The 121,896-nt window shown below is 28.3% G+C and overlaps 1 protein-coding gene across 2 annotated transcripts; it reads left to right on the top strand.

Moving 5' to 3' along the window:
* The first annotated feature begins 25,672 nt into the window (after positions 1-25,672).
* LOC142329597 (proton-coupled amino acid transporter-like protein acs) lies at positions 25,673-121,183 on the top strand. Of its 2 annotated transcripts, XM_075374309.1 has the most exons (12): positions 25,673-25,968; positions 50,467-50,559; positions 87,566-87,652; positions 98,660-98,757; positions 105,982-106,095; positions 106,353-106,503; positions 109,169-109,290; positions 110,711-110,795; positions 112,281-112,553; positions 113,244-113,422; positions 115,128-115,297; positions 119,215-121,183. In XM_075374309.1, exons 2-12 carry the CDS (start codon positions 50,509-50,511, stop codon positions 119,460-119,462), a joined length of 1,578 nt encoding a protein of 525 aa, XP_075230424.1. In that variant the 5' UTR covers positions 25,673-25,968; positions 50,467-50,508; the 3' UTR covers positions 119,463-121,183. The 2 variants fall into 2 exon arrangements, with proteins under 2 accessions (XP_075230424.1, XP_075230425.1); XM_075374310.1 differs by lacking the exon at positions 50,467-50,559.
* Positions 121,184-121,896: the final 713 nt, after the last annotated feature.

Below are 121,896 nucleotides of genomic sequence, written 5' to 3' on the forward strand. Positions count from 1 at the left end.
TTTTCCTAATGATCATATGTACCTGTATGTGTGTTCGGAGTGCACTCTAAATCACCTTATATCTTCAGAACTACGGGACCGAGTTTGAAGAAACTTGGTCAGATTACTTCTATTTATGAGGCACTGATGCCATTAAATTTTCAACTTAAAAGGTCAACGGGGGTGACGCTGAAGAGGAAGTTCACCCTTCGTATATTGAAATTTTGCCTAATTAAGGTCTTATTTTTCTTAGGCATATTTGTTAACAATTAAAAAATAATAATAGTTACAGAAAATCTTTTTGGAAAATCGCACCTCCACCACAAAAAAAAAAATGCTTAAATTAGTAATGCGGTAGCGGGTATACTCCATCCTGATCCCGAAGGGAAAGATCCCGCCATGTGATGATTCCGGTCGCCACACCATCTCTCCGTACCTAGCTCTGGTGGGCTTTACTGGAGGTCATATTCTGAACCCACAGACTGAATAAAATCTCTCAGTTAACAGCTTGGCCTCCGTCAGGATGTCACTGATGTAAATGCCACGAATGACATTTCCATCGGTGTAAGAATGTACTATAAATAAACACAAAACAAAACCAAAAACAAACAACTCGAACAGAACCGAGTAGAAATAAAATATTTAAATTTTGAGCTATAGCTCTACCAACGAAATAAAACGAACAACATTACGAAATAACCGAACAAAAACAAAATCACACAAGAGAACGCCCAAGCGGTTCCTGCCCATCCGGGTAACTCGAATCCTCAATCCTACACGCCCACCGCAACTCGCTGAAGAACTAATTATTTCATGAAGTTCTCCACAATTGACCATTCGGCCCGGTTTATCCCGGCCCATCAGCCGTCTCATTCTACCTAATCTGCCACAATTGAAATCCATTATTCTCAATCTCTCTAATTCTAGCTGAAGTTAGCAGACCCAATTTCTTTGCGAAATAGCGTTGTTGACGCTCAAGCGCAAGAACACCAATAGGCTTTACTCCAGCAATCACCAGTACAGCCTCACGAGAAATTGTACGGTAACCACCTGTCACCGTTAACAACAAAAGGCGCTGGACCTTCAACAAAATGTCCCTATAGGTTTTAAGTTTTAGCCTATGGTGCGGCATACAACATAATTGTCACACAAACCCATATAGAGGATATTCATACTCTTAAAATTCAGATCCCAATTCGGATTAACCACACGTCGAATACCAAAGAAAACACTACCCACCTTCTATAAATGCTCCTTAAAACGAAAATTTTCGTCCAGGAGCACTCCGAGGTATATTGCGTCAATAGTACTCCCTGTCACCACAACGAGCACTAGTGTAAAACTGACGTGCCAAATTAGATTGTGTGTGTGCGTGCGTTAGTCGCTTGACGAGAAAGTTCTACAACTGTGTTGTTAATTTTTTCTTCTTCTAATGGATTTAATTCTATTACTTTCCCGGCGAATGTAGTTAGAGAGTATGGTGATCGTCAAAAATGAGGTACTGGGTTTTTTGCAAATCTTTAAGTTTTAGGGTCTGACTAATTAATCTAAACTAAAAATATATAGTTATGTATGCATGTACGTATGTACTTTGCCAGATTTTTTAATATTTTACCTGAACTTTATCAATAATAACAATAATAATAATAATAATAATAATAATAATAATAATAAAAATAATAAATAGTAATATTTTTAACAGGTATTATTATTTAACAGGTATTATTAATGTATTAATACTATTAATACATTGTTATATTAATGTACATGTACATTAGTTATACGATCAAATATACCGCTATAAACATTTTAATTTTTGTTTATCATTATTTATTTAATATTCTCAATACATTTCGATTAAATAATACACAGGAATACCTTGAATTTACATGATTTAATATAAGCGGTATTAAGGTTACGTGGTTAGTAGTTTTTAATGATATCCTTGAATATTCGTAGCCTGGTTGTGAAAGATGGTGGTTTTCTGGACTTCTAACTTTTGGGAAAAGTATTTTCTTTTAACCTAAAAAAAAGTTGTTATGATAATTATTATTATCTTTTCTACTAAGTGCATTATAGTTTCTATGTTTAATACTGTTTATCTTTCATAGCTTTATCCTTTTATATCTTGTTGACGCGTTTCGGAACCACTTCATTGTCAAAACATTTTGTACATTATAGCACAATATACATTGTACAGTACAATAAGTTTTGACAATGCAGTAGTTCCGAAACGTGCCAACAAGAGTTAAAAGAATGAAGCTAAGAAAGTAAGCCGTACTAATCATAGAAACCAGAAAAAAGCTTTACATTTAGAATATAAAAGACCACACCAACCGTTTTATGTGAGGTCATGAAGCGAAAAAGTGCGTCGGAAATGACTTGTAGAAGTCTCATGGGGATTTTATTTTGTCCAAGTGTGAGTGCTTCGATAATTTACAATGATATTCTTGTAAAACAGGATTCATCAGTAATTAGAATATTGCTTAGGAAATCGGGATGATGTTCCCATTTTCTAATTAACCAACGTCAGAATTTTATTCGTTTATCAAAATCAGGTGGTAGGTAATAACTCTTGTAGACGTATTGTATGATTTGGGTATAACTGTTGCTGCCGTAAAGTTTGCCATACAATTGATTACAAAACATGAAAGCGATGTGGCAACTATCTGGTGCTTGAAGTAGGAAATAATTATACTGCACTCAATATTGCTTCTTCAGGTTGGCGTCTTTCGAAAAACTGTCACGATCAACATCGAATCGTTGTGATTTAAGTCTTTTTTTCTTTTTTTTTTTGTTAAAGAGGTGGGGAATCCCATTTACGGACGTCTAAGCAGTGTCGGGCTCGCTGACAAGTGCCGCAAGATGTTATTAATATGCGTATGTAAACCTGCGCACTACCGACTAAACCGCCACCCCTGGCTACCACCCTTCCTGGAACCGCTAACGAAGCATTCCTTCTGGAAGGAGGGTTACAAGCCCACTCACACACTAATACGTCATAGTGCAATCGCATCATAATAGGAAAATCAACAGAAACACATCAATTACAGCAAAACAATAGCAAACCCAGATACATCACCATATATCAAGATGCAGAAAATTGATTATGAAACTAGATGCTACAAATTACATGCAAAGAAAAAAGTCACACAGTATATACAAATAAAAAAGAAGAAAAACTAAAGAAAACAAGTCTCACAACAATATAAACATAAAAAATTTATCATAATCATTAACCAAGTAATTTAAAAAAATACTTATATAGAATAAAGTTGTATTTTTATTTACCACTATACTCCATAATACTGTAATAAATAATACCTCTATAATAAATAAGTTTTTTCAAATTTTTATCTCAAATGCCTTTATTGAATGTAGGAGACATAAGATGGGGAAATCAGGAATAAAACAATAAGGAAATAAAGAATGGAATTTCCCATTCAGTACCTGTCACAACAGAAACAAAACTGGAAACCTATTAATTTCCTACAATTATGATTGATACGTCTAAAACCGTAAAACCCCTAAAATCTTCTGCAATAAGAAATGTTGTATGCATAAGAGTGGGTATTTAAGCAAATATATACACCACACATGCACGCGCACAAAGTTTATTATAATCCTTCCTTAGATTTTTATTAAATGTGAAAATATTCAAAGAACTAACGGTATTGATGGCAAAATTACAAATATCTTCCTTCTTCCTACTTTCAAAAATATTCTTAAAGATTCTTAAGATCGGGTGGGGTAAAAGTCAGTTTCCCAAATTAATAAAATATATATGCATATAAAGATAAACAGTAAACCTCAGAGCAAAGTGAAAGGATGCCCCATGTTGTACCAAACGCAGGGACAGCCAGTGTCAAATACAGGAATATGAACAGCTCGGGAATAACAACATCTGAAGATATGAATTGCCTAATTCACTTCTGTAGAAGAAAAGAAAATTTTTTATTTATTTGTGAACGTACACTAAACATTAACTCCTTACATGCTAATTTTCTTCTTCATAATTAGGCGAAGAGTTTCGTTAGATCAATAAACTTTGTCATGACGGTTTAGTAAGTCATCCGATTTGACGTATGTTTCATCAAATCATGTCACTGAACTAGAGAGATTTGGATCTGCTTCATAATACAAAATAATTTCTTCATAAAATTCCACTCTCCTGTCAAAATCATCTTTACGATATGTATATGTAGTTTTTTTTTGGTCAAGTATTGATTGGAGTAACTTTGATTGTAGTAAAACTAAAATTAAAATTCCTTTAGAATCATTCGTAACCTTTTTTTTAATATCTTCAGCCTAGCGGAAGCGTTTTTGTTTGAAAATCGTATGAGTTTTACTAATGTTACGGCAAAACTTGTTTTTTTTTCTGAAGTGCAGTTGATTTTACGTCTATCTGATAGTAAAATATTTCTAACACTAGTTTTTTAAAAATATTTATGTTCATTTTATGCAAATGTTAAAGGATCGGTACTGAATAATTAGAAAATCTCATATAGACTTTTTCATAGATGGCAGCAGAATCCTTAATATTTTTCTATCGACAATTAAGCATAAAAACTTGTTTTCGTGTTTTGTATATAATACCGTAATTCTCATTACAGGTATAAAAACCAACCGAATAACAATTTAATATTGTTTTATATCACCTAATTAATACCGAATATAAAACCAAAATTTCTTATCTGTTACAGAATTTAAATCTTCACACAGAGTTAAATGACTTTCAATCTGCCATGTATTTTTTAAAATTAAATTTAATTGTTAGAATTTGCTAAATGAAAGTAAAAACCTTACAACGTGTCAAGGTTAGTTATGTAATAAATATGATTTAGAAAATATGGTAAGCTATCATGAAAATTATTACGACAAACAGTATACGTTAAAACAGAAAATGCGAACAGAATGCTAAATAATATAGTTGTGGCTTCATATACACTTCACGTTTAATTCACAGTTTGATATATCAATATTGTTTTGGTTGGCAAGGTAAATCACTCTTATTAAGGAACTTTATATTATTATTATTAATTTAATAATTAATTCAACCTATATTTACTATCATAAAATTTATCTCAATTATTAATGCCTATCGAAAAATCTTTATATGACAGCCTTGTATTGTCAATAGCTTATTTATACAAGTTAAATAAAATACAATACAAGGTAGAGAGAGAATGATTATTAATTATTTCATTACCACATTTATTTATATAATAAGCTTTCAGCTCGGTAGAAAATTATTAAAATTTACTTCTAGTAAATAACTTATAAAAAAATTCTAATAGGAGAACTTCTATCACATAAATAATAAAACTGGAAACGTTATCGCCAATGCATTCTCAGAAGAAACTGGTTTTATTTCAAATTTATTACTTTTATTTACTTATGCAGTATAAATACAACAAGAGGATCGTATTACTGTTGGCAAAAAAGATCCCCTTGTGTTTTCTTATTTTTCTAGATTTAATGTTCCTTATGATTATCTGCTGTATAATTTTGTAGTATGGTATTAAGGTAGGAATTTTGTATATGTATTTTGTATGGGTTGGTGGGAAGGCAAGGCTCCCGTCATACTCGGAACGAGGATATTACCGAGTGCTACAGTAAGGTTATATATTTCTTAGCAAGTACAGTGTAGAATTGTTTTGTAATACTGGTACATGGTGTCTTGGTAATATTCTGTACGATATTTACGTGATTATTATGTATTGTGTAATATAGTAGTAGCGTAGTATTAATGTATATTAAATTGTATTATGTATGGGTTTGGTGGAGGCATCGCCTCGAAATGACGAGAAAGGCAAGGGGATAAAAGACGCCGTATTTTATAGGATATGTGTATAAGGGAGAAAAAAAAATAGCGACGTTCAGGGCCAGGAAAGCAGCCTCTATGTCTAGCACGCTTTGACTTGTTCACATGCAAGAGTGGGTGGGTCAGAGTTCCCCGATGATGACATGGGGAACTCCTTCGCGCCCTCTGAACACACCCTCAAGGTGTGTTCAGAGGGCGCGAAGGATACGCGTAAGGCATGTTTGGAGTGTGTAGCTTAGAGCCGGGGAGGGCAGCCCTCCAGTGGAGGGGCGCGTCGGCTGTCCGGAAGAGGAGGTCGGCGTGACCCTATGAGGCTCGGTGGACCCCTGTTGGGAAAACCCAACACGGGCGGGGGGGGGGGGTAAGGGTAAGATAGGGAAGGCAGAGACTTCTGCCACGGCACCCTGAGGCGACCGAGTAATGTCTAAACGGCGGGAGCCGGTTGCTTTAAAAAAATACTAAAAATTTAGGTTATTTTGAACAGTAGGTATTAATTAGTTAAGAATAATATAATCTATAGTCATTAAATATGGTGCTTGTGTATTAATAGAAGTTTTTTTTATTAAATTTTTAATAATAGCATGAAAAAGTAAAGAGAAATTTAGGATTTTTTTTTTTTGCTTATGAAAAATATAATTTAATGTAAATTATTAATTAGAAGATTATTAATTCCTTTATTATTTATTATATTAGGTTATCTGGTACGCTATTGAAAATACTTATTTTTTTTGTTTAACTTTTAAAACTAACGTAAGGTATTAATTCAGAGGATGAATGAGGATGATATATATGAATGTAAATGAAGTGTAGTCTTGTACAATCTCACCTCAACCATTCTTGAGTAGTTACTATATTAAAAATATTTTTAAAATGAATTAGAAAAAATTATACGAGTATATCATTGAAAATATTTTTTTTTTCTAATCCATTTTAAAATATTTTTAATATAATAACAGCATTCAATTTTTTCTTAAATTGCATATTTAGTTAAAATTATTCTTTAAATTTATTATTTATTCTATATATATATATATATATATATATATATATATATATATATATACTAGCGTTTCCCTGTCGCAGCTTCGCCCGCGCTATATAATTATTTGCGTTTCCCGTCGCGGTCAATTTTTTTCATTTTATGTTTTTTAGACAAGTAATCGGAGGCAAGTGCAGCCAATACAATAACAGTACAATAACAGTGGCAGTGGTATTGGTTGATCCGCTACGCCGTACACCGTCGCACCCCTTAAAAATCGAAATTCTAAAAACCTCGAAATTGTTTTTTAAATATATATATATATTTGCAATCCAAACATATAGACCATCCTCGTCGCGGCTTCACCTACGCTATATGGTTATTTGCATTTCCCGTCACGGTCCTGAGATATTTAACCGATCATAGTTCGCTCTTCCTGTCTACCGGAGGGTTCTGACGCTTGGACCCCGATGTGTTCATTAAAATCATGCTTGTGAATATAATGATGAAAAATAGAGATATATGCCTTTTCAATTTATAAAAAATATCGGTGTATTGTAATTTCTGCAGAGCAACAGTTTTGTCAGTTTGTTAGATCACCCAAAATTTGAGTAATCTAAAAACGTAGATTTCAAAACAGTCAGCCTTCATCTTAAAACATTAATTATAACTGGTTACCTAAATTCGTACGGGTAAAGATGTATTTTTCCCGATTCTTAGTGTTACCCGACAAACACTACTAGCAGGTGACCGTACTTTATTTCTCATTTAAAAAAAAATCTTAATTACTTTTATTTTATGTCTTTTGGTAAAGTAACCGGAGGCAGGTGCAGCCAATGCCGACGCACATAGAATACTGTTACTGTATGTGCGACAGAATTTGGCAACACCGCCACTGTTGGCTGTGTTCGTTGTGCTACCGCGCCGTACGTCATCACACCTCTTAAAAGATTGAAATTTAAAAAAACCCGAATATGGTTTTTAGATAATTATTTGAAGAGTATTTACGAATCCAAATCTAGTGAATATCTCTTTTAGTATAGTCGGAAATAGGAAAAATTTGCAATCACTGTTCAAATTCTTTTTACTTTTCTTTACCCCTTTTAAAACCGAATTTAAAAAATTTTAAAATTGGTTTTTCGATATTTACATGAAAATTACACATACAATAATCAAGTTGATATCTTCATTTGTTAGCGAGAAATTAAAAAAAAGAAATTTTTATTTGTTAGTCAATTTCAACCCTTTTTAATCGCAATTTCAAAGGATTCTTTCTTAGTATGCTCATACACCGTAAGAAGAACATTATACAATTTTTCATCAATCTATTTTCAGTAGTTTTAATTGGACGTTGATGAATCAGTCAGTCAGGACAAGTTGCTTTATAGGTACAGATATAACAGGTATATAGAAATTTTTGAAGAATTTAACTTGAACCAATTTTGAGATAATCAAAATACAGGTCAATACAAATGTGTATGTGTGTACGAAAATTCGATACCACAAGACAAATATTATATTAATAATCCTTGTAAATTTTTACTCTAATGAAATAATAAATTATTTGAAAAAAATAAGAAATATGAAACACTTCTATCTACCAAATTAATAACGTTAGCTAATATTCAAACGATTAAAGAAAAATGGTCAAAGAGATTTTTCATCAAAAAATTTCAGTTTAAATTATATAGAAAACTTACAAGGGAGTCGCTAGACAAACTTACTTCTCCGTAAGGTATTACTTCAGAGGATGAATGAGGATGATATGTATAAATGTAGTCTTTTTTTTTTCTTTGGTTTTATATACATCCCTCCCGAGCCGGACCAGCAATTAAGCATAATTCAGCTCAGAGAGGTGACGTCGTCAATTCAACCTAACGAAGACCCACCCGGGTCTTGATCGTAAAAATTACCTGCCTCTAACCGGTTCCCTGAGGGGACCCCAGCCGGGTCTCGGTCTTAACAGCTCGAGAACGATGGAGTCCTCGTGTCTCATCATCGTCGGCAAGCCTGGACGAACGACGACTCCACAAGAGGTAGTAGACCACCCCCTCACTACCACGACATCACTGCTTTTGTGTTGTAGTATCGTTGTTATTTTGACATAGCCCTGAATTTTTGACTCTAGATAGCATGTTCGGTACAACCGTGTCTACGTCGAGCGGTTCGAAGTGTAGTCTTGTACAGTCTCAGGTCGACCATTCCTGATATGTGTGGTTAATTGAAACCTAACCACCAAAGAACACCGCTATCCACGATCTAGTATTCAAATTCGTATAAAAGTCAATGCTTTCACTAGAATTTGAACCTTTGAACTTTCGACTTCGAAATCAGCTTAGGCAAACTTATTACACAAAGTAAAAAGGAATCCTCTAAACACATCCAACTTGTGTGTGTGTGTGTGTGTAAAAATTAGATGAATTTTTCTAATGTAACAAACAATACCTTAAATATTATTCATGATGTTACGGTAATTTCTAAATTTTAAGACTAATTCTAATTATTAATAAAAAGTAAACAACGTTTTTGCAAAATATATAGTCTTAAGAATTACGATTATTATTATTTTTATTGTTTAAAACAGACATTTCTATTAAATTTCCTTAAATTTTTACAAATTTTCCAAACAAAGTTGTATGTATAAGTGAAGGGAAAATGGCCATTACGATCAGTCTAATATATCATTAGTTATAATATATCAGTCTAATATATCATTAGTTAAATAACCTGGTATAACCTTTTATAGCTATTTAATCAATATTTCATAATACTTTAATCTACTTGACTGGATAATGGAATTAAAACGATTTACTTGAATTAAAATAGTATCTGTATTTTCCCTGACCTCATTTGTTTTACCAAATAAAAAGTCCAATAAAAAAATCAACTTAGAAAAAATGTTTTTATTTTTTTTTAATTTTAAGGACAAAGTAATTCAAAATATAAAAAATACATCAGGTCAATTCGATAAACAGGCCTAAGATATATCAGTAACATTGGTATAAATTTTAAAACTAAGCTGATATAGGTATTACTATAATTTATCCACTGTTGACCTAAATTTAGTAAACGATAAGGAAAAATGAATTCACTGATACGGAGATAGAATAAAAAATAAATTTAAAACGGGAGCTGTTTAACATATACTAATCTCATCAATAACATATATAATCATCTCTCTTACCTTCCATAACCGACTAATTACGTCGTGGAAAATTTTCTATCCAAATTTAAATTTACATAATAACAACATATTACGCCAATAATAACTATGAAAAAAATAAAGCAATTTAAAAAATAATAACGTATAAAAAACTACCAAATATTGAAAATCAGACACGTAGCCTGAACCAATATATTTTACAAGCACTTATATTTCTAAAATTTTGTTCAAAAACGATGAACAGAAATTTTTGTCCAAAAATATAAATAAAAAAAATAAAATAAAATGTAACTGTTATATGCCTGAACATTAAATTAATGTTACTTATAATTAATTCCCATCATGTGACAAAACAATATTATGTAAAATGCAATATTTCATAGAAAACGAAACAATAATTCGTTATTTTTCAATATCTGTATCCGCTTTAATTATGCGTGCAAAACACCTTAAAAAACTAGCGGTAGTACTCAGTGTTCCTTCCTTTGATAGTAATGATGTTCATTATATAGACGGTTTCTCTAATAAAAAAGTGACGGGTCACGAGTACACCAAAATGTCATAAATGTTTCGGTAGGCTTGCTATGTAACAGTTTAATCGGCTGAGTATAAAAGAAAACGAGTAATTTGTTTACGTGATAATTTTTCCTACTAAACTTGGCACTATATACTTTCTGTTCTTAAAAATTGTTGCAATATTTGCGGGGTGCCTGTTGTCTCAGGTTATCAATAACCACTTATAGTATATTTGAATAATTGAACTTTCTTAAATAAATTTGAACTCTAAAAGTGTAATTTTTTGATACAAAATCGGGGGTTCTGCAGGGTTCAGTATTGGGCCCGGTTTTACATTCAGTTTATTCTGCTGATCTTTCTAGCACGGAAAATATTACTCTTGCGTTCTTGACTGATGGCACGGTCGATTATGGCGGTTGACATTAGCCCAACAGCAGCGTCAGAGAAACTGCAATCGGAGTTGGATCTCAGTGAATGGCTAGCTAAATGGAAGATATATACTGATACTGCAAAGTCGATTCATGTGATGTTTACGATGAGGAAGGGAGTCTGCCAACGAGTATGCCTAGATGGAGTTTATATCCTTTATTCGGACAACATATGATACCTAGGACTTCGTTTGGACTGCCGCCTAACGTGAAAAAATCACGTGAGAGAAAAAAAAACGGAATTAGATATCATGCTTAGGCAGTTGAACTGGTTACTAAGAAGGAGGTCAGTGTTGTCGTTAAATAATAAACTGTTGTTGCATAAGGTGTTTGTAATGCCAATATAAGCCTACGAGATACAAGTTTGGGATACGGCAGGCAGTAGCTTTATCGACATTATTCAAAGGTTCCAGAAAAAATTGCTGAGGAACATATAGCAGGCGCCATGATTTGCGAAGAACAAGGAGATCTACGATTACCCAGGAATGTCGTCTATTCGTAAATAAATTCACCGGGTAAGTTCAAAGAATGTACTTAAGCTTAACGTACACGAAAACCAACTGATTTTTAACCTTTTGGATAATAGTGAAGATGTTAGACGACTAAAGAGGCTCACTGAATTGGATCTAGAAGCTATTGTGCGTTGAACATCATCCTTATCTTACTGAAATTTCGCTGATATTATTTATAGATTATTTTAGTTTGGTTAGAAGACCAGTTTGGTTTCAGGAAAAGTATAGGGACAAGGGAAGCAATTTTAGGCCTCAGATTAATAGTAGAAGGAAGATTAAAGAAAAACAAACCAACATACATGGCGTTTATAGACCTAGAAAAGGCATTCGATAACGTAGACTGGAATAAAATGTTCAGCATTTTAAAAAAATTAGGGTTCAAATAGAGAGACAGAAGAACAATTGCTAACATGTACAGGAACCATACAGTAACAGTAACAATTGAAGAACATAAGAAAGAAGCCGTAATAAGAAAGGGAGTCCGACAAGGATGTTCCCTATCTCCGTTACTTTTTAATCTTTACATGGAACTAGCAGTTAATGATGTTAAAGAACAATTTAGATTCGGAGTAACAGTACAAGGTGAAAAGATAAAGATTCTACGATTTGCTGATGATATAGTAATTCTAGCCGAGAGTAAAAAGGATTTAGAAGAAAAAATGAACGGCATAGATGAAGTCCTACGCAAGAACTATCGCATGAAAATAAACAAGAAGAAAACAAAAGTAATGAAATGTAGTAGAAATAACAAAGATGGACCACTGAATCTGAAAATAGGAGGAGAAAAGATTATGGAGGTAGAAGAATTTTGTTATTTGGGAAGTAGAATTACTAAAGATGGACGAAGCAGGAGCGATATAAAATGCCGAATAGCACAAGCTAAACGAGCCTTCAGTAAGAAATATAATTTGTTTACATCAAAAATTAATTTAAATGTCAGGAAAAGATTTTTGAAAGTGTATGTTTGGAGAGTCGCTTTATATGGAAGTGAAACTTGGACGATCGGAGTATCTGAGAAGAAAAGATTAGAAGCTTTTGAAATGTGATGCTATAGGAGAATGTTAAAAATCGGATGGGTGGATAAAGTGACAAATGAAGAGGTATTGCGGCAAATAGATGAAGAAAGAAGCATTTGGAAAAATATAGTTAAAAGAAGAGACAGACTTATAGGCCACATCTAAGGCATCCTGAAATAGTCGCTTTAATATTGGAAGGACAGGTAGAAGGGAAAAATTGTGTAGGCAGGCCACGTTTGGAATATGTAAAACAAATTGTTAGGGATGTAGGATGTAGAGGGTATACTGATATGAAACAACTAGTACTAGATAGGGAATCTTGGAGAGCTGCATCAAACCAGTCAAATGACTGAAGACAAAAAAAAATTTAGTTTGGTATTATTAATTCTTTTGTTTCGTGGTTTTGGCTTTGTTTTTATATGTGACCAGTATTAATCTGTTACAATTTTTTCTCTCACGTATGGCTTGTGACAATTTTTTTTAATACTAAACTGCTTGCCTGTTTTGTTAACCATTTAACTATTGTTCTTTATAATTAACTGTCGAATTGTTTGTACTTTGTTATGCTTAGTTATATTTATAATCGTTGTACTTTTTATTGTATTGTACTTTGTTTAAATCTTTATATTGTCTTGCAAGATGTCTCTGGATGCCTCCTCTTCACGTCATTTTACTGCGTACAGTTTAATTATAGTTTCATAAATTTTAAATCATAAGTAAACAAGAAAGAGTCCAGTTGAAACTTAGACAACATTGTGTTTTTTAAATTTAAAAATTATTGATTTTTATAAAACGATCTTAATTTAACAACTATTCCTGGAGAAGAAAAAACTTGTTATTTGGATGGAATTCATAATATAAACTGTAGAACAGTTCCTACAAGTCTATGTAACAATAGAACATGCATCGGTCAGTATACATAATTAGTGAATTATCGGACTGAGTACACTTCTCCTGTGCGGTACATCACATCCGTGATCTATGAGTCTATTACGAAATAACAATGGAAAATGGAAGTCAACTGATCATAAAACAATAAATGATAGAGTAAACCTAAATTTACAGTAAATACTCAAAATTAGCTCTTTCCTTAAACACCATAAGAAAGTAGATTATAGCTATCAACAATTGCTAGCTCTTATATGACGTACACCTATAATAACTTTACCAATTTTTACAGCGGAATAATAGTGTTTCTATAACCTGGTACACATAAATAAATAAATAAGTCCCGGTCAGACATGGTATTTTTTACACGCTATAAAATTAGTTACTGTTAATGGGCGTCAACTTGTTGCTGAATAATTAAATAAATAACTATAATCTGTAGGGAGATGAGGCTTAAAAACTAGTAAATTAATGCTTACGTCATTGATTAATAAGCATTCCCCTATTTCTTGAAACTACTTAATATAATTATACAAATAATTTACTTACTAATAATTTTTCCTTAATGTATAAATAATGTATCAAAGGATATACAATTGTTTTGTAATGACTAACGCAGAATAAATATTATTAATTAATGTAATGTAAAAATGACAACATAATAATTAAAATCACATTACTAAATAATTCAATTTATTTGTGTTGTAGAATTAATCAAAATACACAGATACGCTATGTATTAGTCAATGTAAAGAATATTATAAGTAGTTTTAGATTAATAAATGTAAGGGGAGTGGGTAAAACGGATCCGGAGACATCGTTTTTCGGCAGGTAGCAAGAGAGATGGGATCAGTTGACGAAAGGTAGGTGGACCTAAAGACTGATCCCACACCTCCAGAAGTGCCTGTGCCGAAAATACGATAAACAAGTTCACCCAGTTCCTTACCGGCCGGGTGTTTTAAGGCATATCGGCGCGGACGCTGAGACTCTCCGCGAAATGTGATTATTGTGGAGAAAGAGATACAAAGAACACATGGAGTTCGAACGGTTCCGCAGCGTAGGAAAAGCGTGCACGAGAGAATTCGGCGTTCTTATCCCAGAGAATATCTATGGGACTACGCTGAAGACCTAACGATCGTGGCACCCGATGTCCACGATGGTGTTTAAGATCATCTGAATAAACTTGGCGGAAGAAGTCTAGGGGTGAATAACGCCTTCTGAGTCTCCCTTTTGGCAGGTCCCTGGTCCCAAAGTCGAGGATAAATTATAATTTTTTAAATCCGCAGGATCCTTATGGGTTACAGGTGTGGGTGGGGCTTGAAATAAAGGTGCGGATGGAGTCAAGATACGTGGGGTGCTGTGTATAATACCGTAAAATGGGCCTGGCCGGCATCCCATGTTGTGCACGGGGGGAGGGTATTAGTGGGTAGGCCCTCAAGGGAACTCACCGGGTTGGTCTAGTGGTGAACTCATCTTCCCAAATCAACTGATTTGGAAGTGGAGAATTCCAGCGTTAAAGTCCTAGTAAAGTCAGTTATTTTTATACGGATTTGAATACTAGATTGTGGATACCGGTGTTCTTTGGTGGTTGCGTTTCAATTAACCACACATCTCAGGAATGGTCGAACTGTGACTATACAAGACTACACTCATACATATCATTCTCATTCATCCTCTGAAGTATTACCTGAAAGGTAATTACCGGAGGCTAAATAGGAAAAAGAAAAGGCCCTCAAGGGAGAGTCCCACACTACCATGAGCTCGAGACCCGCATGGTACCTATAAAAGGTTTCCCCTCCACGAGCAAAAAAAAAGTATATTCGTGCTAATTTATGTAAAATACTAATTACTTTAGCATTATTACAAAATATTTATTATAATATTTAAATTTTTGACAAAATTAAAAAATGGGGATGAGTAGTTTTTGCCATTCTCAATTTTTTAATTTTGTAGAGTGGTCATAGAAAATTGAGTCGTTAGTATGAATAAAATACTTAGAAATTTCGAAGTTTTAAGTCAATCTGATTTAGGGTTGGGGAAATTTAACATAATTTCTAAATAATTTTGGTTTTTACCTCAAAACCCGTGAACAAAATACTTGGAATTTGGTAATATATATTCCTGCTTTGGCCTGATTTTCGACTCCAAGGGTCACAACAATAACAAGGGACCAGCCACCACGATACCAATATATATGTGTGTGTATATATATATATATATATATATATATATATATATATATATATATATACACACACACACATGTTTTTAGTAAAATGCAATTTGTTAATTTTGTTTTGCACCAAATCGGGCCGACTTAGTTAACTAATTAATTACTACAACAAATAAACTTTTAAACCACACAAAAAACAAGGTGTCTAAATGATACTTAAAATATAACATTTTTTAATATATATTTTCAAGGTTAAAAAAATATGTATGCTTACGACCGCACGGCTGAAGGAAAATTTGTATGGGATCGCATCGTTTCGAATTAATGTATATTACAAGTAGCATATAATGGTTACATTCAATATCCACTTTGACCCCTTTCTTTCTTTTCCTGTTTAGCCTCCGGTAACAACCATTTAGATAATTCTTCAGAGGATGATATGTATGAGTGTAAATGAAGTGTAGTCTTGTACATTCTCAGTTCGACCATTCCTGAGATGTGCGGTTAATTGAAACCCACCAAGCACCAAAGAACACCGGTATCCACGATCTAGTATTCAAATCCGTGTAAAAATAACTGGCTTTACTAGGACTTGAACGCTGTAACTCTCGACTTTCCAAAACAGCTGATTTGGGAAGACGCGTTAACCACTAGACCAACCCGGTAACCCGGTTAACCTTTGACCCCTAGAACCAATTTGACGCACAATTAGAACATGTGTTTTCCACGATTATTCCCTGTTTGTAGTTAAATTTTCACGCTGAAAGAGTGAATTTACTGCAAAAAACGTAGTAAAACACGGGTTTGAGATGCTCCCAAAATTGCAACAAAGAAGTTAGCTATGGAACCTCCACGTCTCTTTTCACGAGTTTATTCGAATACATTAAAGAACGGCTACTTTCAATGATGAGTGTGTGTTCACATGTTGAAAGTTGATTTACTGAAAAATTCATAGTAAAACATACGTTTTAACTGCAAACAGCTTGATTAATTTTAAATTTATGATGACGATGTAAGTCATCATTACTTTCAGCGATATGTGTGTATATAATTGATCATTATTTAATATTTGCAATGATCGTTATTTACGATTCAAACTTCAAAATCATTGTTGGTTTTTGTAATCTAACAGCTATTCAGTTAACGCTGTAAATTTATAATGATGTTCTGCATCAGTCATCATTATCTTCAGCGAAGGCGGATATTTTGAATTTAAAATTTTTTATAGTTGTGATAGCTAATTATTGATAGCTGATGTTATTTTATTTATATTTTACATAATAAACGGGATTTCTCAAACACATCTTTCGTTAAATAAAAAAAAAAGCGTATCTCGAAAACGGTGCGTCCTAGGGCATTTTTTAACGCGATTTTGAAAGGCTTAATTGAAAAGGGTGCTTTGAGATCACCCGGAACGATAGGTCCTAGTTCCATGCGTCTAGCGACCACCGTTCTCGAGATACTAGCGCGAACGAAATTCGCCCCCACAGAATAGCAGGACCAAAATATTTCATATAAAGTAATTTTTTAAAAATAAGCAGCAATCTTTACTGACAATATTTTGAAGATTAATGATTTTTTAATGCATATAAATTAGGTATAGAAAATCTTGACATATGTTAACCAAACTTAATAAAAAAAATATTATATGTTAACTTACACTGAATTTAAACAATTATGTTTTTTTATTATTTGAGCGATAGAGAGGTAGAATTGTTGTGAATCACCGGCAGTTTTTTCTCCCACCTGCCATCCTATATATTATACTATACACTCATATAAGCGTATATATATTCTCGCTCTGTGCCTTTTTCACACATATATATGCTTAGCATCTTGCGTTACGTTACAGATTTTGATTACGAGTCAGCGATTTTTTTTCACATGTTTTCAAAGAAGTTTTCACTTCAAATACCTGCTATATATAGTACTAATGCACACGATATGGAAACTTTTTAAAAAAATAAAATTTCATGAAACCCGACTTAAGATTTTTAAAAATGGTTGAAGTTTCTTTATAATTTGTGATACTTAATCTGTTTTTCAAATTGTGGTTCTTATTAAAAAATTTTGTATGTGGCTAAAGTCGAGTAAGGGTGTCAAATTTGACCCAAATATTTTTATTAAAAATATTAATTAAAAATTGTTTTTAGGAATTATACTCTAAATAAACTTTAATTTTGATGATAAAAACTTAATTTGATCAAAGAGTCAAATCATACCTAATTTTTTTTACTGAACATTTTAATTTTTTCGTAATTGTATTCCAAATTTTGCATTATCAAGTTTAATATTTAGAAACCCTACGGCATACGGCATAATTGAAATTAAAATTTTCCAAGGGCAAAAACCGAGAAAGTTTTCTTTTTTTTAACCTCCGGGACTACTGTTAGGTACTGATTCAGAAGATGAGATGAAAATGGTAATTTTGTAGACTGTGAAAATTCCATGCCTAACTGGGATTCGAACCCGGAACCTCCTGATGAAATGTTGAGAAGCTACTACTTGCGCCACGGAGGCTGGCAAGCCAAAAAGTTATACAATCCTTTGCTAACTTTTTTTATTAGTTATAGTACTGACATTTTTACCGCAGAGTTAAATTTTATTTCCAGTTGATAAAAATATGTTTTATACAGGTTTTTCTATTTATACCATATTCATGTCTGATGTAAGGAGAGGAGCAATAAAAAACATATTAAACCCTGTATTATTATGTAAGATGAATATAATTTTAAATTCAAATAAAATAGTTTTTGTTTTACTACACTATTTTTCTTTGGGATAAATCTTAGTGCACGTGTGAAATTAGCATGAAATGTTTCCTTTTTCTTATATTTTTACTGCCGGTAAGTACGCAGTTGGGTATATTTGCAAAAATTAACTTTAATCTAATATGTTTAATTACTTTTTTATTTTATTTTATTTATTTATTAGTACTATGAAATAAACACTTACGGTTTTATATTTAACAAAAAAAAAAACACTTCTGAGGAAATTAATTCCTATTTATATCAAGACGAAAAAACTGTTGCGGTCAACCTCATATTATCATTACGTATATGTAGAGATAAATCTTTTTGTAGGTCAACTTTTATTGCATATTTTATTTGTGATTAAAAAATATTAGAATTTTAGTTAAAAAATTAATTTTTTTTTCTAAGAATATTCAAATTTTATTAATACCATTAATGTTAATTTTACACAACCACTTTCCTGGATAACTCTTACTTTTACTTGCCCTGGTTTTCATCGATTTATTACAGTCTTAAGATACGAAAATATCGCACAAAATTCCAAGCGCTTTGACGTAATATAAACCGAACGTAAGAAATGAGAATAAGGAAAATCAAAATTAAATTGATTGAAATTTTTTTTTTGACTTGTTGAAATTAATTCAACACAAAAGATTATAAAGACGCTTGTTCGTGGGAAAATGGAAATTTGTAGCGTATGAAAAATGCCTGACCGGGATTTGAATTCGGGATTCAACCCTGATGCCACCATTCCACCACGATAATCGGCATAAATTGTATTAAGATTTTGTTTCAGTGATAAAGCACTATATTTAGAAGTTCTACGAGCGTTATGGCTCACAGATAATGAAATTCATTACCAAATTGGATGACTCATAAATTCACTCATGAGTAATGGACACCTGTATTTATGATACCGGAAGTTAAATTCCAGGATATTCATCATTATTTTTGCGATACCGCTAGACCTGAATTAAAGTTTTTACCTTGAAATGAATTCTTTGGTTCAGAGTTTATTTTAATTTCAAAACTTTTATAGAGGTAATGAAACAAAATCTTATGAAACGTCAGTTAAGACAGTATGGAAGAACGACTGGTCAGTTTTCAACAATTAAATATATTGCATTTCCGTGGAAATCGTCAATGCAAAAAAGTTACAGTGAATAAATCGTATTTTATCGTTTGCATTTGGAGCATTTTTCGGATTAATGCACAGATTACTCAGATCAGCTGTGACTTAAATAAATTCTAAATAGAATTTCATAGATTTCTTCTTGATAGTGTCACATTTAGGCTTTTCACACATTATCAATTATATGATTTATCGTTTAAGTAGAAGTTACAAATATCTTGTAGAATTCTGTATCTGTTTGGATGAAATACATGAGTGAACTGTTTAATTTTTTAAATCTGTTAGAACTGTTTTCTGAACTGTAGTTTCTTTTACATTACTATCTTTCTTTAATTCAAATCGGAGTTATTTACATTTACATTTTAACCCGGATTTTTTCTCGTTATTTAATTAAAATATTTTATTGAGCGATTGATTTCTTGTATCCATCTCGGTTAATCGTTTTAGTTTCAATCGGATCCCTGTATTGTTTCTTATTACAGTACGCTTCTAGTTTTCTCTTTCATGCCGGAATTTTTTTTTCTGTGACTTGGAAGAATCTCATTTACGGACGAAGTGTTTGGCTCGCTAACAGGTTCCACAAGATGTTGTTAAAGTGCATATGTATACCTGCGCCCTACCAACTAAACCTCCACCTCACCAACTCCTTTCCCGGGGCCGGGGCCGCAATTAAGCATAACACAGCCCCGGGAGGTACCTTCGAGCTCGGGAGATCTAGAGTCCACGTGTATCATCACCGTCGCTCATCCACGCAAGCGCGGACGAACGACGGTTCCACATGAGGCTGTCCGTCACCTCCTCGCTCTCCAGCCTTTGTTTTCACCTCTGTCCTCGGAGGTCTTGCTTTCCAGCTTGTCTTCCTTGACTACCTTGCCTCGTTGTCTACCTTGCCATCGGGACTACGGTCTTTTGGCTCAGAAACTCCAGAGTCCACGTATAGGCTCCAGAGTCCTGTGCCGGTAGTTGTATAAGAATTTATACACTTTTATAGAAAAGTATTTTTTTCGTTGTATACTTAAAATTAGACATCTGGTTTACTTAAAATGAATTGACGTGACATTATTTTTTTTTAATTTGGATAATAATATTTATTTTGATTGTTTGCCCTTAAACATTTACCAATATTTTATTTATTTATTGGTTGATAAAATTATGCAGAAGCTTTGAATAGCTTGTACGTGGTATATGGAGATAGAATTTTGTAACGTATAAAAAATGCCATGCTTGACCGGGATTTGAACCCGAGACCTCCAGATAAAGGCCGAGACGCTACCACTCAGCCGCGGAGATCAGCAAATATAATATTATATATAATGATAATAATATCAAATTATATTTTATATTAGTAAATTTCATTTTAAAATTAAAACAGGAAAATAAGATTTTAATGTTTGATGATATGAGAATGGTACGGATAAGTGATTAATAGGAAAATAACTTTTGAAACCGGTTTCTCATATATTTTTAGTTCCAGCAGAATCGGCAATTATTAAACTGGAAAAATGTCAAGGTCATTTACGAGCAGGACATTTATTGTTAAGAGGAAATTTTTATCGAAAACAACGTTTGATTCATAAAAAACTTTTCTTTCAAGTTATTGCAGTTTTACGTGTAAATTTACAAAGAATTAGTTACATCACATTATAAAAGCGTTATTTTCGGTGAATTCAGGCACTGATGCGTGGATTTCCGGTAATTAGTCCGATTTAATATTAAGCTGACTAGTCCCGTATAATATTGGTATTTCTATTTATTATTTTATTTCCTCAGTGTCAGCTGTTCTATAATCTTAAAAATTCATTAATATTAGCTTCGGATTCATTGTAAATTCTTAGTGTATTTTAAAAAAGTAACTGTATACGACGTTTCATGTGTTTTGGCGAGCGCGAAGTCTTTGATGGAAAGAGTGAGAAGGGGAGAGAGAGAGAGAGTGTGTGAATGAGGGAGAGAGAGTATGGAAGTGTGTCTTTATTCATGAATTTCTTTTAAACATTTTTCATCTAAGTAATTTTCAAATCACTGTAAATCGTACTGTGACTTGTGACATTGACAAGTTATTTTTTTGTAATTATTTTATAGTAGATTAGCAATTCATCCTGAATAAAATAATAATAATAATAATATATTATATTATTATTATTACTATTAGTAATTCTTCATGAACGTTTTATAACATAATTATTAAAGATAATCTAATATAAGTAAGTATTATATACATTTCATCAATAAATTAATTAAATTAAATAATTTAATAGATTACGTGATTTATATATGTACGTAAATTATTGGCCAAAACTTATCACATATAATGTTTTAAAAATGAATTAAAAGTTATAGTTTATAATGTCTTAACAAATCCCTTTTTATTATTTTAAAACAACTGTTTTCTTTTACGAAAAAAGTATATATAATTAAAATATATTAATATTTAATATAAAATAATTTATAGTGAAGTAAAGAAATTGAACAAATTAAATGGCAGTACCTATTATGACATGATAAAATATAATATTATAATTGAAAAAAAAGGTATTTTATCGTATTAGTGTAAGTAATGTATGCGTTATCTTCAAAAGATAAAAATAAATATTTTTTTTAAGTTAATTAACAAACTTATAAGCAATCAAACTAAAATTTTTATTTGTAGTATCAATAAACATTTGACAGTCCATTTCAGTTATTTGTTTTCTAACTTCACATAATATATTAATTGATAGCAGATATCTTTGCAGCATAATTGCAAAAAGGTACTTCGTAATTAAAAAATTACTATACCTTTACCAGTAAATTCGAATACATAAAATTTTCAACAGCATGGTCGGAATATACAGTGAAAAAAGAATATTGGAATTTTAAAGCCAATTTTGAAATATTTTCAAATTTTTAAAGATTTTAAAGATATTTTGAAATATAATGTACTTTAACTTTGACTTACAATAATGAATCATAAATAGAAAGAGTAACTCTTACAAGTTTTCAGTGGGAGCACTTTTGTCACACGACCCATATCCAGCTGATAGAAGAGTTTGTCTCATACAAACGGTTAAAAAATAGAAAGAAAATTAACAGGTTTAATTAAATATTAAGTGATTTTTATTTATTTCATTTCATTGTTATGACCTCGAACTGCTCTATTCATATAATTTAACAAGAAAAATGAGATGAATGAAATGACGTAAAGATTCTTACCCAAAAATGAATCCAAGACAGCTAATCTAGAAGCTAAAATTTTAACTACTAGATAAATCAGCCTTTTGAAAACAAGGCATAAAAAAATATGAACATGATTCTTCAGTCATAATTTGGTTTTCTTAAAATTTTTGTATTCAGTTTCTATGGGATAGTTAGGAAAATCTATTTGAGCTAATCTAATTGAATGATACTAATTTTATTATAAATTATATTAAATAACTTCCAATTGATTATAGAATATCTTATTCAACTGGAATATCTACATTTTTTCCGATTTTAAGATATTATAAACACGCGCGCGCGCGCACACACACACGCAGAGAGAAAAAGATACATAGGAGATACATATATATCTCCTATTAATATATATACACATTATTAATATATATACACATATATTAATATATGTGTATATATTAACATATACCTATTAATATATATATGTGTATATATATTAAATAAATAAAAATAGGGTCATTATATTCATTTAGTATGAATAGTATTTAACAAATTTTATTATTAAAAAAACATTTTAATTAATAAAATCAAAAAAATTTGATAGTCAATAAAGTAAACCTTGATTATCAAGAATATGTTGTGAATTTATATGAATTAGGAGAAAATCCAAGATAAATAGATATGGGAGTGGAAAAAGAATACAAAGTCTTTAAGATCAAAAAGGAATGGAATGAGGAAATTAAAATGATGAGAAAAGGAAAAGCTGAGGGATGCGATGAAATACCTATTGAACTGTTCAAAGCACTAGGAGACAGAATTGTTATTACTCTTCAGTGGAATACTTAAAGAAGGAAAGTGGCCAGAGAATATTTGGGATAAAATAATGGTACCAATAGAAAAGAAAAGAAATACAAAGAAGCATGAAGAACATAGAGTGATTAGCCTAATATCACATGCAGCTAAGGTACTGTTAAGGGTTCTAAGTAAGAGGATACACAATGAATTGGATGGCAGTATTGAGGAAGAACAGTATGGGTTAAAAAGAAGTGATGGACAAGAGATACTATAGAGCTGCTAAGAATATTGGGTGAGAGATACATGGAAAGGAGGCGGAGAGGGTATGTTGCATTTATCAACAAAAAACGTGTTTGACACAGTTAGATGGGATAAATTACTACTAATTTTGGAAAAGAAAGAAGTTGACAAAAGACTGGAAAGAGAGGCGCCTAATAAAAGAACTATTCTATAACCAGAGAATAAAAGTGAGGGTAGGAGATGAAATGACAGAAAGAATAGACATTGGAAGGGAAATGAGGCAGGAATGCTGCATGTCAGTAACACTATATAGTATTTAGCTGAAAGAAATAATTAAATTCTGTCTGAATGGAAAAGAGGAATAAATTTTTGGGGAAGAAGGATAGAATGTTTTTGTTTTGCTGATGACACGGTGGTATTAGCGTAGAGTCCAAAAAAAATAAATGATATGCTTGATGACTTAAATGAAGCTTGCAAAAGTCAGGGTATGAGAATAAACAAAAAGAAGAAAAACTTGAATGTATGGAAAAGAGGAGAGGATTGAGATTAAAATCGGAAATGAAGTTTTAGAGTAGGTGAAGAGATTTCAGTATTTAGGGAGTTTTATAACTGATTACTTGAGTTGCACAGTAAAAATTAAAGTAAGAATATCAAGAAGGAAGAAGACATTTAATAAGAAGCGAAGAATCCTGCGTGGAAAGTTAAACTTTGAAATGTTTTATTTGGAGTGTGATGCTCTACGAACCTGAAATGTGGACGTTGAGAAAGACAGACAGAAAATAAATTGAGGCTTTTGAGATGTATGTGTCTTGCAGAATGATAAATTTCAGATGGCAAAACTATGTAACAAATGAAGGAGAATCGGTTAAGGAGAATCGGTGAGAACAGGAAAATGCTGAATGCGATTAAATATAGAAAAATGAACCGGCTAGGACATTATATGAGAACGTGTTTATTAGTGGTTGTGATAGAAGGCTTGGTGAATGGACGGAAAGGAAGAAATTTCAAATGTTGGATGGGATTATGGAAAAGGGATAATATGATGAAACGAAGAGGTTGGCAAAGGATAGAATAAGGTGGAGAGCAGTAGCCGTGACTTGCCCTAATAGCAGAACACTATGAATGAATGAATGAATAAAGTACAGAATACTTATTGAAAGGAAGTCATTTCACTGGCCATTGTTCTCAACAGTTTTATTTTAATAATAAAAATAAAAAAAATTCACTGATCTATTACTAAAAGAGAACTTTAGTCTGAGAATAATTGAGAATTAGAATAAAGTAAATAAAATGCAACAGAAAAGGGATTAATGAGAAATGAAGAATTAATATAGTGGAGCATAAAATACCAAAAGCGGGAAAATTTTGTTTTAGTGAAGTAAATTTTATATAAAAGTTGAACAAAATAATACAGGCATGAGAAATAGAATGGAGCATCCTAGGTTTTCATGTAGAAAAAATATTTTTATGGTGTGCAACACTTTATTGTAGTAAATCGTGGAACAGTAGAAAAACAGAAAGAAAAATAACAGATATCTTTAAAATATGTGATTTTGCAGAAGAATTAAAATATGTGTGGTGTTAAAAATTATTTGGTGATAAAATTCGGATGGATTGAGAAATTCTTAAGACTAATAGAAGAAGGGAGAAATATTTGGTAGACTTTTATAAGAGACGAACTAGGTTGATAGATAATGTATTGAAACTTATGTTAGGTTTAATTAGTCTTATGATACAACTGCTTGCAGATGATAAAAAGTACAGCAGAAGATAAAAATTGGTATATATAAAATAGATAATTGTGGTTATAGTAAATATTTTTTGATTAAAAGATTAAAGCCGAATAGAATTGGATGGAGAATACGTAGCATTAAACCGGTCAGCTGACTGATGCCTCAAAAAATAATGATTAATTAAAAAAAGAGGGTACATAATAAAAAACTATTATAAGTGTTTTAAAAAAATATAACAATAAATAATTTAGGATATTTTTACCGTATAAACCAGTAGATTTGCTTAGAAAGTTATTAACTACGGATTTTTTGTTGTTTTATTGTTAGCGTTATTATTATTATGTCTGAGAGTGTGCGTATTCATATAAAAGGAGATACGATACAACGATCTGCCTTCATTGTGGTAATAGTAGCGAAACCGGGTGCGTTAGAAGTTCGCGAGTGCAATTATTTATTATTGTAGACTACACAGACGGTATATAGGTGGTGGTCGTGTTAGTTGGTGGGGATAAATACGAAGGTAATCTGCAAACACTGAGTGACTACAACTACTGCGGATTGGAATCGTTTAACGATCATTCTTCTGGTTGCAGTAGTACGTTGCTTATAGTACAACGTGATACTTCGTCCAGGTGAACAGTAACTACTGTTTTAAACGAGACAACCTACATCTCATGCAATTATCAGGTACATATTTTAACATTAGTATATTCATATTATTTTATATTACGGTTATTTGAAACATTTTAATTATATATATTTTATTAAATTTAATATGTTTTAAAAACACGTGTCTCTATTTATGTTTACCATTTTATTATGTATTGTTTTTAATTATTATTTAAACGTTATACATTGAATCGAATTAGTGTTTATTATTTCTATTTTATGTTCTATATAAATTAATGATTTATACAATTATAAGGAAAAAATAATAATTTTTTTTTAATTATTAATTTTGATGAAACTGATTGAACAAAATAAAAAAAACAGGTTATTACTTTGAAAAACTTCTTACTTTGTTGATCGTTTTATAGACGTCAGAATCGTTTTTGATTTATGAAAATTGTTCAATTTATTATTTGTCATTAATTTAAACAAATTTCCGTTAAAACTTTTATTTCTTTTTTTTTGTTATGAAAGAGCGACTCAACAGCTACGGTCATTAACCCGTTGGAAATTGGTAGCGTGTGAAAAGATGCCATGCCTGATCGGTACTCAAATCTGGGACCTCTTTATTGTTTAATACCAGAAATTATTACATTATTTTATTAAATAAAGTTTTTGAAATTATTTTTTGTTTTAAATAATTAATCTTAAGAAAGTTAGATGTAATTTTTTGGTACTTACGTATTAACCCATCGATCATAAACAAAATGACTCTGTAACTTTGAAAATACTTCAAAGCTTCGGGATCATAAACATATTTTACATATTAAAATATAGGTATTACTGGTTATAATTATAGATATAAATTAACCAAACTTATTCTTCGCTTGCTAGCCTCATCTAATTAATAGCAATATTTTGATTATTTAAATAATAAGTAATTGCCGGCCTCCGTGGCGCGAGTGGTAGCGTCTCGGCCTTTCATCCGGAGGTCCCGGGTTCGAATCCCGGTCAGGCGTGATATTTTCGCATACGTTACTCATCTCATCCTCTGAAGCAATACCTAACGGTGGACCCAGAGGTTAGACAAAAAATGCATTAATTACTGAATTTATTATTTATAAACATTACTGTGTTAATTAGTCAATGTTAACGAGCGTAGGTTAAATTTGGTTAAATATTTATAAAATAAATAAATATAAATGGTTATATCGTTTGATATTAACAATAACCCATTTGCAATTTATTGGTCGACGTGCTGATAATTTTTTATTGGGTCGTATATTTTTTAATCTATAGGATCCAAAATACAAGTCCATTTTCATATTATATCCTGTTATTAGATTGATCTAAATTATTTTTATATATAGTATAAAAAAATTACTCTAATGAATCATCAATATTGTAAAAATAAAACTTTAATTACAAAAAAAAGTATAAATATAATTTATTTTCATTGAAGATAAATTAATCTAAATTCAATTTTTTAGTATAAAATTATTAGGTTTATATGTTAAGAAATTCTATTAAAATTTTTTTTCTGGTTTATAAATAGGATCCGATTATCAATTTTTGATCCTTCATCCTTTATCATAGGCGAAAAAATTATTTAAATCGGATATAATAAAAAAAATTCAATTTGATAGTTTACATATTCTTGTGACCGAGATAAATGTAAAACAAAGACCTTAAAAATAATTTTAACATATTTTAATGTATACGATGGTTTCAGAGTATTTATTAATAATTAAGTTTAAATCGCAGAATATTTAAAAACTTTTAAATATTTCTATTAGATGCCTTATTAATTCTCAGAATCAAATCGATTAATTATAGAGTTCCTTTAAAACTTAAATTTCTAAGAATTATTTAAGCATTCAATATTACGCTTTTATTTATTTATTTTTTTTGTTTGTTTCATACAGAATATTCTTTGTTACTGAAGTAATTTTTGAAAGTGGAAAATATTTTTTGTCTAATGCGATATTGAATATCTCTTTATATTTGTTAATTTTTTTAATTTAATTCGTTTTCTTACTACGTTGATACTAAAAAAATTTTGAACGTGGAGAATGATAGGTGTAGTTTGCTGTATAAAATAAGTAAATTCACATTTTGTAACAAATATGTTACGTTTTGTTATATTCCGTTACCAGTCTAACCCTTTTTAACGAAAATTATTTTACTCCAGTTTTCTCACCTTTTGGATTATCTACGAACGTTTTTTTTTTAACATAGTCAGGTTTCTTAAGATATCGTAGATTTCCTTTATAGGCGTGTTCATAATTTAAATTTACATACCACTAAAATATGTTTTACATAAATTAATATAAAATAATAAAATTTAAACAAATAAAAAAAGTTTTAAATAAGGAAAAGACAATAAATTTTTTTTTTTTTTAATTTAGAATTTTTTGTCAGCAAAATTACATTTGTAATTATTTTTAATTTTAAACCGACAATAAAAGTCAAAATTTAAAAAATTGATGAAGTATAAATTATTTTTTAAATTTTTATTATAATTTTTTTTTATTTGTTATACTATAATTATTTTTTGGTAATTTATCCACGAAAAAGTTACAGGGAAAAATTAACATAAAATAATAATAAATAACGGATGGTGTCTGTTGGAATTTTGGAAAAAAAGAAGTTTAAAAAGTTTTTAACGTAAATAATAGCAATAAACAAAATATTTACAACAATAATGAACAATTTCTTTAAGAATGTAACGAAGATAGCGGAATAATTTCAATTTCTTTTAAATGTGCGGTATTTCCTTGATCTAGTCTTCTTATTAAACTGTATGTATCTTTTAAAAAAATAAATTTCATACCATTATTATTGTTATTGAAGTATTAATCGAAAGTATTAAAGTACTAATCGAAAGAAACTGGTAAAATAAAAAAATAAAACATTTAAAAATATTAATTAATAAATTGAGTCAAAACTTATATAACAGTTTCATAAACTAAATTAGAATTAATAATAATTATTAAATAGCGTCAACAAAATTTAAATGAAATATATACTTATTGGTTATGTTCTGGATACGAAATTGAATCCAAAATTGTATTACTATATTAATTTAATTTCTGAAATAATAATAGTATTATTTCTATACTATGAATAATGGAGGTTTATATGCCATCTGAATAATTGTTTTTTTTTTTGTTGTTAAATTTGTCTTTTGATAGTTTTCAATTAAACATTCTTCGTTTTTCTCGGTCTTAATATTTTCTTTCATTTCTTTATAGCTCTATCACTTCTTAATACCTGTAATTATCGTACTCCTCCTTTTTCCTTTTCTCCTTCCCCTTCTTCCTTTAAATTTTTCCTTCTACAAGTACTATCCTTAATGAAAACATTTCATAATCACATTCTTTCAGCTATCTTTATTTGTTTCTCTAAAATGATTCTTCATTTAAATTACGTTGACTAATAAAATTTTTCACTTTTTAAAAAAAAATAAATGTTTAAAGTATTATATATATATATATATATATATATATATATATATATATATATATATATATATTACCTTTTTTCTTCTTTTATAAAACAATTTCTTTGAGTTTGAATTTTTGATGCAATGAAATATTTATCAAATCCGAACAGAAAATCGAAATTTTTTTGTTATTAGGTAAATAATTACGGAATCCACTTCCAATTTTATATTATATAGCAAAATATTAATATAAATATATTATCAAAATGTTTTTTGATCATTTTTATTTAAAAATAAAAAAATAAAAAAAAATATATATATAAATTTTTGAAAAGTACATTTTTTTTATAAATTCGATAATTGACTACTTCAATGTAAAGTAGTATAATTTACATTAAATTAAATCTTTTACGTTATCTGCTAAGATGAGATACACATTTTTATTACCGTCTAATAATAATTAACTTTAATGATTTTAAATCTAAAGCTATTTTGGTAGATCGTATTTTTTTTCTGTGTAGGCCATCGTCATTCGCTTCATTGACACCGGTAAATAAAGCTAATGAATTTGTCACCTGTTATCCAATTCGAAAATATAATGATACAAGGTTGACTATGGTTATATTTTTAAACTGGGTACGAAACGAAATATTGTTTTCGTTTTATTTATCGGAGCGAGTGACTACAAATAACCGAGTAACATTTCACCCACGAAATTGTGACTAGAAAAGAAACTCAATTTAAATAGTAAAAATTGAGGGTTACATGGCATACATCATAAATTTTTTTTTTTTTATTTGTCCCACAGTAAATTTTTGTACCTGTGAAACAGGATGATTTGATTTCAAAATGATTCAGTGTTTTTCGTGTAACGTTTTACAATTCGTATTTATTAGTAGAATAATTCATTTTATTAGTATTTGTGTGATTTTTTAACTAAAGATTCAAATTGGGATTACTTATATAGTGTTGTGTTTGTGATTTGTATTTTTTTTGTGATAATAGCTCATTAAGTTGTGCGCTAATCAAAATTAGTGGAAAATAGATTAAACAAACATTAACCTACTTAAATATAATGCCTATAGATTCTATTATTAAAAATTACAACAAATTTTATGTTCTTCCGTTTATTATTTATCTGCCTCGTTTAATGGAATAATTTCAATTTTTTAAAAATGCGCGGTATTTTCCTTGATCTAGCCTCTTATTAAACTACATGTATCTTATACAAGAATAAATTATACATCATTATTAAAGTAACTATCCGAATGATACTGCTAAAATAAAAATCCATTTAAAAATACTAATTAATAAAATGAGTCAAAACTTATATAACAGCTTCATAACTCAATTATAATTAATAATAATTAATAAATAATGTCGACAAAATCTAAATAAAATAGATACTTCTCGGTTATGTACTGGATACGAAATTGAATCCAAAACGTTCCGCTGTTACTGTATTATTTTAATTTTTGAAATGGTAAAAATATATTTCTGTACTATGAATAATGGAGGTTTATATGCCAAGATTAATATTTTATCAACAATATTTTCCCCATTTAGTTTAATGTAACACTGATAGAAATACATTGAGGAAATGAAATAAATAATTCACTTTTTAATTCGCGAATAAAAAATAAAATTTCAATTTGACTTGCGTATATTAATTTTAATATAATATTAAAGCTTTATTTTTAATTTCCCAGCTGTATAATTATACTGACTAGGTAAAAGTTTACTATTTGAAATACAAAATATACTAATCGGTTCAAATTTTATATCGTATCGTTTTTACGTAGATTTCATAAGAAAGCTACATATTGTAATGAGTACCATGATTCGACTTCCGGAAAATTTCGATAGATCTTCGCGTTTCACAAACCCCCCCCCCCCCAGACACCAAAACCACCGTCAGCTAAAAAGTTTATATATATATATATATATATATATATATATATATATATATATATATATATATGTCACTTTCTTGTGGACACGATAACTGCTGTAATTTTACGCCAATCATTTTTTAAATGTTCCTTAAAAGTAACTCGTCTCAAAGTTATAATCCGTTTAGCGGTCAATTGAAAAAACGTTGTTCGGTGAAAATTTTAATTAAAATGAACCAGAATCCTTTTTGTACACAGTATATAAAAATGAACAGATTCGGCCCTATTTTACGCAAATATTTTATAAGTTTCTGCTTTCTATGCTAAAAGATATACGATTTTTGTATCTTCCGTGCTTTATTTGATTACTGTCATAGCTTATTATCTTTCAGTAATAGCTGGCATTGAATTTCCTTCAAATCATTTCTCAAAATTCGAGTACTTATTAGAATACTATAAGAAATAAGATAATTAAGTTAATACAAAACCCATTTACTGGAAAAATTCCAAAACTGGAATTTAACATTTGTAGAAGGAGAAAATACAATTTTTGTAATGAAAACTGGTAGGGTGTTTTTCTGAATAGCTACTGGTATTACGATTATTAAATACTCAATTTTTTTTCAAATTGGTATCCAACCAGCGTTACAGCAAGGTTGAAAGAAAGAATAAGACAACATTTTTAAAATTCGTTTATTGGTTTTTATTTAGTCAATTTATATTTTTTAATCCATATTTCATTATTAATTTTTTTAATTTCCTTTAGATCTCTTCTGAATTTTTAGAATTATAATAATTTTTACTACCACTTTTAAGAAGAAGTTTTCTACTGATTTAATTTCAATTTATTTAAAATAAAGTCATGTTTTGGTATTAATAATCATACTTATTATTTTATTAATTTTCTTTGATTTTTATAAAAAAATAACTTTATTAGTTTAATAATTAGCCTTAATTCATAATTACCTTTATATAAACATTTTTATCCATTACTTTATAAAAGTATTTAAAAATTTAAATATTTTATTTTGATTTCCGTACATACAATTAATAATACATTTTATAGTCCAGAACAATGAAAGAGATTGCTCTACCATTTACCTGGACGAATCAAGGAAAATCGGGGCATAACCTCGATCAGAGCAGCCTCGTATCGAAATTTATATTTAAATAAATAAAAAAGAAATAAACTTGGGTAAGTCTATATTTATCTTTTAACATAAAAAAGGCACAAAATAATAATAATAAAGCAAACTGTGAAGACACTAAATTAATTAAGCACAAAAGAAGTTGAAAGACTAATGGAATTGTTTAAGCAGATATTATTTGTACATATTAAACAAAGAAGAAATATTTCGGAATTTTTTTAATGGTTACTGTAAAAGAAAATTCTTTTCATCTTGTATAAAACAAATTGGTCGGAAGATCTTTAAAGTAAATTGGTTATTTATTTATTTTTTAATCAATGGAAAAATGATAAGGCCCTTTCTTGTATACCGAAGTATTGTGCTGTTACATGAGACCAAATTATCTAATTTGATAAGGATGGATGTTATTAATATTACCAGATAAATAGTGAGTAAAAATGTATTTAAAATAATCAAATAAAATATAAATATGATTACAATGGAATGTATAAAATAAAATTTACAATAAAAAAAAAATAATAAGTTTTACAAAAAAGGTATTATTATTAATTAATTATTATAAAAAAATTTCAGGTTTAACGTAAATTTCCTTTAGAGGTAACACTACAAAAAACGAGAACAACTTAAATAACGTACTTACGTACGTAATTCCCGTATTAAGAAAAATATTACTTTGTAATATTATATGGTATATACCATTGACAAAAGTTTAAATTATTTGACAACGTATTAACAGATATTCTAATTTTTTGCGTGTTTTATAACTATTTTCGAAGCTTACGTTGTTTTAAAAATACAGAAAAAGTGCTTTTTCTCATGACAAGTGGTCTAATTTTTACTGTAAATATTTTTAGTGTACCTATGGATATTTTAATTTATTTTTATTCGAAATATATATACTGAAATTATATTTTTAACCACTTAATATAAATCTTTATTAAATTCATATAATTTTAAAATCAATCTTTATATTGCATTTTAACCAACCATTCAGATAAATTTGATACATATTTCATTAAAACTGATCCGGCCATTCTGAGATTAACAGGATCGCAAATAAGCAAAGTATTTCGCATGAAAATAATGAACGTTTGCCTTTTTTTGGTGTAGTTGAGTAGAAATACTTGTGACATTGTTGTTAACTATTTACGTGGGAGTGTTACTTTGCTTAAAGGTAGTACGCCCCCAAATGCTCATGACAATAAACAGACTCGAGTGTTTTGATTGTATGATAAAAGCGAATTGCAAGGATTAAAATAAATTTGTGTATGGTTCTCATCGGTTATAAATATGTTCTTTTTTAAATTAAAAATAAATAGTAATTGCTGAACATGTTATTCTCATTAACAAGCGTGTAAAACTTAAAAATACTTTATTTTTACTCCGTATTCACCAAGGGTAGATTAACTGAACAAAAATGGTTAATGGATAATGTAAGATGTGTATTTTTATATTTTGGCACGATTTAAACAGTTTTTCTGTTCATCAAGACAATAGACCGAAAGATGTCTATCAGATCATATTTTTATTTGTATTACTTCATAATGTAAGCACTTGCAAAGAAAGATAATTTTAGTTTTTTTGGAAAAAGTTTATTTGAGTTGACGTCGTAAGGTTTAGATGTTAAAAAAACCTACTAGTTCTGCGAACAACAGATTAATTTATTTTGTACTGAATTTATCAAGTTGATCTCTATAGCAAATTTTAATTAGAAATATGATAATTAAAATAAACAAAAAGGAATTGTCAAATTTAATTGATTGTCGAACCCGCCGGGTTAGTCTAGTGGTTAAACTCTTCATCACAAAATCAATTGATTTTTGAAGTCGAGAGTTCTGAGTCCTTATAAAGGCAGTTATTTTTATTGTATGGATTTTTAATACTAGACTATGGATACCGGTGGTGGTTGGGTTTCAAATAACCGCATTGTGAATGCAATGGCAAGCCACCCGTAAAACCTGCCAGAAGATTTGGAATAGCCAGTGGTTGAAGACGACTGAATGGCTAAATTTATTATATTTTTTTAATTGATTGTAAAAGATTTAGCTATTACAAAAAATAATTTTACTATATAAATAATATTGTAAGCAGTGTTTCCAAAAACAGAGAATATCTCTAAACGATGAAGATCAAAAGAGTAGTTCCAGCATATCCACATTTTATTAATTTATTTATTTTTTAAATAAGGTCTGAAGGGTGAGAAAATATAAAAAGTAAGTTTATAAAATACCAGAAGAAAGAGTTTGTATTATTTATAGTGTTACGTATGAACAAGTTATGGTTCTATATACCGTAGAAGGTTCTCGAAGACAAACTTTACTCATAAATATGGAGTAAAATGTAAAAAATGAAGTATCTAAGATGTAACCCTTTGAAAAGAAACTAGAAATGTTGGGTGATATCAGGAAAGAATGGTGAGCAAGAGTAGTGGAGGGAGATTTGTGGATTGGCAATTGAAGCACCACTCCATTTAATTTCTTTAATCCCTCGCCTAAAGAAAACACGGCAATTTACATTTTGAAACAGAGAATTTTTTTTGTTAAAAAATTGGTTAAATTTCATAAAAATCGCTTCATAATAAAACTCATTTTGGCGGTAACTGTGTCATTGTTTCACAGTTGAAATACTAAACGATCGAGTTAAAACTTGATCTTTTGGCAAACATGAAGCGAAGAAAGACTTAGCTTCGCTCGGCAAAATATCATTTATCTCTTTGATAACTATTGTAAACTCTTTCTTCTAAATAATTTATGTTAGATTTTTAAACAAGAAATTTCAAGTTCAAACATTTGAAATATTTCACTTTTTTATTATCGATATTATTTAATATCGTTTGTTATAGTTCTATGATATACAGAGTGTTTCTAAAATGGTGGACTGCCTATACTTTTTCGGATTCTACTTGTAAAACTAAACAAAAATATCCTTAGGATAAATGGCAATTTCTTCCTCGTTCTCTACTTGTCCACCATTTTCTTATTTTTGTATAATAATTTATATCTCAATTTCGGATAGACTAATCACATTAAGCGAGAAAATGTCGCGTAAATAGTATTTTTTTAAATTCAAATTATTCAAGTGAATGAATTTTTTATACTTTTAAAAAATATTAAAACCGATTTAAATAAATACAGTTGATATTAAAAAATATTATTATTTTATTGTCATTAATATATTGATTTGATGATGTCTGAAACAAATTATATTAACATCTTATTTGGCACAGACTTCAGAAGTTAAAATAAGAATTGAATAGTATTATTTCTTAAATATTTATTGCATTTTTAGTGTTTAATTAATTTTTTTTTAAACTTAAATTTAGGTAGAAAATTTATTCTTTATCAATATTTTTTTTTGAAATTATGGCCGTAAATAATGAAATTCGATACATAAAATTTAATATTTGATATTTTAACAGGTTTTCCTGTTAGAAATGTGTTATTTTTAGTAAATTAACAGATACAAATTAATAAATTTCTGTAACTTCCTTGTCGAAATTAATTTCTTAGTATTTAATAACTTTATTTTTGTAAAAAAATATTTTTATTCTGTTATACAGAATGTTAGAATTTCTGTATAATTACTGCGCAGTGCAGGTGAGGAAGCGATTGATAGATTATACAAACTGGTGTGTAATATTTATGAAAAAGGGGAATTTCCATCAGACTTCAAAAAAGTGTTATAGTCATGATACCAAAGAAAGCAGGGGCAGATAAATGTGAAGAATACAGAACAATTAGTTTAAATAGTCATGCATAAAAAATCTTAACTAGAATTCTATACAGAAGGATTGAGAGGAGAGTGGAAGAAGTGTTAGGAGAAGACCAATTTGGTTTCAGGAAAAGTATAGGGACAAGGGAAACAATTTTAGGCCTCAGATTAATAGTAGAAGGAAGATTAAAGAAAAACAAACCAACATACTTGGCGTTTATAGACCTAGAAAAGGCATTCGATAACGTAGACTGGAATAAAATGTTCAGCATTTTAAAAAAAATTAGGGTTCAAATACAGAGATAGAAGAACAATTGTACAGGAACCAAACAGCAACAGTAATAATTGAAGAACATAAGAAAGAAGCCGTAATAAGAAAGGGAGTTCGACAAGGATGTTCCCTATCTCCGTTACTTTTTAATCTTTACATGGAACTACCAGTTAATGATATTAAAGAACAATTTAGTTTCGGAGTAACAGTACAAGGTGAAAAGATAAAGATGCTACGATTTGCTGATGATATAGTAATTCTAGCCGAGAGTAAAAAGGATTTAGAAGAAACAATGAACGGCATAGATGAAGTCCTACGCAAGAACTATCGCATGAAAATAAACAAGAAGAAAACAAAAGTAATAAAATGTAGTAGAAATAACAAAGATGGACCACTGAATGTGAAAATAGGAGGAGAAAAGATTATGGAGGTAGAAGAATTTTGTTATTTGGGAAGTAGAATTACTAAAGATGGAAGAAGCAGGAGCGATATAAAATGCCGAATAGCACAAGCGAAACGAGCCTTCAGTAAGAAATACAATTTGTTTACATCAAAAATTAATTTAAATGTCAGGAAAAGATTTTTGAAAGTAAATGTTTGGAGTGTCGCTTTATATGGAAGTGAAACTTGGACAATCGGAGTATCTGAGAAGAAAAGATTAGAAGCTTTTGATATGTGGTGCTATAGGAGAACGTTAAAAATCAGATGGGTGGATAGTGACAAATGAAGAGGTATTGCGGCAAATAGATGAAGAGAGAAGCATTTGGAAAAATATAGTTAAAAGAAGAGACAGACTTATAGGCCACATACTAAAGCATCCTGGAATAGTCGCTTTAATATTGGAAGGACAGGTAGAAGGAAAAATTGTGTAGGCAGGCCACGTTTGGAATATGTATAACAAATTGTTAGGGATGTAGGATGTAGAGGGTATACTGATATGAAACGACTAGTACTAGATAGGGAATCTTGGAGAGCTGCATCAAACCAGTCAAATGACTGAAGACAAAAAAAATACAGAATGTTAATGTCCAAAATTGTCCTCCATCTATCTTTGATTGAAAACTCTACATTTTTAGAAATATCTTGGGATATGATTAATTTTAAAAATATTGTTTATTGATTAGAAGTAAATATTAAAGCTATTAATTACTAAAATACTTTACTATATAGATTTGGGAATTTAATTAAATTTTCTGATAATACTTTATCTAAGGTTAAGGTTGCACACTTGGTAAATAAATATAATTTTTTTATTGATAATCGTTCCAACTTAAATATTTAATCAAAAAGTATTTTATTTATATGAAGATAAATATTATTCATATCTTATTCTAATTTATAAGTAAACAGCAAATTTTTGTGTCTTTTCTCTTAACTTGAGTAGAAAGTACATTAATTTTTTGGAAAAAATATATTAAATGAGTGAATATAAATGAGTGAAAATATATTAAAACAATGGGACTGCTGAATAATATTAAACTATTTTTCTTTGAAACATTTATTGTGTATTGTATGCATGCTTGAAAAATATTATTAATGTCTCGTTAAGGTATGTAAGTTAAATATTTAAATTTTAATGAAAATATATTATTTCACAATTTTGAAACAGTACGAAATGTTATGAAAAAAAATCTCTAAGAAACATTAATATCGCATAGAAAATTACAAAAAAAAAGTATTTGTTTTTCATTTTTAAAAAAATTTACGTAATTATAATAAATGTATTGTTAAATTACAATGATTAAATTAATAAGGTCTGAAGTTCATTCATACTTAAAAATCAATTGTATTTTTTTTTAAATTTAATCTTTACTTTAAATTTCAAGTGAACTTAATATGATATAATTGTTTTACAAGATGTAAAAAATGTGAAATTTACAATTAGCAGAAAAAAATATTTGAATTATGTTCCTTGATACTATAACATTAATTAGTATTAATTATATACTAATATAACACTAAGGCTAAAAAATTTAAAATAAAATATGGATTTTATTTATTAATATGAATAAGTAGTGGTCTTTAAGAAAAAAATTCATTTAATGTTGAATATTATCGCGTGTTAACGGCTCGATCAGGATACTGAGAAACTATAATTAAAGATGTTTATATAAATACAATTTGTTAGTTTAAGAATATATAAAATAAGACAAATGAGTAATAATAATAATAATACAATAGTACTACCACAATAATAATAATAATCAATAAATTATCTACAAAATAGAATTTCAAGGAAAGATAGAATTTTTTTAAGGTAGTTAAATCATAAAAATCATAATACAGTCCAATTGACTAAAGACATTGACTGCTAATATTAACACCTAATATTGTATTAATAACCACATAAGATTAAACCATTCTAAGGTTCATACAATTCCATACACTGCAAATATCTTTCCTGTTTACAATAGAACTATCCTAACAATTTAGGAATGAATTTAGTACTTTATCACTTTCACTTATTGTCTACCAATAACTCACCGAATAACTTCCTGCATTCCATCACTGTCCACACTGGAATGCTTGTGACGTCATTTCAATCGCGTCGAACACAATCTGCAGCACTACGCTCATACTCGCTTCATACTGACTTTTCCCTGGTCCGGGCAGTGTTATATACCCTGACCTGCAAAACCGCCAGATTCGTTAGCTGTTGAAGCATGAGAATTATCGTCCGTGCCTTTACACTTTTCCACAGATTCCTACTGGTCCGGTATCCCTTCTCATCGAACAAAAGCTGTTAGAGATGTCCCATTAACAGTTTATAAAGAACGATTTTTAAAATGACCTGTTAGTCTGAGAAAAGGATCTCTTCTAGTAACCTTCTGGATTCCTTCATAAATGGAATGAGTAATGGATTCCTTCCATTTATGAAGGAATCCATTACTCATGTCCGTCATGAGTTGATTTGTCAGATGTTTTGTATCTCATATAATCTCCATGTTATATATGGAAATTAAAATGAAAGTTTATTGTAAACTTTCTAATAAAGCAAAAATATTATCAAATAAAAAATGTGTTTTTAAAAAAATATATTTCGTTAGCTCATTTATTGGCGCCCCCCTTTAGAATTACAATTCTAAGAAGATTATTTATATAAAACTTTTTTTTTTAAATTTAAAATACGTATGTATAGGCCTACAACAAAAAGATGACTGTTTATAAAAAATACACAGAGAAGAAGAAATCTATATATATATATAAAAAGAAAAATAGACAAATGGCAGAAAAAAATTCCTAAAGATCATTAGTTAAGACTGTCTGTAAAGAAAGGATACGTACATTTTTAACTCGTAAGTTTTCCAATCTTTTTTAATGTTCACATGAAAAGAGTTTAATTGTTAAAACAATGTCTAGCGTAATTCATTAAGCTATAATGATTTATTGCTTAAGTATACGTACACTTTTTAGTAATAAATACTTTTATTTAGATGCTACATTAAAAAAAAGTAATAAATTTCCAACTAGATAAAAAGATGTAATTAAATTGGATGGGACATAAAAATATAACAATTTTTCTGTTTAATATTAATTTAAATGGATTAAATCAATTTGACTTACATTAATAATTTCTTAAAGGTAACTTCAGAAATTAAGTTACCTTTACATTATACATTACCTTTACTACTATTACAAATAAGTTATATATATTTTTTTATCGTACATCTTATATAATTAGCGAAGAAATTGGATCGTCTTTCATAATATTTTTTTTTAAAGTTCTTTATTGATATATGATTTTTTTAAAAGATAAATTCAACATGGATAAATGCAATTCGAATAATCGTTTTTTTCATTTTTCTTTTTATTAGTAAAATCTATTAAATTCTTCGTTTTTACGGTTATGGTAGAATAAATATATTTTAAAAAAAAAATCAAAAGATAAATTTTATGATTGTTTTATCGAAAGGATAAAAACGTTTTGTCGACTTTTCAAAGAAAAGTACGGTATTATTTTCGGACGAAAATCTCCAAAATTACTATATCAATTTCATTGAAATTTAGTTATGCTATAGTAATGTATCTGAAGTTGTGCATGTGAAAATTTGAAGAAGGTTGGTTGAGTCGATATTGAGTTACGTTAAATTTAAGATCGTTAAAAGTGGAGGTTATGTTGACTGCTAGGGATGATTTTTCATATGCGCTTATGTAGTGAGTTACAGTGGTGAGTAAATTCTTGCGCAAAACTGGGAAAGACTTTTTTTTAATTAATTTTTAAAAAAATAATTACATTTTTGATTAAATATCAATGTTTATATATTGCATATTAATTGCTGATGTTTGTTACTTTACATAGGATGACAGGTTTTTAATCTATAAAACCATTAGTCGACAATAAAATTACTATTATTATTATAACACAGAATGTGTATATATGCTGTCTATAAAAAACCATTTATTCATTCTATACACTACCGGTATTTAAATGTTAAATAGACTGAAATTTTAATTACGTTAAAATATTATCATTATTATTCATGTTACATGCATTCTATTTTCCTTAAATTATTCATTTAATTAAATTCTATTTCAGTTGTCTTTAGAAATGATGAAAGATTTGATGTAACAGTAATATTAATTAATCTACATAAATATATATATTATTCGCTTATTACTATATATATATATATATATATATATAGTCGCGTGTTCGTGGCTCGATCAGGATATTGAGAGATTGACAATTGAAAATGTTTATATAATATTACAATTTATTTGTTAAAGAACATAAGTAATACAAGACAAATCAATAATAATGACGATAGGAGTAGTAATAATAAGCGACAATAATAAACAGCTTACAATAATAATAATTAGAATAATAACAATAATAAATAAACAAATAATGATCGTAGTAATCACAACCACAACAACAGAATAATAATAGTAAACAATGGTTACATACAAAATAGAATTTAAAGTAATCGTCAGGATTTATTCTCAGGTAGATAAATTATGAAAACCAGAATTCAGTCGACAAAAGACATTAGCATGACCGCGGGTCTTAATACTTTTAACCACACTAGTCTTCTGTTAACAACAATATTACAATTGTTAGACAAGTATAAAGTTCTTTCGCGACAAATACCTTAGCTTTTCATAAATAAAACAAACCTAACAGTTTATGAATGAAGTTTAGTACATTATCTCTTTTACTTATAGTCTAACAGTAACTCACCGAACCATTTCTTGTTTTCGTTTACTGTCCACTCTGGAATTACTTGTGACGTCACCTTAATCCCGTCCAACGTAAACAAGAAATTCACTCCTTCACTGACCTCTTTGCAAAATACTCTTGCTGACTGACATCTCGCAGAACTCACATCTCTCGCACCTGACATCATAACGTCTCGCTTAGACTCGCACAATTAATTTCAACTGGTCTTTCCCGGAGTATTTATATTTCTATCTTCTTTACTTGCCGGACCAGACCCCAGTTGAACGTGAGAACAATCGACCGAGCCTTTTCGTTCCCATGTATTCCTAACGTGGATCCGGTAACTCTTCTCACGGAAAACAAATCTGTTTAGGTGTGTATCAGTGAGCAGCATTACTAAAGACGATTGTTAAAGGGATCTGTTTCCTTTTATTAAAAAGGTTTCTTTTAGCCCCTTTCTGGATTCCTCCCATTATTATATTTTCTACTACTTTTTTCTTAATTGGTAGAAATTCGTTACTCAGATCCGCTATACCGGTCTTGTTACAATATATAGATATATATTTACTTCATTATATATATATATATATATATATATATTATGAAGTAAAATATGTTTTATTTGTATGGTAGTGTTGTATGCAAAGTTGAAAAAAATTCATCCTTTACCGATTTGTATTCCTTTTTTTTATTTTATTTTATTCGAATATTAACCAAGAATATTTATGAAACTTACAAAATTATTAATTAAATCTTAATTACTGGTATTTATGAATAGATTAAAACTAATAGAAGAGATCTAGTAGTTCATAGTGAATTAGGTAGGAAGTATCAGTAATAAACTAGTAAGTATGTAGTAGGAAAAATAATACGATTTCCTTAGTAACGGCTTGAATTAACGTCACTTCCTTCCACCCAAAAAAAAAAAATATATATATAGGCTGCCTCAAATTAATTAGATTTAGCATTAAATGAAATGAAAGTATTTATCGGCCTTCTTCCCTGTTAATCTATATATTTTTAATAAAAGAAACATCTTGTGAGATTTGTTTTACTTTACTATTGAACGATGTTTAAGATGCGGTGTTGACGCTGAGCTCCTGCCTCCTACCTAGAACCCTACTTAACGCTGAAGGTCAGCCGACTATTTAGTTGTTTGTTAGACTTGTTACCTTTGACAACACTGATAGCAAGTTACTGTGACAGTATTATTGTGCCTTGATCAACTGTGTAGTAGATACGTATCACTTTGACAGTTCTATTTATTATCTTGTGGACATTTTTCTGCCGTAAAAATACTTTAGTTATAAGTTAAAGTTATGTAGTCTAGATAAAATATAAAACATTACAGTTGTCACTATTTATCAAAAATAAAAGTCACTTACTATCTTATTCTATTAAATTAGATAAACAAAACAGTATTTGCCACATGTCCCTTTACTTTAACTAATTTTCTTTAAAGCTAATTATAAAATTACTTATTTTTAATGCCCGTAACTTTGATTTTTCTTCCGAACCTCTATCCTTATAATCAAGTCCATTAAAATAATACGTATTTTTTTAACAATAATTCTCCAAATGAGTTTTTGTCAAGACTGTATTTAAGAAAGCACTACATACTGTCGCGTGTTTGCGGTTCGATAAGGATATTGAGAGACTAACAAACGTACTAAATTCTTACAAATACAATTTATTACCTTAAATATATATATATATAAACGAAATAAATAATATTAATAATGATTATACGTATTATAACACAAAATAGTAATTCAGATAAAAAGGCAAGATCTATTTAATGGCAGTTAAATTAATAAATACCAAAATGCAGTCCAATTTAATAAAACAATTTATAATGACCGCTAGAAACTAATATTTTATTAAAAGCAAGATAACCACAGAAAATTCTAATGTTCATACCATTCACTTTCCACAAGTATTATTACTTTCACTGTTTATAAAAGAACTACCCGACACTACACTTTATGAATGAATATAATCTGTCACTTTACTGTTTACCAATAACTCACCGAACAACTTCTTGTGTTCACCCACTGGGATATTCGGGATGTAATCTTTACTCGCCGTTATCACGAATGCGCCAAACACGGCCTTGCAGAACTTCCGCTAGTCCCTGGTAGTATTTATATCCCCTGGTCTATAGAACCAGTACCGGACTCGTCTTTTTAATTGTTGATGTGTAATAATTTTCATTGACCGCGCCTTCATGTTTTTCTATTAGTTCTTATTTAGGACCGGCAACCCTTCTGGTCGAAGAATAGCTTTTGGAGGTGCCATTGTCTGTATTAAAAAATATAAATTGTTAAACGAACCCGTTATTCTAAGAATAGAATCCCTTTAAGTTTCTTCTAGATTTTTTTTCATTATTATTTTCTGTTTCTTTTTTTGATGGAAGAAATCCATTACCCTGGTCCATTATACTGGTCCTGTTACAATATCTTAAAATAGCTCACAATTCCTATCAATTGATTCTTTCACATATTATTTTTAAAAAAAATTTAAACATCTTAGAAGTGATTTTCTGTATATCTTAATAGTTGATCAATATGTAAATCATTTGAAGTATAAGAGAAGCCAGTTTAAGTTGCTTTTCCTGAGAGTAATAATTTTCATATATGGTTAGTTACTCCCTGGAGTGAACAGGGTTAAGGTATTGTTTGCATTATATTTAATTGAGGTTTGTCATGTTGATATACAATAAGTTGATTTGATTTATTAATATTAAATAAGGCTATTAGAAAATATTTTACTTTTTACTTCCTCAATGTTCATAACATTATAGAAATAATTTGTCTGTGAATTTCTTCGAATATTCCTCAAACTTTCTACGATATGGTAATAAAGAGAATTAACCATTTAGTAGCCGAAAAGTTTAAGGTTAATGAAATTTTTTTATAAAATAACGTTCGGAGAGTAAATAAATATTTGTTGAAGAAATATAACATTAAAAAATTCGGTTTATACTTGACTTGTTCATAAATCGGTAGGTTATAAAAGTTATATGTTTTTTTAATCAATTAGATTATACTAAATTTGTGAATGTCCTGTTGTTGACGTAACTGATTTTAAATGACGCTAATATTAGAAGACTATAACATCGGAGTAGACTTTTTAATAGACGAATAAAATTAGCATTAGCATAACAATTGTAAATTAATCTTTACACACAACATTTTCCTTGTTATTTTATGGAAAACTTTTCCATTTTTTTTTTAATCCGTAAATAGAATATTATTTATAATAAGCTTAGTTATATATTTAAATTCTGTTTTTTTATTCGATTGTAAATCGAATATTTATATTTTCTAAAATGAATTTATAGATTTATGTCGGTTGATGAACTATTCCTGTCGAGGAAAATTGATATGTTTTTTCTTTATTACGGTATTAATGGCTTTCTATTCATTGACATTGAAAGCTAGTTATGATATATCTTTTCAAAAATTTTTATTTATAAATCTGTCACTAATATTACTGTGAAATTTATCAATCGTCCAATGAAGTTTAATCAAAAAAGTCATACGAACCCGCCCTTCGAACACACTAATGTAAAAGATCTATAAATAAAAATGAATTACTTTTACTACTAACCATTTCCTGATTTTAAATGTAATTCTTATAATATAATCAAACTGACGAAAGTACATATTTTTACCAATACAACTTTCTTTTTATATTTAATTCTTTAATAAGACTTCAGTAATTACTTATACTATTACTATAGTAATTTACCTCAGTTACTACTGGTTTTGTAAGTGTATGTCCATCCTAAATTAATAGAAAAATCAATAGAGTAAAAAATACTATCAGTTATTTCTCAGCTGTTCTTCTATCCAGGAACGGGATTAGATCGTCAAAAATACGTCTCCCCTCTGATGTTTCTTCCCTCAATATTTCTAAAGAAATGAAAGTTTCTTCCTATAATAATAACAACAACAACAAAGTGTTGGGAATATCCTTTAACACATGCCCTCCCAATATTATTGTTGGTTGTTTATGTTTGTATTATTACATGAACGAAGAATAACTTATAAATTTCACAAAATTGCGGTGCATTGCCCTATATTTCGTTGTACAATAATACGTAATACGGGTAACAATAATAGTGCATTAAAAGGTTAGTTATTTCTAGTTGTATCGCTTTTAAACATTCAAATGATTACAGTTAAATATTTAACAATATAATTACCTTTATTTTGATAATTACCTTTAGTAGCCTTATTATATTAATTTAGTGACTAATATTAGTTAGAAAGTTATTTACAGTTAGTCTAACGCTTTAAAATTCTAATTTTTTCTTTTTAGACAATTTCTTAATTTTATTTCACCGTAATTTTCGGTTAAATTATATTAATATGGCTAAAATATAATTGCGCACAATTGAAAATGATTTTATTCGGCCGATTTTATCACACTTTATTAGAATAACATCATACTAAAGTAAATTCCGATCTCCGTGGCGGAATGATATCGTTTCGGCTTTTAACCGGGGGTACCGAGTTCGAATCAAGGTCAAGAATTTCTGTAGTGAATTAATTCATCAAGCAAAAAACATTTAGTTTATTTGATGGCTGTCGTTTATGTTATGTTTACATTACTGTAGTAGTGTTTTAAACTACGGTTATTGTTGATCTATTTGACTACCCTTACTAAACTAATCCTTACACTTCCCAGCTTATCCGTTTTGTAGGCGGGACTTACTGCCCAGCCCATTTTACCGTTATCCAATCATTTTCTTGCAATGCTGTCACTTCTAATTTTTGCTTTGTTCCGAAGCTCAGAATTATAATTATTATTCTCTTTTAAACTGAATCCTCAAATAGATTTTTTGTTTTCTTAATTTGCATTTTAAATAATTGTTATTTACCACATTTCGATAATAAATATGGTTAAAGGCTTATGATTCTGCGATCATTATTTCGTAAAATAATTACATTTGAATATCATTAAATTCTGGTGCTGAACGTAAACCTTTACATACTCCAATGAATTACACATAGAAGTAGGTCGCTAATTTTATTTAATTTCTCTCACTATTGATAATATAACACATAAAGTATTAATTAATTTATTAGTAATTAAAATTACTTTAGGTAATGGATTTGAATACTAGATCGTAGATACCGGTGTTCTGTGGTGGTTGGGTTTCAATTAACCACACGTGTTAAGAATGGTTGGCCTGAGTTAGTTCAAGATTACACATTTAACGGTATTACCCTGATAAGTTGCTTATGACTTTAATTGTTGATGCGATATAAATATAAGTATTAAAAAAAATTCTTTAATAGCTCAAAAAATAATAATAGTCATTTTAAAATTAACTATTACGACGGAAGAGTAAAACTTATATTTGCATAATATTGCAATAATATTTATTTATTTTTTAATTGCAGTCGTTATTATATATTATCTTTTTTAGAACGGTAAACAATATAATCTGCGGTCAATTTTTTATTTCTTTTTATTAATTTTTCATTTCAATGTCGTTTTTTTAAAGCACAGTAGAATTTATAGGTCATTACTTTTCAAGTTAATTACTTAAACATAATTTTTAAAATAATTGATGGTTTAATTACAATGCTTCTAGACAATTAGTCAACATAATTTATAAGTTTTATTATACACCAATGAATAAGCTCATAATAAATAAACAAGAGACCGTCTTTCATATTTTATACATATGGGTTCCAATCTCGATCAGATAGGCATTTTTTGACAGGATCAAAGTTAATTTTTTATTTTAAAACAGAAAGGAATAAATAGCTGTAATTGAGTGTAGACCTCTAGTTACCGGCAGAAGAATATTTATATGTATATATTGAAAACACCAAATATTAGTTTAAAAAAAATTCCTGATTCGGAAACTATATCAACAAATATTTTTATAATATTAAAAATTCATTGGAATTTTCTGAAATTGAATTCACCGCGTATCATTAGTAAATATTCCGATCCATACTAAAAACAGCGACCAATAAAAAATATTTAGCTAAAATCATTATAATATGATGAAAGTGTTTATGATAATATGATCCTTAAAAATGGTGATTTGTTTTTTAATGAGATATTTTAATTATAATATGTAAGTAATTTCTGTAAAAGTAAAAACAAATACAAGAATAATTAAAAACATAAAATTCTAGAACCGAATTATCATTGTTTAATAATTGTGGGACTCCTTCAGAAGTTAAAATGGATTTCAAAGCTATAAAAATTACCAGATATTTAGCGACTATGAATATAATATTAAGTATGAGCTAAGTTCATGAGTATTTAAAATAAATATTTACTAAATATGAATCATGAATTATATTTAGTAAATTAAAAGATATAATATTTCAGTACGTATTTGTTGATAAATATGCCAGAAGGGAAAAAAATAGTCATTTATTTCTAAAAAAAAAAATATATATAATATTATTATTTTCCGCTTTTACAGCTGTTTAAATAACTATTTTTCGTAACAAAGCATAATATTCGTAATTTGGTTTAGAGACTGAAAAAGATTCCTTCCTACGCTTACTTGCAGTATTGAATAAACAACTGACCGATTTCTTTTTTAAGAAACTTCTTTCTTGTTTAAAATAAAATTTAAAGACTTTCTTTTAAAAATCAAATAATCTTCTGTTAATAAGTCTTTAAATAATACTAATTAAAATAAAATCTGCAATTTAGTAGATTTGTAAAAAGTATTTCACTTACCTAAATGAAAGTTGTACGAGGTGATGCAGATACTCAAACAGGTTTTGTTAAAATCTATAAATGTTCAATATGTGCTCCTCTGGTGACACGGCACACATCAACACGAAAGTCCAGCTCTTGCCAAAAACGTTCTAACATGTCATTTTCGATAGAGTTGATTGCATTGATTATGCGATCCTTTAGCTCAGCGATATCGTGCGGCATTGGTGGTATTGGTGGGCAACACCTTGTCTTTCACGTAACTCCAGAGAAAGAAATCACATGGCGTGAGGTCTGGTGATCTTGGTGGCCACAGCATAATGTGTTGGTCTTCTTCAGACGCACGTCCTATCCAGCGCCGAGGTAATGTTGTGTTCAGGTACTGTCGAACCTCGTTATGAAAACGGGCAGAACAACCATTTTGCTGGAAAATGAAGTCGTTGAGTAGCTGTGGCATAAACCATAATTGTAACATATCCAGGTATATCATGCCGGTTGCTGTCGTTTCCATAAAAAAGAACGGCCTCACGAGAGATCGCACAAAAAACGTTTACTTTCGGAGAATCCCGAATGTGTTCCACATAAGCGTGTGGGTTTTCAGCTCCCCAAACTCGCACGTTACGACGGTTTACATTGCCGCTAATATCGAAAGTAGCTTCATCGCTGAAAATTATCTTGTTTAGAAAACCTTCATCTAACAACATCTTTTCCTGTAACTGTAAACAAAAATCGATCCTACGTGTTTTATCTCCATCAGAAAGACGCTGGATTAATTGAAGATGGTACGGTTTGCATAATAAACGTTTACGGAGAACTCTCCACACTGTTGTTTTCGGAATTCCTAATTCTGTGCCTGCAGCCGCAGTCGATTTGGACGGGCTGCGAATGAAACTTGCACGCACACGTTCGACATTGACTTCTGAAGTTGATGGACCACCAGTTGATTACCGCTTGCACAGGCAACCAGTTTCACTGAATTGTTTATACCGTGCAAGAATTGAATTGTCACTTGGTAGCTCCTTATGAAATTTCAACCGAAACGCACGTTGCACAGAAATTACTGACTTTGACAAATGAAATTGTAACACACAAAACGACTTCTCGCTTCCCGTAGCAGCCATTTTCTCTACTGTCGACGCCTAGCGAGAAAATGGTTTACTAACTGCCTAGTATATGTGAAAAAAACTATTTGAAGTATTCTTTCGTACAGTACTTGTTTTATTCTTAGGAGTGAAATAGTTTTTTGTTTATGAATTTTCGAAACTCCGAAGAACATTATGAAACGCCCGGTATGTGGACGCGACCGACTGCACGTGCCTCCTCCTAGTGGTGTTTGTCGAGTAACGCTAAGAACCGGACGAAATACATTTTTACCCGTACTTTATTACCAGTTATAAGTAATACTTTTAAGATGGAGGCCGACTGTTTTGAAACCCACATTCTTAAATCACTCAAAGTTTCGAGTCCTGTACAGACCAAACTGTTGCTCTGAAGAAATTACAATACACTGGTAATTTTTATTTATTAATAATATTATTCTCACGAGCATGAGTTTAATGCACACAACGACAAGGTACAAGGGGCAGATCCTCTGGCTAGACGAGAAGGGCGAGCGTAGAGGGAGCCATGACTGGATAAATAACTCCTGACCACGATGGGAAACGCAAGTGACCATATAGCGCAGGTGAAACCGCGACGGGGGCGTTAATATATATAACGAGGTTTATATATATATATATATATATATATATATATATAAACCTCGTTATGTATAAACCTATACATATAGGTTTAATATTTTAATCATTAAAATAGAAAACGTTATTTATTGTTTAATGCAAAAATTGCAATTTTTGGGGGGAACTAATAATTGCTTTTGATTGATAATTTTGTAAAAAAAATTTTAATATTTAAAAAAAATTATATATGTAATAATATTTCTTATTAGTACAATATAAATTCAGATAACTACGTATTTCTCATACTTTTTATGAGTTAAAAATAAACTTACAATTTTATATTTGGTCTCTATAAAAGCTAAGAATTTGTCATTTGTAATAGTGGAAACTTACGTGAAACAAACATATTTGTGTTACACGTTTATTTATTAAAATATCATTTAGGTTTTTTCTTGTAATCGGTATAATTTATTATTCTGCAGTTTTTAAAATCTATAAATGATGTTTTATTAATCTTTTTGTAGTTGTTTAGTACTTAGTGTAGCTTTTTGCTGTGTATATGTGTAGGTGAAGATAAAATAACTTCCACATGCATAGAAGCTGATCAAAATGTGGATCAGGGATGAAGTACATTTATTTGAGATTGTCGCCGATGATAAGGTCATAATGTAATATACATATAAGTTTGATTTATTGGTTTGTTGATTCAATATATTTAATGGTTTCAAGTTTTTGTTTGACTTTACTAATAGTTTTTATTTTACTAATATTAGTTTTTTTCAAAAAATCTTATTTTTAAAGGCAAACCCACATTGACAAAGAATTTTTTTTAATATGGATCACTCTTATATCAATTTTGCTATTTACGTAATTTTTAGTTTGCAATTTTCCTGGAATTAACTAATTTAACTTCGGTTAAATGAAATAAGAGGAAGTTTGTTGCATGTCATAATTATTATTATTAAGGCTAATACGAGTAATAATCTTGTGTTGTAGAAATTATTAATTTTGTTTTTTGTTTTATTATACATCACGTCTAAAAATTATTAAGCCTATAAAATAGCATGTAAATTATACTAATATACTATTTTTTCCTCTTAAGTTTTGTAATTTTTATTTTTATTATTAACAGTGAAAGTTTTTGTAATGCTTCATTTTTGTATGGATTGACGTCATAGCGTTATTATTAACATTAAAAAATTGTTTTAAAAACTTTAAAAAATCCTAAGGTTAAGGCAAGAAAATTATTCTAATTATAGTTTTTCCATTTTACCAAACACATGCGCGCGCTCTCTCTCTCTCTCTCACTCACACACACACACGTCGTATAATTTACTCCTTGAACTTATGTATTTTAACTTCAAAATTTTTCAATCATATTTTTTATGAAAATTGTCAAATTTTGTTTTTTTTCTAGAACTAGATTATTTTATCAATATAAAACAAGACTTATAAAATGTTTAATATTTCTATTAGCATGTAATTGTTAGTTTACAGTAAGTTAGAAAAAGAAAAAACATTTTTTATTCAATCGTCATCAATAAAAGGAGGTTCTTAATTTGATCTGTATCTCTCTTTTGTATGAATGTTCAAAAATTAAACCGAATGCTAACAAAATACGGCAAGTTTTAATAACTTTACAATTTTTATACGTAAAAAACTCCAGAGTGCCCTCCGTGCAAGACGCCTCTAAGACTGTTATTATCAAGTTTAGTGGGAAGTCCTTCGTCAACCTCCTGAGGGCAGTTACGCAGGAGGTTCCCGATAAAGAGGCGAAAGATATCCGTCCATAAGGAAGGGCAGGAACGACGAAGTACACATCCGCATCAAAAACGCAGGCAATGCTGCCGAGACGATAAAGAAACAGGTTGCGGGAACTGAAATGATCTTCAGAGGGAAGGCCGATAAGGATCTCTTCTACGTGAAGGACTTAGATGCCGAGGCCACGTTCTGAGGTGTGAAAGAAGTCCTCTTGCATGCACTTGGGGACAAAAACTCGATATCGGTTATATCCCTCAGGCCGGCTTTTGTCTATACCCGGAAAACGACTGCGGCGCTGCCTGTGGATGCTGTTCGTAAGCTCCACTTTATGAGCAGGATCCAAATCGGGTTTGTCAGTTGCAGTGTCACCAGAGAGGAGGAAGAAGCCAAGTGTTGTAAATGCTGAGATACGGGCCATCTTGCCTCTAAATGCAAGGGCCCTGACTGCTCGGAACTTTGTTTCAACTGTGACAAGGCCGGTCACAAAAGGTCTGAGAGCAAAGCAGCACAATTATGCGCAGCCTGCGAAGCTGTCAGTCACAAGATTGGTAGTAAAGAGCGCCATAAAAATAGGAAATGAACGGATCGTGGTACGCGGTGTACATAATGCTGGTTAATGTCATCCGAACCAAGTTGGCGGAAGATGTCCAGGGATAAATAACTATTCTGAGTCTCCCTTGGGACAGTAAGATGGGCCCGGCGTCCCATGTTGTTGAGGGAGAGTGGTTTTAATGGGTAGACCCGCAAGGGAGAGTTCCACACTACTACGGGATATGACCCCACAAGGTTTTCCCTCCTCCAAAAAAAAAACGTAGAAAAATTAAATTTAACCAATCTTTCTACCTCAAGATTTATTTTTTCGGTATAATACCGATACTCTCCCAAAATCCACACGAAAGGTATAATTATAACATTTTTAATGGAAAGAGTTGGTTGTGATATTATATTAAAGAATATTAAAAAACAAAAAGTTTTAGTTTACAAAAACATCAGGCTACGACAACCATAACCAAAATTTGCGGTCATTAATTTTTTTTACAGCTAATTTAAAAAGTGGCTTACAGCAAACCCAAGTATTGATCAAACGAATAGAGATTTTTTGAGGTAGAGCATTTTCTAAATTTATTTTTTCCTGTTTAATGGATGAAAAGTTATTTAAGGTTTTCCAGCTTTATGGAGACTCTACATATATCCCATACATAGGCAAGGTTTACGCTATATAAATTTCTTATTAAAAATAAATGAATTATAGCAAGTATATTTAGCTGTTTTTTTTTTTTATTTTAATTTTAATAACGCTTTCATTATTCTTATTCTATTTCTTCGTTAATTATTTATCAAAATTCAATTCATTATTATAACTATTTGACGGAAATATAATAAAATAATAAAAGAGATAACAGTAGATAAAGAATGTTTACAATATTAGAATAAACATTTTAAATTAAAATATATATTTCTTTAACCTTGAAAAAATTAAAATCTTTATTAGTTTATCACATTTAAGGTATTTTCATTATTTTGCAGAAGAGACACGGACGTAGGAGATTAGATGTTTGTATTATTCGATGCCAGACTTTTGTCTTTGTTCTGTATACAATTTTTACACGTTTTATTAGATTAACTGAGAAAACCGTGCAAAATTGTATTTGTCTATTCGTTTTAGCGTCCATTATTGCAAGAATTATTCGTTAGTTGAAAGAAACCATCTTTTTTTTTTAAAGTTACATACTTTTCTAAAACCATTTCCCTCTTTCAAATAACTCGATATTCACACTGTTTTCCTACTTTAAGCGTTGTTTTATTTTTGGGTAGGATTAAAAAATTCGTAAAAAAGCATTCTGTTTTTTCCCCACTGTTACAATTTTGAAATGTACTAAATTTTTTTTCCACTATTTATTCTTTCTTTATTTTTCCTGTTTAGCCTCCGTTCAGATAATGCTTCAGAGGATGAATGAGGATCATATATGTATGAATGTAAATGAAGTGAAGTCTTGTACAGTCTCAGTTCGACCATTCCTGAGATGTGTGGTTAATTGAAACCCAACCACCAAAAAACACCGGTATCCACACGATCTAGTAATCAAATCCGTGTAAAAATAACTGACTTTACTAGGAATTGAACGCTGGAACTCTCGACTACTACCAAATCAGCTGATTTGGGAAGACGCGTTCACCGCTAGCCCAACCCGGTGGGTTAAACTATTTATTCTACATCAGTAAACTTGGTACTAGATATTAGGGTAAATTCCAAAGAATTATTCGAATCAACCAATTTATAATTATATTAATTATAGGGTTTAGTTAAACTAGATATGACATTCTGATCCTCGAATTATCACGTTTTGATTCTCAACAAGAATTTTAACAATTTTTCAATTTATCATTTTAGATTTTTTTTAATACATGTCTGAAATAACAATAAGTAAAAATACATATATTTTTTTATAATATAGTTTACAGATTTAAAAAATTATATTTCTGCTCACCTAAAAAATAAAAACGGATATTAAATAAAATTTTTATTTTTTTTTTTTAAATAAGAATTTTTATCAATAAAATTGTTGTTCCCCTATTGGGTAAAGATTACATACACAACAAAAACATTGTTAACATAACAGAAAGGGATGCATTAATTTGTTGTTATACGTTGTGCTGATGTTTCTTATGACTGTCATGATGCAAAATTGGTACTAGAGTTTCTTTCTCTGAGAATAATGATGTTCATTATTTAGCCAAATCCCTGCGATGAAAGAACGTGCTACTTACATGTGTAACATGTGTTATTTTTTGAATTTTTTTTCATATTTTTCTAATGAAAAATATAAACATATAGCTTATCATTTTTTTATTGAAATGAAATCTTTTGATTTTGAATATCATTGTATATAGTCACTCTTGTCTCTTTCTGTTGAAAATTATTCTTTTTATTAATTGTGTTTTTAAAACTCCATATCTACGCATTACACAATACAAATCATTTATATATATATATATATATATATATATATACATAACATATATATATATATATATATATATATATATATATTGTATATAACAATAATTATAAACAAAAAACAAATACATAACAAACACATAAACAAAATCACATAGACAAATCAAATAAACAGGGTATATATATATATATATATATATATATATATATATATATATATATATATATATATATATATATATATATATATGATTATTGGCTTAGTTTATTTATATAATTGTATGTACAAGGTTCTGAGTTGGAATCCCGGTAAGGCTCGGCATTTTTCCTCGTGCTTCAGAACTCATTTGTAATTAAGAAGGTATAATTGGGCGTATGTTATTGGTTTAGGAGAAAATAAATAACTATATTTTAATAATATGTATCCTAATAAAACATTAATAGCTTTTTAAACTGAGAGAGGGTAATTAACTTTTTAATTATTTATATTATTAATTAAATTTGATGTTCTTTGGTTTTTTGAAACTCATCTAACGACATCGTCTAAGAAATGATTGGCCTAAAACTGTGCAAAACCTACTATTAAATTGTTAACGTGTTTCTAGTCTCTTATCAAATCTATACAACTTCAATTCAAACAAGAAAATAATCATTTTTTAATCATTTTATTCGTATATCGATAATATAAAAATGTAATTTATCAATTAAATTAATATATGATTTTATTTATAATCTATTTGTTTTTTAAATATTACCTTGAATTGTGAAAATGTTCCTGTTGCTATCTGACTAATAGATTTAGAAAAGTTATGACACGCTCTAATTCCGTTTTCACTTTCAAACATTTCATTTATACAGCTATAACAAAAGTATTGTTTAATTTTATTTATTTCCAAAATTTTATATCATTAAAAAACGATTAGGAAATTATTACATATTATTAATAAAAACCCTGCCTAATAATTTGTTAAATCAGTTGTAAAATTATTTAAAAAATTCTGATTTAACCTATATGTTGTTTAAAAATCTATTATTACACTAATATTTTGAGATATTTGCGTTAAAAATATTTAGATTTAAAGATTTACGTTTTGTATTTCTACTTTCTTTAAACATTGAAAATTATTTTTTTTTTAATACTTTTATAATCTCATCAACAATTACAGTCATTAGCGACTTATCAGTGTAATGCAACTCTACCGGCAAATTTTTTAGTCTTTAGTCCTGAACAAACTCAGGTCGAGTACTCCTGAGAGGTGTGTTTAATTGAAACCCCAGCCACCAAAAAACACCAGTATCCACGATCAAATCCGAATAAAAGTAAACTACCTTTAAACACCTTTAAATAAACTATCTTTATTAGGATTTGAACTTGAGAACTTCTTCGAAATCAGTTGATTTACGACGACGAGTTTACCAGTGGGTTATTACCATTTTGAAACATCTGATTTACAAAAAAATTTTTTTTGGTCTATAAAAAAACTTTCGGTCTTTTATTGAAACAGTAAAAAGTTAAAAATTAGTAAAGTTAGATTCATACACAGTACTGGGCAATATTCATTTGATTATGTGATCTAATAATCCTTAATAGACATCATTAATACCTTTCTTATTGTTTTTTTTTTTTTTTTAATATATTTCTCCGTCATTATTATTATTTTTAATTATTCTTTTTCTCGTTAAAATTGATTTTAATAACCGGAATTTTATGATTTAATATGACCTTAACGGTAACAACAAAGTAATTAAGTTTATTAAAATAATAACAGTAATAAAATTGATTGGTTTCTTTATAACCATAACGCTGTAGGCTACTGAAGAGTATTACTTTTTGTTTAACATTTATTATACTTAAGCTTCCTTGATCAGTTATTAACTGACCGTCAATTTTATACGGTTTTTGTTTAGATATAATTTTCTTTTAACAATGTACCTGCTTGAATTAAAAAATATATCTATTTTATTATTATAAATAAATCGCTTATATTGTATAAAAATGTTTCCTTTTTTACCGGTTTTTAAGAAACGAGGAACTTTGTTATTCACCTGATGATGGTGATTGTGAATGTTATATACAAAATTCCTCTGATGATTCAACTATAAATATTTTGCACTTATTCTTAAATTAAAATTTTTTAAACGAAAAGTTATATTGTTTACATAGACGTTTTGAAAATGTTTCTTTGTTCTTTGTTGTTATCATTGCTTAATGTTGGATTATTGTAGAATCATAAAATATACCCAAATGTTATTTTGGTATTCAAATTATTTTCAAGGAAAATTCAAGTATATTAATAAACAAATAAAAACTTAAAGTCAAAAATAATACATCTTATTACCAGAAAGCCTTACTCAAAGAAGTTTTTAAACGTACTCATATTTTTTATTTAACAAAAATATAATTATAATTAAAAAACTACACAAGATTAAAAAAAATTAAAAAAGTATTTCTTTATCAATTTTTTTCGGTAGCTGTTTTTAAGTTTGCGCTGAATTCAAAAATTCGAAATTTGAATAAGTATTAAAAAATATTTTTTGTTTTATATTTTTAAATATTTATTTATAACTGAAAGTTTACTAAACTAAATTTTTATTAAAAAACTCCCAAATGATGTTTCTATCTTCCACAGTAAAGATTTGGCCATTCCTCAAGCATTGAAACACATCAACGATACAGATATAGAAAAAATAATAATCTTCACAGGTACCCATAGTGCAGTAACAGCAGTAGAGAATAATTTAACGGAAAATGCTATAATAAAAATAAATAATCGAAACGTAAAACCTAAAAAAAGCCAAAAGACCTTCTGCAGACATCAAACTCAGTTGAATATCATCCCACTTAGGCATTAATGAAAAAGCAGACAAGTTGCTGAATATCACGAACTCTCTATACAATTGAACATTTTGCCGACGTTTAAAGAAACTCAACAACTTTACAAAAAAAAAAAAACAATAGCTGGAATGAAAGATGGCAACAGATCAAACCTTCAAAATGCCATCAACTATGAAGAAATATTTCTGAAGAAAATCCTTCATGCTCATTTCCCAGGAAACAACGAATCATCATAACTCTATTGAGAATTGGACACAAAAATAACAATAAAATACAAATAATATGGTTGGAAATTACAAAATTCTACTGAAACAGAAATTCAGCAAGATTCGTGAAATCGTCTGTACATATACTCGTATGCTTGTGCATTCATTTGTTGCTTCAATAAATATAATCATTATTATATCTGTTATAGGGTGAGGGGGGCTGATAAAAACAAAATCTACTGAAGGAACGTTGACCTTGGCTTGCAACTTTATATTGTACTGGAGTCAGAGTAGATAATTCTGAAGGTCATAATCTGCGCATCCTTATCCAATTTTTTTAAACATGTCTCAATATAACTTGTAATAAATAAAAAAGATTTGAAAAAACTATTCAGTATTATATATATATATATATTTAAAGTAATAATATGGAACAGTTTATAGCACCAGTTGCTATCTTCAAGGTCATAATTTCGTTTTTTCTTCATTAAATTATATTCTAAACAGGTCGGTTAGAAAAAAAAATCATGAGCATTTTATTCTACGTAAGAGAAGTATTACTGTAATATGCTTGTTACATTTAACTGGAAACATCAAGGTCAACTATTTATTTTGCTATCTACTCTTTAAAAAACTAGCCTGCTCGGTTTTTTTATCCTGGGTAGATCACGTGTTGATCACGATCTGTCACCTAGTAATAGCATTTGTTACCTTCACTTCATACATGTCTTTACTTTCATGTCAGTTCACACAGCTCTCATAAATAGATTGAGTCAATGACTTTTTTTTAGTAATAATGGAAAATTCCATTACCTTAAAGATAAACAATGTACGAATAACACGTTCCTTTTTTCTTTAATGTATTTAAAACAGTTTTATTATTACATTATTATTAAAATTTTTACTTTAAAAGAAATAATAGTTCAAATCTGAAATAAATTTTTGTAGAGTATATAAACCCCATGATTTGAACAGGTAACAGCCCTTTTGAGTTAGGTTAAAACTGATAAATGGTCAGGTTAACTGAGTGAATTGTTTTGAAATACTGTTTATTAAAATATATGTTTATTTCGTAAATTGTATTACTAAAAATATCAATGCTGAACTTCCACTTGTACTGAAAATTCAAGGAATTTTTGATAATATTAATAAAAAGTAATTAAAAAAAAAAATTAAATTTTCATAAAAGCAGTTATTTGTATATTTTTTTGTTTAGATTAAATTTTTTAACTTATCAGGAAATATTTTTCATCGATAGGACATTTTAACGAAAGTAACAGAAAAAAATCAGTTTTTTTCAAACGCTTTACATTATCAATTTCCACGTTATAAATATTAGTCGGAGACACTTACTATAGCGTGAACAGTCTTATTCTTACTACTGTTGATTTCCGTGGTAAAGTAGTAGTATCTCTGCCTGTTATCCGGAAGTATCTGAGTCGAATACCTGTTCAGGCTTGATATATTTCATACGCTACAAAATTCATCGATCATAAGGTAATAATAATTGGTCAAAAGCCTGCTGTTGATTTGATAATAATTAAATAAATAACATTTTGTTAAAAAAATTATAAAATCGATGGAAAATACTTTCTACGTAAATGATTATACAAACATACAAGACTTAGTAATAATGTTGAATACTCAAAAGAAGTTTCGAATCATTAAAAAGATTTTCTTTAAATTTACCTTATGATTGTTGTAATAAATCATAAGTTATTTTAGAAACTAATTTTCAATAAATAAAGTACGATAAAAGACGTAGTTAAACCTTTAGTGCATTATTATTAAAATTAAAATGGAATTGATAGAAATAATGAAAGAGAACAGTGTTACCAATCAATGTAGTCTATAATAAATATTTGAAAGCGATATCAGTTTATTTTTATGATAGATTGTTACAGCAATTTATTAATAAGCTATCAAAAATATTATCACAATTCTAAAAGACCTATTTCGGGAAGCGGCTATACATTCAGGTGAATCAAAATTTTTTCTAAAAAAAAAATATAATAAATGCTTAATTTAATTAAATAATAGAACAAAATAAATAAGGCGATAAAATCTCATAAATAATCTTGAAGTGTAATTGAAAAACAGCAATATTCGCAAATAAATTATGTGAAATTTTATAAGGAATTGAATAATTCCTTAAAAGGGATTAATATAATTATATTTTATGAGGTCACGTCCCACACTTAATTTTTTGTTATAGCATACATCTTGGCAATTTTGTGAGTTACTGTAGACACATACGCCATTTAAAGGTTGTTACTGATCTAAGGCAAGGCTCGGCAGTTACGTAACATCCGACTATCAATACGGTTCTAAATTTAACACTGGTAGTTTTTCCTTAATATTAACGATTTATTATTAATAAATAATAATTATAAACTTTTTTTTTACTAATACATTAAATTCTGTGCTATTATATAATATATAAATCATTACAAATAAATATTTTAAAATCATTAACTTATTAAATCCATTCCTTTTAAGATTATATACATAAAAGCCGACAGCACAGTTGTTCCTGATGCACTGTTTACACCAACATACACACACAAAAATTAACATAAAATATTTATCATTTAATATAATATTTTTCCTTTATTTAATTTAATGATTCTAACTAAAGCGCGCTCGCATACCGTGTTTAATTCGTTTGAGTGTGGCGGTACTAGCGCGACGGTCGGCACTAACTAAAATAATGTAATTTCATAACTTACATAGAACAGATTTCGGTTGTGCGGTCGGCAGACTGGTGTAACCGCGAGGCTTAACGCTCCAGGTACCGAGTCAACCGAGCTATCGAGCTCAAGGCTCAGCCAGATCGAATTAAGTTTTTTACTCTTTAAATATTATTCATTTATTTTATTCTACCGCTCACCTGTGACGTCACAACTGAGCAGTCGACTTCAACAAAGCATTTTTTTGGAGGGTGCAATTTTGAAAAAATTGTTTTTTCAAATGTGGTAATTTTTTAATTCTTAACAAATTTATCTAAGAAAAATATGAAGTTAATTAGGCGAAATCTCGAGATACTGAGGGTGACCTTGCTCTACAGCCCTTCACCTTTTAAGTTGAAAATTTAATTGCATCAATGCCTTATATATGGAAGCAATCTGACCAAGTTTGGTTAAATTCGGTCCAGTAGTTCTGGAGATATAAGGTTATTTAGAGGCCGTCACCGAACATATGCATTTGAACATCCGCAAAATTTCCATTTCGTTTTTTGAGTTCCTTAGGTGTCAAAACGTCAAGATCCGTTGAAAACCGTATATGCCCAGATTAGACCGATTACAATACTTTTCCTTTTAGAGATATACCTCTGCTATAGCGCTATATCTTGACGGGAAAGTAATATATATATATATATATAATAGCAGTAAATGGTATTTAAAATTACTTTTTTTAAACTATAGAATTCACTTCTGTCAGTTTGAACTTTAATAATATTATATACATAAAAAGTGAAATGTTCCACATCATTCATTTTATGTTTAACACAAAATACTCGGAAAATTATTTTGTAAGAATGTATTATGTAGTAGAAATAAGTTTTTTCATGCAACATAGAGTGCCATGTCGAATGATTTTTTTTTTTTAATTTGTTCATATATCCAACATGTATTTGTTTATACGTAGGATCTAACTGTACAGTCTTCTTTTATTATTGTTGTTTAATCCGCTTGTCCTTCGTGTATTAAGTAAATGTAAGGTCACTAAAATTAGAGTTCTTTTTGTTCTTTTGTACTTTATTTATTATATTCTCCCCTCTTATTTTCCCTTTCCTCCTCTCTTTATATTTATTTCTTTTTCCTTTATTAAGTAAAAATACAAAACTACTCGTGCAGAAGCTTGTTAACAAATATACTAGTTTTATTGTGAAAAATGTAAGCAAATTCAACATGTTAAAAAACAACTCTTGTTAAATCTTGAAAATAAGTCTTTTGTTTGATTTATTTTATAATTATAAAATTTTCAAAATTTGACACCTGTATTTTAAAATATCTTTCTAATTAGAAAAAATTTTTTTTTAGAAATTTAATTAATCTATATAAATGAATTAATCTATATCATTACGTGTAATTTTAACCACCCCCCCTTCATAATAATGTTTGTTTCTTTTTCTAACATATTTATTGTTTATTTAAATAAAAATTTTAAATATAAATTTTTTCTTATCTCCGAGACAAAGTGATAGCGTCTCGGTTTTTCCAAAGGTCCTGAGTTCAAATCCCGGTTAGTCATTTTTAAACGTTAAAAAATTTCCATTTTCATATTCTCACGAACAAGCTTCTTTTTGTAAGCTTTTGTGGTAAATTTATTAATTCATCAGTCAAAAAAAAAAAAAATATATATATATAGTACATTTAACATTGATAGTTTTTTTCTTAGTATTTTCTATTATTAATAATTATAAACGAGTTTTCATAAATATTTTCAAAAATCTTAATAAAAATTAAAAAAATATAAATTTTTAAATCATTTTTTTAGATTGACTAGATACAATATCCTGGTTTTACTGTTGTACGAAGTAAAGGAAGTATTGTGATTGCGAAAAATTTCGATTTCTAGATTTCAACGGAAATATCCATTTTGACCATCCCATTTTTGACTAGTTTCGGCGTAACGTCTGTACGTAAACATATGTATTTCGCTAATTCAAAATCGATCAGCCGTAGGGTGTTGACATTTTGGATTTAGGACTGTTGTAATATCTACTGTGCACCTCTCCTTTTGATTGCAGTCGACTGAACCAAAAGTGTCCAAAAAAAACCCAAAATCAAAAGAAATTTGGATTTGCAGTTAAGAAAAAGCAATTCTTGACTGGAGTAATAAGCCCTCATTGAGAGCTTTTCAACGATATATCATAAGTGATACTTATTTTCATTAGTTTCAGAATTATAGCTAAATAAAATTTTAAGTAATGAAATTTTTGGATCTTACTATTTGGAAGGCACATCGATCGGTAAGAATCAGAGTTCATCTCCGTTTTTCTTTTCTTTTTTTTTAAACTTAAAAATATTGATTTATTAATAATTATTACCTCTGATTGTAAAAAAATTTTACGATAAATAATAATAATCCAATAATAACAATAAAAAAAAGAAAAATATGAAAAAATATCAAACGTTATTAATGAAATAAAATTTTATGTTCTTTTAATTTTTTTAAAATGTGTATATGTAATTAATAGGCGTACAAGGAAGTCATGTGGTGTCCTATTTATGTTTAAGTGGTATCCTAGTCATGTTTTATTACTGTTTATATAATAAAATATAAATTATTTATTTTTTTATTGCTGTACGAGTAAATAAGCTTTCTTCTATTCCAAATTGTTTTAAAGTATTTAACAAAATATTTCTTTCAAAAATAGTTGTTAAGAGTGATTTAAATTATTTATTAAAAATATTTATTAATGAATAGACTAAATTTTAATTCATCGTGTATTTTAAAAGTTTCTCTGAATGGAGTGACAATAGTTCTTTGTACGAGAACAATACGAATATTTGTAAAAGATAATAAATTAGTTTGCTATAAACTTATGTTTCACATTTTTATCATGTGATGCATGTATATAAATAAAATTAATCGGAATTGCTTTCTCTTTGTTAATTATGTTCATTATAAATCTAGTACCTGTGCTACACAAAATGAAGATCTTATAAAACTAAATATCTCTGATTTTTTGTGAACTTAGTATGTTAATATATTACAGAATATTCATATAATTAAATAAAGTGGGAAAACCACTTCGTTCCTCGTATTTACTAATACACCTGTTGTAAGCTGCTTGTTATTCTTGAAATTGTTATATTAGTTTTGGGTTTTAGTAACTTATGTCCCATGACAGATCACCTACAACTTTTTCAAATACAATACTTAATTTACATTTAATTTTTATAAAGTACTCTTCTCATGGCACGTTTATTTCAGTCATTTCATACTAATTTTATTTTAATTAAATCATCTTATCCTATAAATTTAATTAGTAAAAATGACTACCTAATTTTGTTGAGACATTAATATTTTTGATTTCACGATGGTATAAGAGATAAAAATAAAAACCTTACCTTTCCGTACGGAAATTTTATAGATCAATACACCTGTGTTTAATTTTTACGTTGAGTCTCGCGTTATGGTTTTTAACATTATCGGCTAGGTTATCTGTAAGTTATTATTAATAAAAAATTTTCATTTGGTGAACCTAAATATATATCATAGCTATATTTATATTAGCCATTCGTACGTAGATATATACACTTTTTTTTTTCTTTAACCTCCGGGTCCGCAGTCAACCAAAGTTCTTTGCTCAGAGGATGAGATGAGTGTTTTGTAGCGTGTGTAATAAATGCCATGCCTGACCGGGATTCGAAACCAGAACCCCGGGTGAAAGGCCGAGGCGCTACCACTTGCTCCACGGAGGCCGGCAACACTTGGAATTCTATAGAATACCCAAAGAATGAAGATCCTACAACGAAATTTTCGTATTAAATAAAAATAAATAATAATTTTCAATAAAATTATATTTTTATAATTTTATACTTATTCTTAGCACTATATCGATTAATAATTTATCAAATTCAGATTATAAAATCACAGCTTTAAATAATCGTTCATTAAAACTTTATTGTTAATAAGATTCTTAAATAGTTAACAATTGTACAAGTTTTTCTACCGATTCCGTTATCTGAATATCTAATTTTATGGTTTGTAGCTTTTACTGAAATTATATTCAGATTTTTTTTTTTTGTATTGCAACTTTTTAATAATGTAAATTGGTGTTAAATAATTAAAAGTATTTTTGAAAGAGTCTTTTGATACGTGTTTTTAATTATATTTCCTTCCCTTATTAATTGTCCGATATATATTTAATGATTAATTTACGGAATATTTTATAATGGTAAAATAAATTTTATTAAAATTTTATAATGAGGTAAAAAAAGAGTGGGAGTGTTTGAGAGGTAGAAAGTTTAAAGGTTGTTGGCCACACTTATTGCAATGGTTCTGCAGCAGCTGATATTCAGTCAGCAGAAACTGGTATTAACTGGTAACTCAACATGAAATTTATTTACTGTGCTCTTTTTTCTCTTTCTATCTTTATTTATATTATTTTCTCCTTTTTTATTATTTTTCGTTTCTTTTATTTCTTCTGCCACCTATCCTAACGTTTTTTTTCTTTTTACCTTATGACCCGGACATTTAACAATTCATTCTAGTAAAATTGTTCTTTAACAATACATTTATACAGTACACCCATACGGAAACAAAACTGATTGTTTGTACATGCATATTATCAAATTAATAGAACATCTTTACTGTTTGATTATTCATTGTTTATTTTTATAAATTTTATGTTTACATGTGACGTGCTTCATGCAGTTGCTTTTAATTAGATTTTAATTGTAATTGTTGACTGATTATTAGCTGAACAATATTTTTTTCGACTGTATGTATTTTTTACGATTATTTTGCACACATTTATAGAAAACTAGTTTTATAACTGAGCGTAATTTTATTTTATACTCCACACTTTTATTTGTTGTATAGTTTTATTTAATAACTAAAATTGATCTTTAAAATAAAAAAAAATCCCTTTCGGCACGCCGGAAGGCGAAGGTAAATTTCACTGGTGCTAAGTAGGGGATAAAAAATATTTCCACCTTAAAGTTAAGAAAAACTTCAAATTTACTCAATAAGACAATGGTTGTATGTGAAAAAAAAAGTTTCACATATTTAGCAAACTACAAGCTCCATCTTCTTACAATTCCTGCAAAACTTTGGTCATCCCTTGGCGCAAGGGTTGGTCATATCAAAAATTGTTTCAGACTAAGGTGTTAGGTAATGTTTAGAGGACTAACAACCACTTTAAACCGATTCGATGTTGTGCCTATTAAGGGAGCTATGATTTTTTTGTCTTCAAAAACCCATTTTTTCTACCCCCTGGGTCAATGGTTGGTGATATCAAAAAACTTTACTTACATAAGTTTTAGGCCCTTATCCAAAGAGTAGTAAAAACTTTAAACAAATTCGATTTCTATTTTACATAATATAATAAAATGGTTATAGCGATATTTTGTTTTTTTTCCGAAAAAGCCCTCCCATGATCCGATTTTGGCCGTTAACGAACTCAACCGAGATTTTGGGATTAGTTATTCTTAAGAAACAATTTGAAAGTGATTGGCGGAAACTAAGGGCACTTATTATGTCCACAAGAAAATGAAATGTATATAAACTTTTGAGCTGACAGTGGTTTTGGGGTCTGGAGGATATGAAACGCGAAGATATGTCGAAATTTTCCGGAAGTCGAATCATGGTATCCATTACAACAGGTATAAGAAAGCTTCCTAGCTTTCTTATGAAATCTACCTAAAAGCACTATTTTTTGTATCTTTTCATCTAAAAAACTTTAAATCCGAATGAAACATGTAAAATATTTCTAAAAACATATCCCATTAACTTTCTTATAATAAATTTTCCTTATTTTACCGATTTATTTTGTATTTTTATGAACCAGTGGTTTTTCTATGCTTATTAACAATTTTTTTTAAAGTATCTGTTTCAATTAGCAACAGTCATCATTTTAAATTAAAATAAAACTGGTATCTCATTTGAACTTTAACGAACTTAAATACTTATATACAGAATGTATCACGAAGTTCTCCCGGGATTTTTATAACCTATTCTACTCGTAAAAATGTTGGAAAGATTCATATAAATATATCTCCTAAAATACTACGTTTTCGAGTTACGGCTAGTGAAATATTCCCTCGATTTCAGCTAAACCGGTGAAATGAGGTCGAACTGAAATTTTTAGGGTAATTAAGGAGCAGAATTATCGATAATTTATTGTATTTCTATCATTAATAAAAAAATTATTTTCCAAGGCATTTTTATTTTACAATTGCGTGTAATTTCCAGTTGTTTTTTGGTTTTTTTTAATTTTTAACAGTAAATTTTGTTTTTACAAATTTGTTTCACATTATCAAAAAAGAATCTGGTTTTTGTTTACGTTAAATAAATAATTTTCTGACAAATGTAGTAATGTACTGTTTTTAAATAAAATTCGAATTTTTCAATTTTTTTCTTTATTTTATTCGACTTATCTTACACCATTTTGTTCAAAATTAAATTTTCTACTAGTTTTTAAAAAAATATGATGTGTTTATTACCGATTTAACTAAGTTATTATACATCAAACATAAAAGATAGGGGTTTTTACCCCAGTTTATCGGCTTTTACTCCAGATATTTCAAACATTACTGCAGATATGGTTCTGAAATTTATTTTATTAGATTTTTCAGATCAAAAACCATAAGAAATCACTAATTTTACTTCTTAATTAACGTCCTAAAAACGAAACAAACGAAGGATTATAAGACAAATTTTTACATGAACGTTTTCCATTATTTTCACGAGTAGTATTAAATTCCCGGGAGAGCTTCGTGATGTACTGTGTATATTTAAGAATAAATAAGTAGTTTTGATTTTCTATGTAATTTTATGAGAAATTGAACTGCTTATTTTCAGTAAAGTATTACAAACCTCTCAACTATTTTTCTTTTTTAATAAAAAGTATATTATTTTTAATGAAAACATTTTTTGTACATCAATCGAATATTTTTTTTAATTTCTTCTACTGTCCAAAAATTAATTTTTTTTTTTTTTGCTTAATAACAATTATAATTACAATTGGCTCTCCTGCGGAGCCATAAGTAAGTTTCCTGACTAAAGCAACTGATAAGAAGGTCCTTAAGGAACTCCCAAAATATATAATACACAATAAACAGTTGCAAAACAAACATTAATAACAAATAAAAAAGAAAGAGAAGTAACAAGAAATTAGATACGACACCACTAAACTTGACGTTGTTAGATTCCAAACTGTTACGCAGGCCGTAAATCGAGTACATGGGCTCGTTTCAACCGTCGGACGTCTTTGCTGTTATCGAGTAGATTAATTGCAAAGTGGTTTACATGATTCTCAAGCCTCTGCAGGTATTTGACATTGCGCTGTTGTGCAATCTCACGAACCGATGGGTGAATCGTGAATCTCATTCACGATTATCTGGAGCTCCCATCGGTGGTTCCGCGTGAATCACGGAACTTCGGCAGTTACCCTCGCTACTTTGTTCTGATATCGTTGTATAATTTTCACATTACTAGTACTAGCCGTTGCCCACAATTCTACACCGTACATCCAGATTGGGCGCAGGATAGCCTTATAAATTAAGATCTTGTTGGATAACGTGAGGCCTGAGTTCCTTCGTAGCAGCCAATGAAGTTCCCTGTACCTTGCGTTTAGCTGTTTCCTCTTCATCCTCACGTGATACTTCCAGGTCAAACGCCGATCCAGGTGAAGTTCCAGATACCGCACAGTCTCCGTTTGCGGGATCAAAACACCATCGAAGTACACACCGGGGCAGTCACCTCTCCGCATGGAAAGTGTGACGTGCCTCGACTTACCTTGATTAACCTTAATCCTTCATTTTTTCTGCCACACGCACACACGATCCAGCGCCATTTGTAGGTTTTGCGAGGCTAGGCCAGGGTTTTCGTTAACAAAATTTAATATGAAAAGAAAATTATATGAACAGCCTAGTTACATTGTTAAAGTTATCCAGTATTTAATATAGTTGATAAATTTATAAAAAAAAAAAAAACAAAAACTGCTCAGATCATTAAAAAAAACAGATTTGTGCATAAAAGAGAAATGAGTTGTGCACAAGCCAGAATAGAGGAATTTTCATGGAATTGAGTTATCGAACTTCATTTTTAAATAATCAACCGCAAAATCTGACAAACTATACAATCAATCGGTTTTGTTTAACCTAAAATTCAGTTGTAATAATCAGTTTTACGAGTAATAAACCCTGTATAGTTTTAGGGATAATTTTTACATATATATAAAAAGTAGCATTCTTAAGATTTTATGTATTTATAAATCCTTTTTTACCGTATTACGTGTACTTATAATTTCAAAACTAAACCAGATGTAATTTAAATATTCATCTTTAATACATGTTAATAAATTTCTTTTATCTACTGTTATTTTAAAGTAATTTGTATTTATTGTATACTCGTACATTTTATAAATTTTGGGTTGATTTTACGATAAAGAAAACTCTTACAAATTTTTTCTATATGTTATAATTTGATAGTTGGTGATCTATTTTGTTTTGTTACACTTCCTTACCTTCATTTTCTCTTAATCTAAAATATGGTAATTTTTTAACACTATAAAATGAATAAAAGTCTCTTCATTGTAATTTTCATTACTTTTTATTCTTTATATATTTATTTCTTATTCTTAATTTCTTTTATCTTTTTCTTTAATTTGACACTTTCATTCAATATTTTTTTTAAACATACAAATGCTTTCTTACATCGACATCTTTTATTTTTATAGATAATAAAATATTAAGTAACATGTAACGTACTATTCATTTGTACGACAGAACAAACAATACAGAAGGAATATATGTATAAAAGAAATAACGGTACAAATAATAATATTATTTAAATTATTTACTAAACTTATTACGATTAAATCTTGATCAAAGATTGTATCGATGCTGATTTATGTATAATCATTTGTAATTATCCAGATTTTGGATATTGGCCAATATTATGTATGAAATTAAAATACCTATTTTAATTCAATTATTTTATTATTTTTACATTTTTAACTAATATACTTGAAAAATTAAACAATTTTCTTATTTTTAAAAGGTTTTTAAATAAATTTTAGAGTAGATAATCTTTATACTTGACTAAAATCTCTTATATGGCAATAAATTTTAATAAATAATAAATTAATGTTGAACAGTAATTGAAGCGAGTTATTAAACGCGAAATATTTTTTTATTTTCTCTTTAATTTTTTTTTACGATTGTATTTAATGTCAGTTTTATGCCAATATAATCCAATCCATTTAATTCATTTTATCCATTTTATTTATAATAGCATTTGTTTTCTGTATTAACCATTTATTTTTCTTAATTTCACTGATAATAAATTTTATTATTTTTTCTATGTTTTGATAATATTTGTTCGTAATGTAAAGTATTCTTTTTTTTTTTAATAAATAACATTATATTCTATTTTTTTTATTTTTAATTTCCTTTTTATTCTTTGGTGGAGTCATATTACAATAATTATCGATAATAGACTAAATGAAAATATGTGTGTATATATATTTATTACGCACTTTATTTATTAAAAAAAAATAATAATAAATAAATAAATACCTAAGTAATTCTTTATTTTCATTCATTATTTTTATAATATTATTACGTAATTATTATTTTCTTTTTCTTGTAATTATCCCATGACGATCGTTTTTTTTTTATTATTATTTCAGCAACGCTACTGCAATTATTTATTTCCTTTTCTTTTTTTGTAAATTTAATTAATCTATTTTATTTAACTTTTAATTGTAATATTAATGAAAACTTTGATTTTTATAAAAAAAAAAAAAAAAAAAAAAAAAAATAGTTTCTACAATTAAATCTTTCATCTCGATTGTAAAAAAAATCAATAGATATTGAAGAGTTAGTACACAAATAAATTAAAAGTAATAATTATTAAATAACATATATAAAATATTTATGAAAAATTATAAGAGGAAAATATTTTTACCGATGTTATATAAAAACTTGACCAAAAAATTCAAAAATTCAAAATCGTGTTTCACGATTTTGAAACACGATACAATTTTTGAAGTGGAATTTCCTAAAACGATATCTCTTACATCTTATTCTAAAAAAAATTGATAGAAATATTAATAAGTATACTTTATTTGTTATTTAATAATATGTTTTTTTTTATTTATATACTGTTTCCTCAGCATCTACTGACGATGATTATTTAATAATCGAAATGACCGTCTAGTTTTAGATTGGAAATTGTTCAGTATAGGTCTTTCTTTGACTAGTACATAAGGGTTCTTTTTTTTACGGGATGAGTAGTTAACGGATTACATGTAATACCAGTCGTAAAAACATAGTTCAACATAACCTATATGTCCTCATTTTCTATTAAATCCATTTATTTGTTTTATACATTTTTATTATTACTCGTATTTTACTTTACAGTATTATCGTCTGCAATTATTTATTTTATTTATTATGTAGACACAAATATTTATTATTTTTAGTGAATGTAACAAATTTTACTAACCAAGATTAAAAACGGATTGAATTTATTTATTAAAAACAACATATTATAATCATGCATAATAATTTTATAGTCTTTTGTTTTGTTTTTTTACCTGTAATAAATGTTTTACATAGTTTCTCCACTGTAAACAGAAGTATGAAGATTCGTAGTATTCAAGTGTTATTTTAAAGTAATAACACTTAAATTACTAAAGTATTATTAAATTAAAGCATGTAATCTTTTATTATTAGATGGTATTTTTATAATTTAATTTTTTAACGTTAAAAAACTGTTTAAAGGAGTTATAAAATGTTAGTAAAGCGAGCATTTAATATATATATTGTTTTATTTTAACTGTGCGACACATATTTCTACACAGATAAGAAATAAACAACCTGAAATTTTTATAATGTAATAATATTTTTATTTAATAAATATCAAATACAATTTTTAAGATTAAATTAATATATATTATTTATAAATATAGTTTATATGATATGCAATTATTTATTTTCTTAGACTATTCCGTTGTTTTCTTTAACAAGTATTAAATAAAAACTTAATACTTGTGTTTTTATTTTTTACTGAACAAAATTCTGTGTTTAATAAAAAAAAACTTTTGTAAATACAACGTGCTTTCATTACAAAGTTACTGATTTAAACATTATACATCACTATTACCACCTGAAGTACTTGGAATTATAATGTACCAACATAAAAATATACAGTAATACTTGGCAGCTGTGTAATATCCTGGAGAGAGAGAGAACAAATACTGTTGAAGACAACTTCTGTCTGTAGTCCAACCTACAGGCAGGAGCTGTACGTTCGTAATATATCTACCTACTGGTCATGACAGTAGCCGTTCTTCGGTATAGGCTGGTTACAGTTAAAACTTACCGAACTGTAACTAGATACGCAGTTGAAATTAAATTTCACATGTCAGGAAGAGAAGTAATCTAAATAGTAACGGTATCTACGGGATTTCCAATCGGTACCTGTAACTATAGAAACAAAACAGCAAATCCATTACTTTTTAACACCAAACACATTCCTTCATTCTAACTAGATACTCAACTTAAACATAAAGATTCAGATATTTCTTTATCTAGAGAATTCTGCAAATATAAAGATCAGTTAAACCACATCTTTCGGTCGTTTCAGAATGAATAAATTTACATCAAATCTTTTAATATTTGTGTGCTGAAGTCTAGACGCAGAATATTATACTTACTGTCTCTAACCTCCGCATTTTTCGATATTAAAAATTCTTTAGTAATAGTTTTAAAACGTTTTACGTGAATATATTCAAACGCAAACTGCTCTTAAATTCTTCAAATTCTGTCAAACCAAAACAGCATGACAGGCATCGTCTTGACAATCCTCTTATCCTACATGAATTATTATGCAAAAAACGTATCCAGAGGATCTAAGTTGGTCTATCAGTAAAAAGTGTAATATTAAGTGTTAGATTAAATAAAATTTCTTATTGTATGCGTTTTATTTTAGCATTATTCGTCAGTCAATATTTTTAGTATGAGATGTACATCGCTATGGAAAATTAAATTTTCAAAACAATTTCATCATTTATATTACTAACCGATCGAACACAATTGTTTCTATTATTTAAGCATTTAATTGTGTCGTTAAAAACGTTAAAAGATGACAACACAATTTTAGAACTTTCCCGACAACTACAGTTGTAGGGAAAGTCAACTGTGGATTGTTTCTGCTGTAGGTCTTACACACACAACTTAATTTATGAGTTTATTTAAATATAATATTTTTACGTTTATTTAATTCAATGATAATAACTTAAGCGCGCGCGCACATACCGTATTTAATTCCGGCAGGTGTGGCAGTACTAGCAGCGACAGTCGGCACTAACTAAACTTATGCAATTTCATAACTAACATAGAACAAATTTTGCTTCTGCGGTCGGCAGACTGGTCCGCGACGCTTAACGCACTAGGTACCGAGTCAACCGAGCGATCGAGTTCGAAACCCAGCCAAACCGAAATACCTTTTTATACTTTAAATATTATTCATTTATCTAATTATACCGCTTCACTTGTGATGTCATAATATAGCAGAACGACAACAGCATTTTTTTGGGGTGGGAGTGTGATTTTGCGAAACGTTTTTTGCAGATATTGTTAGCTTTTAATTTTTAGCAAATATGCTTAAGAAAAATATGACGTCAATTAGGCGAAATCTCGAGATACTGAGGATGACCATGCTCTACAGTCTCACCCCCTTGTCCTTCTAAATTGAAAATTTAATGGCATCAGCGCCCCACGCATAGAAGAAATCTGACCAATTTTGGTGAAAATCGATCAAGTAGTTCTGGATATATAAGGTGATTTAGAGGCCAACACCGAACCCACTCGCGCGCGCGCGCACACACACACGTACATACAAAGATTAACATTCGGAAAATTTCCATCGGTTTTTTGGGTTCCTTATATGTCAAAACGTCAAAATCCGGTGGAAACCTCATTTGCCCAAATTAGACCGAATACAATAATTTCCCTTCCATATCTATAGCGCCATCTAGACGGGAAAGTAAAATCGGTAGAATATAACACAACAAACATGCACATAACATAACTAACATATGTTAATGTTGTTCTTCGTATGTATTTTATCAAATGTACAGGAATCAACTAACAAAAACGTAACTTTTCTGGCTATTAACAAAAAAATTAAAACAAGAGATGAAGGAAATTTATTAACAAGAGTTCAGAAAAATATTTTGTATAAGCCGGTTATCAATTAGTAGACTTCTTAATTTTTTTTTAAACATCTCTTAAATCTGTGATTCTTATTTTTCCTTTTTTAATTGGGTAAAAGATAAATAAAAAAATAAAAAATGTAGATGCTTTGCTTAAAATAAATTGATTATTTTAACTGTTTATTTACTGATTTCGAATACATTTTGTGGTGTAATAATACGCTAAAATTAGTACTATTAAATTGATTTCTGGGCTTTTTTCAGTACTAAATTATCTCATAATAATATTAATACAAAAAAAAAAGAAGAAAAGTTACTGCAGCTTGACTTTTGGATACGTTAACGATTTTTAAGGTTTTGCGCGCGCGCGCATTCAAACACACACACTCACAGATAATCAGAGTATACGAATTAAGGCTCTAAGTAACATATGGTTAGGTCAGACATCACCTTCCTCAATATGAATTCCCGTTTATTGGTGGCACGTCAAAAACACCAATTGCAAATTAGTATGCATTATAAACAAGCTACTCGGGTCAAGTATGCAGATGATGTAGAGGCACTGAAACCACAACATACCCCCACTACTACAAACGCCACTTTTATTATCTCCCACTCTCCATGATACTTCTCCTTCCAACAGAAAACTGGTCACTGGAAAAATACACCTGAACTAGTATTAAATTCTAATCAACGGCTGTTCCACCTGACGTCATCCTTGAACATTACGCAAAGTTTTTATTTAATTTTATATTACACTACACTACACGCACACACACACACACACACACACACACACACACACACACACACACACACAAAGAGAGAGAGAGGTTCATACATTTATTTAATCCAGTAAATTCCTTCCACTCCAACTCGGCCTCCTTCACAGCTCCCAAGCAACTTTCATATTGCCTTGAATTAATTTAATGTTTGTAACAGAAAATGCTGTTTGATAAAATTTCAAACAGTTAATATTAAGATTTATCAAGTAAAATTTTTTATTATATTAGGAATGATTAATTTATGTTATTACATTATTACATTATCAGGGTATATTGAAATTTCTTTCCCCCAGAACTCATATTTAATGAGAGTAAAATGCACTTATTTGTTCAGAAAAGGGTGAATTAATTTTTTAGTACTTTTCAGTTCTATCCTAATCTCATTTATTAAACACATGAAGTATAAAGAAGTACAAGCGAGACTAATCGGTGTTACTTTTATTCAGAGTAATGATATTTATTAAACAGCCATTTCTTATAATGAATTGATGAACGTATCTTGTATAGCTTAATATCTAAATTTATGTCATTTCGTTTGTTATGTGTTGCAAAGTGATACATTCAATTTAATGAAGAAGGCAGTAGAAAGGCACTTTAATTCATAATTTTTTATAATAAACGTTTTTCTTATTATTCTATGAAATAACTGTTACATTTTCAGAAGTGAATTATGACTCTCCTGTCAATGTAACGTTTGGAGCAGCTAACATTGAATAGACTTAGGCCGACCACTCCTGAGACGTGTGGTTAATTGAAACCCAACCACCAAAGAACATCGGTATCCACAGTCTAGCATTCAAATTCATGTAAAAACAACTGCCCTTACAAGAACTGGAACGTTAGAACTCTCGATTTCGAAAATCGACTGATTTTGCGATGATGAGTTTAACCATTAGACTGACCCGACGGGTTGTATATATATATATATATATATAGATTCTTGCAAGCGTTTTTAATACACTAAATATTCGGCTAAATAACTCATACTTACAGGCGGTCAAACACTGATCTAATAGCTCATTTTTGTATTTTGAAAATTCGTTTTGACTTTTTGAAGGAACTCCCAAGATATGGTATTATATTTCAGACAGATATGTACGAAGATATATTTTTTTTTTTTACTTTTATTGAAGAATTAATTCACCGCTGAATCTTATAAAGAACCTTGTACCTGGGAATATGAAGATAGAAATTTTTAATGTATGAAAAATGCCATGCCTGACAGGAATTCAAACCCAGAATTCTCCGGATGAATGGTCAAAACACTACTACTCCGCCGATCTATTTGGCGTCATTTAATGGTGGTGCATCAGAGATCTGATTTCCTTTAAAAAAAAGCAGTACGGTTGCTATTTAATTCTATAATAAATCCATTTTAATGAAATTATATAGAATAGCATAGTCTTGTTATTTGATTTTTTTTAGGATCGTTTAATAGTTCATTTGTTTAATTCAATTTGCAACCCTAATCTAATATATTTTGTTGAAATTAACAACAAAATAGAAAGTTAGGTTATACAGGTTTTTCATTACGTTTCCAGGTTTTGGTTTTTCTGATACTAAATGTTATTTATAAGGCTATTCTATTTAAATGTCAGCTTAGTGTAAACATTATTTTAAAAAGAATATTCATGTTTTGAAACCATTAACATGAAATCTGATTTTTATTTCGTTTTAAGTAAAATTTTAGCAGTTTTAATAAATTTACTAAATTCGGTTTTTTTACCGACTTTCTGAAGAAAAGTACAGAATTACTTTCGGTCGCATGGTGAAAGTGGGGGAAGGGTGAAATGGATTTTCTTTACTTTGGAGATGTGATAAATACAAAAATATAATTCACTTAAATTGTGGTTTATTTATATATTTATAAACCAATGTATAAAATTTTGTGACTCGAAAATCTCTAAAACTACTAGATCAATTTCATTGAAATTTAATTATGCTGTAGTAGTGTATCTAAAGTTGTGCATGTGAAAATTCGATGAAAATTGGCCGAATTGTTCCTGAGTTCGCTCAATTTAACAAAATTTGAGCGTGTTAAGTTAGAAGGGTAGTTCATAATAAAGTGGCAAGTTGGAACGTGGAAACAAAATAACGAAACCTCGGTCTTGCAAGATTTTTTTTTTTTAGTCTACCTCGAAAATTCAAAGTCTTTAAGGATTGTGATTTGTTTAAGTAGATAATTTTTTATTATATAGATTTCTATATTAAATAATTTCAGTTTTAACAATAAGACGACAAAAATTAAAACCCTGACTGGGGATTCGATCCTAGGATTTTAGTGTAATAATAATTAATTAAGAAATCCAAACTGTACTCGATATAAATGAATGAACATTATATTACAGTTATAGAAATTTATTAATATATGTAAATAATTTGATTATAAATTATTATCTAACAAAATTATTTCTTTGTAAGATAACCTTCGCCGGTATTTTACACAACATTTTTTTTTATAAGTGTCTCCTAATGTTTGGTATTGTTTGAGAAATGTTTACAGTTTCTTCTTGCATGTGTTGTGAATTATATCACGTAACAGGTGTAAAGTTTTGTGTATTCTACATTTAATTATAGTTTTAATAGTTAATTGATTACATATTATACTTGAAAATACATGTATTCAATACATTGCGTGTGCGCCTATAATTATTATTTTTAGATTATTAGATTTTTAGATTATTATTTTTGGATTGTGTGTGATTAACAGGATAATATTACCTATTATTAAATATCTTTATCATGTATTATTTTTATTAATAAATTTTTTAATTTTTATGGTGGGGATGAAATTGTCTTTTGTACTACGTTATCATTATTTTTATCATAGTTTAACAAATTATTGTTTCATAATGTATTAATTTTTGTTTTAAATAAGCCTATCTACTATAAATATTAACATTATATGTTGATTTTTACAATATTTTTTAGACATGACCATGAGGAATACTTTATAAATTTGAAACCAAAACATTAAAAATTTAATAAAATAAAAATTAAAATGTTATATCCACCTTACCAGCAAAACAGATGTGTTTCTCGATATCTTTCGGTTTATTTCAAACCATTCAGTAGATCAAAATAATATAATATATCAAAAAATTTAAATAATTACACAGTCATCACTGAATGTCAAAAGTTTACTCAATATATCAAAAGTATACATTGTATACTTTTCACATTCAAACAGTCACGACTGTGTAATTATCTTCTTTTTTATTTATTTATTATATTATTTTTATCTCCTGATGATGGTTTGAAATAAACCGAAGAATCTCGAGAAAACACATCTTTTTTGCTGGTAAGGTAGACATAAAATTTCAATTATTTTTATTTTATTAAAAAAATTATCAGCAGAAATCATGTTCAAGAAATTCATTAAAGATTTGTTGATAACAGTCGATTTTTTAAAATGATAAAATAAAATAATTCCAGATTATCGTAACTTTACTTGGCTGCTCTATGAAGAGTGTAGGGTGTTGTGTTTGTGTGTGTGTGTGTGTGTGTGTGTGTCCACTTGCTTTATATATATATATTTTTTTTAAATAATTGTTGTAACAAAAATTTAAAATTATATCTGCATTCAAATTTCTTCCCTTTAATATATGTATAAAAATTGTAGTCGATAATGTAAAATGCTTTAAATTAAAAGAAAACTGATTGTGTTTCAGTAATTTTTGTGAAAATTTCCTGTAGGTATTAAATATATTTGCAGAAGTTTAGTATACTATACAACAATAAATAGTTTCGTTCTAGTAAAATCGTATACGTATCAGAATTATTGATTTACATCGAATTTAAATATCAGTTTAAAAATTTATCAGAGATGTACCATCAATCGAGTGATAAGGATAGTAAATAAGCTCACCCTTTCTCAGATGCGAAGACTATGGAGCTGATCTCAGTCCTGTACTCGTATTAAAATGTAACGGATAAGAGACAGAATGGAATCTAATATATAAAAAACTGCAATTCAGTACAATTATTTATTTATTTTAAGTTTAAAATAAAATTTAACTTACAGTTAGTATGAAAAATCTGCATCAAAAATTAATATAAGTCAATTAAACATTATTTGGAATTTCACCAGTCATATCACATTTATAATTTATTTTTAATTAGTAAATTAAAAATTAAATTTTTACACCGGTGTGTATTTTCAGACGAGCTAGCTGTATAATAAAAAAAATCTGCCAGATATTTTTTATTAAACAGCTATAATAATGCAGCTGTATGTATGCATACATACAAGTATTGTATGACTTTTCAAATTATAAATAATAGACATTAAAATTAAAACAGTTAGAACAAAAAAAAAGAGAATATGTTTTTAGAGGTAGGGAATAAATGTTAAATTTTTTTTTTTAAATATTCATTTATAGGTTAAGCTTAAAAAATTTAACTTAAGTAAAGTTTTCTTTCTAAATGTAACACCTTCAATAAAACCTAAAATAAGAAAAAAGAAAGTTTTCAAAATATTTTCTCCATTTTGAGTCGGGGTCTGTAATTAAAAAAATTATAAACATTTATTGATAACTCCATATATGGTGTTACCTTCAAAAAAAGTTTTTGATTATTTAAGTCGAAGGGAGATAAAGCAAAAAAAAAAACATATATTTCAATTTTAAGAGATGGGGGTTGATTTTTTGAAAACTTTTTTTTTATTACTTATTTATTCATTGTAGGTAAAAATTTTCTTTAATAAAGTTTTCTCTAAAATGCCTCTGAATGAAATCGAAATTGTTTTTTTGCGACATCCTTCTCCCTTACAATTTTTTAAAAAAAATTTTCAATTCCTCATCCCATATATAAAATGACTTGAGCCAAATTTGAAGAAATTCGGTTCGGTCATTCCTGAGATGTAAGACCAAAAAGTAGTACGATACACAAACGTACATACAGTACGTACGCACATATACACATATGTTGTTTTTTGTCTAGATGAACTCTTTGGACCCTAAAACGCAAAGATTTGCAAAATACCCGATGCCCCTTTAGACATAATTACTATATTTTACTCTTTAATATAACTATACATATATACAGTTTTATATACATATATATATATATATATAGATATATTCGCCGGGAAAGTAAAATGATATTTTATTATTTCTAAAAAATAACATAATCCAACTTTACAAAAAAAAAGTAATAAAAACAAGAAAAAAAGAGAAAGAGAATTATGGCGTGTCCCTAAAAGAATCATCCAATTTTAAAACGTCAACTATTCAGCTTTTAATCCGTTTTGATCGCGCAAAAGAGAAAACTCTCGAGTTTCATTTTCCAACAGGACAGAGCACTACCTCACTGAAGTCTGCACACTCAAAAATTTTTGAATGATAGGATTCCTCAAGATGAATCGGTCGTATGGGACCTAACGATTCAACTTTGGCCTCCAATATCGCCAGACCTCTATTTGTGTGCTATTTTTACTTGTGGGATTTTGTAAAATATTCCGTCTAAATGCTTCCCCTTCCACCTGCAGTGGTCGAACTGTGGAACCGCGTAACAGCAACCGTGGCAGTAGTGAATAGAGAAACGCTTGCTAAGCTGTGGGACGAATTTGACTACCGTGTGAACGTAAGCTGTGCATCCCAACGGGGGCATGTTGAGCACCTATGTCTTGATATGTAAAAAAACATCTCATGAATAAACCTTTAACACAAAATTAATCTTAAGATTTTATGTTTAATATTTTTCAAAATATAAACAATTCAAATCGGATGATTCTTTTTGGGACACGCTGTATTTCCGTATATTACAACTCGGTACGTGAGAAAGGCTCTTGTTGTACTTGACTGTTATTTTTAATAAACTATCACCCGTTCTTATCATTAATTAATTTTGAATAAACCTTTTTTTTAATGTATTCGTCGCAATCTGTTCACCTAGTGAACAATAAGCAACCTCCCCCTACCACAACCCAATGAGATGAGGATTATATATATATAAAACATGTAAATGAGGTGTAGTCTTATACAGACACAGACCGACCATTCCTGAGACGTGTGGTTAATTGAATCCCAACTAGAAAAGTACACCGGTATCCATTGTCTAGTATTCAAACATGTACAAAATCAACTAACCTTTAGTAGGAATTGAACCTCAGAAATAAATTTAAAAGATTTTTTTTTCAAAACCAATAATACTTTGTGGATGAGTTTTAATCCATCCACCTTGAAAAATATGGATAGATTAAAATCTACAATTTTAATCCATCCATTCTGAAAAAAATTTTTTCCATCCTGATGGTTGGCTTTATTATTACTTTTATTTATTAATATGGATTTTATAATTTATTTCTTTTGTATTGTTCTTTTTGTAACATTAATTATTTAATATTTGTGATGCTACTTTGATTGAGAAATTACTTAAACTTTTTGATTCTTTTTGAACTTAAACCTTTGATTCATTCAGGCAGTTCCTTTTTACTTCCTTGTACGAAGTAAAGGAAGTATTTTGATCACAAAAAATGTCGGTTTTTAGATTTCAACGGAAGTATTAATTTTGACCATCCCTGAATCCATTTTGACTAGTTTCGGCGTGACTTCTGTACGAACGTATGTACGTATGTATCTCGCATAACTTAAAAACGATTAGCCGTAGAATGTTGAAATTTTGGATATAGGACTGTTGTAACATCTTGTGCACCCCCAAGCTTTTGATTGCAACTGACTGAACCAAATGTGTCCAAAAAAGCCCAAAATAAAAAAAAATTGGATTTTTTACTTTTTCTTAACTGCAGTAATAAGCCCTCATTGAGAGTATTTCAATGATATATCATAAGTGGTGCTTATTTTTGTTGGTTTCAGAGTTATAATAGAATGTTAATTAATGAATTAGTTAAATCTTACATGTGGAAGGTACATTGGTTCAAATCCGATTTCATTATTTTTTTGTTAATTTTTTTTTGTTTTAATTTAAATATATAGATTTATTAATCATTAACCTCTTATTGTAAAAACAATGTTACAACAAATAATTCAAAATTAATAAAAATAAAAAGATATCAGAAATTATTAATGAAAAAAAATTTTATGTACTTTTCATTTTAAAAAGTGTGTATATGTAATTTAATAGACGTACAAAAAAGTCATGTGGTGCCCACATCTTTTTTTTTTTTTAATTTATTTAGTAATAATGCAATTAATTTCTGAACTTGATATATATTTCAAATTCAAATTCTTTTATTTCTTTCACTTATACAAAATTAATAATTAATGGAGTAATCCTAATACTAATTATAATTGTATTCTAAGGTTACCTATTCATAGTCTAGAACCAATATTAACATTGTTTTATAATACAATTTAATATTCATTACTTAACTTAACTTAATTTATATGATTTATAATCGGAAGTGGGTTTTGTAAAAAATGAAAGATTAGGTGTCCACATGGGTCTTCCGTGTTTTGTGGCACCATCCCTTTTATATTAATCTGTTTAGTTAGAGTAAGGGGACAAAAAGGAAATAGTTTTACCTTATATAGGAAAATTTGTTTTGGTTCAATTCATGATTTACTCTGGCGGAAACTTATCTCTTCTGCAATTAAGTATAGAGAAGATCAATCGTCGTCAAATATTTATGTATACTAATAAAACTTTCATCCAGTGCTACCCATTAAGTTATATATGTAAAGAATCTATTACTATGTTAAGACCAACAGTATAAAGCATTATAATTAATTATATATATAATCATAAATCATGTAATTACATGGAACATATTTTCAGCGTCATCAATATTAATTAGCCATCGTCTTAATAGCTTTAAGAAAGTGTTTAGGATCCTACTCGTCTTTATATTGGGAAGTATGTTATACAATCTAGGAGCAGTACTTAAAAAGAACTTCATATAACTCGTCTTATTTGCTCTGGGGACATATACATTCCTTTTACTTTTAAGTTCGTACTCGGTTATCATACTATCTCTATGACCACTTCTGATAAAGAAAATTTTCATTACTTTGTAAACATATAAATAACGTAGCGGTAATATAGACAATTCCCTAAATATTGGCAAAGAATGACCCGTAGTTCTTTTTTTACTTATCATTCTAACGAATCTTTTTTGGATTTTGATTATGGAATCTAAATTTGTAACATAAGTTCCTCCCCAACAGCTGATGCCGTAGTCTAGTCGACTATACACAATAGTAAAATAAGGTTTTCTCATGGTTATTTTTGGGGATAGTTTGTTTAAAAAATAAAATATCCTAAGATAGCTTAATAGTTTTTGCTTTACTAGCGCAATATGATTCTTCCAGGTTAGACCACTATCTAACACAATGCCCAAGTATTTACAAATATCACGTTGTTCGATCTCACTACATTCTAAACAATCAGATTTATTTATCACCCATTTTTTACATTTATATTTTATTGTAAGTGGCAATTTTATTTTCCCCCTTAAGCAGAAGTTGATATACAAAGTTTTTTTCAACGCTCAAGATCATATAATGATTTGAAAACCATAACAGCAGTGCGTCCAAATCTGATTGCATGTTCTCAGCCACTTCTATCCAGGTGTTGCGGACATAACACAAGGCAGTATCATCTGCAAACGCATATACATTACCTTTTAGCGGGGCCGAACAGACACTATTTACATTTATTTTGAATAGTATGGCTCTCAATACGGACCGTATATATAATGCATAATTATGTAGTCATAAAAGATCTGAATAAATATCTATTTTTTTAACCTTGAAACGATTAGTAAAACGTATATAACTGATTTGTTTTACTTCTAGTATTTAATCTATTTATCAAGGCTACTAACAATTCACAAATCCTTTACATTTAAATTTACTTTAAAAAAGTAGATTAACAGAAATGCTTGATAATAAATATTAAAAAGTTTTATTTTTATAATTTAAAAATTGTTGGAATATAATGAAATTACTACTATAAAGATTAAATTATTTTAATGTATTATTGAGATAAACCTTAATAAACTTGAATTTTGCGATACAGTATTCTGAATAATTGTAAATTGTAAAATTATTAAAAATGAAACTTATTACGTTCGTGGAATTACTCAAACAATCACAGCATTGTGATTATTTGTATGATAACCACATTCATCGTTGTGTATGTGGTAGCGCGTGTATAAGTTGTAATGTGATTTTGGAATTTTTTTTATCTATTGTTATGCTCTGATCATACTTGAAATGTTTTATTTCATGCTGAAGTAGTTACTACATTGCTCGTAAATTTTAAATGCGTGAAGAAGCTTATTATCACGTTATGGACGGCATAATTTTTTCTTATCAATATTAACTGATCGCAAATAAAACGTATAAAAAATTTCATAAAATAAAACATTCATGAATTTTAATGTACTCAATAGAAATAGAAATAAAAATCTATTAAGTTTTTTATTACTCTATAAAATGATACAATTTCGTAGCATTGTTACATCAGACATGTTAATTAGACTGTAATGGAAATTAATTTAGCTGCTTTTCGTACATAATAGGATTAGTATTAGGTTATTCTAATTGTTGGCAATATTAACTTGGCACTGCATATCCGTATTTTAAATAGCTTGCCAACATTTCTATTAAAATGTTTCAAAAATAGAAAAATATGCTGTAACCCAGTCGATTGTATAAAAAAAAAGTTAAAAATGGTGCCATTATCAAGTTGGAATCTTTAAAATTCAGTTCTACCTTGGTATTAGTAAGGGTTTTATTGATCACATAAAAAAAAATTAATAAGTAAGTGATTTCGCTTTGTATAATCGGGTTAAGGAAGACTAAAATTTGGCTCATAATCGGAATTTAATGCTAAAGATTTTTTTATCGTTTTTAAATAATGCTGTTTAGAACACTAAATTTGTTAATATTTATGTCATACAAAGGTGAAAAATATTTAAAAATTATTTTTTAAAAATTAACAACAAAACAATTTCAAAATTATATTGAAATTTTATTCCTACATTATTTTTTCAGTGTTTATTATTCAGCTCTATCTGCAGTAGAATTAAAAAAAAATCCCTTTCGGCACGCCGGAAGGCGGAGGTAGATTTCACCGGTGCTTAGTAGATAATAAAAACGATTTCCATCTTAAAGTTAAGAAAAACTTCAAATTTACTCAATACGACAATAGTCGCATGTGAAAAAGGTTTCACATACGCCAAGCACCATCTTCTTACAATTCCAGCAATATTTTGGTCATCCCTTGTCGTAAGGGTTGGTCATATCAAAAATTGTTTCAGACAAAAGTTTTAGGTAATGTTTAGAGAACTAACGACCACTTTAAAATGATTCGATACTGCACTTATTAAGGGAGGTATGATTTTTTTATCTTTAAAACCCCATTTTTTCCACCCCATTGGACCAATGGTTGGTGATATCAAAAATCTTTACTTACAAAATTTTTAGGCCCTTATCCAAAGAATAGTAGAAACTTTAAACGAATTCGATATTTTACTTAATAAGAAAGTTATAGCGATATTCTATTTTTTATAAAAAGCCCCCCATTCCACCTCCATGATCCGATTTTGCCCATTAATGAACTCGACTGAGATTTTTGGTCGTTATATTTTATGTATCAATTTGAAAGTGATTGGCACAAAATTACGGCAGTTATCGTGTCCACAAAAAGTGAAATATATATATATTTAAAATGTATATATAAACCTTTGAGTTGACGGTGATTTTGGGGTCTGGAGGATGTGAAACGCGAAGATATGTCGAAATTTTTCGCAAGTCGAATCATGGTACCCATTACAATAGGTAGCATTCTTATGAAATCTTTTCTTTCTTTTTCCTGTTTAGCCTCCGGTAACTACCTTTCAGATAATACTTCAGAGGATGAATGAGGATGATATGTATGAGTGTAAATGAAGTGTAGTCTTGTAGTCTCAGTTCGACCATTCCTGAGATGTGTGGTTAATTGAAACCCAACCACCAAAGTACACCGGTATCCACGATCTAGTATTCAAATCCGTGTAAAAATAAGTGACTTTACTAGGACTTGAACGCTAGAACTCTCGACTTCCAAATCAGCTGATTTGGGAGACGCATTCACCATTAGACCAACCCGGTGGGGTTTTCTTATGAAATCTATCTAAAATATAACATTAACAAATATAAATTATGGAGTACAATTAAAAAACACATTAAAAAACACAATTAAAAAACAGAAGTATGTAACACTAATGTATATTAACTAAATCATAAAACTGTACAACATTTTCAATCAAGAAAGTTACTAACAAAAGAACACATAACATTAAACATCAGATGAAAATAGCTTGCAATAAAAAACTTAACTCAGTGTAGAATTGTATAACGTAAACTGTATCATTTTAATAAACTTTACATCTGACAGATTGAACTTATGTTCTTCTAGAAAGACAAACAATATATATATATATAAACATTTTAGACAAACAACCGTCAAACATTACGGACAATTTCAAACAGCCTCTATTGATAGCAGTACCTCTTCAATTGTATTTACAATACTGATGAAGTTACTAAAGTACATTTCCACATTACCAGTCTTTTAACAGTAAGTTTTTAATACATATAGTGAATAATTAAGATAATTACTTATCAAACTGAAAAAGCTTTTGTTGTTCTTACATCATCAGCCAATAAATCAGTTTGACATATATGAAATTTCCGATAAACTTCGTTAAATAATTACAACTATATCGATATATAGTTGTTATACAAAGATTCAATTTATCAAGTATTCTTTGATCATGGTTGAATATAGCGGTAATTATTTGACGAAACTTATAAAAATATTTTAAATATTAAAAAAAGTATATTTAAAGATATACGTTTTAGCGATCTACTGATTAATAATATCGTAAAAACGATGAAAGCGCTGTCAAGTTGGTGAGTAGTCATTAAAAAGTAACATATCTTGGTGGTTCATAAACGATTTTTTTTTTCAATTAAAAATAAAGTATTGGCTCTTAAATTTTAAAGTATATATTTGTATAAATAACCAAAATATATACCAAGTAATAAAAAATATTAAGATTTGTTATATACCAATATTTGTATTTTACCTTAAATTGACGATATACCTTTAATTGAAGTTTACCTAAGTGATTTCAATTATGAAGTTACTACCTGAAGCAATACCTAACAGTGGTCCCGGAGGTTAAACCAAAAAAAATAATTATGAAGTTAGTAGTAATTTATCGAAATACTACTTTATTATTGTATCTTTATACAAATATTTTTTTATACATTGGTCTCAGCATGTCATGGTCTTTTAATAATTCGCTTTCTCTTTTTCTATTTTCAAAGCAAATATTGTTTTTGTACTTATATTCCAAAATGCCTAAGAGTTCAAGGTAATCGATTGAAATTAGTTATGAAATTTCATTAATTATTATCAACTAGCAGAGGCGGCAATTCTTCTCTATTGCTAGGTTTGTGTATATATTATATATATATATATATATATTTGTGTATATATATATATATATACAGATTAAATGAACACATTGAAAGTTTGAAAAAACATTAACAAAATGAGCATTACGGACTTCACAAAATTTAACCTTTCCCTTTTTCTCTTTTCCTGTTTCCATGTCCGCTTTCCCCTTCCCTTTTTTCTTTTCCCCATTTTCCTTTTACCATATTCCCTTTCCCCGTGACCCACCTTCCCTTTTCTCATTTCCCCCTTTCATCTCCCTTTCCCGTTACTTCCCCATTTATATTTCCATTTCCCCATCCGCTCCACCTTTACTTTTTTTATATTTTCCCCTTTCCATTCCCTTTCCCCGGTTCCTCTTTTTTCTTTTTTCGATTTTTCCCTTTTCCCTATTTTCCTTTTCCGATTTCTTCCTTTCTCCCTTTTTCCCCCGTACGTAAATCGGTCCAGTAGTTTTTTAGTCTACAGCGAACACACACATCGGAAACACTGAAATGGAATTATAAAATATTTAGTATAGCGTGTGTTGCTTTTACGTCCAACAGATAGCGCTGTTTAAAAAAAACAATCATGTTTTTATTTGTCACATAATAGTAGGTGTATAAAAACACGCGCGTATTCGAATGTAACGTTGTGTCAAAATTTCAAAACAATCGGTGATGAACTTTCGGAGATTTAGGATTTTGAACAAACCAACATTTAAATTTTTATTTATATAGTTTTATAACACAGTTATTTAAATACATTTATTGATTTATATATAAATTTCATGAATTCATATATTTATTCTATTTTATTGCTTTACAGGCTACTCTCAAGACAACAGAAGCCGTTACCAAAATGACTCGGGACCAGTTAACTATGTCTTTACACAAGAATGTAAAGAGCGAAAAGGTAATAATTATTTAAAATAAAAATAAATTGTTACTTCTTAACTGATTTGAACTGATTTTTTAATTATTAATTATGATATATCTGATTGAAATTATTATCTTAATCTACTATGTAAAAGCTTTAAAATAATAATTAAAAAAATAAGAAAATAAAACAATTTGTTATACTATGGATTCTAAAATAGTGCATATGGAGTTTTAATTCACTGAAGAGAGAATTTATGAAAACATCATATTTTGAACCGTGATTGTTTTATCCATTATTTTTTTTTATTAGATTATATTGAATTGCGAAAAAAATTAAGATGATTTTAAAAAAAATTAAATATTAAATTTTTAAATTTTCAAAAATTCATAATTTATATTCCTTAGAATTTAAAGAAATATTATTTATTTCATTTATTTCACGTCTAATTATGATAATTTTTCAGATATGCTACCAATTGTATTACCGTAATATATTTGAATTTTAGATGTTTGAGGCCTAGAATTCAAGTAATTCAAACATTTAAACTTATTATTCAACAGATTTTTTTACTTCCATGTACAAAGTAGAGGAAGTATTGAGATCGCGAAAAATTTCGGTTTTCAGATTTCAATGGAAATAACCATTTTGATAAATTTTATTATATGTACTGCCGAAGCAAGTACATCCATTATGACCATCATGACCATCCCTGAATCCATTTTATTTTTTATTTAAATATATCGATTTCTTAATAATTATTAACCTCTGATTGTAAAAAAAAAATGTACAATAAATAATAATTCAATAACAACCCAAACAAAAATTAAAAATATCATAAGTTATTAATGAAATAAAATTTTATGTACTTTTCATTTAAAAAAATGTGTATATGTAATTTAATAGACGTACAAAGAAGTCATGTGTGACCACATCAGATTTTTTTCTTTTTATATAAAGAATGAGTTTTGTTAAACGGCAAATAAAATGAATTTTACCCATTGACTCAAAATTATCTATCTATATTTAATTCAAATTTAATCTCCCTTTGCAGAATTTTTAATCCCTTTTAACCTTCTTAGAAATTTAATTTTCAAAAATTCATTTATCTAGGACTAAAATTAATTAATTTACCAAATTTCAGCCTTTTTGGAATGGCGGTTTTGGAGACACTGTGATGAATGAATGCATAGTGTATGCCAGAGTGTTAGTACTCAGGCAATATGAAGTAACTTTTCAGTACTTAACTTTCCATCCGTTAAAACGTAAAAAAATTTAATTTAGCAAATATTTCTGCTTCGATACTATATATTTTTCTTGACAATTGAGGTGCATTATGGATCCATTATGGGTTATAAAAAATATTAAATGACCGCCATTTTGGTTAGGATTGCCCTAATTTGAAGATTCTATGTCAAAATTTGTTTTTTTAGAACCCTTTAAAATAGCCTTTCACAACTCTGACTTTTCCGTTTAAACCTTTTGAGTTACCTTCTTTGAGGCTTGGGATGTATTAATCTAATACCAAAAAATACATTGTTTCGAGGTAGAAACATTTGGTAAATTTAATTTTTTTGTCTTTAGCCATTGAAAACTTAGTTAAGGGGTTTCCATAGTTTATTAACACAAAATAGTTTTTTATTTTGTTTTTAATTCTTTTGTTATGTAAACGAATTTATAATTCTCATTTTATTTTATTTTGAATTGAAATTTTAAAATTATTTATAATTTTAACACTAAAGAAAAAATAGAACTTAGTTTCAAGTTGTTACCTAATAACTTTTTTATATTCGTATATTCGCGATTTTTTATTTTTAAAACACATTACTCGTGTATATATATATATATATATATAATAAATACGTCGGCCATAGTTCTTCGTAATTTTTAAGAATCTCATAATTTCCTTTTATGTTTCGATGAAAGTACTTTTTTCGTTGCGATATTTCTTTTACGAGATCGTTTTTTGTTTTAACTGTATTTGTTTCTTCATGAAGCTATTTTTTCACTATAACCTTATACAAATTTTTATGACGTTTTAAAGCGATCATTTCATATGATCGATACGAATTTGAATCTCAGTTTGAAACAACTGATTAAATAGCATCACATTTACTAAATTGTACAACCTCATGTTCAGTTTTGTCTTTACGTTTTAACGAACAATAAAATGTGTGTGTAGCTAGCAGGATTTTTTTTGCGTATATATTACGCTCAATTAATAGACATGTGATTTCTGATAGTAAATCTTACCCTGATTTTATTATAACCAAATCTCTTTAGGTTGAAACTAATTTGTCATTGAGCGAAGGAGAAACAAAATTACTATTAAATTAACGATCGTTTGATTCTATAAGAATATGCCTACTACAATCTGGCATCTTTTCATTTTCGAACTATCTATCTATTTATTTATTTTGTTTTAATAACCGTCCAAAGAGGTCGTTTGTTATTTGGGGCGTGTCCACGTTAGATTATCTTGTATTATAACTCGCGACAACTGTGTTCCTTACCGAGGTCATTTATTGCCCTTCATTTTATATACCTTATTGTATTTATAAATAAACTCTTAGGTGTGTTCCTTAATATTACATAGTATTATTGTTTAAAGGAAAACAAAGAAACGAGAATAATTTATAAAAAAAAATAAAATTAGAATTCTGCAATTGTAAATATTGTAGTACTAATAGATAATGGAATAATTTTTAAACAAAAGAATAAGTCTTACATGATAATAGATATTAAAAATTAATTGTAACGCGGATATATTTTCTTGAAACATGCACAGGTTTATTTGTAACATCATAACATATAATCTTTCCTTCAGAAAATTTGCGATGATATAACCCTATGCAAATGTTTTTTATTGTAACAGATGTTTTAACCATTAAGAGCAAATTATTGTTCAATATACAAATTATATACTTTGAAAAAACCCGGTGGAAACCCACCGGGTTTGTTTACTGGTGAAATCGTCATCGAAAATCAGCTGAATTCGAAGTCATAGTTCTAAGGTTCAAATCCTAGCAAAGGACTTTTATAAGGATATGAATACCAGATCGTGGATACCGGTGTTCTATGGTGGTTGGGTTTCAATTAACCACACATATCAGGAATGGTCGACCTGAGACTATACAAGACTACAATTCATTTACATTCATACATATCATCCACATTCATTCTCTGAAGTAATACCTGACGGCGGTTCTGGAGGCTAAACAGAAAAAGAAAGAAGACGAGGTTAGCGAGCGAAGCCAGCTTAGGTTGTTTCCTTAGGTTATGTTGATATACATACGATTCCGTGAGTTGACGAATCATATATATATCAACATAACCTATGCTCGCTTCGTTCGCTAATCTCGTCTAATTAAATATACAAAATATAATTATAATTATTTTTTTGGCTGTGAAATTCCGATGAAGTACACAAAATCTATATAATATTATTTACTGTAAAATGTCAATTTTTAAAATGTTTGTACTAATAATTTTCAAAATGTCTAAATTATTTTCAATTCCAGTAAATGTGTGTTTATGTGTTATCATGTATTAGTTGTGTGCCGGTCTCCATGGTGCGAGTGGTTGCGTTTCGGCCTTTCATCCGGAGGTCCCGGGTTCGAATCCATCCCGGTCAGGCATGGTATTTTCACATGCTACAAAAACTGTCATTCATCTCATCTTCTGAATTTAATACCCAATGGTGTTCCCGGAAGTTTAAAAATGTATTAGTTGGATTAAAAGTTTAGATTAAAAATTGTATTAGTTGTGACATCGGAAATGATTCTATAGTCCATTTGAGATTATTATATTGTTTAAAAAAAACTCTTTGTGAACAATCTAGTGGTTTTTTCTATATAATTTTGATTACAAGCAATTTTTTTTTACATTATTTAATTTTATTAACACTGGATAAATAATTTAATATATGTTTTCTGGTATTAAAAAAAAATTTTTTTCATTTCTAAAAATATTTTATTTATTTTTATTTTTTGTTCTGTACTTTATGATTTATTTATGTTAATTTTGTGATAAATGTTTGTAGTCACATTAATACTGTACTGTAATACTAGTACAAAGAAGTATTGTAAATGCGAAAAATTACGATTTTCAGATTTCAAGGGAAATATCCATTTTAACCATCCCTGAATCCATTTTGACTACTTTCGGCGTGACGTCTGTACGTACGTATGTATCTCGCATAACTCAAAAACGACTAGCCGTAGGATGTTGAAATTTTTGATTTAGGACTGTTGTAACTCTAGTTGTGCACTTTTGAATGCAATCGATTGGACCAAAAAAGTCCAAAATCCAAAACATTTGAATTTTTGGACTTTTCTTAAAGCAGTAATAAGCCCTCATTGACAGCTTTTCAACAATATATGATAAGTGGTACTTATTTTCATTGGTTCGAGAGTTATTGTACAATAAAATTTTAATTAATGAAATATTTGGATCTTACAAGGGGAAGGTACATCGGTTCAATCAGACTTCATCTCCCTTTTTAACTTTTTTTTTTAATTTAAATATATTTATTTTAAATATATTAACCTCTGATTGTAAAAAAAAAAATAGAGTAAATAATAATTTAATAATAACAAAAAAAAATAGAAAATATAAAAAAAAATGTTTAAATTGTAATAAAAAATATAAATATATATAAAATATCTGTAATTTTATAGGCGTACAAGGAAGTCATGTGGTGTCCACATCAGTTTTTTAGAAGTTCTGTTAAATACTGTAATATATTTTTAAGGCTGTTTTAACTTCAGTTTTTACATATATATAAACTTAGACCAATTTTTGTAGTGCAGTGGTAGTATCTTCCCCCTAAAGGTAACTTAGGTTTGAATCCCGGTGATACTTAGTTTTCACTAGCCACAAAATTCATCCTCTTATTATCTAAAAAAAAGAGCAGTTTATACCAGATCAATAATAAATAAAATAAATAATTTACCAATAATTTCAATTTTTTTAGTTATTGTGATTCATTGTTACACATTTTTTTTTTTCATTTTTTTTTATTTTTTAAAAACAAATACCATAAACGATAACTTCACATACACTAAAATCTGCATAGTAATAGGCTTTTTTAACAATGAAAATTATTCCATTAAGCAGAATATTCCAGTGACTGACTGTCAATACAGTAGGCTTACATGCAATGAGTAACATACTCAGCTATTATAGATGCCCTACACATTTATTTTGATGAAAAATGGATTACATAGTTTTGAAAAGTGTCAAGCTTGAGTATAATTTTAACCCAGAACAATTAAGATAAAAGACAAGAAACAACTACTTTGCCATGGAACTTGGCATTGTATAATTTAATTAAGCTTCTTCATTATTTATTATTTTATACTTATAATTTTGCTACTATTATTACTACTGCAATGCCACTAAAAGTCACATTGATTTAAAAAAGAAAAATGTAATTAATAAAAGCAGTAATAAAATTAATATTATCATTTCATATTCTGTCAAAGTGATAGTCACATCTTTTTAAAACAGTATTGTTCTATTATACAATAATTTGAAAATATAAAAAAAATGACATTTAATGCTCATGAAAGATATATACATTCAAATTATATAAAAATGACCAGTTCTTTTACTCTTAACTCAGTTTATATTTTATTACCTGAAATATTTAGTTGTAAAAATAATATTCTATTAGTATTATCAGCAGTCTTAATTAATAAATGTTATTATTAACTTTACAATTTATTAATTAAAAAATTATTTATTAAAGTTAAAAAAAGATCAAGGTTAAATATTTTTCCCTTCTCTAATAGCCAAGCATTGCAGTGAAATAGTTTTGTTTGCTACAGATGAGAAAATGAAAGTACAGTCTGAATGGAGATGACCTTGAATATTAGTAAGAAGTGTTTCAAAATATATTTATTGAATGGTGTAAAATATTTAAAATGGATATTTTAACTTAAATTTACATAACTGATTAGTATTTTACTCAAACAGAATGTAACATATTCATCTATAAATAATAATACTAAAAATAATAATTAATTAATTATTAATAATAAATTATTTATATTTGTGTGTGGGTGTGTGTGTAGGCGGGCGCACGTATTGAGTGATTGTGAGCATAATGCATAATTTGTCTTTTATGATCTCTTTCTTTGTCATTAGTTAAAAATCAATCATTTATCCTTTGTTTTAGTATTCCTTTTATTTTAGTTTTCTGATATTATATATATATTTTTTAAATTTTATCTACAGAAAAATAATATTTAAAGCTGATTTAACTTATTATTTATATATGGCTGTACAGATAGTTAGAAATATTTCACTAGATTTAATAACTATTAACAGTATCATATCTGTGATGAAATTTGCAAATCTCATGTTGTTTTCTCATAGTTGTTTAATTAATTAATAGTAAAGAGGAAACAGCAATATTTTGTTACTGGTTATTTGTTTTATCCTTCGATGATTTGTCAAAAATCCTTTGATGCTATTTTATCACAATTAATTTTTTCTGAGCTAATAATTTAGAGACCTTACTATTATTATAATTTCATTGTTAATATCATTGCATTGCTTTGATAGTATACAAGAAGTTCCTCACACTATTATTCCAAAAGCTTTCATCATGTTGGGCTGATCTTCTATTTAAGATTACTACTTCATTAGTATGTTATATTGCATTATGAACTGTAAATATAAATTTACAGTTTTTATTTATTTCTATAGTCCATAAAGATTATATTAATTTTTTTTGTAGCCATTTGAAGTTCAATTTTAAAGTAGTTTTTGAGATAAACAGAAATATTTGATTCAGAACTTAATTAATATCTGTTACAGAACTAGAAACAAAATCTTTCTAATTGTGGTACACTGAGTTCAATGAAACCCTTTGATCTTTAAAATAGGTTTCAGGGTTTTGTGAGAAGGAAGTTGATGATAATTGGTGGTGAATCAGTGTAAACTATAAATTGAACAAGACAAGAACAATCTGCCATATTGTTGTTTGGGTTGCACTTTACTCCAAGCACATTGTAATTCTCAAATAAATTTTATTCATCAAAATCTGAATAATTATGGGTATTTAATTTTAAAGAATTTTTTGAGTCCGATAATTTATTAAAAAATCTGATGTGGACACCATATGACTTCCTTGTATGCCTATTAAAGTACATATACACATTTTTTTTTTAATTTTGTATTTTATTAATAACTTCTGATATTTTTTAATATTTTTTTATTTTTATTGTTATTATTGAATATTATTTATAGTAAATTTTTTTTTACAATCAGAGGTTAATAATTATTATTAAATAAATATATTTAAATTAAAAAAAAAAAATAGTTATAAAAGGAGATGAAGTCGAATTTGAGCCGATGTGCCTTCATTTAAAGTCGATGTGGTAAGATCCAAATATTTCATTAATTAAACTTTAATTGACTATAACACGGGAACCAATGAAAATAAGTGCCACTTATATAATTGAAAAGCTCTCAATGAGGGCTTATTACTGCAGTTAAGAAAAAGTCCAAAATCCAAATTTCTGGATTTTTTGATCACTTTTGATAAAGTCAATTATAATCAAAAGGGGAGGTGCACACCTAGATGTTACAACAGTCCTAAATCCAAAATTACAAACTTGTTTTTGTTAATCCAAAATTACAAACTTGTTTATGCGAGATACATATGTATGTACAGACATCATGCCAAAACTAGTCAAAATGGATTCAGGGATGGTCAAAATTAATACTTCCATTGAAATTTGAAAACTGAAATTTTTTGCGATCACAATTTTTTCCTTTACTTCATACGAGGAAGTAAAAATGATTAAGTAGATAGATAATTTTCATAACAAGGAATTAACAAGTACATATAGTTAGAAATTAACAAGTTGAAGATAATGAAGATAGGTGATTGTAATAATATTGTTTATGAAGGATACCCAGTAAAAGACATGAAAAAAATTATGAGACTGAATACTCATCTATGCACATCTTAGCAGGCTCCATACAATGACAGTATAGCAGATTAACTATAAAGAACATGCATGCACCTATCTTATCAGCCTCATGGAGTAAGCTGATAAGAAGCATCACATCCTTCTAAATCACCCTAGTTGCAATACTACAAGTCAACATCCTATCTGAAAATGTAAAATTTTAAGCATAAAGGAATTTTTTTTTGGCTTTGAATATTCAAATATTTTTGTAATATGTAATTAATTTTAATCTTATCTCACATAATATATTCCTGTCAATATTAAATGCATTAATTAAATACTACTTAAATAAACAAACCACTTCAAATAATACTTGCTCTCATTGATAATAACACTAGTTATTTAGATTAGGATAAAAATGATATGTAAGTACTTAAGTAATCTTTAAATTTCAAACCCTGTTAACATTTTATGATGACTGGAATCGGAACTTAATTTAAAAAAATAATAAATGAAACTTTTATTAATATCATTTATTTTTTTCCTATTAAATTAAAAAAAAAAAAGAATAAAGCTAACAACTAATTTGCTTAACTTTCTAACCATTTTTAGTATAATATACAAATTTAAAAAAAAACTATTTTGATGTTCTTGTAAAGTTTTCCAATAAAAATCAAGCGCCTTTAATTTCTTGTACTCTTTAAATGATTAAAAAATTATTTTCAGTCAGATAAACTTGCTATTAAATGGATTTTGAAATTAAACCATTTAAAAAAGTATTTATTTTCTTATTTTTATGATGTAGTATTGCATGGGAGGAGTGGTGAAGATGACGCTATTTACTGCCTTTGTATATCATTGAAAGATGTGTTATAAAGCCACATTTATTAAAACTGGTTTCATCAATCAACCAATTGATTAATTTTTTGACTGAAGAAACCAAGTTTAAATATTCAATAGCTTTTGTTAAAAATACATATTCAAAAAAAATTGAAAATATGGTTTTCATTTATTTACCGAGTAACTAATTCCACTGGTATATTTGATTCTAGCATATATATGCTCTCTCTCTCTCTCTCTCTCTCTCTCTCTCTATATATATATATATATATATATATATATATATATATATAATAATATATATATATATATATATATATATATATATATTACATTAAATAAAGTAAATTATTTAATAATAAAAAAAATAATAATTTTTGTTATACAGTACATAACTTAATACTGATATTTGTTTCATAAATAAATAAATATAGTAAGTAATTGTTCCTTGGAATTAAGGTTAGGATTGGTTTTTTAAACAATTTTCCAAAAATATTTTTTTTTTTATTATCCAAAAATAATGTCTTAAATTAATGTTTCAAAACTTGGTACCTCCACTCCCCAAAAAATCCCTTTATAAATTGTTTTGAATGTGTATAATATATACGATATGTGTATATATATAAGAATTTTCTAAATTCGATCAGTTTTCAGAAATTTATCTTAAATCTTAAGTTGTTCCATAATTATTAAGTCACAGTCTAATGAACACATTCATGCACATACAACTGTGTATTTGTATACACATACAATTTGTATTTCTGTATTCATAATTACAGAAATTTGAAAGTTTTTCATTTTTTAAGTAATAACATCTCATAGATCAAGAAATACAAAAAATTTATGATAGAAATTTTGACTGATATCTGCACTTTCATTCTGGATCAGAAACACAAGGTGAAAATAAAATATTCTATTTTAATAATATTTATTTAAAAATAGTCACACACCCACAGCTTTTATACACTAATGGATTGAGGGAAGTTGATAACTTGATTATATATTTTTTAGGAATAACACAATAATTGATATTTATTTAACGTAGATCTCTATTTATATTTAATAGCTTACTTTTACATTTTAAAAATAGTTTTTGAATTTAACAGATGGCTGTAGTCATAATACCAATTATTATAAGGAGCTATGGTTTAACAGATGTGACTCCTATTTTAATTTCTTCGTAATTATCTCATTGGGATGCTTTTATTCACTTTTGAAGGCTTGATTCAATTATGTTTTTAGCATACTATTTTTAAACATATACTATGAACTAGATAGTTTATATAATTTAGTATTACTGTATTATTCTTTTAGCAGTGTCACAAAAATATATTTATTAGAAAGTTTTTTTTTTTAATTTATTGTTTGTTCTTAAAATTACATTAGTTGTAAGATAGCTGCTACATAAAGAAATCGCTTTGTAAATAAGAAAAATACCATATATACCATTTTATAATATACTTTCACTTCTGTCTTTGATAAATAAAATTAGTAAATAAATAAGAATGAATGACATAAAAGTATATATATAAACTTTCTACAAGCATATAATAATTTATTATTAATTATTTTATACATATTTTATTATAATTTATCTAAACCTTTTTTTTTTATAAATCAAAATAATTGGTCTAAATATACAAAGAATTTATTTTGATCTAATTTTATTTTGTTTGGCTAGCACATAGGAATTATAGGCAGGGGACTATAAGCATAGAAATTATAAAGAGGTGAAGTAATTAAACGAAAAACTAAACAAACTTTGAGTGGCAATTTTTGTATATCTTGCAATGTTTTGAAATCCTCTGAATTCAAGAATACCACAAAAATTGAAAAAATTCTTTATGTATGGATGTGCATAAGTGTGATAGAGAGAGAGAGAGAGAGAGAGAGAGAGAGTGTGTGTGTGTGTGTGTGTGTGTGTGTGTGTGTGTGTGTGTGTGTGTGTGTATGTGTGTGTATGTAAGTTTTAAAGTCAACTTTTAATATCTCTGAAACAGTTGAACAAATGATTATGAAATTTGGTATAATTAACTCATACCAATGACAATTAATTTTTAACTTTTTCTAACTTATGATGTTTTATAATAAAAAGAACACAATAAATAGAAAGTTAAATTTATAAAGTTTGTAACAATATTTCCCTCAAAATATTCTGAAAAATAAAATTTTGGCCAAGAACTCTGTTTTTCTTGTTGTTTCTGCTTTCTACTTTTCCAGGAATCAGAAGAGAAATTTTAAACAAAATACACTATCATGGTAATATATTTTTTTTCAGACTGGTGTAGACAATCCAGCCATGGTTATGGGTTCAAAAACATCTATTGGCCCTTCAGAGTTGTACAGTGCACCAGCACCACCATACTCAGAAAAAGGGTAAGCTTAAACTGTTACATTGTGTTTTAGTACTTAATTATTTTATTTCTTTTTTACTTGTATTTGTTGAAAGAATTTAGGTATATATCCAAAGTTTAATTTCTCAATTAATGATTTTTTAAAAATAAATGATAACAGAACAAAATTAAAATAAAAAAGTGTAAAAGGTTATACAAATCTAAGAAATATTTCTTTTATTTTTGTAGAATTATATTGCTTATCTATAATGATGGAGGAAACCCCAATTTAAAAAATATTTATTCTCAGTATTACATAAATAATAAATTATATTCTCTTTGTAGCAGATTCTAAATTGCCTATTAATTTCTTCTCATACTTGGTTCAAGGAGTGTATATAACAGATTGTTGCACAACAAATAAGTGTATATCAATTGTTGCTTTACTCTATCTACCCCAGTTTTTCTTACGGCTGTAACATACACAAACATCTAGGATATAAATGCACCCATTAAACACCAAAATGCACATCACATTATTATTGTATTTTTTAAAAATTACTTACTTCTAACCACCAATTCCATTATTTTGCTAACTAAAAGATTTTTAGTTAGATTTAAGATACATCATTAGTTTGCAAATTACTACATATTCTAGTAGTGGGTCAATATGTATACAAGGGGTGGCTATTAAATAACGAGACTAATCCTTCTACAGAAGAACTGTGCGTGCACCAAATTCACATGACCGACAGCCTGTGTAGCGTGAAGCCTTCTCTTTCAATTGTTGCCACTCCAGTTTCTGTAGACGTATTAGTCTGGTGGTGGCCTTCATTTGGATAACATCTGTTTTTTGTTTTGCCAAATAAATAATAAGTGTTTTATTAGAGCAAAGAATTGTCGTGAAATCTCATATGAAACTTGGTAAAACCGCTACTGAAGCTTATCTTTTATTACAAAAATTATATGGCAATGAATGTTTATTACTTGCTTGGGTTTGTGAGTGGTTTAAGCATTTCCAAGATGGCTGAGAAGACGTTGAAGATGATGTTCACCCAGGCTGCCCTTCCAAATCAAAAACAGATAAAAATATTGAAAAAATTCTAATCTGATTCAATCTGACTATCGGTTTAACTATTCATGCGATTGCTGAAACTGTAGGAATTGACAAAAAATGTGTACAGTAAATTTTACATAACAATTTTAGCATGCAAAGTGTGTGCAAAAATGGTGCCTAAAATTCTCACAATCTATCAAAAACAAGCTCGTGAAAATGTTTGTTCTCACACTTTGAATCTGACTGAAAATGACCCAAACTTCTTGGAAAGAGTGATAATATCTGAAGAATCTTGGTTTTTCACTTATGAGCCAGAAACTAATTTCAGTTCATGCATTGAAAGGCCCCAACTTCACCAAGCGCTAAAAAAAGCTCGAATGAGCACATTAAAATTCAAAGTGATGATTGTTTTTTTCGATATTCATGGGATTGTGTACCGTCACTGGGTTCCTAAAGGTCAAACTATTAACCAACATTACTACTTCAAGGTCCTTGCTCAACTCTGTGAATAAATAAGAAAAAAACAACCTGAATTGTAGAACAAGTCATGGGTTCTTCATCAGGACAACACACTGGCGCACACAACATTGTCTATCAAGACGTTTCTAGCCATGTTTAACATCTCAGTGTTAGATCATCTGCCTTATTCGCCTGAGCTGGCACCATGTGACTTTTATATGTTCCCCAAGGTCAAATCTGCATTAAAAAGAACAAGATTTCAGACCATTGAAGCTGTGAAAGAAAAAGCAGCACGCGTCACAAAAGAGCTCACAGAAGAAGACTTCCAGTACTGTTTTAAACAATGGAAAATTCACATGGAGCATTGTAGTGATTGAGGAGGGGTGTATATTGCAGGAAATAATAACTAAATATGTATAAATTTAAAATAAAATATTTTACAGCATTAGTCTCGTTATTTAATAGCCACACCTTACATGTCATTTAGAGATGGGTACATTGAGGGATAAATATATGCTGCTCTCAATGCAAATTTACAGAAATGTAAAATTACATGTCTCTACTATTTTTCTTTCCATTTTTTATGTGTGTTATTTTAAGCCTGGCAGTTATATGGATTTGACAATGCAAGAAGCACCAGAAACAGCTGCTTTCTCTGATAGTAATAATATTGATCACGCAATCCTGTAGTGAGTGTAGTGAAAATGTTGTTGTAGAGCTGAATATCACCTGAATATTTCTGAGGGACTGAATAACATCTGCATGCTGATAAGTAGTGATTGACTCTGTGAAGAATAGAACACAAAATATCTTCAGCCCTCAATTTCCCTAGTAAGCTTGGCATTTGATAGCTTCCTTAATTTCTTTAGGGTTGGTTTTTTTTTTGGAATGAATTGTGACTAACAATCATTATAGTTACAGCACCACAAGGTGTTAATAAAATTAAAATTTTTAAAGGGAGATATTTAATTAGAGGATAGTGTTAATCAGTGGTTTTTTCTTTTTTTATAATTACAAGTAGTAATTTGTATTATAAATATACTATTAATTTGGTTTTTAAATGAAAAAGAAAATGATAAAACACTATTAGAAATAACAGCAAAAAATTTAAGGTTAACTTGTTCAAGAATTCATGGCCATGTTAATGTCCCTAAAGCACATGGTTAAAATTTCTATTTGGCAGATGAAACTCATTTTTTAATGTCACCATTTGTTTTTTACGGTTTGGATTAAGGCCAGCAAGATCTAAATTTATTCTAGTATCTACAATTTTTATTTATTGTCACTCTTATAGAAAGAAACACTATATATTGTTACTATTTAAATTTAGCATTTTTCATAATTCTTTGTAGTTACATGAGCATACATATCTCACCCAAAAGAAAAAAAAAAAAATATATATATATATATATATATATAACATTTTTTTTTTTTTCATGTAATTTAACTACGAGTAAAAGTGTTGTTGACAGTAACATAGCTATTTCATTTGTTATTTCAAAAACATCCTCGTCTTTTTTTTAAAATACCATACTCATTAAAATAATAAATTGGTCATAACCTTGTCAAATATAAAATTTCATCCAACTTTGGCCAAACCTTAACTCAGTAAGTGTTGGACACAGTTTTATATCTAATTAATTATCTGCAATCTTTTGTTTCTTTTTAAAGAGTAGCTTTTAGGACTGAAAACATTTCATAAATACAATAAAAGTATTATATAGGTGAATGTCATCATCTCATAATTTTATATTGTCTTAGGCGTTTACTTAATAATATTTATAATTTTATATACTGATTAAGAAAGTAGATTCAAGTCATGTAATTCCTCTTCATGTTAAAATATTAAAAATAATTGCAGGCTCACTTTTATTAATGGAAATTCTTCAACCATATCTTTCTACAGCTAATTTTATAACTCCTTCATCAGTCAACTTAATGATGATATTAAGGTACACATCTTAAATTGATTTGAAAATGCTTTAATATATAGTTGAATAATATATTTTATCCACATTGTGTTTGTTTATTGCATACATTGCTTTTCTGAAGTTAGTGTATTTGTAAATTTTATGTCATAAACAAATTATTGCGTTCTGGGTATTTGTGTATAAGATTGCTGTATTGTAATTAACATTCTTATATTATCTTGTTTTTTACTTCTTTGTACAAAGTAAAGGAAGTATTGTACTTGTAAAAAATGTTGGTTTTCAAATTTCAACAGAAATATCCATTTTGACTATCCCTGAATCCATTTTACTAGTTTTGGTGTGACATCTGTACATACATATGTACATATGTATCTTGCATAACTCAAAACGATTAGCCATAGAATGTTGAAATTTTGGATTTAGGATTGTTGTAACATTTAGTTGTGCAAAACCTGTGATTGCAATCGACTGAACCAAAAGTGTCCAAAAAAGCCCAAAATCCAATTTTTTGGATTTTGGACTTTTTCTTAACTGCAGTAATAAGCCCTCATTGAAAGCTTTTCAATGATATTCATAAATGGTACTTATTTTCAATGTTCTAGAGTTATAGGCAAATAAAATTTTAATTAATAAAATATTTAGGTCTTACAAAGGGAATGCACAGCAGTTCAAATCCATTCCTTTCTTTTTTAACTTTTTTTTTAATATAAATGTATTGATTTATGTTAAAAATTATTAACCACCAATTGAAAAAAAAAAATATGAAAAATGATCAGCAGTTATTAGTGAAATAAAATTTTATGTATTTTTCATCTTATTTCAAAAATTTTTACATAGGTTACTAATTATTAATAAATCTATGTATTTAAATTAAAAAGAAAAAGTTTAAAAAAATATATGTATATGAAGTCAGATAAAATCAGTGTGCATGGTTATAGATCTACCTTGTTTTCACTTATACCACGTAACTAATTGAGGAACCTGAAACAAAATTAATATAAAATGTTGAAACAGACATTACAAAAAAGTAATGCAATGTAGTGCCCACCATAATGCAATTGTGTAACTGCCCACTTTATTAAAGAATTGGAGGATTGTATCTCACTTTCAAATGAAATATGTTTAAATGAAGTGCAGCAAAAAATGTATATCTGTAATTTAATAGGCGTACAAGGAAGTCATGTGGTGTACACATTAGATTTTTTTGAAATGGATTTGCAAAGGTAAGTTTGTTTATTTTATATATATATATATATATTTGTGTGTGTGTGTGTGTGTGTGTGTGTGTGTGTGTGTGTGTGTGTGTGTGTGTGTGTGTGTGTGTGTGTGTGTGTGTGTGTGTGTGTGTGTGTGTGTGTGTGTGTGTGTGTGTGTGTGTGTGTGTGTGTGTGTGTGTTCTTTAAAGCAGTAATAAAATCAATATTCATTATATCCTGTGTAGTATTTTTACATTTTAATTTGTATTCTCTGTGATTATACATTAATCAGAGTGTTTGGTAAGTATGCAGTTTGATCTTGTCAGTTTCGTTTGTAGTTTTAAAAGAAACACAATAACCTTCTTTCCTGGAGATGTTGGTAATTTTGTAAGATGATCGTTCTGTATATTTTTTGTCATTATTTGTATTTCTTATTTTATTCTATATTTTACATATAAGTAATTTATAAGTGAGAGCTGATAGTTATTAATCAGTGGGAAATATTTTCTTACAGAAGATATTACAATGAAGGAACTGTATAAGTATATCTGCAAACAATTTCCATCTAATTTTAAAATTAATTACTAAGAATCTATCATTTATTTTTAATCTTGTCACATTTCGTTATGGTGTTCAACAAATATAACTTCTACCTTACTAGGGGAATATCAAAATCAAATTTTTGGCATGATATAGTAATTACTTAAGGTGATTCATGTGCCATTCAAACTAGAAAAATTCATTGAGTCAAAATATATTTGAAGTGTAGTAAAACTCTGTTCATGAACAATTTTTATTATGCTTTAACAGCCACATAATGTATGAACTATTTTTTTTTTTATCATACTGGCTAACAAATAAAATGACTAAACTTCACCATTGTTAACAAATACATCGAAGAATGAAGTATTCAATCTCTTAATTGGATTTAAAAACCTTCTACTTGCATTATATATTCTAACACATACTGTTCAGCAATTTATTGTATAGGATAGTTTTGAATGACATACATACATATATTATTTTCATTTAAATCATTATTATTATTTCCCTAAGTAACAAGTGGTCATTCTATTACAGTTATATAGGGCTATGAAAATTAAATTTGTAGCATATGAAAAATGTTTAGTCTGACCTGTATTTAATGTCAAAAACCTTCTGGATAAAAAATATTGAAATTTTACCACTTCACCACAAACATGCATATAATTAAATATTTCATTATTCTGAAGCATTCATTTATACGGATATTTGGTATATTAGTTACAATTTTAATAATTTCAATGATAGAATATTTTCACAATTTTTTTAAAATTTACCTTCCATTTCTACTTCTGTTATCAATTAATAATTTTCTTCCTCTTCTTATATAGCTGCATAATAATTAACCTTCATAATAAATTTTACTCACCTGATATGTACATTTTTTCACCATTAAATGAATACATTGATGTTTTACACAGTAAAACTCATATCTATATAACACACGTATCTCATTCACTTACTCAGTACTGTTCATTTTGGTTTAAAGATGAAATTTTTGTACATAATTAATTCCATTGTTTATAAATATGAACTTTTTCACAAAAAATTGATATACTGAGATATATTTTGCTACCTGTACAAACACTGATAAAAATACAACAGAATGACAAAAGACAAGACACCAAACTTGTAAAATTATTTATACAAGAGAAATATTTTGAAAATTCATACTTATTTGAAATTTTAATATTCTTTTCTTTGAAACAAAATTAAACTTTATTTTCAAATATAATTTTTTTTTTTTGCTTGAAGTAGATGAAAATAATTCAAAATAATTATTTTTGTAAATTTCAAATCAAGTTAAAAATTTATAATTTGCAAATTTATTCAACATTACACGTGCGCACGCGCGCACACACACACACACACACACACACACACACACACACAAAATATACATGTACACATGTAAAAACATGCATTAAATCATTCTTAATATTATAAAGAAAACAATTATAATAACAACTAAAGCAAAACCAGTATATTTGTATCATTATGAATGTATGAGTATATGAACAAATATTTTAAGAAAAGGGTGACAAAAAAAAAATAGAATATAAAATAACCAATTTTTTTTAAATTCATTACAGTATACTTTTTTAAGATGAAAGTTATAAAAATTTTGCCTATGTTCAAGCTTGTGTTCACTCTATATTAGAAACTGTTGTTAGGAACAACGAGCACTTTAGTGCTGTAGGATATGACACTGGTCTATATTTTGGGCAGCCATGTAAGCAGGAATACACAAACTTGTTAGGAACAAGTTCAACCTTCAAGCTGGAAAATGGTGAAATTATTGCTAAGATGGAATATCATCTCCATTTTGCTGGGGGTGGCATGTTGATAAGCAATAGTACAACCTCATTAATGAAAAGACAATAGGAAATTCATAACTTTTCTTCTTATACCTACTACTGGTCTTTGTTTATAAATAGACCCATCCTAATTTTTGGAGAAACTTAAGTTTTACACCATGCCTCTAATGATATGACTATTATTTTTATTGTACAGTTAGATATACTCATAACTTAACAATTATTATTATTATTATTATTATTAGATTTTTATTTTATTTTCAGAACTCCAAATGATGTTTTACAAAATGTTTATGTAATGCCTACAAATGGAATAAAAAATTTTAAAGAAGAAGAATATAATCCGTATGAACATAGAGAAGTTAAACATCCTACATCGTAAGTATCAGTAACAGTTTAATTCAACTTATCAATTTGAAGGTTGTAATATGTATAAAAATATAATATTATATATAATATAATAAATATTAATGTAATATATATATATATATTTACTTTTAAGTAAGCTGCTCATGAGAAAAATTAAAAGTAAAGTAAGAATTAATATATGAGATCAATCAATCATATATATCAATAATTGTAATTTTTTCCTTGCTCTGAAGTTATAAAATAATCAGTTTTTATTCTGTTTTCAGGTTCTGGGAAACATTAATTCACATGTGGAAAGCAAGTTTAGGTACAGGTATTTTAGCGATGCCAAATGCCTTTCATAATGCAGGTTGGGCAGTTGGAATAATTGGCACAATTGTAATCGGATTTTTGTGCGCTTATTGTATTCATATTTTGGTAAGTTTTAAATTTGACTGTTATTACTAAGTAATTACTTAAAACATTTTAATAATAATTGGAAATATTCAAATTTCTCCCCCTCTTCAGCTCGACAGTGTCCTAATTTGTCAACTTCATAATCATAACGTTCCACCACATTTTTTAGGGCCTACCTTCGATTTACTGTTCAGTTACATAATTTCTTGGTTTGCTAATTTTGCAATTTGGTTTTTGAAGAGCATGATTTTGAAATAAATTAGAGAGAAAGGTCAGTAGATCTGGCCAGTCTCCGACTACTTCTAGCTTGCCTATTAATTGCTAAGAAAGTTTGATATTCAAAAATTTATGTGCATTTAAACCAAAATGTATTCATTCTCTACTTTGTTGGGACGACACTATATTCTTCAAAAAAATTTTAATTGTAGGACTATTTCAAATATTATTTTTATTTTTTTTTTCAATTCTCTCCATCATTCTCCTCAAAACATTCTTTCTCCCTTCTCCTTTAAATATTCAACTGGCCTATCAGAATAATCCTGTGATAATTATCACACCACGGGAATTTTATAGAAACAGTAATTATGATTTTTTTTGCAGAAGCCTTACGCTGAGCTTCCATAAATATTAGTTTTTAACATAATATTAGTTCTCATTGAAGTATTTGATCTTCAGTAAAAACTTACAGAACCTTTTTAATATCTTGTAACTGTCATTGAGTTAGATTACCCATACAATGATGATTTTTAACATTATTTGTATGTTAACATTTCTTCATATTAAAAATTTTTTTATAAAGAGGGCAATTTTCAATTTCATAATTAAACAAATGGCCACTTCTTCAGAAGGTCAACTTGGTCTTTCATCATTAATGTGATATATTTTTTCACTCAAGGATATTAAAGCAAAATTTGAAGATCAAAAAGCACACAACTCATATTTTTAATGAAATTAGAAAAAAATAGAATTTAAGGTCAAAATTTAATGTCAATTCACTTTACAGGGGAGGGGCATATATATATTTTGGATAATATGTATGTGAAAATCATATACGAGTAACTCTGTAAGAGACAAATCTATTTATAATCATTCATATAAGTAAGCCAGGACTTCATTCATTAATTAAATTATTCTAATAATTAATGCAAAAGTTAAAATTTTCTATCTTTATCTTATTATATGTGATTAACTGGATTTTTATTGGTACATACTGGGAAGAAATGAGCAGAAAACTTACATTTAGAATGAATGTTTGTTACTGTGAAGTCAAACGTAGAGATCTACAATTTTAATAGAGAACACAAAAGGTTTTAGTAATATATTGGCATATATTACTACAAAATAATAATAATTGGAGGAGTAAATTCTGAGAAAACTTAATAGGCTAACTTGGATTTTTCAAATTATTTTATTATCACCATTTTTTATGAGTGCATGATAGCAATATCTAGTTCTGTAGTTTTCTTTTATTTACTGATGCCTTTAATATTCTCCCCTACCAAAGATGATTTAAGGTTAAATTTACTCTGTACATCAGAAGTTTCTTCTATTGAGTCATGGCAGTGTATATAATACAATGCATCATAAATGTTTCTCAAAAGAAGGGGTACATTAGTTTCTTGCTTTACTCTATTTGTCCCAGCCTTTCTTATGGCAGTAACACATTTAATGCACCTGAAATACAACAGACACTGATCAAAGTTACTGTAAGGGTAACGAACAGTCACTCCCAGTAGTGAAAAGAGTTAATTGATTAACTATTAATCTAAACAAGTAGTAATACCTTCATGAAATATGATGGACTTGGAACACCCATACTTTATTCTTAATGTTGCTTAATTAAGTCCATCATGGGGTGATTGTTACCTAGGAAATGCCTCCACCAATTTTAGGAGTGACTTGTGCCTTGTGAGCTCACCTGTAAGCTGTTTGGTTATACCTAACTATTTTTGTTTGTACCCAATATACTAAAATACACACATATGAAAGCCAGATTTTTTAAGAGGTAAACATTTGTATAATCTTGTTTTTTTATTTTCACTGATTACGTTTATTTAAAATTATTTAATAGTTTTGGGAGTTTTTAGACAGTATAATTCTTTATACAATTTGTCCATTTAATGACTGAAAAAGTTCATCAAACCATCCCTTTGCTTTAAAGTAGAGGTCAACACAAATTTTATTTCCAATAATATAATAATAATAAAACTAGAAGTTATAAGGGATAAAAACAAAATTTGGCCAATATCACCATACTTTCCTTATAGTTGTAACTGTTGCAGTAGTTGTTGATAGAAAAGTAATAATAAATTAATACATTTTTTCTAATGTTTGTCAAAATGTAAGGTACTTTTTGTAGTTTAATTATGCCCTACTGCTTATTTTGTTCATTTATGTTCATGGAAATATCCTCAAATTATAGCAATTTGTGCTCAAAAATATAAATATGCACTAAAAATTATAATAATAAAATTTGTCAAAAATGACAAAAAACCATTGTTTAGGTTTGGTTGTACAAGCCTTTTTTTATTTATATTCATTACTAGATTGTTGATTTATTGCAGAATAATTAGGTCAAAAAGTACTATGAATGCAATTTATGTATCTCGTATAAAAATTTCATCACACAAATAATGTTAATTAATTTAACTTTCATTATTTATATATCTTTATATTTTCTTTCCAGATTAACACACAGTATGAACTCTGCAAGCGAAAGAAAGTACCAAGTATGACATATCCTAGTTCTGTTGAAGCAGCTTTTCAGGAAGGTCCTAATTTTGCAAAAAAACTAGCTCCATACGCAAGGTATTTTGTAATTTTATTACATTCTTATATTTAATAATATTTAAAATATATTTAATCTCATCAAAATACAGTTAATGTGATTTGCTAAAATCATAACATAATTATTTTATTATTTTTTATAGGTGAACTAAAGTAACTGTTTAGTAAAGGTTTATTTCTCACATCAGAACATTTTCAATAATATAAGAGTTATCTCCTCAGTACCTCTTCACCTCTATATGTCATTACTTCAATCTATTCTTTTAACAAGGTTCTATGTTTTAAAAATATGACCTTTTCTTCTTGTCTTCTTTTTTTTAAAAAAGAAGAAGCATTATAATTTCCTGTCCTGTGATAAACTTCTTTCATTAGCCTTTCTTTCTAGATAATTGTCAGCATTCTTCTAATATTCACTGTTGAAAAGAGGTTAGCTCCATTTTCTTTACTGAACCTTTTTGTCCAGGTTTCACACCCACTCAGTGAAGTACTCTAAACATACAGTTCTAATTATATTTTCTGTATCTCCCAATTGATATTATTTGTAGTAAAGGGATATATATATATTTTTTAAAAATAAATTTACTTTATTTCTTTTACAACTCTCATCTTATTTTCTCTACTGGGCGATGATAACATGAAAGCGTTTTTTGACTTTTTAATGATCTTTCTATAAATATGAATAATAAGAATTAAATGAGCCATGGATAAAAATTATTAGTAAGAAAACTAAATGTATAATGATAGGCAAGGGTAAGAAAAAAAGTTAATTAACATTCTTTTATGTTAGTTAACAGTAGAAGAAATTGAACAGGTGGAATCCTTTAAATATAGTATTATTTGTGCGTGATATGAGATGCATAAAAGAAATAAAAATTAGAATTGCAATGGCAAAAAAGCTTTCAATAGAAAGAGAAACTTGTGTAATATCTGAGGAAAACATCTGAGGAAAAGACTTGCCAAATGTTTTGTGTGGAGTGTAGTATTATATAGTACGGCCTTTCATCTGGAAGGTTCTGAATTCAAAATGCGATCAGCCTTTTTTTCATATGCTGCAAAATTCATCTGTCATAAATTGACTGTAGTTAGGCCTTGTTGCTTTGAAAATAAAAGCATCATTTATTTATTATTTTGTTTCATGGAGAAACTACAAAAGCGATTATATGAAGTATATTAACAATTTACTATTTATTACTTTTTTTTAAAGTCACTTTCATGAAATTCTTTATTTTTGTTTATAATAATGTCTTCGTATACATACCGTTACAGTTGGGAGTGTTAATTGTACTGATAAATATGGATTTAGACTATTACATATAACAGAAAGATCTAATAGTCTTTAGCCCTCAGATTTATTATTAAGTTTAGTATTATTAGGTTATTGTATGTATTATTGTGAATGAAGTTTGTTATATTTTAACAAAATACATTTGTTTTATTGCAGGATGGCATGTAATGTATTACTTGTGGTGTATCAAATTGGAAGTTGTTGTATTTATGTAGTGTTCGTGGCTAGCAATATTAAACATGTAAGTTATTTGTTATAAACAATAATAGTCTTTTATTATTATTCACATAATATAGTTTTGTTTATATTATTATAACATTGTATATAGGTAAAAGTAAGTTGTTACTGTGTAATTTATGAAAAGAATTTTAAAATGTAATCATAAAATACATTTAAAAAGTTTAATTAGAAGATAGATAATGTGGCACACCATTGGTAATACTATTTTTTATACTTCCAATCATTACCCATACTGAATTTTGATGCATTATTTAACATATTTATATTTACAGTGGTAGATTTAAAAAAAGTACTAGGTAGTTATCAGTTATATAAAAACAAATGAATACAGTAATTATGTAGGAAATTAAGTTTTATATATTTATGGAAATTACATATGCTTAAAAAGTTAAATGGAAAGATTCTTGCAGAATTATAAAACAATAGTTATTCAGTTTTTATTTTAATAGTACCTCATTTTAATGTTTTTTTTCAGTTGTCATGTACTCATCAGCACTTAAGTAAAAGTTGCTACTTTCACCAGATAAGTTTATTAAAAAAAAAAAAAAAAAATTTCTTTTAATGTTAGATAGATGTTCTGCAATAAAAAAGTTACTTAAAAAACATATGAACTGTAGTCTATTGGAGGAAATAGAAACTATTATTTTGGTGGTTTGTTTGTAATTTAAACTTGAATAGTCATAAGTGAATTGAATTAAATGTATAATTTCTCTGATCCTGTTTTCACTACCAAATTTTAATCATTTTTTTATTATATCTGTTTTTATAATGTGTAATTATTAAAGAAATATGATACTAAATCGATTACTTCTGATATAGATTATGTTCAAATAATCAGTTTTATCAAAGGACTGAAAGGCAGATGTCTTTTTCATAATGTGATAGCTCTTATTATAATAATCAATTTTAATTTTTTTTTAATAAACTCATCTGATGAAGATGTGATTTAAAGTACTCTGAAAATGCTCATGAATGTTTATGACAATTTGACAATATTAAAGGTGAGTTAAAATAATTTTAATGATATTCAATGGCAGAAACAGATTAATATCATTCTAAATACTTATAACTAAAATCATAATAAAATAATTAAAATATAATTTCTGATAACATGGTTTTTCTTTTAATTACATTTCAATCCACTAGAGTATTTTTATATTTTCTTCAGTATACTGTTAACATGTAAAAAGTCATGTCTGTATACATATTTTAACTTTTGACTTAATTTTAACTCGTGATGATGGTTTGAAAAATCGAAAGACCTCGAGGACTTAACTTATTTGTTGATAAAGTGGATATATCACTTTATTTATTTTAATTTTATTTATAATTTATCACTTTAATTACTTTTATTTTATTAAAATATAGCAGTGGAACCATGTTTAAGAAATTTTATAATAAAAAGATTAATATAAACAAAAAATATCAATTTCCTAAAATTTATTTTTTTATTATTATAAAATTTATTATTTCTTTTATGTTACAGGTTGCTGATTATTATATCTCTGATGTGGATGTCAGAGTCTATATGGTCATTTTGCTTATTCCACTAATTTTAATTAATTGGGTTAGAAATTTAAAATATTTAGCTCCATTCAGCTCAGTTGCCAATGTTTTTACAGTTGTTAGTTTTGCTATTACAGCATACTATGTCTTTAGTGATTTGCCACCACTTTCAGAGAGATCAGCTGTTGCCAGTTTTAAGGGAATGCCTCTTTTCTTTGGTACAGTTCTATTTGCTATGGAAGCAATCGGTGTGGTAAGTTTTTTTAACTATTTCATATATATAATTAAGATGTTACTGAATATTTATTAAAACATTTAAAGCCAAAATATACATTTACATTTAGTTTACTAGCATCCCTAACTAATAATATTTCTTTGAAAAGGCATAGCCTGTTAATTTCTCTTCAGAAAAAAAATTATGTTTTAGGTTCTGATGAAACAATATCTTAATGTATGTTTTCTGACAGCTTTTTTTCTTATTTATATCTAAAACAATACTCTTTGTCTCTGTTGGATTTTTTATTATTCATATGAATGTTTTACCTATTTTGACATGTAAGATAAAACTTTTAGTATATTAAATTATGCTATAAAATGCCCTATTTATAGTAAGTAAGAAATTGCTAAAAATATTTTCTAGAAAAGAGTTATTTTTGTTAGTTTATTTGTTAACCTTCAGACATAGTGGTAACATCTCTAATTTTTATGTGGAAGGTACTAGGTTCAGATCCCAGACAGATGGCATTTTCTTCACACACTACAAAACTTATTTTTCATCTTAAAAATTACAGTAGCTCTAATTGGACATAGTGACTGTTAGTTAGTGTACTAAAAGTAAATAAATTGTTTGTAATTGTTAACAAAATTTCCTACATGCTTTTCAAGAATATGTGTTCATGATTGTGTTTCTGTTTCCAGTTTAAAGATGACAATTTTTTTTCAGGTAATGCCACTTGAAAATGAAATGAAAGATCCAAAATTATTTGGTAGTCCACTTGGAGTTCTAAACTGCGCTTTGATGCCAATAACAATTTTATATACAGTTGTTGGTTTCTTTGGATATTTGAAATTTGGTCATAAAGCAGAAGGCAGTATCACACTCAATTTACCTTCTGATGAAATGTAAGTTAATATTATTATAATGATTTAAAATTTTTATTTTAATGAAAAAATTTATATTTAAATATCACCATAATTTCTACAGGCTGTTTCAAAAAGGATGCAACTCAAATTTTAAACTTTTTGCAATACAAATCACAGATTACAAAAATACCCATATCAGCACTTACCTTAAATTTCATGAGAGATGATAAAATGATTCTCTATGAAGATTCTTTACTTGTATTAACATTTGCAGCATGTTTACGTAAATGATTAAATGTTACTTTAAAATTTTTAAAAAACTTTTTTACTTTCAATGTTAATTTTCATTTCATGAATTATATGAGGTAAGTTCTGAAAAACTGCACTTTTTAAACAACTGTAAAGAAAAAATCTGGTTATGTGAGATCTGGAAAACTGGGAAGGTGAAAGTTTTTTGGGATCAAAACGATGACCATCATATCATTAGCATTAAGTTAGATAACAATGTACTGCTGAAAATAACATTCTTATACATTTTCCTCTATTAGGCAATAAACTGTCTGATTAAACCATAATAAATTTAACTTTCACACAGTTTTATAAAAGAAATAGATGACCTATTACATGATACTAAGAGACCACATACCAAATGCCAATTTTATCATTTAATGACTGATCATGAAAAGGGTAAAGACTTTCGTGAATAACACCGGTGACATACTTGTAAATATGATTTTTTAATTTTTTTGTAACTCTTGAAGCATAGGTGTTAATTGACCAGTTGGTGAGAATAACCTTTTAAGAGATTTTTTAGACGATAAAGTTAAATCTTTTTTCACATTTTCATGAACTATTATGGTTAACATGGTCAGCCTGAACTTTTTATATTCTCTACATTTCTTGAAATTTATACATTGATTGCATTACTGTTGATTTATTGGGAACTGCAACTGGAGAAATTTCAACTGAAAGTCTTCTTTCACTTATTTGAAAGATTCACACAAGAAATAATTCTTAAAAAAATTTCTTAATGCTTTCAATTACTTTCTACAATTATTTCTTGCTTATCCTTAAAATATAGCAAATCAGCACAAAGGGATAGATATTGAATTAATTAATGGCAATGCATGACAAAAGTTTTTTCAACTTCAAGCTTCAACCAACTCTGAATATATTGCTGCCACTGACAGAGTAAATTTTATTAGAATCTAATTGACTACAATAAAATTGGTATTTAGTAGATTCTCACCATTTGCAGATTTTGAAACCATATTTACCTAGATTGATCTAATTTGAAAACATGTTTAATTTTAATTCCAATTTTTAACTTTGAATCATTGATTTTTGTAACTCATATTTGAAAAGTCTAATAATGAAATTTTAACAAAGTTTTTATTGTCTTTTATAAAAAGTAAAAACTTTTTTATTATCTTATAATATTTATGTGTAATTTTTTGTTGTAAACAATTTGAAAAAAAAAATATTGCAACTGATGTGAGAAATTTAAAAAAATGTTTTTTCCATATATGATAAAATAAGGTGTCATCCTACTTTATTTATTGTTCTGTACTTAGGTTGATCAAATAAATATAATTTTATATATTAGTACAGAGGAATATGGTTCCAAAAATAATTGAATTTAGAAAAGTAAAATAAATATATATATATATATTTAAAATTAGATTCTTTTTATGAAATAGAAATGAAATTACGAATGATATTAACAACTGTGAACTTTTTTCAGATTAGCACAGTCTGTCAAACTTATGTTGGCAATCTCTATTTTTATAACACATGCATTAGCATGCTATGTTGCATTTGATATTGCATGGAATCAGTATATGAGTCAGAAGATTGAAGGGAAAAGGTTATTCTGGGAGTACGTAGTGAGAACTGTTCTAGTCCTAGTTACTTGTAAGTATTACTCTTTATACACTAATGGTAATATTGGATCATGAAGGAACAATAGAGACAAATGCGTTGAATGCATGTGTGTTTATAAAATAGTTACAATTGAATAATATTTATGTCTATCCTCTCCAGTTCATATTCCTTTTTATATTTAAGTTTATTTTTGCCTTTTTATATTTTAGAGTTACTTGTTTTATAGAATTTTACTATGATTGTGTGAGAATGTACTGAAAAGTTCTCAACCTGACCAGAAGGATTTGACCTGAACAATAAAACTTACATGCTACTTTAGCTTACAAGCTACATATTTACTCAAAAGTACAATACCCTATCATTTCTAAAGGTTGTTTTAAAACTATGAATCTTTAACACCATATTTTAACTAAATTTTTTAAATATAATGTCTAAAAACATTTTCAGAACTTGACTACAGCTGTAAGCATGTCCTCAGTTATCTATTTTATTCATAAAAATATTTATCTTCCTCTAAAATTTTACCTTCAACTGCTCTATCTGCTTCAAAATTAACTAAACTTAATTTTTTTAAATACAGGAATCAAACTGACCTAGTTATCTCTGCACAAGATTCTGCCAAATAATTATTTATTTTCTTATTCTTTGAATAAGATCTCTTTGTCATCATTATCAACCCACCTAATTTTCACCTTTAACAACAGCTAATTGAAAAGGCCCATCTTTCTGTTTTTCCTGCTGTTCAAGTTTCATTACCATAAAGTGCTATATTCCATAAAAATATATTTCTAATTGTTATATCTTTTCTTGATATTAATAAATCTCTTTTTTTTTGTTAGAGAGAAGTTCGAGTTCTAAAATTTTTAACTAAATTCTTAGAAATTAAATTAACTTGAAACATTTTTTTTCAGTGAGTTGGAGAAACCCCATTTACAGGCAGAGTGTCAGGCTCGCTAACAGGTTCTGCAAGATGTTATAAAGAGTGTGTATGTATGCTTGCGCCCTACCGACTAAACCTCCTATCTCACCGGACTCCCTTCCTGGGGCTGGACCTACAATTAAGCATTACACAGCCCCAGAAGATGTCTTTGAACATGGGAGATGCACAGTCCCTGTGCATCATCGCTGTCACCCATCCACACCACAATCGTGGATGAACAACGACTCTGCAGGAGGCTGTGCTTCACCCCCTTGCTCACCGGTCCTGGTCTTCTTGTTGTCAGTCTTCATGTATAAATATGCTTGACTCATCCCTAATGGATACTGACTTTGGTTTCTGTCAAACTAGTGGCTTAAACAGCACCAGTCATCAAGGTCACTGTTTTCTACTTCACACCACTTATCTCCATCTAAATCATCCAACCAGCCCCACAATTCTTTAGGGTCGGTGGGTGCCTGCCTTTCCTCTTTCTTTACAGTGCTCTTGCTTCCCTGGCTCGTCTTGTCCAATGTAAGGCGTGCCTGCTGCCCTACGAATTCTTTGGTAGTCTTCCCTTTATCTTTACTACCTGTATGTGCCTGCCCTTTCTCTGTCCTTTTGTTAATCTTGCCTATCTGCCTTGGCTGGTCCAAAGTGCAACATGCCTGCTGCCATTCAGATCCCCCGGCAATCTTCACCATGTCACCTGCATGCCTATCTTCCTTCACTTTGCTGGATACCACATCCCCCTGTCTTGGGTTACAAACCCAGGTCCTCATTCAATGGCCTGACTGACCACAAGCCACACACTTAGGCTGCTCCTTGCATTGCACTCTTATGTACCCGACTTCGCTGCAGTTGAAACAACAGCGGCTTCAGTTTGGGCCAGTACATTGGGCAGTTATGTGGCAGCTTGCCCAACAGTGAAAGCAATTTATGTTGGGCCTCCGGAGTTCGATCTGACATGACTGCCAGCCAATCTTAATCCTTTCAGAAGCCACAAGCCATTCAGCATCAGCCGATAGCTAGATAACGTGGCCTTCTGGGTTCAGCTGTGCGCCAGTATTAGGAAAGTAACCTTACCGACAAACCACTACTCACTACACAATTAATAGCATCCAGAATTGGTAAAGTAAGAAAGGGTAGTAGAGTTGTAATGCAGGAAAGGTACCCCCCTTATAAACCAGATAGGACTTAGAAAAATTCCCAAATTCACGCAAACAAAAATCTCATGAAATTTTCTAAGTTGAAAAGCTGGTATGGTATGGTATGGTAATATGATCTGTAATATTTAAAATAGATGAAAAATGTTAACCTAACCCTTCTGAATAAAAGATAAATATACTACACTCCATCACAGAGTTTACCCAATAATACTGATTATGAAGTGAGTAATCCAAATATATTTAATATGAACTAAAAGGAGACAGGTAAGATGTTTAAAAATTTAGCAACTATTGAGAACACCAGTTTTTTATTGTGTAATTAATTAAATGTTGAAAAAAAGAGATAGAGAGCAATTCAATCTCACTGTACTTAGTAATCACAAATTTTCAGTTTTTGAAAAAAATACTCAGGTTATAAATTTGATCTAGTTTGCCAAAATATTTTAAAAGTGGTATGTAATTTTTTTATAAGGAAATCGAAATCATTCCTTCATAATGCAGTCTCTATTATGGAATAGTAGAGTCTTTGCCTTTTTTATTCAGTAGGTTCTAGGTTTGATTCTTAATCAACTTTGGCATTTTTCACGCATATTAGAAAATTCATTTTTATCATAAAAAATAAAAATTGAAAGACAGCTCCAACTGAGCATTGGTTTGTTCTAGCTTGGGTGAAAAATAGATTCTTCTCCTTATGCAAAATGCTTAAATAAGTTTTAAATATAAAATTAAAATTGTGGGATTTTTTCCATAAAAGTTGAAATTGGAAATTTTAAGAATTTTGTATTGTGTTGTTATAATGTTATATGTATTGTGTTGTATGAAGTCTTGTAATCTATTAATGTTTTAAAATAGCCTCTTTAACTCCATCAAATTTTTTTCATTACTCAGTTTTAAAAGCAAAAATTGCTGACAAATTTTACTAATTTAAATGTATTATATTTAGTTACTATAATGTAATTTGTTGATCATTCTAAGGAAAATTTTTTGATTTAATTTAAATGTAAAGGATCACTTTAATAACATTTTTTTAATCGCTTTAAAGCTTGACATTTTATTTCCTTTGTGAAAACTTATAGTGAACTAAAAAGTGTGGATCAGTCACAACAGGTAATCTGATACAAAACATTTGACCAGACCTTAGATTATTATGTAAAGATAAATTTAATTAATTAATCCTGCTTAAATCTCTCCAGTATAAAAATGAAAAATTGACAGTGGAAAGTTTTCCTGATACATGCTACAATTTTCTGTTTTGTTTACAAAACAGAAAAGTTTCTGTTGTTGTACAATTTTTTGTTTCTGCAAATATGACAGGAAGTAAAAAAAACTTTCAGTTAATGAAAATTGAGAATCTTAGAAGTAATAAACAAATTGAAGTAAAAAAACTCAGAGGCTGAGGAATAGACTGAACAAATGATGCCAACATCATTTCTCTAACATTGCAGAAGGGCAATGAGAACCATAGAAACTCTTCCATGATTTTTCCACAACAATGAGATGTCTATGAATCAGTTCAGTGCAGCACAGCATTATAAATAATATTTTTTTAAATGTATTAATTTATAAATAAATGCTGTAAATATTGTTTTTTCAACATGCCCTGACAGCAATTGTTAAAAATGTTCATTAGGTACTTTTTGTATACATCACTCAGAAAATACTAGAATTTATTTTATCCCTCTGCATATTTACTTATTATTCTGTATATTTACTCATTTTTCCATCCAATGCACACTCCAACAACTAATTAAAGAAATAAATATCATAGACTGAAATATAACCAAAACAATTATTTTGTTATATTATTTAAGAGTTGTATGTTAATTATTTATAATATTTGTATTCATTTTATTTTGTTCCAGTTGGATTTGCTGTAGCTATCCCAAATTTAGAGTTATTTATTTCACTTGTTGGTGCTCTTTGTCTTTCAACAACAGGCTTATCAATGCCGGCTGTTATGCAAATGTTAACATATTGGGACTACTATAAAGGTTTAGGATTTTTCTTATTTTTTTCCAAAAATTTAACGATAATATTAATTTCCTTTCTTGGATTTATAATCGGAGGTTCAACCAGTGTGCATGAAATAATTCAAAAGTTTTTCTATTGAAATAAAAAACTCTTACTGCCTGAGAAACAGTAAAAGTTTTCTTTTTTTTGTTATAATAAAAAAATCAGTTTTCTTTTTTTAAGAATTCATTATTTGAATTCTTAGAAAAAACACTGATGGTATAATTTGGAACATATTGTTCCAGAAGTTTTAGCATTAATTTTTGTTATTTTACTTCATTTTTAGTTATAAAAAATAAGTAAAAATCTTATATGATTCATGATCTTTATAGAATGTGTAAATAGAAATTTTGTTGTTAGATTTGATTTGTAAAAAACCTTTATGTATGTTTTTTATTTTTTATTATACTGATGATGAAATTTATAAAAATGATTGGATTTTTTCATATATTTAAAAAAAAATAAAAAATTCTATTATCATTAAATTTCTTTAAAAAATATTAGTTATATATTTTTAAATTAATGATTGGAATTAATAAGAAATTATGGGCTACAATTATTAATATTTTACTGTTCTCAAAATAATGGAAATGAATTCAAAGTAAACATTATATGTTTGCTTTTTGATATGAAAAAAAAAGATTAAAAAGTTTTATTGTATTAAAATATAAAACTATAAATTTGAGTAATACTAATTGTAAGATATGTGATACATTATTTTTATAATATTTATTCTTTAGTTTAATTTTTTTTTAATTCTACATTTTTTCTTGTTTAATAAGAATTGAAAATATTTTAATATTGATAACTAAAATAAATTAAAATTAATAGTTTTATGAAATTTAATTTTTAAATTAACTGTTCAACAGTAAAATAATGGTACGTGAAATTACACGTTGTGTATTACTTAGTAATATTTAAAACATTGTAATGGGAAATTTAGAAGCACATTAAAAAACATCATTTTACAGTTATTATTTGTGAAATACTTCAGACAGGTTATTTTATTTTTACATTATATTTATCAATTGGAATGTCTTGTAAGTGCAAATTCTGCTTAATTTATGTTGACGCTACTGATCTATTTTAGATTAGTGAAGGGTTAATTTTATTTTATTACTTATTAATAATTAATTGTCTTGATACAAGTTGTAAATTGGTTGAAGATATTTAGATAATGTCTATTTGATAAACTTTTTAAACTGATTTAAAAACATAAAGTATGAATCACTATTTGAAAATATATAGTATATTTTAATTTTGTAATTTGTATAGACTGAACTCCTCACACTTGCTTGAGGAGATTAATAAAAAATATTATGGGTAAGCATATTTACCCACTTATGTAAAATTATATTACTAATATTTATTATTTGACTGAACTAATTACATTTTTTTTATTAAATCTGAATATATCAACCATAAATAATTAAATAGTAACTATTTATTAAATTTTAATAATTTTGACTTGCAATTAGCAACCTTTATTGACTGATGACTTTATTGATATGTAAACGGTCATACTTGCATACATTTAGTTCACTGATTACAATATTATTCTAAGCTGTTAGAAATAATTAAAATTTTATATAATTTTCTATTCTTATAACTGTTAAAAATGAGATTTTTTTGTAATATTTCATGAGAATTTTGTAATTACTTTTGTTTAACTTAAAAAAGTATGGTAAAATGTATTTTTGATTTTGGTTTTCTAACAAAATGTATTACTTTTAGTACCTGTTTGTTAATAAGCTGAGTGACTGTATAGAATATTTTTACATTAAAGAATGATGAAGAATGTTTTTTAAAAAGAAAATTAAATGGTGTAAATCTAATGTTTTTTTCATCTTCCAATTTTATAAAAATATGCATTCAGCTTAGTCCACCTTCTCCAAAGGGTATGCATATTTGCCAGTTTTTTCTGATGGAATCTATCTGAAATTAAAATCCAGGTACAAGTAATTGTATCTTGATTTACAGGGCGAGCAACATAAAACTGAGCGCATAATGAATCCACAACCCAACAGTATTTATGAAAGACTCACACAACTAGTGCGACTAGTGGATGTAATGTTTTTTTTTTTTTTTTGTTTTTGGGCGAAAAATACCTGGGCGTTATCATCGCCCGGAATTTTATTAATAAAAGGGTAAAATAACTCCAAAATAATAAATTTTATAAGGTGTGAATATATTATATTAATCATATAATAAAAATTTATTAAAACAAGCCAAGAAGGCAAAATAAAACTCAATACTAATACCACAGACGAAGTCGATAAAATATAAGTTAAAATAATCGAATAAAGAAACTATATAAAACTTAGTTAATTCCGATGGGTTGTGCAAAAGTCCCCTCCCTGGATAGCAAGATTAAATACATAGAACCAAAAAACCAAAATTGAAAGTAAAGGTTAAAATTATTAAAAAACTCAGAAAAGCATATATGACAATATTAAGCTTTTCGCAGTAACCTGGTACTATGCAAAAAGAGAAACATCCGGTCCAAAATTCCATTATTATTGCACAAGATATAA

This window comes from Lycorma delicatula, chromosome 8, assembly GCF_047948215.1.
Source record: "Lycorma delicatula isolate Av1 chromosome 8, ASM4794821v1, whole genome shotgun sequence".
In the NCBI taxonomy this organism is placed as follows: domain Eukaryota; kingdom Metazoa; phylum Arthropoda; class Insecta; order Hemiptera; family Fulgoridae; genus Lycorma; species Lycorma delicatula.

Excerpts from the sequence above, each read along its gene's own strand:
- LOC142329597 (XM_075374309.1), top strand. The coding sequence starts at position 50,509 with ATGTGGATCAGGGATGAAGTACATTTATTTGAGATTGTCGCCGATGAT. Across the intron at positions 50,560-87,565 it reads AGATTGTCGCCGATGATAAG|GCTACTCTCAAGACAACAGA; the intron begins GTCATAATGTAA and ends ATTGCTTTACAG. Across the intron at positions 106,096-106,352 it reads GAAGTTAAACATCCTACATC|GTTCTGGGAAACATTAATTC; the intron begins GTAAGTATCAGT and ends TTCTGTTTTCAG.